The sequence below is a fragment of the Gymnoscopelus braueri genome (genome assembly GCF_963280865.1).
Source record: "Gymnoscopelus braueri genome assembly, chromosome: 20".
NCBI lineage: Eukaryota > Metazoa > Chordata > Actinopteri > Myctophiformes > Myctophidae > Gymnoscopelus > Gymnoscopelus braueri.
In genome coordinates this window covers 30,621,919-30,766,097 of record NC_137622.1, presented here as the reverse complement: position 1 = coordinate 30,766,097, position 144,179 = coordinate 30,621,919, and the positions used below count along the sequence as shown (strand labels likewise).

Below are 144,179 nucleotides of genomic sequence, written 5' to 3'. Positions count from 1 at the left end.
GCGGAGACTACAGTGAAGATGGTGTCCAATCCTGTCCAAATTGTGTAGTTAAGCCGTCAATTTTCGTTGGCAATGAAGCTTGCACCAAAACTAATATACTGTATAATACAGTGCTGTCTTGAAATCACAGACATGTACAGTACTTAGAGTTGCCGAAAGAGTATGTTAGATTTGAAAATAACATGTTTTGGGTGATTTGATTTCGAGATCTCTACCTAGTTTAACATGATATGCCTTCCCATAAAGAGTAGCCTGTCTACACCTACTGAATCATCAAATGTGCCTTGAGATCACTGATTTGCTGCTATACAAATACAATTTACTACGATTTACTCTACAAAAATAATTCATAAACTACCAATTACTAGTTACAGTATGCATGCCATTTGCTTCATTATAATTCTCTTTCAAATCAAACATCCTTTTACGCACTGTAACAATCCACCATAGAGCCGAGTTGGAGAGAAAACAGCTCTCCATGTGCCGAGAGGCATGAGGAACAGATTATTATTTGCATGCCAAATAACAACCACTCTGACAAAATACAAAACACACTGACAATATAGACGGTGGGTGTCAGAGTGAAAAACAACACACATCCACAGATAGAAACCAAATTAATGACAGAATCAGCATCACCTTTTTTTCACAGGTTAATCACAGGTTTACAGGTGTAAAAATAAAAGACAAAAAAGAAATGTTCTTGTGCGAGCTCCATCTTCAACAATTACAATAAATAACTTTCAAATCAAACATCTCAAGATATGACTAGAAAGTATTGCTCTTTCAACTACATTCTTAGCTTTTTTTTAAATCAACATAGCTTAACCATGTCATGTGTTATGCTACTTCTAGAGATTTGAATTTTCAGCTGCTCGTCCGTAATCGGTGACCAGACAGTCAGTCTCATAAATCAGATTCTGTGCCAGTCAAATTTACATGCACACAGCACAACTTCATATTCACAGTGGCACAGTCAGTAAAAAAACATGTCGTAGGGGTGAAGGTTTTTCAGCGTGAGCAGAAAAGTTGAAGTGAGCCGGATGTCAAAAAGCCGTACATCCATGACATTAACCAACAACACCAAACAAAATACTCATTGAAACAAAACTGTTATATTTAGCACATTTTACCAAACAAAAAATGTGTCTAGTAATGAGTTTTGTTCAATGATAGGCCAAAATATGTTTCATTTGCCAACTTCATTCATTTAAGTTAAGAAATGATAAACACGCTTGGTTAATAATGTATTGCGCAAACTTTAACGTGTCTCTACATCTAATGTTTTTAACTTTCATGTCTCAGTACATCAATTTCGCCTCCCTTTCTTGCTCCTGGCTAATACTCTGACTGACGAATGGCCAACATTAAAAAAGTCAACTAATAGTAAAGAATCCATGGGTTAATTTCACACTACCCTGAAAAAAGATGTTGCACATATTCTTGTTAAGACTCCTGTCTGGAACCACATGTGCCCCTACCTGACCTACGTATATATTATGTCTCACTAAAGGAAGATAACTAAGGGAATGGAGCTGCCCATGATTTTCTTCGGTTTCTTTTAAAGTACTGCATTTTCCACAAACAGATTGACACCAAGCCTTGCTGAGAAGTCAGTATTCACGTCAGTGCTGGGCTGTGTATTGTGATTTTAATGACCGGTCTCCAGTCTAGCTACCACAGTCTGGCCACAGAGGAGGACGGACAGCAAGATAATGCATCCTCGTCGTGTGGCACTGTGCCAACGGGCTTAATAGTTATTTTGTGTCCAAATGAAAAGGCTCCTGAGCTAAAAAGCTAAATTATGCATCCACCAATTGAATTCTTAATAGGAGACGATGGTACACTGAAGGGAAGGCGTTTAGGCTGTGACCTGATGTGACTGAGGAAGTCATGTGCGCAACACTTGTCTAAATGGCATGAAGGAGAAACACCTTTGAATGGCCTTATCATTCCAGTGTTTTTTTTTTTACGTTTTGTTTATTTATTTTTATTTATTTTGCATAGTCACAAGTAATACAGTAATTACTGAAGCAAATAAACAGAGTATCTCCAAAGGGTCAAAATATTAAGTTACAGGATAGACAAATCTCAAGTATGAAAAAAGATAAATTGAATAGGATATAAACAGCAAAACAAGACAACAACAAAACCAACATACATAAAGGAAAACAACAACAGACAACAAAACAAATACAAATACACAACTTAAAATCTCCAATAACACGTATATATAAAAGAAAAAGTCCATGGTCTATCAACATAAACACAGGTATATTCATTGAAAGCGATGTACATGTCAGTGAGGTGTCAAGCAGGTGTACACCAAGGGTTTATCACACAACAGATTGGCTACTGCCATATATACAGGTTACAGACTCAATCAGGTTCCGTTGGGGGTTCAAGTGCAAGATTATCAACGTGCGATAGAAAAGGTTGCCATGCCTTATAGAATTTTGAGATAGAGCCACGCAATGTGTACTTAATTTTTTCTAATTTTAAGAAGTACAGTATATCACAAATCCAGCGGGAATGGGAGGGTGGGTATGTTTTCTTCCAATGGGTCAGGTTCTCAAAGTGGTGTCCGGGGACCCCCAGGGACCCCCAGGGACGTACAACGCGTCACCATGCAATGTACGGCCAATGTGATATTTACTGCTACCAGTTAAAAAGGTTGCTACGGGGAGTAATTGTGGCATGGTGAGAGAGTATGTTGTCCGTCCGTCCGTCCGTGTGTCCTGTCCGTCCGTTACCAGCTAATCTCCTGCACTGTTGGCCCGGTCGCTGCGAAACTGTGCACACACACTCCCTGGATACCAATTCATAACCTCTGCCCAATTTTTCACATGGGCCTGTTATAGTGCCACCAGGAGGCCGATTTCTGCAAAACCCATTTTTTAATAGTACTCCTACAGATTTTCTCCAAACGTCATGCAAATTGGTACACAGTATCTCTATAGTCATGTGATCAACACGGATCTGTCTGATTTTCCAGATTCCATCCTCATTGGCTAAGGTTGGCTTCCAAAGTTTGCAGGATTGGTCCGTTTTGAACAAAATGCCTCAAATCATGAACGCAGCTTGCCATTTCCGTGAAATTTCACAAACACATTCCCACTAGGCAGAGGAAGAAATGCCACCCTTTTCACATAAGCCTGTTATAGCGCCACCAGCAGGTCTAATTTAGCATAACACATTTTTGGAACAAAATGCCTCAAATCATGAATGCAGTGTCCAATTGCCGTGAAAGCCCTAAGAAGAAATGGCACCCTTTTCACATTGGCCTATTATAGCTCCACCAGGAGGCCACAATAACGTACCTGACCTGGCTCCTCGGACCTGTGCTCCGAGGAGCACTTTTTCTAGTTTAATAATGGTTCAACCAGATAGACAATAAAACAATTGTAATAAGCACACTGTTTATGTGTTCACACATAGCCGCCTACTTTGCTGACGCAGCTTATTGCTATGGATACCATAACCAATGCATCTTCATATTGAACAAACAAATCTCAGAGGACCCCATGGATTGATTACTTAATTTTCCATGTGTGATGCTGGAGCACAGCGTTGCTATGAATGTAGATATCCATTCTGTACAAGTATTTTCTGGACAGTGGACAGGCTAAGTGTCTCGGTTGTCCGCCTGCATAAGAAAGGCTTTGTGACTTATTGCTTGTGACTGCTGAAACATGGGTTTATCCTTCATTTTAACATTGGATGTGAGTTCTGCTATATTAGGAACTGCAGCTTTCTCATGGCCGCTACACTGTGGCTATTATTAAACAAAATATTCACTGTGCTGGAATGTAATTTCATACAAAATCACAAAAAAGTATGCCATGTATGAGATTCAGACAAAGATGAACTATGTACTAATATGTAATATACTATTTACATTTACAGTATGACCAAAATGTTTGTCTTTGTTCCATATCAGAAATATCATGTTTTGGGGTATATATCAATGTCACTGTTGCAATTTCAACTTGGCATCCCTATTTTTGACATCCCTTATGTCATTATTGGCCCCCCCCCAAAAAAAGATCTATAAGCTCACAATGCGTCGCAAGCTTGTAGATCGTCTCTTTTTGAAAATGTTTTAAATAGAGCTTCAGTTGTTAAACAATTGTAAGATGTGTGTTTGGGTTCAGATAACATGTGATGGACATTTACCATCATTTTGCACTTTATTATCACATTTTACTATCGTTTTGTACTGTAGTCTATCTAAATTAATCGCATATCTGTAATCGAATAATACAAAAAAATCTGTTATGAAGATAATCATTAGTTGCAGCCGTAATTGTCAATGTTATCGTGATGAGAGTGAGAGAACAGTTAGCCTGTTGCAGCAGCGTGAGAGGTGGAACGGCCAGTCAGGACACTGTTCTGACCTACAGAGTAGCGACCCAGCTGAATGCAGGCCATTGTTAGCGTTAGCAAATAAGCTATGGACCCACCAGACCATGTAACTCTATCCAGCCTCCAGTTGGTGGCCTAGATTCTGGGGGCTCTGGTTTGGATGCTGCTCTGCTTGAAGGTATTGTGTGAGCTTCGTGTGCCATGTGGGCATTCATTCAAGAATTCTCAAAGTTGTCAGAGCAGCACTGAGGCCTGAATATGATTTGAATTGTCCGATGTGACATTAACAAGTACTAATAAGAACGCTTTGTACTTATTAGTGCGCCAGTGTTGGACGCAAAAGTTGCAACAGCTTCTTCTTGGCAGCCACGTTGCAATACGGCTGTGGCAAACTGGACAGTCTAGACTCGTAGATGCTCTGGACAGGGTGCATTATTCCTCTGAGAATGAATATACTGAATGACAAGCGCCACCAATGAATGAACACACAGGCCACCTATACCTCGATCTAAATTGTTACGTTCCTTTCCGGGAGTACAAGTCTGTTGTTGTGAGTGATCTCCTGTTGACTCCCTTGAGCACTTATTAAGATCATCAACAGCCAGCAGCCACCTGCACCTCACTCCAGCTACTAGTTGTCAGCTACTAGTTGTCAGCTACAGATGTCAAGACATAGGCCAGCGGTCCGGGCCTAGTATATTAAATATGAGAGTAATATTTAACTAACTATACTGAACAGAACTTAAGTGAACTAAATTGCACTAAAGTAAGCCACTGAACAACTAGCTCCTGTTGAATTAAGGAGGAGGATCCTGCAACACACACACACACACACACACACACACACACACACACACACACACACACACACACACACACACACACACACACACATTGCTCCTCAATGAGCCATTGTTTCACAGCAGATTCCACTCAGCGTGCCCGTCTCTGGCAGCAAAGAAAGATAGAGGGGCGAGAGACAAAGACAAACAGAGAGAGAGAGAGGAGACACGTTAGGGTCTCCTCTACGTAGGGGGGTGCAGAGAGAGAGTGAGAGAGAGAGAGAGAATTGACTGGAGAGAGGGGACAAGCAGGAAAGGGAAACCAAGGAAAGAGTGAGCTAGAGTGAAAGTGTGTGCATGTGCATGCGTGCGTGTGAGTGTGTGTGTGTGCGTGCGTGCGATAGAAAAAGACGATGGCTGAAAGTGTGATTGTTAGATTTTTTTTGTATGCAGTGCGTCTGTATGTGAGAAAGAGGACAGAAAAAAGCCTACAATAGTCTTTTGTTGTGTGGTAGCCATGTTGCCTCTGCCCTGATGGGGATGGCTCCACTCCAGTGTCTGGCTGCCTGGCTGTTTGGCCCACGTACTGGTGATCCAAGAAATATACTATTATACTGTACATTACCTACACAATAACAGGCTATATCTATAGCAGCATATAGTCCCTGTAGGCCTTGCACAGATAACCGGCAGGCAGACACATACCGTTGCTGGCGGGAAGAAACCTCATATCTCTTACTCGTAAATTCATGCCCAACTTCTTCATACTACAGTGTGACACAAGTAGCAAAAATAGCCGATCTACTGGCTTTCTTTATTTTCTTTTTAATTGAAAGTGAAAATGGTTTGTCTGTGGGTTTTATAAATATTTAACCAATGAAAAGTATTAACTAGAGCTTGTGGCTAAATAATAACTACATTGGATCAATTGGAAGTTTGGAACTCTTTTTTTTCCCCCCATTTCCTGAAAAGTAGCAGATCTACAAGCTCGCAACACGTTTTGAGCTTGTCGATCCGCTACCTTTGCTGTCTATGAATTTGAATCCTGAAAAGTAATACAGTGGTAGCCAGTTGGTTTCTTCACCATTTTCAAAACAGTTACCTTTTTCGGCCACACCCCCAGATTCTCAGACACGCCCCCCAGATGTATTGTATCTAATTTCAACATGTAGTGTGGCCATTCAGCCACAGGGTGGCGCGTTCACACTGAGCAGCATCACAGTGACTATATCTCCTTCCACATTTATCTACAATCTACAAACTCACTGTGAGCTTGTAGATCTGCTATTTTCAATCGGCTGAAATATATTTAGGGCTGAAGTGGTTTGTGTGTTTTGTAATTGTAATCAAAATCTACAAAGTAACTAGTAGTAACCAAAAGTTTTCATTTAATTGTAGTGGAGTAAAAGTACAATATTTTCCTCTGAGATGTAGTGGAGTAGAAGTAAAAGTATTAAATACTCCAGTAAAGTAAAAGTACCTCAAAATAATTATTGTACTTAAGCACAGTACTTGCGTAAATGTACTTAGTTACTTTCCTACACAATAAAAAATGGCAGATGTACAAGATAGAATCGTGGATCTTTCACCTGTTGAGAGTGTGTTCTCAATGGCCTGATGGTCCAGGCCGTGGACTCGCAGTCTAATGGTCGGGGTTCGATTCCAACATTAGGCGATAACTTTAATTTAGCCTTTTTTAGCTTTTGCAAAGTAGAAATACTCCGTTACAAGTAAAAGTGAGGAAATAAAAATGTACTTGAGTAAAGTACAAAAGTATTGGTATCAAAATGTACTTAAAGTACCAAAAGTAGAAAGTACTCATTATGTAGAATGTCCCATTTCACAACTTTTCAAATGTATAAAATGTATACAAATCTTTTGAAAATATCAGATCTACAAGCTCTACAAGTAATCTAAATCTACAACGTAACTAGTATAACCTCAAAATTGTACTTAAGCACAGTACTTGCTTAAATGTACTTAGTTACTTTCCTACACAACAAAAAATAGCAGATGTACAAGCTTGCATCGTGACACGAAGTGGCATGTTGTGAGCTGTACATCTGCATATATATTACAGCTATGTTGGGTAGGGTTAATTATCAGATATTTCAAATTGTAAAAGTGAGGTATCAGTGGCCTGACGGTCCAGGCTATGGACTCTCCGTTTAGTGGTCAGGGTTCGATTCCAGCTCCAGCTTCACACTGAAGGTTGGGGATACTTTATGGACATATGAGGTTTCCACCCGACAGTGATTTTATGCTTTTTGATATACAGTTACGTCACTCAGTCAAGTTATTCTGCTGGTGTGAAAAGCAACAGAAAGCCTCAGCAACACTCTGTGATGGATGGCTCTATCTGTGTAACACACCTGTGAATAAACGCACGCTTGCACTCTGCATGTCCTGCACACACCCTCTAGACACACTTGCACAGAAACACACTTATATAATGTAATTATTTACAGTTGTGTACGCACATACCCACGCACATGCACGCGAGCGCGCACACACACACACACACACACACACACACACACACAATGCAGCCTGGCAAAAGGCAAGGCCTCTTGAGAGAGTAGGGTGCAGGGGCAAAAGAAATAATCAAATTAAATAAACAGGCAATATAACAACAAGACAAGAGCATACACACAGTACATCCACCTCAAGCTATTTGTGTTTACACATACTTGTGAATTATCCAGAACACGTACACACTTATTGCTTTGACAATTAACTCACAATGAGAGGAATCCATCCACCTATTCATGCCTACACTATGTCCAGAAGCAAAAGTTCTAAATATTGCATTAGAATGAAGCATCATTTCAATTTGTCTGCAATAAACAATCACACAACACAAGATAAACACACAGACATGCTATATACAGAGCCACAGACAGCAACTAATGTTGATTTGTCTCATTTAGGGCTGCAACTACCCAACTATCTTCTGAATGATTATTCTATAGGTTACTTTTTCTATTAATCAAATAATCGAGAAGCCTGCTTTTGTGATTTTTTTTTCAGCGAATCAATGCCAAAAAATAGATTTTTCTAATCTACTAACTAAATTGATTAGTGTGATTGAACATGTATGCCCCATTTTATACTTCGTTGTACAACGGTGTTGCACATATACAGTAGTGACAATACAGTAGCTGTATTGTCACACACACACACACACACACACACACACACACACACACACCATTGAACATTGAATATCTTTTTCATAATCGATTTAATTGATTCGTTTGATTAACTGTCGCACCTTTGGGCGCAATGAGCGTACTTAAACCTTGTTTACAACACAATGATTCATCTTCCATTGATCTGCGCTTTCCAAAGCCCCAATGGCATCTGAGTCATTTCTATTGTTATTCCTGTCTGTGCGTCATCTGACATCATTCATAAAGCTGCTTATTCCACTCAGCATCTCGCAGAAGTGAGCTTCATCCTGTTATACAACCATATCACAAAATCATAATTTATCGTTGCTGTCGCGGACAGAAACCTCTTATCTACCATATTTTAACCTTTTGTGTTTTTTCGTAACTTGATCATACTACAGTGTCACACAAAAGCATAAAAAGTAGCAGATCTACAAGCTCGAAACGCGGCGCGAAGCAACACGTTTTGAGCTTGTCGGTCCGCTACCTTTGCTGTCTATGAATTTGAATCCTGAAAAGTAACAGTTTTGGACATAATGAGGTTTCCGCCCGACAGAGATGTTTTTACTAGTTGGCTGTAACACCGTTACCCCACACCAGTGGTGGAAAGTAACTAAGTACATTTACTTAAGTACTGCACTTAAGTACAATTTTGAGGTATTTGTACTTTACTTGAGTATTTCCAATTTCCAATACTTTTACTTCTACTCCACTACATCTCAGAGGCAAATATTGTACTTTTACTCCACTACAATTATTTGAAAAGTTTAGTTACTAGTTACTTTTCAGATATAACTGATTACATTATAAAACATACATTAACCACTTTAGCCATATTTTATACATATGCTATTTGAAAATAGCCTATCTACAAGCTCACAACGCGTCGCATCGCGACGCGTTGTGAGCTTGTAGATCTGCTATTTTCAAATATTTTAGTACTTTAACTTTTTTAATTTTGATGCCAATACTTTTGTACATTTACTCAAGTAAATATTGAATTCTGGACTTTTACTTGTAACGGAGTATTTCTATATTGCAGTATTGGTACTTTAACTTAAGTAAAGAATTTGAGTACTTTTTCCACCACTGCCCCACACCCCCACACTCCTCCCTCATGCTCCCACGCCCCCAATGTGCCTACGGACCCACACGCAAATGCGCACCACCACGCAAAGCACTGGGCTGGGAGGTGCTAGGCTGTAATATTCGGCTGGGATGAGAGAGTGAGTCATAGAAACTGCTTAACATTAAGGGCTGTCTTCTCCCTTGATGTTGTTGAAGCTAATTAAGCCAATGCAGCGAGCTTCGCAGGTCCGTTTGAAGTGTAGCCTTTAATGGCGTGCATTATGCAATCATGTGTGTCTGCGTTTCCTTTGAATGTGTTCACTATCTCAGGGGCTTTGCATTCTACAGATAGCAACTAAGTAACAACCGCTTTTTATTAAAAAAAATCTACTTTTTCTGCTGTATATCAAAACAAAAATCTATAATTACTTGCAAAGAGTCTATCAGGCTGGGATAATCTCTCGGTTTAGTGTTGTCAACGTGACTGTTTGAAAATAAATATCTCAATTTGTGTTCACTGTGTATAATTGAGAAACGTTCAAGCGTTGCATCCAGCAGTAAGCTCAAGGGTTTGTTGTACATGTGAGATATGATTCTCCTTTGAGAAGTGGATAGGTGGTAATGATGTTGCTGTGCAATGCAGCCGTCTGTAGGCAGGATGAACAGGTGGTTATGGGAGTTAGTGTGATGGTGCATGCTGACCCCTGCTGGTGAATGGACTGTACTGCACCATTTTCTGTCATACCTCTGCGACTTGGAATCATTTCCATTATTCACCAGCAGAGTTTCTTGCTGAGGCTTTAGGCCATGCTGTATGTATGTTTTCATCATTTCACTGAACTGTATTTAACACTACATGGAATAGGCGGCTGCCTCGCTGCTGCTTTGAGGATAAATTCAACTGTTAACTCTCTTCACTCCAGACAAATAGATCAGCACAAGATAGTTTGTAGTTTCGGAGGATATGAGTGAGATTATGTGAAGAGGAATTGAGGTAAATGTAACCCGTTTGTGTTTTTGCTCTGTGTGCGTGTACGTCTGTGTGTGTGCTCAGGATCGGAGTGCTAATTGCGTATTCTGCAAACCAGAACCTAAGCTCTCAAATGAGAAATATAAGAAGACTGGTCAACACCAACATGAGAGATCTGCATACGTTCGCTAACGACACACCAGCGGTAAGACGGTGGCCAATTTAACTGTAATATGTTGAAATATGTATATTAGTCTCTGTACCACAGTTACTGCAGGGTTTTTTTCTTTTTTTTTTCTTACTGCTTTCTTATTTCCAGTATTGCTTTTTCTATTTTCAGATAGTAGGAATGTTCCTTGTACAGTAATACATTCCTTCCAGGCCATGGTGCTGATGAAAGCAGGAAACCATTCTAGAATAATAAATCATAAATCCAAAGGTTCATTACAAGGAGGCCTCCATAGTTCTTCAGTAATCCAATTTGGTTGTAAGAAATAAAAGTGCAACAAGTTCACTTACGGTACTGAAGAAATGCGATGAATCCTTGATGATTTATGGTTTAATATCGCGCGTCATTATTTCTGTCTGAATGGCACATGAGAGAGTGAAAGGCTGTGTGAGTGAGTGTGAATACTGTAGAGGTGCTAATTAGCAGTGGTGGAAAAAGTACTGAAATGTTTTACTTAAGTAAAAGTATCAATACTGCAATGTAGAAGTACTCCGTTACAAGTAAAAGTCCGGAATTCAAAATTTACTTGAGTAAAAGTACAAAAGTATTGGTATCAAAATGTACTTAAAGTACCAAAAATAAAAGTACTAAAATGTTTGAAAATAGCAGATCTACAAGCTCACAACGCGTCGAGAGCATGTAGATCGGCTATTTTCAAATAGCCTAGGTATAAAATAGGGCTAAAGTGGTTAATGTATGTTTTATAATGTAATAATTTATATCTGCAAAGTAACAAGTAACTAAGTTTTCAAATAATTGTAGTGGAGTAAAAGTACAATATTTGCCTCTCAGATGTAGTGGAGTAGAAGTAAAAGTACTGAAAACTGGAAATACTCAAGTAAAGTAAAAGTACCTCAAAATTGTACTTAAGTACAGTACTTGAGTAAATATACTTATTTACTTTACACCACTGCTAATAAGACACCTCGACAAAACTATTCAACGTTGCCATTGCCAATCATTAAAGTCTGTTCTGCTCTGTTTTTCTTTTGTTGATTTACAGCAAATTGATTACCTAATATCCCAATATGCCACCGCACAGGACAAAGTCATCTATGACCTAGATAGTAAGTAGAGCTTCTCTTGGTGTCTGATTGGGCACTGTTTATTGAATCATGTAGACAGACATTTATTTTATTCGAAATTTCACCGGAGGATAAGCTCCGTGAGATGCAGCGTCTCGTTTTCAAGGGGGTCCTCAAAAACATATCAACAAGGACATACACATAAAGGCTCTTCCACCATCTCAAACCCCACTACATCAGTATACTAGTATCCTTCGAAATTATTTAAATTGAAATAAAATAAAATGATTCATCATGAACCTATCGCTCATGTGTTGTGCTTATTATCTAAATTGACAGAGACACCCAGTATGACGCAGCTGGGTGTTTTTAGTTTGTTGTACTCTTACTGTTTTATATTGTTTATTCTGTTGTTGTGTGTTTTTGTTGCTGTTATGGTACTACAGTACGTCCTTGCTAAAGACTTGCTAAAAATCTCATGCGATGTCCATTCTACAGATATAGGTCCGGTACTGGGCGGAAGGATACAGGACCAGTTGGAGAAGGAAGTGCTGCCAGCTTTGGAAGGAGCACTCAGTATGGCTGGAGGTACAGTATGCACAGTAAAAAACTAATATCTGTAAATAAATAACCATACTATTATGCTTATTCTTTATTTGGCTGACATGCAGAAATATCCACTTTTCTTTTTCCATTCTTTTGTGGTTAAAAAAACAAACAAAAAGGGAAACTGCTGAGTGCCTTGAAAGGTAAAACAGTCACTGAACAAGTGGCCTGTCATCCCCTGACCTCTGCACCTTGTGACCTTTGACACCAGTGCTATTGTGATTGGTTCCCTTGTGGTTTTCCTTCAGGCTGGGGGCCTATCAGAGCCCATTGTGCCATCTTAATGAACGACAGGCATTTCTTTCCACATTAAGTCCATGGCATCACCAGATCGAGCCCAAATCACCAAAAGTGAACTCGACATGCAAGACCCCTCTCCTGCCCCCAGTCGTGCTACCCTAATGTGGAGTGACTGTAATGCCTGATTTAGACTTAGTTGTACGACGGACTGAAAACAGCGATCTACAAGCTCCCAATGCATCGCATGGCCACACCGTCGTACGACTAAGTATAAATAAAGTATTAAATACGGTTCATGTGCATCTGTGTGTGTTTGTGGATCGTTTACTGTATGTTAGAGGGTGTGTGTGTACATGTATGCGTGTTTGGGTACATCTCTGAGTCTGTATTTTACCCTCCTCCCCCTTTCTCTTCTTCCCTCTTCCTCTTCTCTTCGTTTCTCTATTCAATTTGAAGACAAGGCCAAACATTCTTTGCTCACTATGCATTGCTTAGCGACATTCAATTCACATCTAAAGTATTTTTTCTTAAACCCCCCCCCCCCCCCCACACACACACACACACACAAATAATGATGTGTTGTGAGATAAATAATTTTTTTTGTATGCAGTTGCAAAGATTATTACTAATCCGGGGTGTTGAAATTTGTAAAATTTTGCACTTTTAGTTTGATCCTTTCAGCGTTAAAGTAACACTTTCCTGTGCAGCCATTCGAGAGAGCAACGAGGCGCTGGAGAACGCCAGTGTCTCTCTGGAGCTTCTTCAGGAAGTAGCAGGGAAGCTGAACTTCAACCTGAGCGTGCTGCGCTCCAGTCTGAACCGCACACTCGACGACCCCGGCTGCCGCGACGAGGAGTCGGACACCACGACTGCCCAGCTCTGTCATGGCATCCGCCGCTCACTGGAGGAGCTCCAGATCGGTGCCAACTTCTCTCGGGTACGGTACTGGATGGTAGTGGTAGTAACTTCTCTCGGGTACGGTACTGGATGGTAGTGGTAGTAACTTCTCTCGGGTACCGTACTGGATGGTAGTGGTAGTAACTTCTCTCGGGTACCGTACTGGATGGTAGTGGTAGCCAGCTGCTATAGCAACGATTCGAAACCTGTGGGCAGTGAGGATATATTAATATATATATTAAGTGGGCCCCCAAATAATTGGCAGAACACAAAGATGTTATGGATAATATTACATTAATTAAATTAATAATAATGCAATTAATTAAATTAATAATAATGCAATTAATTATAATAATAATGCAATCTTTTTTTTCATTGTGATACCAATACTTAAAGTACTACGTTAGTTCCATTGATCCAAGCTGACTTCAGGCTTCAATCGATTGATTGACCATCAAAATAAACATGCTCTGTAAATGCATGCAGCCCACCCACCTGACCACTTAACATTGATTATTGCTGTGTAACAAATGTTACAATCAATGTTAGTATGACGGATGTATAACAGATAATGCAATCAATGTTACAGTGATTGATGTATAACAAACAATGAATGTCCCTAAAAATTTCTCGCTGGGGTTTTGTTTCTGAGCTTGAACGTTGTGTTATAATATCGATCGACCGCTGATCAGTGTGTTTTGCGTTTCAGTTAGACAACTTGAACACTCCGCTGAGAAGAGTTACTGACCTCCTGAGGACTGACCTGTCCAGTATCATCCAGAGGGTGAGGTGTTTACACACCCTGCAAGAAAAACATGAAATCACTGGTTCTTGACCATAAAAAACATGCATTATTATGGGGCAAAAATATGACATTAGATAGAACACACTATGTCAACTATGGGGGACTAACATAATTGGTCTCCTTATACACAAAGAACAAAAACACATAGGACAGAACAGGTAATACCAGTTAATAAAAAGTCCCACAAATAGAAATAATGCTCACAAGCATTATTCAACATTAAAGAATCATTCATCCTTAATCTCTGCATAAAATTGACTGCCAGGTTGCAGGTGCTAATTTCCCATCCTGACAGCACATTCATGTGATATCCCTCTGTGCAAACCACAGGGCCACGCCTCTCTAAACGACACCCCAACCATGGTATCTGACCAGACCAGAAGTGTTGTGGGAGGTAAGGGACATTTGACTCTCCTATTATCTTCAGAAAAGAAAACACACATAAATCATTCCACTTTCTGTTTTGATCTAACAACTTGTGTGTCATGTTGTGCATTTGTGCAACTAAACTTTTGAAACACAATCTATACCACTTTCGCTGTTTCATGTACTCTCCTCTTTTTTCCTTCTTTTTCTCTCTCTAACCCGCATCTGTTTCTTTCTTTCTCTCCATATGTTTCTCTCACCCCCCCCCCCCCGTCTGTCTGTCTGTCTGTCTGTCCATTCACATCTGTCCCTGTCTCTCTGCTCCTCCATATCTTTCAGGTGTGCGGGAGCTGGTCGGTGACATCGGTAGTAACATTAACAACGTCTCCAAGGCCTTCCCCGTTCAGCGCTGCCTGAGTAATTTTACCATCTTCATCAGCCACACTCACTCCACAATTGAAGACTACTACCCGGAGATCGACCAGATGGACTTCTACAGGTAAATGTGGATCTTCATATACAGTTGTTCTTTCAACCTGGCGTTCCTATTTTGGGGCGATAATGGTGAAATGTAGCAAAAATAGATTGTCTGTTTCCTCTATTCGTTGTACGTAGTATATAGGGCTTAAGTGGTTAAGTGTTTTTTTTGTTTTTTACAAAGAAAGATAGCTGTCATGCAGTGTCATGCTTTGGACTCGTAGCAGTGGGATTTGATCTTGAAGTAGGTGGTTTAAGACGTTAGAAGGTGTTCACAAAGCTTGGAAATGTTAGATTGTTACAAAAAAGGATATCTGTACCACATTATCACTATATTTATTGAGAACATTTATTGCGTTATTGTTACCAGTGACCTTCCTGTCACTGCTATTTCTCTAACCACAAGGCTGCAATACCTTGTAGTGAGGTGCCAGACTGTTAGTCTAGGCCTGCCCCCTACAGGTTAACTAGCTGTATTGCAATGGTATTTGTGCTGTGGTGGACATCACCTCTAGCTCTAGCATGAGTTGTGCTGCACAACTAGCATGTAGTGCTGCACACTACATGCTCATTCCATAGTCTTATGTTATGTAATGCAGACTTCAGGCTGAAACGTGCGCTTCCATTTCGTGTCGTGCTATGAGCTTGAAGATCTTCTATTTTTGAATCTTTGAATATATATATTTTAAAGTGAAAAATTTTAACTCAAATCTTTGCTTCTGGCGGTCCCTGGAATAAAATATTTTGAGATGGGGGTCTGCGGCCAAATACATATAATTTTGGGTGTCCTTGACATAACAACATACGTTTTTTCAGAAAACTGTTGTAACGTGGTTGAGTGTTTGTCTCTGCCTGTCCTTGGTTGTACTGCAGCTGTAGTGTGGCAGTGAGAGAGCTGCAGGGACGTGCACAGATAGACTCTAGGTGGTGCTAGAGCACCTGCCCTTTGCCCTCTTGACCAGAAATGCCCTAAAAAAAAAAATAATAATAATAATTTACAGTATGTAGCCTATGGTGACATCGATCAATTCTGGATTAAAAGCTTTTAATATATTAACAATTCCCCAAAATGTGCATTGCAATTTTCTTCTATAAATCTCACACTACTAGGGCAGCCGGCGGTTCCACGCGCCGCGCAAGGTGCCCCGTACTTGAGCACCTGCCCCGCAAAATGTCTGTGCACGCCACTGGAGAGCTGTGTTTTAAATCTCTACAGGTGGATTGCGTGTATCGCTCTTTGCTGCATGGTGGTCCTGGTCCTGGCCTTTAACTACCTGGGCCTTCTCTGCGGCACCCTGGGATACGACAAGCACGCTTCGCCCACAACCAGAGGCTGCATCTCCAACACGGGGGGAACACTGCTCATGGCGTGAGTGGACCGTCTACTCGCCATGTTCCCTTTCAGTTACAAGAGGGATTTCTGTTTTTATTATTTTATTATTCTAACTGTTGCCAGAAGAATGGTTTGTTCTTTTATTTGATTGTGAAATGATTGAATCAAAGTGCCACTTTGCGTTCTCAATTCACTAGACAGATGTAACAGACTGCTGCAAATGCACCCGCTACAGTACAATTCATACATTCATGATAGTATTACCACACAGTGAAATCCAGTGTTTAATTTAACTCTTGAGTGTGTTAGAATTGATCCATAAGGTTCGCCGCATGAATATGGTCAAGAAGTCAAGTCATGTCAAATTCTTCCCATCTGTTTCTTCCAATAGCGGTGTGGGGTTCAGCTTCATATTCTCCTGGGTACTGATGGGAGTGGTGACGGCCATCTTCCTGGTCGGCGGCAACATGGAGAAGTTGGTGTGTGAACCGTTCCACACAAAGCAGCTCTTGCAGGCAGGTTCCAGAGCTGAAAAAAAACTCACATTTGACTTTATCTGCCAAGTATAGTTGACAGAGCTAGTTCTGTTCTATTCTGCAGGGTGATGATCTGTTGTTAATGTATGAAGCCAGATAACTTTATCAAAATTACCTCTTCTTTCTGGCTTCTCGTCCCAGGTGGTGGACACTCCATATCTGGTGCATCCTGAGTGGAGGAACTTTGTCCCAGGATACATGTACAACGACTCAGAGCTGGAGCTAACAGTAGAAAGTCTATACAGGTCAGATTGTGTCCAAATACCTGAACATACTGTAGCACTGAAGCTGATATTCAATTATACATTCAAACAGAATATGCCAGCTATCGTCCAAATATATTCACGTGTGTAATATAGCAATCTGGGAACCCATCGCCAAATGAAAAGGAAAAACAGCGCCCTCTGCTGTTTTTGACTATCTCACTTGGCTCTGGGAGTAAGTCGACGTAGCACCCGTGCGCAAGGAAACCGGGGTTTTGGTCTGCCTTCAGCCTTTCACTTCCGGTGGTGCGACTATGTTTTCATTCCCACTAACAATATTTCTACACGGAACACTAACACCACTTCTCCCAGAGAACATGGATCGTTTTGGTTATAAGCCCACTTGTTTCTATGATGAAAGAGCAAGTTAAATTGTGAATATCTTTCCGTGGTTTTGTCTGCTCCGAGGACGCTATTGTTAAATGAGTTTTGGTTTGTTTCTAGTGGGGAAGGATCGGCGGACACGTAAATCCCGCCCACTACATTTGATTGGGTAAAGCGCGGCCTACTTCCTGATCTGAAGGCACGCCCACTTGTAGGCCAGTGCGTACGCGATATGACGAACCCCCCCGACAGATTCAAACGCAGAGCAGAATCTGTTCTTGAGAGATTAGTAATATAGCAACTTGGTTAGCAACTCAAATACATAAACACACTGTATATACATATTATTATCCAAATACATGTACATAGAGAAGGTTCTTGTATTTGTCCAAATAAAATTATATACATTTAGATAAGACTAACTCCAGTCCGAATACAGTGACACAATACTTAATTGATATTCCCTATGTCAGTTATTATATAGTTATTAAAATTATTAGGAATTGGGTTAATAGGCTGCTTACAGTGACCGAGCAGCTCATCTACGTGATACTGTAGTGTACAGACACAGAAATAATTCTTGCATTTATGCCACTGTGCTTCGGAGGCCCAGATGTGCATGTATGCGTGACACCAGCATTAAAGCATAAAATGGAAGTTGTTTCTTCCCAATACTGCTTGTATAATTTCTTGACCAGTTATTAGTATTCAGTTATCCAGTTATTTCATAGTTTGTAGTCCATGGATATGAACGTAATTATGGAAGAAATGGTGTTGTTCCTGTACACTGTTAATTATTTTGTTTTGTGTGTTTATGTGATTACATGAACTTTCTTCGTCTCCCGCGAGGGCATGTGTTCAATAGTGGGGAACGTAGAACCACTGTCCTGTTTCCAAATAGAATTGTCTCATTAACCTGGGATAATGAAAGATAATGAAAATTATACTGTATTCTGCTCTTTTATGACAGAATGGTTTGATCATATGCCTGTAGTGTATTTTGTGTGTTTCCACTGGGTGGCAGCAGACATTTGACTGGAAACTATGGAGGGGTTGATGGCTTACAAGCTGACATTTCACTCCATGTTTTCTGTTTATCATTTATCCTGTGTTTGTGTGCGTGTGGGTGTGTGTGTGTGTGTGTGCATATGTGTGCGTGCGTGCGTGTTCCATTATCAGTGACTGCAAGGAGAACAGAGGTATCTACTCAGCTATGCGACTGGACAAGGTCTTCAATATCTCCTCCTTCCTCAATGCTACATTGGTCAGTGAACACACACACACACACACACACACACACACACACACACACACACACACACACACACACACACACACACACACACACACACACACACACACACACACACACACACACACACACACACACAGCGTAGTTCTGAGCAGTAACTAGCACTTGGTCCCATGTCTGTTGATATTATCCTCACCTGGACATGGAATGTACCTTTACTTGAGTTGCAAAACATGACTTGGTATGCCCCAAATGCAGAGGACCAGACCACATGCATGCACTACTTAGTGGTATTCTGCCTTATTAGTAAAACATATTCGTAGTACTCTGATATAAATGCTTCTCCTTTTGCCAGCCTGATTTAATTGGTTAAAAGATTTATCTTATTTTTCCACCTTTAATGACATGTCCAGAACAGGGACGACAGGTTGAAAGTAGTCAAGGTCAGACTTATTAGAATCAACAGGCACTGTCTGTGTCAGACACCATTCTCCATTTGGCTCTAGTGATTAATGAATTGGTGCCAAAAAGAACAAACATTACCTTCAACTCTTAATCTCACTCTCTCATTAATCTCACTCTCTCATTAAAGTGTTTACTTGACCCAATGCCAGCTCTATCTGTTCACCAAAGACGTTTAGTAGCAGTCTCGCCAGTTTGCAATATTATCCAGCCTCTGTTATTGTAAAGGATGCCAATCGATAGCACTGTTTGCTAAAAATGGCTCGGTGTTATACAAAGTCATAGCTAACGGCTGACATTTCTGCTACGTCAACACTGGTCATTTGTCATCATTTTATACACATGGCATATAAGGAGTTTTGCTCCAAGGCCAGAACACCTACCACTTGAAGAATGTGAGCCCATACATTGCCAAAATGACTGCCCTTAAGGGGTGCTGGGTGCAAGAGTTGCTGTGGGCTCCCCTCCGTGCTCATAATAATGTATGCTGGAGATTGTATTGTTATAGTTATTGGGGTGTTAGCAACTGTGCATCTCCCAGTGCTTTTTTTTTCATAATTCCCATTACATCGATAGACCAGAATTACTTTCTTCTTCAATTTTGGCCTTTCAACTTACAGTAAGGAGTGATGACAGGTAATAATAACAGTATGTTGCAAAATTGGTCATCATTGCGAAGAGGTTTTTACTTTAACCACATGAACCCTAGTGTCAATTCTTTTGGGGAATACATTCACAGAAAATAGCAGATCTACAAGCTCACAAAGCATCGCAATGCGATACGTTGTGAGCTTGTAAATTGACAATTTTTGGCAAAGATATTTTCTGTAGAGGGGAAAAAAGGAGGGGGCCTAGTATAGACCCCTGGGGGATTCCGGGCAACTAAGTATATAGGGTATTTAAGGATATCATGTGCTTGGCATTAGCAAAGCAACAGGTGCCACCCCCGAGAATGGGGGCTCATTCTGTGAGCCTGGGTGTAGGCACACCCTGTGCCCACCCTATACTGTACTGTATTTATGCCACTGGCGTCATCTTATTGCTAGCAATCTCTGCCTCTCTTTACATATGAGTCACATAAAACAAAAGCCAAAGAGACATAATTCATGCAGCCTGATCTGGGATGTGTAGGACATAGAAAAGAGGGTTTCTGCAAAGTAGACATTTCAGAGGATTTGTCCATGTGGTAGAAGATATTGGCAGCCTGTAGTAGATCACACTACAAAAAATATCCATCTCAGCTATTGAGCCTGAAAATCGAATGTGTTGGTTGGGTGAGATGCCTTCTTTCCAAGAAAATCAACTTAAAAGAATTTGATCTACCGATCACAGTACAGTGATGTGCCTTTTCCAAGATACTTTACTGGTTTATAAGAAGGCTAGCTTTGCTTCACTACCTGAAATCTGTTGTTATTATTATTATTGGTCGCAGCCTAATTTACAATACGCTATAGTTACTAAGAAAAACAACATTTTAAACATAAATCCTAGAGTAAATAACTTGCAGAAATTGGCTATTTTTTGCAGTGTAAAAGGAATTGCAGCACATGACCCATGGGTTATATAACACCATGTCATCTAAGTAAATAAAAACTGGTGCCAACATTTTGTTCTTTTCTCTTTATAGTGTCGGGCAAAAAATGACTTGGGGCTGACTTATTTTTATGGTGGGAAACTGATGTTTTGTTTGCGTGTGTGGTGAAATTGCATATTGCTATTCAGGAAAATCGGTCAGCCTTCAACTTACTGTACACTGGGGTTATGGTCCTTATAACCGATGACAAATGGAAAACCAACCAACTATTGGAGTTCAATTATGTTGATTTTGAGTTTGAGATGTGCATTTGTTTCCTTGTGAAAAATCTATAAAGATTGATTGAGAAAAAAAAAGAAAACCAACCAACTATTATTACAGAGCTTCTAATGAACACAATGTTGCTCACAAAACAGCAGTGTACATCGGTATAAACTTAAGCACAGGGTTTCTATTTGTTTTGTTGTTTTGGACATTGTCTTTTGTTTTGTTGCCAAAAAGAAAGGGATCTACAAGCTAACAACATGTTGTGTCGCATATATATCCTTGAAGCTCCTAAATGGCCAGTATGTAACTACACTAAACCTCAGTTTATCGATTACATTTTAGTGTCTACTTTACAAGTAGTGTTTTAATGTAAGTAGTGTTTATAATATTTATATATATTTATAATATTTATGTATTTTTTTTCTTTTTTCTTTTGTTGCTTTTTTCATTTATAAATACAAGACATACATGACCACATACAGAACAGAAGAAACAAAACAAAACAAAACAAAAAAGAGACAACAACCACTACTACCAAAACAAACCCTCACAATTACCCACCCATGCCCAGGGGGAGTAGAATAAATGAGTGATAAGAAATGCTAATAAGAAACGAAACAACAAAAAATTGTAATAGTAGTGATAACAGAGTAGAATAAAATGAATACAAAAACACAAATAATGGGGGGGGGGGGGGGATTGTTAATCCTTAGTTAAATTGTGGTTAAGGAGTTAATGTACAAAACATGTTTTCCAAATGGAGAAACGTTGACAAGTCTTAACCAGGATGACACACTAGGAGGGTTACGGCTCGTCCAGTGGAGCGATATACGACGTCTGGCTATGAGAGCTGAGCAACCAAGTCGGCCTGGAATCTCTTAAATCGGCTTATAATGTATTAGTCATTTAGTCAAAATACAATAACAAACAACAGTAATAAGTAAGAACAAGGGTCAGGACAACTGTGCACAACTGTGACCCCACAATTATTATGGCAAGGTCATAGAGGTGTCATTTGCCAACATTACAGAGATCCCGCCTGGGGAGCAGGAGTCCCCACTTGCCCCAGGTTCGATTCCAGGCCTCATTTTGTTTTAGTCGATTCCAGGCCTGGCCAGCAATGTGTCGAATACGACCGGTCGAAGTGTCCATTGCACGGGGGAAATTCAATTCTCAACGGTAGTTCCTTTTTCTTTTCTTTTTTTTAATGATTATTTTTCGCTTGCTTTTGCCATTGTTTATATCACATCTGCATCTTCCAACCTATAGAATAGTGACACGCCCACTTTGATTCCCAGTTCCAGGGGCGTAGCCACGGGTGGGCATAGGTAGGCCTGGGCCCACCCACCTGGCTGTTGTGCCCACCAAAAAGAAAAAAGAAAAGAAATTTTTTTTTTTTTAAATATATATTCACCCTAATATATTCACCCAATCCGCACAAAACCGCCCCAAAAACTCCCAAATCCGCGGGCGTGAGTGCCCACCCACAAATGCCCAGGCCCAGCTGCTGCCAGCGTTCTGGCTACGCCCCTGCCCAGTTCAGGGCAAGAAAAAAGTTTTTTTTTGTTTCAGTTCCGAACTCATTTTTAGGGTTCTGAGCCAATTCATTGTCAATGGAAACACTCTGAACTGGTTGAAGATTAGGCAGGGGGAAAAGAACAAAACCGGTTCAACCCCGGTGGAAAAGTGGCCTGAGAGTGTACAAATGGACCCGTTCAGGTCCATTTGGTTCCGTTCGTACCCTCTCAGAGTTAAATTAACACTGAGAAGTGTAGCTTGGGGTTCCAAAGTAAAAAATAAGTATCCATTTGTACACTCTCCCCCTGATGGGCCCCAGACCAGATGTTGAGAAACGGTGAACTAGGAGTCAGAACATTGTCTAAATCTTCGGACGAAAGGAATGAAGAACTGGAGCATCACAGACAATTAAACGCTTTTTATTCACAAGGTGCAAGATGACAGTGACTAACGTTTGGAACACTGAGCATGATAACTATAACTAGAATGATAATCATGTAACCATCTATCTATCTAGCATTCTAATTCATAAAATCTCACTGAAAGTAATCCAAACGATATTGTCCATATAGGTGTCGTTACAGTTGTGGTGTGTAGATGCTGCCATCCATTTGAGTTAGAACGATGTTTAAAACGACATATTTATAGTTATCGTCATAGTTATCGTGCTTGGTGTGAATGGCCCTTTAATCCTCATGTGGTATGTCCAGCTCACTAAGGATGTGGTGGGTCGGCTGGATGGGATCAGGATCGACCTGAGGGGAATCGTGCTGCTTGAGGCAGAGGGCAGGCAGAACCTCCTGGCCTTCTCTGACGCTGGCCTGTCCGACATCAACTACGCAGACTACCTGGAGGAGGTGACACACACACACACACACACACACACACACACACACACACACACACACACACACACACACACACACACACACACACACACACACACACACACACACACACACCACATTGATATACTCTGTGTGTATGTGTTTGATTTAAATTTATATTTATTTATCTTGGACAAATAAAAACATGGTACAGAAAACTTTTGCTCAAGAAGGGGCAGAGAGAAGCAAAAGCTTATTTTGTTCGCCCCCCTTCTTACCTTGTTATACAACAATATACTGTAGAACAGTATGTTATAATACAAAAATGAAATGTATGCACCCTAACGTTTTTTACATAAATGTAAAGCAATGATGATAAAAGTAACAAAAAAAACATATAAAGTAAAGAATCACAGTCAATATAAAATCTACGGTACAACTGTCCATAATTTTGAATGAGTGACTGTTTGAACTATATATATATATATATATATGTATATATATATATATATATATATATATATATATATATATATATATATATATATATATATATATATATATATATACACAAATACACACACTGTGCCAACTTACTGTGTCTTCTATCTAACAGCCCTGACTGGTCACTACAATGAGTAGTAATGTCATTTCATGCTCTTTAGCAGTCAGTATAGGTTTGCCTGCCAGTGATCACTGCCCCATTCATTCTCTGTCAGTTCCAGTGACACACAGCAGACATGCTCTGCGTCCTATCAGCTGCAGCATGCTTCAGCGCAGGAATGATGACTCTTGATTATCCAAAACTATCTCTGCCAAAGCAAAGAGAGCGCAGGAACAGACCGGGCAGGGACTTGTCACTTCCTGTGCTAGACACCCCGTCCTGTCAGAAAATAAATGATTATATTTTTTAACCCTTGAAGACCGGGAACGCATCTGTGTGTCCTTTTAAGATTTCTTTGGCTATTCAAAAATAGCAGATATACAAGCTCATAGCGTGCCACAAGCTCATACTGAGTGCCGCACTATGAGCACTACGACATTTGTAATTTAAATCTTTGCTTCTGGGGGATCCCTGGAACTAAATATTTGACAAATGTTCGCTTTAAAATATGTATATATATTCCAAGATTTGAAAAAAAAATCACGATTTAAAAAAAAATAGCAGATCTACAAGCTCATAGTGCGGCACTCGGTGCCGTGCTATGAGCTTGCAGATCTTCTATTTTTGAATAGCCAAATAAATCTTTAAATGACACAAATGATGCTTTCCGATCCTAATGGGTAAATTACTTCTAAATATATGTATATATGTTTGTTTACACTAACAATGTTCTTATGAAGCAGTTTTGTTCATAGAACAAAACGTAAAATATTACAGAAATCTGACCCTGTCATTCCCACTTCAGAGTGAGAGTGGGGAGATGGATGAAACTAAATAAAATGGCTTTTTTCCTTTTACTCCAAATCTCTTCGCCGCAAATAGCCGATCCACAAGCTCAGTTTGTAGATCTGCTATTTTCGCCAGATGTTTCTCGCTAAGGTTCAAGTGGTTAAGTTGAGACATACAGTACTATAGGGTCCACCAAATGTTGTAAAGTGTGAATGTGCTGCTCTCTTTGCACTGTGGAATAAAATTGAACTTTTATGCTTTATTTCCAATTATCTCCAGGTCAACAAAGGAGTCACTGAGGTGGACCTGCTGTCATTTGCCAATGAGTTAGAGGCTCAGACAGACCTCATGGTGAGACCACCTTGTTATCAGACAAACCTTTCTGCACTTACTTGCAGTGTGCATGGTAAGCCAGTGGTTTCCCACCATTTGCTTGTCAAGCACCCCGAAATTCATATGTATTTTGGCATGGACCGTTGTGAAAAGATTGCGTGGACCCCCAAAAGACGAGATTTGTGTTGTGAAACGTTAAAAAAAAAACTTTTTCAAGATTTTATTTTATTGTATTTATTTTTTAATAGCAGTTCATGCTAGATACAGAAAAAAACTAAGTGGGGTCTGATTTGGATACTATATTAAGTCATTTTGCTGGGGACCCCCAGGGGTCCTTTAGGGGGTTCCATGGGGTCCCCAGCAAAATGACTTCCATGGCATCCAAATCAGTTTGACCGCTGAAACCTATTTTATATTTCGGCAGCTGTTAAAAAATAGCAGATCTACAAGATCAACGCGACGCGATGTCACGCGTTTTGAGCTGTGATTTGAATGTTTCTTTCAAAAATCTGGAATAATCTTCTCTTATGGGGGTCATTGAAATACATATCAATGTGGGGGTCCTTGACATGAAAATGTTTGACATTGTTACCACGCCCCCGTACTCTGTACTCCTGTACTCTGCCGGAAAGCAGACTCAATCTCTGGGATCAGTTTGAATGCTCCATGCCTTCAGGGTGGGTGACACCTGGTGGGGGGGCAACACAGCACTCTCATTCATTTCCTGAAGTAGTTTTGAATCCAGAGCGAGGGTCCTGTCAGGGCTATTAACCCTCCCTGTTCAAAGTGTGTCCCCTGCTCTTGATTCCTCATCCTCCCTTAACGCCTGCTGGCACTCATCTGCTGTCCATGTGCCCTGGCCTACTAGTCCAGTGTTTCCCAAACAGTGGGTCGGGACCCATATATGGGTCGCGGAGTAATTTTTATGGGTCGCGAGTAAATATCCTTTAATTTTTTGTTTCCTACGTTTTGTTTTTTATTATTATTATTTTAAAAGATTTTCAAAAGAATTGCTAAAAACTCACAATTTTTCACAAGTTAAAAACTAATTCAAACATTTTTTTTCAAAGAATTCCATAAAAAATCAATGTTAAAAATCCATTAATTAGATGTTACAAATTATTTTAAGAAGTAGTGAAAATAGCAGATCTACAGCGCATTGTGACGTGTTGTGAGCCTATTTTCACTAGTTTGGTTCACGGGGAGAAAAAGTTTGGTAACCACTGCTCTAGTCCAGTAGTTCTAAAACTTAAAACATTTCAGGGACCCCTATAACTCTGAAAGTTTACAAATGGAACCAAATTGACCCATAAGGGTCCATTTGGGTCCATTTGTACACTCTCAGGGTTTCAGACCTGTAAGGGTGCATTTGGAACCCCCTCAAGGAACCCAATTTGAGAACCACTGCTGTAGTCACTCAGGGGGAAGTCTAAATGACTCCTATTGGGCAAAAATAACGAAGAACTGCTATTGGTTGGATGGCAGAATAGTGGTTAGAAGGGAATGGAATGTGTTCTGCTTTGTTATGTTATGTCCACTTGAAGTTTCTCGTGTTTATGATCAGTCATAAAACATTGAAATTACATCAACTACTTTATATGTGTGTGTTTGTCTGTGTGTCAGAGGTTACGTTAGTCCAGTAATTGCCGGTTTTGACCGTTTTTTTATGGCCCGGACCGAAAAATGTGATTCACTCCGAACATCCTGATCGCGCAGTGCACTGATGTCAGAGAACTTTCACAGCAGACTCAGAGCCGCTCTGTGGAGTTCCGTGCGGAACCGTCTCGGAAAATTAAAGGAATACACAAAGTTGTCTTACCACAAATCAAGAACAATGCACACGCATTTCGCTGAAGATGAAGCAACAGCTGTCCATTTCAGCGCCAGGTCACGTAGCATGATGGAATGCACGCACGGTCCCAACCCGTAAACAAACATAACCACTTGAATTTAAATTATTTGAGATGAGTCAGAGACTCAGTAGATCACCACAAAAGCTTGTTCAACTTTCCCAAAGTTGCATCTAAGAGATGCATGGACGCACCCCCAACATATAATTATGTCACCATGCGACCATATAGTGAGTGGGCCTACTGACTTGAGTAGCCTATATTTTGATTAATTGCTGGCCAGATGAATCAATCAACCTTATGAAAGATTTGCGCAGACCCGACATTTGGACAATTGCTCAATATTCTGAAGAACATGTTTTACCATGAATCTAATGATGCAACACCTTGTTGAGAAATCATTACGCACGCAGCCACGGACTCAACCTGTGCGATTGTAGCCTAGATAATTAATCCCCTTTTGCAAGATGAAGCTGTAATTCTTTTCTATATCCTACTCCTTTACATTTCAAGTCTGATCAATTGTAATCATTCCAGCCACGGTGGCCGGCAGTTTGAAATCCTAGTGCAACCTCTGGTGTGTGTGTGTGTGTGTGTGTGTGTGTGTGCTTGCTTTTGCTTGCTTGTTCATGTGTGTGTGTGTGTGTTTGTATATTGACAGCCCAAGGGCAGTTTGCAGACCGCTCTGAAGGACCATGCCAACAGCTTGCGGCAGATCCACAGTCACCAGGTCCTCCCCATGGAGCAGAGCATGGTAATCAATAACCAATTCTCTAATAGCTTGTCCAGGTCAGATATTTGTGTCTGGACCTATCAGTGATCAGCTTGGTCAGTCTGGCTTCTGAGATGGGTTTCTCAACCCATTCTCATGTTGTTAAGACAAGAGACACGATGAAAGAAAAGTAGGCAGCTACAACCAACATTCAAATGTTATTATGAAAATGCTTTATGTTACTGTACCATTAAGCCAAGGACATAAACCACATGAACCCTAGCGTTCCTGTTCTGTGCATGTCATAATAGGCAAACATTCGGTGGAGATTGAAGATCTACAAGCTCACATATAGGGTTTAAGTAGTTAATGACTTTAACATTTGGGGCTTCTGCTTGTGCATTGCATCTCAGATGTTTTCTTTGTTTGTTTCTGTTACTTGCTAAAACCGCATTCAACATCCAGAAATATGTTAGAGCGAGGGTAAGCAGCTCTATCCTGAGTCAAACTATGTACACGTCTCTGTTTTGTGTTCCCTCCAATCCATCATTTATTCCCTCCATCATTTTGTTTATAATGAAACATAGTACTGTATAAGTATTGAACATTCTGTGTGAAAGTCATTTGAGTATACATGTGTTGTAAGATGTAGTCGTGTACTGTATTTTGAGTGTACATAAAACCGTTTAGCATGTGTTGTTTTTCTCCAAAATACATTTTTAATTTTTTTTAAATTCAATCGGAAACCAATCAGATTATAGATGTTTCCATTGTCAGTAATGTTTGTATATGGTTGGCAAGCAGGAAGTCCCTGGACTTCTCATATTGGAATGAAATTCATCTTCGTGTTTTTCAAACCAGAAACAAGTTTTCCTCTGCCTGTCTTTAGTGAATGCTGACTTATGAGAATGTGAGCAATACCGAAAATGTTCTTCCCGCAATTTCCCTAGCGGGTGCACGTACCCAGTAACCAGTACTCACGGACATGTCCTTCACACACTTTTTATTTAGTATGAGCAAAATACATTTTGGCACACATCCTTCTTCAGCATTATCTTAACGTTAAAGCGGCAGAACCTTTTTTTGTGCGTTTATTTTGGCCAATCTGTAATGCAGAGTATTACTAAAACATAACTAGTAAATCTGTGCTGCTCTTCTATTGAGAAATGTAGACCCTATGTTCGGGTAGGACCATTACAAGCTGACAAGTGGTATTGCCTGAAGCTCAAACCGCAATATCTCCCCTGCCCAAACGGGAGTTCCGTCTTAGCTCATTGGTAGAAATGTAATCTCCCGTGCAGGGGAGCTGCGTTCGAATCCCGGGAGGGGACATTTCCGTGAGTGCTGGTAATCCCCCTGATTGTAGTGAAAGCAGAAGAGCTCATCTAAATGTACACATTATCACACAAAAGTGACTCTTAACGCTGGCCGAGATGAAGATTAATTATTGTCGGCAAGCAACATGTACCATGGAGTCTGGTTGGTTCCCTGCCTGCCACCCCCACCCCGCTGTGTTTCATTGGTGTAACATTTCTAGGTGACCCCAGCATGTAACCACTGCTATTTCTATTTGACAGGGATGGTGTTAGTTAATTTGCGTTATTAATTTCCTCTTACAGAGCACACTGAACCAGAGCATGAGGTTTCTGGAGAGGACTGCTTCAGATCTGCCGGTTAGTGTTAAATTCATTGTGCAACATTACATAAAACATGAGTAGGATATAAAGTATGAAGTGTTAGCAGGGATACCTGCTTCCCAAAACTTTTCTAGTTTAATATGCTTAAATTTAAGGTCAACAGACATAATTCTCCTTTAATTTATTCATTTTCAGAATAAAGTCTTGGTTGTCCTCAATGCCATTGATGCTGCCCAGTATCTCATCTCTCAAAATGCAACACATTTGATCAACCAGGTATGCATCATTACTTTAATTCAGAGTGAAGGTGATCCCATTCAATGCAGGGATAAAGTCTAACTGATATTATTTCCCAATCTTCCTCAGGAAACGGGGAAATACAAAGGGACCATTCACAGCTACTTCCATCAATACGTAGAGTGGGTCATGACCTCTGTAAGTATTGAGTGGTAATTCATTAAGTCATAGGTGCTCAAAGCAGGCTACGGTGTTGTATAATGACACAAAAGATGTACATGCTGTTGTCCCCACAGATTACTGGAACATAGGAAGTTGTGTGATGTGGTAAAGAGCTTTGCGTGTTTGGGTATAAATATAGAGTCAGCCAATAACAATGTCACCATCTATAAAGTCCAGGAATTTGGTCTGTGGCATAATGGTTTCTGCTAAATCCTGCTGTGAAAATCCAAAACAAATCTGAAAAAGGCCATCTTGAGTTGTTTACCCTGAAGATATTGCCCTGTTCAGTTGTTTTGGGTATAAAGAATTAATCCGTCAGTCTGTAATCAGTATGACCATGACCGATATTGTGCCAAGTTGGCAGGCAATTGGTCCGCTGGCACGCTTAAACACACAGAATCCACACTTTTCCAATTGTAGTATAGGACTGGTAGGCAGTAAGCATATATATAAAAACGGGACCTTTCACACAGTGCAATTAGAAATCCATCACAACACACTGCACAATTATCTCCATTATTTATGACTGTTTGATTGTTCTCTGTTCCCTGTTTGTGCTGCAGCTGGCTATGGAGGTTGCAGCCTGCAAGCCTTTCAGCAACATGGTGGACACTGTTGAAATCGTAGCCTGCAGCTTCCTGGTTGATTCCATGGTAATGACCTCAGAGCTCTTCTGAAACCCAACTCATAGGGGAGTGCATGATGGAGTGTGTGTGTGTGTGTGTGCGTGTGTGTGTGTTTACATTAAACTAAATCTTTTCAGACTGGAGTTTGTGGCCAAATACATATGCATTTGGGGGTCCTTGACATGAAAAAGTTTGAGAACCACTGCGCTAGTAGCCACAGTCTGTCCATGGCTTGATTCTCTGCGTACGATAGTTTAACGGGTTTGATGCCAGGACCACCAAATTTAAGGGTTTGTTGTCTCCGCCAGGCCGAAAGGCATGGCGAGAGAGTATGTTTTACCCCCTGTCCGTCCGTCCGTGTGTGTGTCCGTCCGTCCGTCCGTCCGTCCGTGTGTCATTCTGTCATTTTGTGGACAGCTAATCTCTGGCACCGTTGGCTTGATCGCAGCGAAACTGTGCACACACACTCCCTGGATGCCAGAGCAGAACCTCTGCTCACATGGGCCTTTTATAGCACCACCAGGAGGCCGATTTGTGCAAAACACATTTTTGAACAGTACTCCTACATATTTTGGCCAAAAATCCCCCAAATCGGTATGCAGTATCTCTATAGTCATTAAAAGAAACAGCTCATTTCAGATTTTTCATATTCCATCCTGATTGGCAAAAATTGTCTTTAAAAGTTTGCAGGAGTACTCCAAAATGCCTCAAATCATGAACACAGCATGCAATTCCGTGAAATTTTGCACACACATTCCCATTAGGCCGAGGAAGAAATGCCATTTGAAAATGTTCAAATCAGCCTCATGGTGGCGCTGTAACAGGCCGATTCGTGTCTTTACCTATAACTGCACCGATCAGTGTAAAACTTTGTATGCACACTCTCTAGAGGCCAAGGAAAAACATTTGCCCTGCATTTTTCACATTTGCCTTTTATAGCGCCACCAGGAGGCAGACTTATGTAAAACAATTTTTTTGATATTAAGCCTTCAGATTTGATCCAAATTTCACGCAAATCGGAACACATGATCTTTATAGTCATGTGATCAAGACGGATCTGTTTGATTTTTCATATTCCATCCTGATTGCGGTGAAACTTTGAATGCACATTCACACTATGTTGAGGAACAAATGCCACCCTTTTAACATTGGCCTGTTATAGCGCCACCAGCAGGTCAAATTTTGCAAAACACATTTTTAGAACAACATTTCTCAAATCATGCATGCAGTGTCCGATTGCTGTGCACGGCCTAGTAATAAATGGCACCCTTTTCACATTGGCCTATTATAGTGCCACCAGGAGGCCATAATAACCTACCTGACCTGGCGGAGACTTGTGCTCCGAGGAGCACTTTTTCTAGTTTACCTCTGTAACTCAGTTAGAGGACCCATACCCTGTTTCGCTCAATGGGAAGAGAATGGGACTAACAGTGCAAGTTTGAGGGGATCCATTCCCTGTGCAATTCAATTTGCAGAGCAGGACGCTCCTACAGAATGGTGCTTTGGATAGAAGCAGCCACCTAATGACATGTAAAGGTGCATTCACACAGGAGGCAAAGATTTTTTTTTAAATCATGCAGCGCGATTACATACAAAGTTGATGCAAAGACGCAAATTATCGCAGTGTTGCATCGGGTGGTGCGAATGAAGTGAATCAGGCGATACAAATAATGCAGGAAATTCACTTCTTCCTCATCTTCGCTCCAGTTGAAATAACCCAACTCTGGAAAAGTTCACTTTGCAAATGAAGCGACGGGAAAAATATCTTTCCCTACTGCTTGAATGCAGCTTAAGTGAAAGGCAAATGTCTCCTAGAGAGGGTTCAAACTGTATGTACAGTACAGAGTGTTCTAACAGGTCCAGACATAACGCTGTACATTCTACAGACATGAAAACACACACATGGTTTACCTCCAAATGTCCTTGCCAGATATGGTAACAAGAAACTATAGCTTAAGTAGATGCCTATGTAATGTTATGTTATATTTAAAACCTAGATGGGGGGTAATGTTATGTTATATTTAAAACCTAGATGGGGGGCGCTGTGTGTGTGTGTGTGTGTGTGTGTGTGTGTGTGTGTGTTTCTGCATGTACAGTGAGTGTGGCAATACAAAGTGTCTGCAAGCTGATTGTCTGTGTACAGTATATGTACGGTATGGTATGTGTGGTGTGTGGTTCGAGAGATGGATAAGGTGTTTCCCGCCCAGCAACACACACACACACACACACACACACACACACACACACACACACACACACACACACACACACACACACACACACACACACACACACACACACACACCACACACTGCTTAGTGCTTACAGTGAAAGCGTAGAGTAGATTCTGTACACTTGACCTCACTCTACCCACGCACATAAACAAATACTGTATACAGAGACACACTTTCTCCACATGTCCTCTCCCACACATGCATATATATGTACAATGCGTTATGCACACGTGCAAACATAAACAGAGAGAGAGAGAGAGCTTCCTTCCTAAGCCTGTTAACGTAAGTGTTATGTAAAATCCATGGCTTTTATGTCAAGTTGCAAGTCAAAGGGTCAAGTCCTTAGCGGGTAAGATAAATGGAGTCCACATACTGGAAAGGAAGTGACTTTCTCACAGTACGTTTATTACCGTTTCGACCTGCATAGGGTCTTCATCGGAATTCTGGTGAAGACGGGTCGAAACGTTAATAAACTGACTGGGAGCACGTCACTTTCCAGTGTGCAGACTCTATTTCTTTTTAACGGCCCTTTGGTCAGTTTGTCCTGCATCTGGGTTTTTATAGTGGATGTGCAAAGAAGGGCCACTTTGAAAATTAGGGGACAAGAGGGGAAAGGGTAGAATGACTTTTATTTTGTCACAGTGCGACCCTGACCCCTGTGTTGTGCCAGTGGGGAGGGGGGGGGTCTGTTTAGAAGCACCAGCACGCTGCAGAGGCAGGAAGCGGCTCATTAAATCCCCTCCTCTTCCAGCCCCTACAGATCCCACCTCTGGCTAATTGACATTGAGTTGGAACAGAATGTCTCTGTAAAACCACAAGCACTCCTTAAAGACAAAACCAGTCATTTAAACAGATGGTTCAGATGATCTGTGTTATATTGCAAAAACTAATTATACTGCTTATATTAGATTTTTGACAGATATAACAATGTGGACATTCTGGAGATTTATTTTTAAAATGATGTTTTTGCTTCATTAGACAGTACATTGTAGATACATGAAATAGTCCTTGGGCCAAACCCCAAAATCTCACATATCGGTACCACCTGGGATGGCAAATTCTAGTTGGGATTTTTTTATTCCTATACATCCCTGGATATTATTTTTGTATGATAGACCTTCCTGAGGCCCAGCTAAATTGGGGTTATCAGCTGCTAAAGTTACCACCCCCCATTGAAAAATGGCATTTTAGACACATGTGCATATCTTGGTATTGGCTCACGTTCAGGACATATTACAATGTTTTATATTTTATGTTTGGTATCATTTTTAAGGGGACACTTTGAGCTTTCATTCAAGCCCTTTGGTGACTATGTATGATAAGTACAGTGGTCACTGGAGCTCTTCAAACCTTTAATAACCTTTTTTTTTCTCACAATTTCCGCCTAAACCATATATTTTCTTTTAGTTCTGTGGCATCAAGAAACATCAGAGACACAAAACACAACAACTGGAATACTGACATGACCCTAAGGATTCAGGAAATGTATAATTTACCCATAGTATTTCATTCTGAGGTGGTCATTTTCAGCCTTATCTTAAACAAGCACTTTTTATGAGAAATAGACCGGTCAATAGGCATATAAGAAAGAGTACCACTAAACCTCCCTAAACATTGATACAAAAGGGTTTTCAATTGATTCTGGTACCTTTAGGCATGCTTGAGAACATCCCAAATATCCAGGAAAATATACTTAGCAGAAAGGCATAATTTTCAAGATGGCATCCAAGATGGTTGCCAGGAGCTTAAAATGTCTATATCTCAATTACCATTCAACCTAGAAAGTTGGTTTTGGTGTCGTAACCCTAGGTTTTGGATATCATCGCCCCCTGGCGATCACACAGAGCACACACTGGACTCCCGAATTCCAATTCCTATTGGATAGGGTCGTGTGACGCAAAACACCGGCGACCGGTGGGGGTATAAATACCATTGCGTCACATGGACTCGCCCTCTGAAACCTTCCACTCTGCACGCCACACTGCGCACAGAGGGGGTTAAAAACATAAGTACCTTACTTACGCTATTAATAAAACCTGTGTTACATACGTAACCTAGGGTTATTATAGCATAGCTTCGTAAGGTACTTACTATGGGACACATAAACGTCCCCCGGGGGAGCCCATGTTTAACCAACCCTACCCAAATGCTTGCCCAAGGCCGCAGGTCCTGCCCTCGGCAGGACCATGGCCCCCAGGCAACCCAGACCCTGTGGGTCAGGAAGCAAAAGGATTTATGGTAAGACCTTGACAGACATAAGTCCTGTCCCTAGTCACCAGCCCAGACAGACCCTGGTCTGACCGGCTCGTGACAGAGAAACCAAGGCCTCCTCCTCCCGGACCATGCCTAGCAGGTCCAGAGAGGGCTTGAGGGGCCAGCCAGGCAGAGAGAGAGAACATGCCCCCAGGCATGTCTTGCATTCCCTGGCCTGATCCGGCTGCTGCCCACAAGTAGGAAGAAACCACATGCCCTTAGGCATGTGTTCACCTAGCTTGAGCCAGCTCCTACACCCAGGATCGTGCGCGCCATCTCAGATGCCGCCACGTCCAGGCTGTAGAAAGATGCAAAGGTCAAAGGTGACGACCAGTCAGCGGCAGAGCATATCTCCTGCATTGACACCCCTTTGCAAAGGGCCCAAGATGCAGCTACACTCCGAGTAGAGTGGGCCCTCAGTCCCAACAGGACAGCGGCACCACTACTCACATATGCCAACCGAATCGCCTCCACGATCCATCTGGACAGAGTCGGTCTAGCCACCGCCTTCCTCTGACCCCGGCCAAAGGAGACGAAAAGCTGAGATGACTCACGATTGGCCGCCGTCCTCTGACAGTAGAGCCTTAAGGCCCTCACTGGACAGAGACAGTGCAACCGTCTGTCCTCCGCCGAAATGAACGGTGGAGGATGGAAGGCCCCCAGTTCTACTGGGGCCTGGGCAACCGCGCCGGTCTTAGACACAAACGTCAAGTTGGGTTTCAGCAAAACCCTCTTGCCGTCGTCTGAAAACCACATGCAGTCCTCGCTCACAGAGAGCGCTTGCATGTCACTGACGCGTTTCGCCGTGCAAAGGGCCACCAGAAGCACCGTCTTGAAACTCACGATCTTCAGATCTAACGTTTCAAGAGGCTCAAAGGGGGGCCGACACAGTGCGTCCAGCACCACAGTCAGGTCCCACTTAGGGAACAAAGGTCTGTTCACTGGCCTAGCACGCTTGGCGCCGGCCATAAACCGTCGCACCAGCGAGTGCTTGCCCACCGACTGGCCATCGAACCCATCGTGGCAGGCGGTGATGGCAGCCAGGTACACCTTGATGGTGGAGAAAGCCAAATCATGATCCAATCTGTCCTGCAGGTAGATCAGAATGCTTCTCACAGGGGCCTGAAAAGCCACCACCGGAGGTGATTGCTCCAGGCACCAGGTCTCAAACATATTCCACCTAACGTCGTACTGACGTCTGGTAGAATCTGCCCTAGCCCCCTGTATAGTGGCCACCACTGCAGGGGGCAGGCCTTGCGAGTTTAGACTCGACCTTTCACGGGGTAAACCCACAGATGCAGAGCCTGGGGGTTCTCGTGCCAAACCTCGTCCCCGCCTTGCCTCAGAAGGTCTCTGAGCAGGGGGAGAGGCCACGGCTCGTCGTAGAGGAGGGAAAAGATCTCCGTCCTCCACGTGCCCCATGCTGGTGCTACCAGCAGAACCATCCCACCCCGGGTCCTGATCCTCTCCAACGTTGGACGGATCAGACCCAGGGGTGGAAAGGCAAAAAGTAGACCGCTCGGCCACTCGAGCTCTGGGAGGAGTCCCACAACCCCCGGGCTGAGTAGCCTTCGTGGACAGCCCCCCAACCTGAGAGGCTGGCGTCCGTGGTTATCACCTTCCAGGACACTACAGCGCCTATCTTGACCCCTTCGGACAAGAAGGTCGCCTGTGTCCACGGTTGGAGTGACAAAACACAGCGTGGTGACACTACCACTTTCCGAGAGCCCATGGAGTGCGGTATCCTCATCCAGACCACATCCATCTCTGGAAAGGTCTCATGTAGAATCTGCCCAGCTGGATCAGGTGTATGGCCGAGGCCATGAGACCCGCAGCTTGCATGCATGTCCTGTACGTGACTTTGCGCCCTAGGCGCATGGAGCGCACACATGCCAAGAAGCTCGTTATCCTGTCCTGGGACAGGCACGCCATCATCGTGGTGGAATCCAAGGATATCCCCACGAAGGTGGCTTGTTGGGATGGAATCAAAACGCTCTTCTGAGCGTTGATTGTGAACCCCAGGGACTGCAGGTGCGCAATGGCCATCTCCGTGTGCCGCGCTACCTCTTCGCTCGACTCCGCTGCCAGCAGCCAATCGTCTATGTACGTCGCCAGACGCAGACCCTGCTGACGCAGCGGAGCTATCGCCACCTCTGTGCATTTCACGAACACCCGGGGGCTCAGCGACATGCCAAAGGGGAGCACCGTGTACTCGTACACTTTGCCTTCGTAGCCGAAGCGCAGGAACTTGTGGTGCGGTGGATAGATTGGGACGTGAAAATAGGCATCCTTGAGGTCTATACTCGTCCACCAATCTCCATGACGTATCGTTTGCAACAACGTCGCCGTTGTGAGCATTCGAAAGTTGAAGACCTTCAGAAATCTGTTCAAACCCTTGAGGTTCAGAATAGGTCTTACGGATTGTGGATTTGGATTGTTCTTACCAGTCAGCTGTGACAGCTGTCCCCTTCAGCTTTGATTCCTGAAAAAACTGCTCCACCACCAAATAATAGGCCACACCCACTTCATCAACTACTTTAATTGGACACAGGTTTGTTTAATTTATTAAAAAAAGGAGCAGTGTGATGTCCAAAAAAATTGTTATATAACTTTTAATATGTTGTTGGCTATGAATGAAAATCCGCCTATAGAGAAAAATAACAAAATGTCAAAAAATATAAAAAGCTGCTCCAATGGAAAGGCTATCATATTTTTATTTACTTATATTGGCCCAAAAAACAATTTAGTATAGGTAAGGTTTTGCCGACTTAGTGGTACCGATATCTGGTCTGGCCCAAGGACTAAAAGAGGTGTGTGACATATAAAAGGAATATTATAATTTGTCAAAAAGCATCATTGACGAAAGAGCATCATGATTTTCTTGATGTGTGAATGTTGTCTTTCTAACAGAACACATTTTGGATGGGCCTGGGCTTCAGCACTCTGTTCCTGTTGCCTAGCATCATCCTGGCAGTAAAGCTAGCCAAGTACTACCGCCGAATGGACACAGAGGATGTTTACGATGAGTAAGTAGCATTCTGCTATTTTCTTTAATGTAATATATCTAGTGTAGCTTAATCTACCTGCCCTTTTGTCCATAGAAAAAACAAGTTGGCAATTATAGCCCAGCTACATACTGTACTGTACATACATATTCAATAGGTAGATCAACAGTTCATATTATCCAATGAATATATGAATGAGCTATTTAGATGGAGGCAGTGGATAGTGTATACAGTACTGCTTGATGATCTTTACAGTACATGTTAATTTAACTCTGTACATTTTTACGGGGCTGATCATCTATTTTTATTTAATGACTTGAATAACTCCTTTCTTCCGTTTGTACAGTGCCAAAAAACATCATCTTTCCAGTCGTTTTGCTATTGAGTCTTCAAAAATATTATTTTAGTATCTTTACATAAGACTATATCAGGTAAACTGGAACAAAGTGAGATTGGAAACAAGTGAAATTATCTTTTTTCAATATAAAACATTTTTTAAGACTCAATACAAACACTGAAATGTATACATATCGTTGCTGTTGGGTGGAAACCTTATACTGCATATCCAAAAACTTTACTTTTCAACAACACGTTGTGAGCTTGTACAGTAGATTGGCTACTTTCGCCATTAATTTATCAAAAAACATAAAAAGATGAAATGTGGAGATACAGGTTTTCTGCCTGACAACGACGATATTATGTAGATGTGTGTGTGCCGTGTAGACATGGTGGTCTACTCTCTTAATCTCTTCTCTCCTCCACTCTTCTTCCTTGTAGTTCCTCCGTTTCGGGGACATGGCATTTTACTTTGTGATAACCATTTCTACTGGTTCCATCTTCCATCTGTTGTCTTTATTTTTTGCATTCGTTTTGTTCCGTTTCATTCCTCTCTGTCAAGCACTCTGCACTTTAAAAAAGAAGGAGTTGATGGATTTGCATGCCATGGGTCCCGCTGCAACCCCCCCCCAAATCCCGCTGCACCCCCCGCTCCCCCGGTGCACAAATGCGAATAGAGACGTCAACGGCTGATCCGTGACGTTTTTCCCCGTCACTGGATCAATACTGATGCACAGAGCATTTGTTGGTACACACGTCCGTTGCTGAAGAACTCATTAACATGTTTACATCTCTGTTTTTTTGTATCATTATAGCATTGAGACAATACCCATGAAAACGTAAGCTTCGTTACACGATTTCCACCCCTGTCTGCTTCCATTCTTGCGCATCGTTCTGTCACTGGTCTCTGGGTGTGTTGTTGTTGTACATATAACTACTGAACTCTTGGTGCTGGTCTTATATGTCTCTTTTCTAAGCTACAGTAATTGCTCTTAACTGGGTGGGTGGTTCAGCTTCTTGTCGTACGCTATCTTTGAAAAAGTGCCCCCTTACTGTGCAATAAGGGCTCTTATAATCATTACCTTACAAAAGCACCATATCCGCCTGTCTTTGTAAGATGGTGTAAGATTCTTTTTTTTAAATATATATATAATACAGATTATATTTAAAGGCTTTATAAATGTACAATTATGTCCTGACACTTGATAGTACTATAGTGATTTTGAAAGGAGAAAAAAAAAGCTTTGACAGCATGCCATATATCATGCATTTTTCATTCCCCTTTTTTGTATACAATGTTGTGTTTTCAGTATGGAAATTGGTAATAATGGTTATCATAATAAGCGTTAACAAGGTATCCCAAATCCGATAATCACAAGGTAAATACCATAGTTATAATGGTGTTGCATGCATGTTGTTTGGAAGTGGAGGCATGCTGGATAGCTTGGGACGGCCATGTGTTAATTAATGAGTCAGATTAATGCAATGAAACAATGCATGCCCACAGGGGGTTGACTAATCAATCAAGCATATACACACTATACATTCAGATGATACACATCTGGAGGTCAGCGGAATGTTTTGCATCCTTATTTACTCCTCAGCCATGAAACGATCAGACAGCTGTAAAAAGTAACAGTTGCCACTATAAGAAAACAGTGTCTGCTATTTATTTTCCAACCCAAATGCCACAGAAGAAACTTTGCCACTGTATGTTTATTCAAACCACAGATGCATTGATTCTCAGCGTTTCAAAGCTGGCGTTTCGCGATGTGACATGTTGTGACCTTGTAGATCTGCTATTTCACAATTTTCACAATTTTTGAAATATGGCTTCAAGTGGTCAATGTATGTAAGTATTGGTATTATACATAGTACAATATTTATATTTGAAATGTATAGTGGAGAGAAAGTTCCCAAAAAACTAATACTATAGTACAGTAATCAAGTAAATGTACTTTGTTATCATCCACCACTGGAATCGGTATAATCTATTTTGAAATTGCACATACAGTAGTACGTGATATAGACATCTAGGATTGAAGTGACATATGTAGAAACGTTGATAAGCTAAAAAAAAAAAATCCATCCAGAAAAGTCAACATTCAATGTATCTGTGGTTTGCAGACAAGTACAATGCCAATGTTTTTCTTTGGCGACCAGGCTGTCATTGAACAAAACATTAACTACACTCCCAGTCTACAGCATGTTTGGTTTTGGTATGAAGTTCATACAAATAGTTGGCCCACCTTTTGGTCTGACAATTTTCTATCCTCACCTTTTTTCAGTTCTGCCAAACTTGTTATTGTAAACTATTAAGTGTGTATTGGGGTCTTGCTGTATCACTAACCCACTGCATGCTCGCTCTGCACGCGGAATGAAAATCCTCCTGTTTCCTCTTGTCCAGAGTCAGCCAAACTGAAACTCCAATGAATGTACACCTGGTCCTTTTATTCAGAGAGAGGCAAGCATGTCTGAGTGCTTTGGTGTGACAACTGAAAATGCCGGCTTGTTTTGTCTACTTGTTCTAACATGTTTTTGTTTTTTTTGGATCAGGCTGTCTAAGCATCTTTAGACAAATTACTCTGAAGGCAGGCAGAGAGCAAAAACACACAAAGAAAATGCCTGAGGAAACCAGTCACTAGATGCTTTTTGCTCCCTTAATTATATTTCATCACTTCAACTAATTGGACGTTTTGACATTTTTTGTTTTATTGCATGATTTGATTTGTTCCACAATGTCTGCTCTGATGGAAAGTGGTGGTGGTGGTGGTGGGGGGGGGGGGGACTTTTGGATTCTTCTTGCAACCTTTGCCTTTCATATCCAGGACATTTGAGAAGACGGAGTATGGCATTTTGGAACGAAACCTAATTGCACGGTTTTCCTCAAAATAATTCCAATTTGAATTAGGTGCTGTTTAACCACTATTAAGCCCTCAGAATAGACAGACCAGGTGTTCTGCTCTCTGACCTGTGTAACAGCTGCACCACGCTGAGGCTCATGGGAGAGCAGCTGGTGTGTGATGCGAAAATTGTCCCGGGCTCTAAAATCTACATTTTAGAATGACAAACTACCGTCAATGATATAGTCGGTACAATTTTTCCGTGCCTGGTACAATTATCACATGATGACTGCCCTAACAACGATCAAAGCAGTTCAGTTGAATTCCCCATCTGGCTGATGACCGTGTCCCCTGTGTGTGTGTGTGTGTGTGTGTGTCTGTATGTGTGTGTCGATGTTACTACTGTAGCATCCCTGCCTATGACACTATGAACAGGTTCCCTCGGGCTTCTGCTCCACCGAGGCATATTGACTGGTGACAGAGAGCTGTCCTTATACATCTGCTCCTGAAAGGTACTTTATAAGAAACTACGCCATCACACCGGATCTGTTTGCTTTTCCTCCATCTGCCCTGCATCACCCTAATGACTGACGTCTGTCTGTACTCACCTACTTCCTTCACACAGCTCTCGTCTCATCTCGCTGTTTGTCATGTGCCTTCTTCATTCCATCAATACCTTTCTCCCGTTATGTTTTGGTATATCTGTACTTACGCTCCATTGGACTTTTGCCTATGACCCCCCCCCCCATATGTTTGTTCTAACCTTTCTTTACAGCTCGTCTGACCCCTCGTGACTCTTCTGTCATGGTGCTGTAGACAATGATTAGTCCTTTGTTTGTTCTAACTTTAGGATTAGCTTTGGATAGGGTGATGAAAGTAAAACTGAAATAACTTTGCAACTTTTTTTTTAAAACTTTTTTTTACATTTAAACAGTTACATGTTTCTGTCGCAAAGCTGTCTTTAAAGTTTCCATAACAACCTAAATTATACTAATAAAATCCTAAACATTAAACTGTCCAAACCATATTACTATATGACAGTAATTGGTCTTTGTTGAGTAGATTGGGTGCATTGGTGCATCAGCTTCTTCCCAAAACAGATATATACTGAAGCATCTTTCTTTCCAGTGGGAAGCATCTTACAGTAGTGATATGTGTAGTGAATAAGAATGTTCTCCTTGAAAACCCTTTCCATCTTTAATACATAATAACTCACTGCAATTGCATATGTTTCATTTTCACAACCAAGCCAGAACACCCTCAATCTCCTGTGCCATTACACACAGCAATGGGCCAAAACAATTCTGAAATATGAATGTGATTAAATTGTTTTTTTTGTGTTGTTTTTACCCACAATTTGCCTTCCCACAGTGTCCTCGAAAACTGGAACTGAACTGGACAGTAAGTTGTTCTTGTTATTTTGTTCACGTTCAAGTTTAGGATTTTATTCTTCTGTGGTTTATAGCAGTGCATAAAATACAATACATATTTGTAATAGACAAGACCAAAACCAAACACACATCAAATAACTAACACTTAAGCCCTATATAGCTCATTTAGCACATTTTTTTAAATCTTTAAATAATTTTGGCCTGTATACATGGCCAAAATATGGACACGAGGCTGAAAGTGGTTAACTAAAGAGGTGGTTGTATGGAGTATTAACATTCAGGATTTAGTGCGTACTCTCCCAGTTGTCCGCTTACCCTGCAAAACAGTATTTTTCGCAAACTAGGAAGGTAATGGTATAAACTTGTTGTTCTGTAAAAATCTTTTTTTTCTGGGTTTATTAACCAAAGCCATTTCCCCCATTGTCTACAGTGGTTCATGTTGAAACCTTGACACCAGATGATGCTTCCACAGAACCCACCCAGTCCTCAGAAGAAGACAACCATCCCAAACCCACCTTTCTGCTGGTCCCTCGCTTGCTCGCTCTCTTTCCACTGTCTTCAATAATCACCTGAAGAAAAGAAAATCACATTGTAGTACACCTGCCCACTTCCTTCCCCCAAAAGTTCCGCCCACTGGACACTGCCACCCCCCACTCTACCACCCACCCTCCATGGCATTAATCTGAGCCAGTGGTCTTTTTTATTATTATTTTAGAGAGACTGTGGTGTCTGCGTTTACATTAGTTTGGACACAATAAGAGGCTGAGAAGACATTCAGTGCGAGGACATGACAAAACTCTAATACGCATCAAGGCTCTTTTTAACTTTTGTTTTTGTACTTGTTTGTGCCGTGGAAACAGTGGCTGCGGGGTCGTGGCAAATTGACTGAGGAGAGACTTGACCATTTTGTTCTAAGAAACGATGTGTCATTTTCAGACACAGGCAGACATATAGTTCGGAGCAGCACACATTTGAGTGACTTTTCAATGCAACAAAATGCATTTTTCACGTTGGATATTTTCCTCATTGTACCCGAGGAGCAAGTGGGAGTCTCTTGTGTTGCTAAAGGACAATTGTCAGGACACACAGCTGTTGCGGGGGGGGGGGGGGGGGAACAGAACCTGGAATCTGTCCGTTGTGGGATGGTGGTCACTCCTGGCTATAGCAACATATAGTGATGGAAAATGTTGTGACTTATGTTATTTTGTCTTAAAAAGTCAAACAAAGTTGTTCTGACATTAAAGTGTAGTGAGCTGAAAGCTGTGCGGTACAGCTGAGCTCAGAAGGGGATCAATTGAAAGAAACTTTCAAAAATATAACATGCTTTTTATGCTTTTTATGTTTACAGTATCGTATGACAGCCAGGGTTTGTCATCTTTGCTGGTTTCAGGGCACAAAGCAAACAACTAGATGCCTTTCAGAGTATGTCTATTGTCTACCATAGCATTTCAACCGATGTGGCCCTTCACATTTCAAATCACATTTCAATCGGGAGCGAAACGGTCTAACCACACGACACCAGTGTCAGAATCATAGAATATTCTTTAGTTGTTTAATCGATTAACAGTAACACAAACTATCATGTTAATCTCACTAACATGGCATCTTTATCAAGATATTTCTTGCTTTGATAATGTCCAACTTTTTCAAGCGGAGAAGTACCTTTTCCAAGCCAAATTCTATTTTTACTGTAGGTCTCAGGTCATAGTTGTCTTTCAATTATATACATACTGTATATTGTTTCAGCTTTTCTGCAATCCCCGCTATGGATACATTTTAAGCCATGAAAAGGATGAATGTATTCAGCAGCTATGTACATGTGATATGTGTATTTGCTAATATGTCTGGTGGTCACCGGTGTCCGAGTTACTTTGGGCAATCTCCAACACACTGGACCAGGCCATTCCAATGACTTTACCCATCTTCCACTCACTTTGCAGACTAAAATATATATTCACTATAACTGTCAGCATAATAATGAGAAAACATTTGACAATCTCATCTCATACTTGGAACAAGTAGCTAAATGTGTTGTCAATCAAAATGCAGAAACTCCAATGAAGGCTTTATGGTTTACACGCCTTTATACTGCAAAGAAATATCGACCATTGTAATGGGAGGTTTGATCGTGCATTGATTATTAAAATCAGCTTTTTATCATGACAAAACAAATCTAGGTAATGTTTTTATATAAATCTCTTGAAATCTGTATGTCAGAGGTTATCAAGTTTACAGTAATGCCCCTTTTTATGCAAGAGAATTGCCTCGAAGAAGTTGGGTTGCTTTGGGAACTGGCAGTAATGTAATCGCAGCGCCAGATTTTACCTTTTTGTTAAGAACAGATTTTCTGTCTTGATAAAGATCAGCAAATGTTTTGCAGTCTTAACTTCCCGGTGTGCACACTTTGACAGGACTATCGATGATGTAGTAGTACCTTACATTGTCTTCATAAGACGCTGAAAATGTATGATTTCTACACTCTTTACTAAGTGCTTGAAAACACACTTTTAGCGATGGACAGTTGGACACTATTAGGCGCGACACAATGGGTGGAACTGTGGCATTGGCATGGATGATGGAGAGAATTTATTTTTTATGTGAGTGTACAAATTGTGAATATACATTCAATTTCAATTGAAGTCTTGTTTATGCCTTTTTCATTTTTTTCACACTTTCAAGAGGTTTTGTGAGAATTCTGAAGCTCCAATAGATTGTTTTGCGGGGTGACATGATTTAGATTTAGGCCTTTAGACAGAATTATTTTGACATTAACATAACAAAAAAAGACAACAAAAAACAACAATATTGGTGTGTGCGTGCATGCAAGTGCATTTACAGATATATACAGCCATATATTCTTAGCAAAAGAGTGAGATGTAGCCTAGGGCTGTTAAATTACTATGTGTATGTGTGTGAAGCAAAACCAGTCCTATAGAAATTCCCCTAACAGCGTTCACCATATGACAGCTGGCACACGCATAGAGCGCCGTAAGAATTTATAACTCAAGACCGCGCATTCTTTTCTCTGTTATGGTGTGCTGCCATCGGCGGGCAGAACGCACTGTGCTGCATTACGGGTGTGAGCTATTTTCAATAGGGGATGATTATCTTATTCTGTAGCCTATAAGCGCAGCTCTGAGGTTTCTCCACTCAGCAAGCTACCCATGAAATAGCAAAACAAAAAACGCAGCCACAGAAACCTCGTACCAACTCATTCCTCACATCTAAATCAGCTTGGCTTTAAAGCAAACTAAGAGGGGTATAGCAGAGGAAGTGGTCCACAGACTGGCTTTTTTTTATTGTTTACTGATGAAAACGTTCTGTTCTAATGCTTTTTGAAAAAGAAAAAAAGAAAATCCCGTTAATCAACATGTGCTGGAGTGTTGACATGAGACTCAAGAGAACACTAGGCCTATCTAAATTCATGGACAAGTTTACAAAGTGTAAATGAGCATTTTGTTTTATCTTGCGGCCAGTGCATCTATCCAAATGGAATGGCTATAGAAGAGCTCTGAGCAATACAACTGTTAAATGATCTGACTCACTCCCCTGCCATAATAGGTTGGAGGTTTCTGTCACTGACCCCACGTCACTCACAATGAGACCCTTTTCCTCATTATTATGACTAATTGCTGTGAAAATAAAGCTGCCAAAGACATGTAGCCTACTGACCCCCCACACACACGCCTGTGTTAGTTCCAGGCACACTCTCTGGCTCAAGCGTGGCACATTCGTAGAAGCCTCTGTTCCTTGTTCTGGCTTAATGGGCACGGTAATTACTTCCCCTTGCTCGACAGTGATTGCCCCTGTCTGTGTGTTCAAGAGCAGCCGATTTAAAACATGTCACTTCGTGGTCGAGCATTTTAAAGTTTTTGGGGAAAAGTATAGACGTTGTGTGCTGCCTGTACTGTAAGCTACATCAGCAGCAGTTGGCAGTCTGCACATGAACTTATTCTAAGCATCTTGACTGAAACGCACACCAACCACGTCAGCATGGCAGCAAGAAGGAAAAGAAAAGAAAAATATCTAATTTAACGTTTTGCAGCTTCATACTGCTGACAGTAGCCTAGGTCTGGTTTTCAAAGTGGGGTCTGGGGACCCCCTGGGGTCCTTGAGGAGGTTCCAGGGGGCCCCCAAGCTAAATCTGTTAAAATATCTTACAAATCTGTGTAACCAAAAATAACCTACAAGCTCACAATGCTGTGAGCTGCAATTTCTTGAAAATGTTTGTCCCTGGCACAAAATATTTTCAAATGGGGGTCCGCAGGCAAATGCATATCAATTGGGGGTACTTGACATGTAAAAGTTTGAGAATCACTGGCCTGTATAGGCTACATAGTAATTGGTTAAAAAGCAAAGAGTAATCCCCCCCCCCCCTTGGTGCTTAAATGTCAGTCTGTCAGCTGGTGTTTCATTCAGTGTTTTTATTGAGACCTGCCAGTGCCAAACATGTTTGTGTGATGTTTCAGTGGGCAGTGGCAGTCCCCAGACATCAGTGAGTGATGGTCTGACATCTGACTCATGTGTGATGGTGGTGGGTGCATAGACTGTGTGTGTGTGTGTGTGTGTGTGAGTGAGTGAGTGTGTGAGAGTGAAGGGGCTACTCTCCTCCCCTTTTAAAGGAAGGCTTTTCTAGTTGTTTTTTCTTCATTTTTTTCCTTCCCCCAACCTGTGTTCCGTCTTTGTAAGGACAGAGTCAGACGATAAATAGCGGGGAGGGATCGGAGGCTCCGGTACTTTCCTCTCCTCTCAGCATCCGCACAGATCATCAGCCACCATGATGTTGTGGACTCAGCTCACTGTCCTGTTGCTGCTGCTGTTCGCCTGCTGCTGTCTCTACCCGGCGGCCGTTGGCGCTCAGAGTTGGAACGAACCCATCAAGTTCAACAGCAAGAGCAACGACTACTGCACGATGACCGTCACCGGCCAGGGCGACAACACCCGTCTGCGGATCTCGTGCTGGGGCAAGCAGCGCACCTACTACTGCGACTACGTGGGCCAGCCCCAGACGTGTCGGACCTACAACAACAACCCGCGCCACTACTTCACGCAGATGATGTGGGGCCTGCGGAAGCTGCACAACGCCTGCCAGGGGCCCAAGGTCAGTGGTGGGTGGGAATTGGGAAAAGTATACTCAATGTTTTTACTTAAAGGTAGGGTAGGTGATATTTTTTGGTTAAAACAAAATGTTTTGTATTAAAAGGTTGAAGCACTATATTCTGATAGTAATCATTGCTATAGAGTGTTTGTTCGGTCACAGGAGTCTCCCTGTCTCTCCAGCCCTTTAATTATTATTTTTTTCTATAAATTTTTATCCCACGATTTTGTAACCCTATTTTTTACACCCAGTGCCAATTGTCTATGTAATCCTGGGCACTACCTTCCCTCTGCCAACCTAGGGAGGCCAGGGCTGAGCTCATGCCTCCTTCAATGCATGAGAGCCAACTGACCTTCTTGTCACCTGACAGGGGAAAGTTTCCCTGGTTGGACGTAGCGCGTGGAAGGAACACGTTATTCCAACCAGTTCCCTTCCCCTCAGCGCCCCGGCTTGTCCTCTCTCCAGCCCTTTAATAAACAGAGCATACATTTTCAGGTAGATGACAACATTTCAGCCAATCAGCAGAGAGTACCCATTTATCAGTTTCATTTTTATAGTGTTCCAGTTCCAATTTGTTCAACTCATTTCTTTGTGTCACCACTTCCAATTTCACTAATCTGTATCCTGATTCCTGACTGAGTTCTCTATCCTGATTGTATAAAATTGGTAATCTGTTTAATAAAGAGCTGGAGAGACATGGAGACTCCTGTTACTGAACAAACACTATAGCAATGAGTACTATGAGAATATAGAGCTATTTAACACTTATTTTGACCATCGAAAATCACTTACCCTACCTTTAAGTAAAAGTATCAGTACTGCAATGTAGAAATACTCTTGTTACAAGTAAAAGTCCGGAATTCAAGATTTACTTGAGTAAAAGTACAACAGTATTGGTATCAAAATAAATGTAAAGTGCCAAAAGCAGAAAGTAGTCATTATGCACGCAGAATGTCCCATTTCACACGTTTTCAAATGTATAAAAATCTTTTAAAAATAGCAGATCTACAAGTTCACAATGCATCACATCGTGACACATTGTGAGCTTGTTGATCGGCTATATTCAAATGGACGAAATGTATATAGGGCTGAAGTGGTTAATGTATGTTTAAATAATAATCAGAATCTACAAAGTAACTAGTAACTAAAGTTTTCAAACTATTGTAGTGGAATAAAATTATAATATTTGCCTCTGAGATGTAGTGGAGTAGAAGTGAAAGTACTGTAAAAAAAAAACTAAAAACTTTATACTTAAGTACAGTACTTGAGTAAATGTACTTAATCACTATCCACCACTCCCCAAGGTGGTCAAGCCTCAGATGTGCAGGAAAGCGCCAGAAGAAGCTAGGATGGTCCTCGCCTATTCGTCCATCTCCCCCTCCTCCCCGCCATCATCAGCACCTGCACAACCGACGAGACCCAACCCTCGCCAGAGGAACAAGCCGGTAGTGGTGAAACCCACTCCCCCGAGAAGGAGGACGCAGAAAACAACCAAGCCTACTACTACTACTACCACTGCTGCTACTACAACCACCTCTCCGAGTGAGGCCAAAAAGATAGCTGAGGAGTACTGCTGGAAGTCCATGAAAGGCGTCTGCGGCTATGTCCTCGGTTGGTTTAAAAATTAGTGATGAAGGTAGGTGAGCAGTAAATCTGCAGCATATTGCTTCCCCCTAACCTTTTTTTCCCTTCTTAAAAAAAAATACTCTTAACAGCTAGAGTCTTTTTATTGTATATATATATGTATTTATTTGGGCACAGCTGGTTATAAGTAAACATACTTACTTGTATCAACATTGGATCCCAGTGTCCCATTCATTTATTTTTTAAGACAAGGAAAATAAAAAGAGCATACACATAGTACAACAAAAACAGGAAAAGCAAAGAAGAGCAAAAGAGGCTACTTTAACTCAAGTAAAATTTGACTTGTAGTGTAGCGTGTAGGCCTAATATTTGACCAGAGCTATCTATACTTTCACTCAACTGGGGTTGAGTAGGCTACTTATATATTATTATATAATTGTTTTCTATAGGTTTGTACCCCTTTTTTTATGATGCTCACTTTGCTTATCAATTATTATCATCTCCACATGCGTTCCCCCACAGATTGCGTTTCTTTTGGAGATGACTGCAGAAGTGCGACTGGAGTAGTGCGACGTCTGGAGAGAAATTCCTTTAAAGGGCGCTTGCTGGTGAATCGAAGAGCTCTTGCGACCCCTACAGGGGAGGGTTGAACATCACCATGAATGCCAAAACAACCGGGCGTAATCTATATTTTACGCCGAGCTGTGCAAAAATGTTATTGAGAGCTATATTAGTCTGATGTGCTTGTAAGAACATCATTCCAAATGTTACTACCTGGGGTTGGTACTGTCTCTATAGCTGGCGCAACAACATGTTTAGGCAATAATAGCTGAGTTTGTAGGCTGCTGTTACTGTCAGGTAGTAGGCCTAGCCTCCTAGTCTACTCAACAGTTCCAAACCTTTGATAGGTGACAGGAAGAGTGGGCACTAAGGAAGACTGGGCACCATGGTGTTAAATTGGCTATTTTCCCCCAAAATGTAAAAAAAGCTAAATATTTGGAAAATGTTTTAAAGTAATGTAAAGTATACATGATTAATAGAACGTGCTTAAACATTCGACAATTAAGGTCTAATATTTCTACAATTGCTAGAAATTGCTACAAAACCTGTAGGCCTATATCCAGTCATTTTGGGGCATAAACAAGAAGTTGAAGGATAAGTCTGATAATGATGTACCGTGCATGTTCACATCATGTAGGCCTATACTTTACATTACTTAAGACCATTTTTCAAATATTGTATTATTAATGTAATATATTTTATAAGCATTTTGGACAAAATAGCCAATTTTACATCGAGGTGCCCACTCTTCCCTAGTGCTCTTCTTTGTATCCCTTTGATAGACCGACACACCATAACGGATACAGATTCACGTCCTTGTATTGTGTGTTTTATTTTTGTATGTATATAGGCTAACATAAATTATGTATTGGATCATATAGCCTACATTACAAAAGCCTGGGCCTATGTTATTGAGGATGGTTTCCTTTTCATTTTGAGCAAATGAGGGTTTGACACAAATATAGATTTTTTTTATTCAATGAATAAACATGCGTTCTTAATTGCTGTGTGTTGTTTCAATTGATTTTGTTGTCCAAAGAAAGGATGTTGAAGGGTGGCACATATAGGCTATAGGCTAGAGCAGTGGTTCTCAAACTTTTCAGGCCGTGACCCCCCAAAATAATCATATTTGTACTGCGGACCCTGGGGAATTGTAGGAGTTGAGGCATCCAGTTTTCTTTGACTTTCTTAGTAATATTTGACAATTTGGCCAATGTTTGACAATTTCTTAGAGTCTAGTTTACTTTTGACACATATGGTCTTATTTCATATTTCATTTTAGAGGTATTAAAAAGGTATTTAAAGTCCTTAAATTGTCAACTTTAGAAATACGCAGATACCCTGTTTACACTTATACTGTATGTTGGCTTGTTTAGGCTTCTGTTGAGTGAGAAAACAATGCTGCACATTAAGCAAATCATCTGGGGACCCCACCAAAATAATTTGGGGACCCCCCTGACCCACAGTTTGAGAACCACTGGGCTGGACTGGAGGAGAAATTTGTAGCATCTTATTCTGTCCAGTGGATGGCAATGTTGTAGGCTATATTAAACGAAAACATTTCTGGATAGGCCTGAAGTGTAGCTTTCCCCCCTGGTTATTTAATATTGTTTACGTGATTTTGTACTAATAGACTACATGTTCCCCATGGTTAAATCGTAGGCTATTTAAAAAATAATATGCTCTTAAAAGTATCTGTAATTTATCATTACAATTTCAAAATCATGTTAATTGTATTGGCTTTTTAGTCTATTGATGCTATGTTTTATTTTTCGCCCATGTATGCCTACAGCATATTCGATAAATCTAGAACGCCGTCTAAGAATAGGCTATAATAAATCAGAAATCCAATAACAATCGACGTGAAATAAAATGTCAGCTGTTTGTTTAAAGCACATGCATCATGCATAGGCTACTCTCTCTCTCTCTCTGTGTCTGTGTGTGTGTCTGTGTGTGTGTGTGTGTGTGTGTGTGTGTGTAAAAAAAATAGAAAGTAGGCTACTCATTATGCCGAATGTCCCATTTCACAAGTTTTAAATCTTTAAAAAAAAGACAAAAGAGGATCTACAAGCTCACAATGCATTGTGGTGTGAGGCATTGCGAGTGTGTGCGTAAACGAGGGGAGGAGCATTTCTCCGCAGCAAAGCTTAGCCAAGGGGAACGAAACTGCATGAACGGTAAAGCACAAACTCAACCCCTAGGGACCAGAACAGAACATAGTTTAACCGCAATTAACTTGAAAAAGAACAGGTAGGTTCATTGAAGTTAAAACTAGCTATAGGCCTACTCTTCTGAATTAAACAAACGTTTAATGAACTGTTTACTGAACTGTTTAGCCTACTTTACATATTTTTCTTTTTGATTACTAGCCTACTCGTTTATATGATGTTTTTTGCATAGTTTTGTATATTAGTCTGTCATTAAATGTTTCGATGAATTGAATTCAGTAGGCCTACACAGGACCCCAATGGAAACAATAGTGCTGTCTTGGGTTTAATCCCTTTAGCTTCCTTTTGTATAGAACTAGGCCTACTTTCTGTGCTTTTTTTTTGCAAAATGATAACAAAGTATTCAATCCATCGATCAATCAGAAATGCATAGAATTCAAGCCTTAAAGTATTCATTTATAGTTTTTCTACTTCTTGCAGGTTTTTTGGAGAGAATTCATGGCGCGTCTCACCAATGTGACCACATTATTGGTCCTCGCGTGTATTTCCCAGCAGTTCATGCTGGCCAGCTGTCGCGCACCGAGGGCGACAGCAGAGAAAGCAAAGGAAAGTCCCAACAAGTCTCCGGTCAAGGGGAAATTCACCGCTAAAGACAAGTCACAGTGCACCTGGGTCGCGACAGGTATCCACGACTTAACCCTCGGCGTGACCTGCAAGAAAGGAAGCAAGAGTTTCAACTGCGAGTACGTCGCCCAACCGGCCGCGTGTCCCCAGTACGCCTCAAAGATGAAGTTGTATTGGAAGCAAATCGCACGGGCTCTGGGCAAACAGAAGAAGCTGTGCCAAGACAGCGGCGCGTTGGTGAAAGCCGGACTGTGCAGAAAGGCTCCGGAGGATGCTCATTTCAGACTCAACAATGCACCCAGGGCCAGGACTACCTCCACCACACCTTCTCCCCAACGACCTGCTGGGCTGAAGGCTTGCAAAACAGACTCTAGGACACTAGGAGAGGAACACTGCAAGGGCTCATGGTCGAGTCTTTGTGTTTTCTTATTTTCCATGGTGCAGAATGGTGACTGCTGAGAGAAAATGGATGCAGGATAGGTGGGCACTACTAGGGACATCTGGGCACCTCGATGTAAAATGGGCTATTTTGTCCAAAATGTTGAAAAATATTTTTTCAAATGTTTAAGCCTGTTCTAATCATGTATACTTTACTTTACTTTACTTTACTTTACTTAAAACATCTAAATATGTTGTTTTTTTTCATTTGGGAAAAAATAGCCAATTTAACACATAGGTGCCCACTCTTCCTTGGTTCCCACCCATCCTGTTGACTTGTTACCTGTGGAAATAGGTGAAGTAGCCCATCCTCAGGTCCAGTGGTGTAAAAAGTACTCACATTTTTACTTAAGTAAAAGTACCAATACTGCAATGTAGAAATACAAAATGTACTAAAAGTATCAAAAGTAAAAGTACTAAAATGTTTGAAAATAGCAGATCTACAACCTCACAACGCGTGGTGATGCCTATGTATAAAATAGGGCTAAAGTGGTTAATGTATGTTTCATAATATAATAATTGATAATTGCAAAGTAACTAGTAACTAAAGTTTTCAAATAATTGTAGTGGAGTAAAAGTATAATATTTGCCTCTGAGATGTAGTGGAGTAGAAGTAAAAGTATTGAAAATTGGAGATACTCCAGTAAAGTCAAAATTCCCCAAAAGTGTACTTAAGTACAGTACTTGAGTAAATGTACTTAGTTACTTTACACCACTGCTCAGGTCTACAGCAATGATGGTTTTCAGTGTGGGGCTGGGCATGTTATAGCCTCGCTGCTGCTGGGATTAAATATATATTTTTAGTTGAAAAACAATGTTCAGCTTTGTGCACATGCATTATTTAATCCTAATGTTAATGGTGTTTGGTTCTACCTCTCAATAAATGTTTCAAGCTATTTCTAATTATTGATCCTGATGTCCCTTCTGTATAGGCTTCTACAGGGTAACCAGAACGCTCACCCCAAAACACACTCACCCCCATTTTTTTCGCAGACAACTCGCCCCCAGTGATTCTTGTTTTATTGTAGCTGTTTTACTGAGGTTAAGGTTAGGAATACGTTTATAGGGTTATTAGGCATAGCTTTACTGAGGTTAGTTGAGGAATAAGGTTATAGGCTTAGGCATAGTTATACTGAGGTTATGTTTAGGAATAAGGTTAGGTTTAGGCATTATAGTCGGATTTGACCCGGGGATATAAGTTTGGGGGCGAGCGACTTTAGGCTTGTATTCTTCTATAGTTGGAATGATATTTCACACACAAAAAACATAATTATTTTTTTTACTTTACCAAAGCACGTGTAAATAGAAGGGCATGGGTGCTGCCACAGATTATTAATTATATGTTTGTGCAGAAACTGTAATTTTCCATCATCCTTCAAAGAAAGCACTCCCTGCTCTGACTGTAACAATTACACATGACATGTGCCAAGAGATTAGAAGTTAGAGCATGTTGGATAATGACACAGTAAAAGAATTAACACATTCCTTGGCACCAATGAACCTTTGGAATCCACATTCGCTGGGTGCAATGTTTAATACCTAGTTTGGCATGGTCTGCTAAATCAAGTTTGATATTGGTAGCCTACTTATGATATAGTGTTGGATCTCACTAAGTAAGAAACAACAGACACACACAGACAGGGTTCAACTTCAGAGCATAACTACTTAACTGACAACTGTTGGTCAGTGACATAATTTAAAATATATTGCTTACGCTGCTGTCAGTGTACCCTTTATCTCACTGTGTCATAGGCCGCAGCATGAACACATTATTACTTATTAGCAGTCAATATGTGTCTGCATGGCCTACCTGTTGGGTCGACTAGCTGTCCAGTTCCATTAGTAGGACATTTCCACACACAGGTAATTTGCCATCTGGTTGCTGACTGATGTATGAGTTGGAGGAATGCTGAATGTTGTTTGATAACTGTACTGACCCACTAAACGTACCGGGACTTGTCCCAACACAATATCTACATTTCTATCCAGTCAACTGCAACTCTGTCATTTTCCCTCCACCATTTGTCACTGTAGGACATCTATTTGTGGGAATATGTTGCTGGGAGAAACTATATATACAGTTTAACCGTGCAGTAATAGTATTAGCCTTATATGAAACCCACTAATGTGGGATGATGGTCGTGGTTCAATATCTGAAAGTTTTGTGAAACTGGCTTGTTTCCAGAAAAAGGTTACTAGATTGAATCATCTGAACAGCAAAGAAAATCCGGTTGAAGTGAAATGCATAAAATCCTCTCTTTCAGCTGCTTCCTAAAAGGCATGACCCCAGTTGTTCCAGTAGAGCTGCACAGTATGCTGATTATGGTTGTACTGGCCTGGGCAGCTCCCAATTACAAATGAGTACAGAAGCTGTGTGGGGCTGAAGAAAAATCACCCATCTTAATAAAAACATTACACTGGATAGGTATTTTAAATTAATGAAGAACAAAATGCTTGTATACTCTTCATTTAAACTTATAATGAAAATAGTCTTCATTGTTGTGAACTGAATTTCCATGTAGCCATCCCAACCACCCACTGCTGATACAATCTAGAAAAATCCACAAAATTATGAACCTGCTCTAATATGCAGTAATGATGGATTGGGATATTTGCCTAAAATAATTGTTGGGGGGGGGACCCATACAGATTTATTTGACAGCTCATGTAATCTTTCATTTCGCTCCTATTTTGGTGTATGTTCGGCGGTTGGAGACAGTATGGACTGACCTTTAAAAAATACCTCTGCTATAACCCCACCCTGTCTCAGACAAGTGCCTACATGAAGTAATCATTATTTTGGTAGCACCTAGACAGTAGTGTTATTTTAACAATTTGAGTGTCAAAATAAATGTTAGTGTTAGTCAAATGATAAATAATTGGTCGAACTGTGGTCACAATGCTTGCATTTATGATGCTGTAAACCCAAGGCCAATGTTATTTTATGGATGATACATGGGATACATGTATCCCATTATAAAATGTATCCCATTATAAAATCTCAGGATTGCTCAGTCTCAGCACCACATAAAACCACTTTCAACAAAAAGACTGCTTCTTAAGCTTTCAGGAGAATCCCAAGCCTACACCGAGATGGTATTTATTTCATTTGGCCTGCAGTCAAATATTGATCTTTACTGATGTGAGTCAGATTCCAGCTCAAAACATCTACCCTGATGTGCCTGAGCTGTACCCATTTTAGCTAATTGCTTCTTACTTATTCTGTTCACTTGTGTTTCACTGAAAGATTAGATGAAGGTAAAAGCGCCAGGTAAAAGTTGGAAAGAATTCCTTGCTTGTTTTGAACTCAGGACCTTCTGTGCTTAACCATGTTCAAAGCCCAGTCGTCCCATACTTCAATGTTGTAGTACTTTGACATTTTCAAGGCCAAAATACAAAAGAGCAACTCAAAAGCACTAGAAGACACCTGTTGAGGGCCCAAAGGTGTGTTGGCGCAGTGGTAGGGTTCGGTTTATCTTGATCTTGATCGGTTGCCTCTGCTACAGACAGTTGCAGGTTCAAGTCCCATGCCATCAATGTACACGGAGGACCATCGGGGGACTGCGTCCCTCCCCTGTTTCCTGATAGTTAAAGGTGGGGGGTTATGTCTGAAAGAACTCTTCCCAGCTAAAGTTTTACAGAAGAAATTGAATACACACTTATAGGGGAAAAAAGAAACAAGTCCTGTATCTAATCCACTGCACCACAGTGGTTCTTACTTGCTGTTATGGACTGAAAGATTAGATAAAGGTAAAAGTGCAGAGAAAAAGTTGGAAGAACATTCTAGCTGGATTTGAACTGGGAACCTTCTGGTTGCAAGCCCTGTATCTAAACCACTGCACCACAATGGTCCACCGGCTTTGAATGCTATCAATGCATTGAATGGGAGATTATCATGTTTTATCAGACCTTTAAATGGGCGAGTAGGCGACGAGTAGGCGCGATTTAGACCTACCCGCGATTTGTCAGACCATTCATGGGGCGTAATCAGGAGCTACTGACCTACTTGGAGGTGGAGCAGTCCCCACAACAATATTTACGATTCTGTGCCTATCGGTACATAACTCGAACGGCGCTGAGTAGGCAGAGGCGAACGTCACACCGTTCAGGACGGCAACTCGGTCGCTTTAGCTCCCTCGGTGGTCCTTCACGGGGTGACAGTTCGCCTGTGACTGCGCGCCTCCGTCATGGTCCGAAACCAAAACCAAAACCGAAACTGAACTATTTAAGTCATCTCCGTTGGTAGGTCAGTATGTCTTGATAACACCCAATGAATGGTCTGATAAATTGCGGGTAGGTCAGTATGTCGCCTATTTTACTTGCTCTGTTCACTATTGTGGTCTGAAGTCAAAGATTAGATAAAGGTAAAAGCGCAGAGAAAAAGTTGGACAAACATTCTGGCTGGATTTGAACTGGGAACCTTCTAGTGGCAGGCCCATTATCTAAACCACTATACCACAGTGGTTTTTCCATAGACTGTTCACCTGTGTGTTCTTCACTGTAGAACTGGTAGCCTGCCAAAGTTTGTACTTTTTCCCCAGTTTAAATGTCCATTGCCATTGACAATGCATTGGGCGCTTAAAGTTAAATATTTCAAAAACTACAAATCATTTCAAAGTAAAACATCTCAAGGATGCATGTCCACAGTAAGGTGGAATGTTTGAACTGTGAATGGAGTTTCTAGGTGAAAGTGTTTTTTTGAGGTCCCAAAATCTTCCATCGGCCTATAAATTTAAAACTATGAAACATTTCAAAGATTCCTTTTCAGGCAAACATGTCCAAATTAAGATGAACATTTTAAAGTTTGAATGGGGGTTCTAGGCGTAAGTATGTAGGACTAGTAGCCTGCCAAAGTTTGTACTTTTTCCCCTTTAACCAACCTTATATCATTTAGATGGAGAGTTATAAATGTCTTTCAGGAGATTTGAACCCTAATGTTTAGGTTTATAAACTCCTGATTTAACGCTTAAAGGTTAAAAACTCCTAAATAACTTTTTCACTCTCCATCTAAATTCTAAAAGGTGGGTTAATTATTACATTCTCAATTCCATCTTCCATATTTAGGATGGCAAATGAGTCAGGAGTACAAACCATGGCTCAAATGATAAATCAGGGGTTTAAAAACCGAAGGTTCTGGGTTCAAAACTCTCAAAGAATGTTTTTCACTTTCCATCTGAATTCTAAAAGACCAGTTAAGTATTACATTCCCCATTGCATCTACATGCCCGATTGCTTATTCCATGCTAGCATGGCTCAAATGACAAATCAGTGGTTTATAATCCGAAGGTTCTGGGTTCAAAGATCCCAAAGAGCATTTTTCACTTTCCATCTAAATTGTAAAAGGTGAGTCAACTATTACATTCCCGATTTCATCTCCTATGCCAGTGTGGCTCAATAGATGAATCAGGGGTTAATAAACCAAAGGTTCTGGGTTCAAAGCTCCCAAAGAGCATTTTTCACTTTCCATCTAAATTGTAAAAGGTGAGTTAAGTATTACATCCCCAATTGTATCTTGTATGCCAGCGTGGCTCAATAGATGAATCAGGGGTTTATAAACCAAAGGGTTCAGGGTTTGAAGCTCAAATAATACAAAAGACAACTCCAACAACTAATACAAAATATCTCAAACAACCAAAACAACAATCAATACAAAACTTCAAAGTGCCTCAATAAAAAAACATAAAACAGTGGTCAAAAAAATATCAAATACGTCAGCTGTAATACTACTAATGTCAATAACATACTACACCAATTGCTTTACTTAGTATGTACATTTATTAAGCTCCTCCCACTCAAGGTGGGCTTTACCCATGCTCCTCCCCCTCCTACCGGAACTAAAAGAGGGCGTGAGGAGGGAAGCGGGCTGATTCCACGCTCCTCGCCTTAAAAAGAGCAAAGATAGAGATTTACCAGGACCAAGATTCAAACCCCCAACCTTCCACCTGTGAGACCTCTCCTTTTCTCCTGCACCACCAGGCTTTTCACACTAATTAAAAACTCGAGGTCATATTTGAAGTTTAAGGAAGAGGTGGCAGGTCAAAAGTTGAAAGTCTACAGCAAACACCTCTCCCCCTGACAGAATGACTGAATCTACTAGATTCACTGATGATCAGGGTTCATTATGACACAACTTTTTTGAGTTTTAGGTTATTGTTAAAAACCATCTGTTGAAAAAAAAAATGCAACAGATGGTTGGAGTGCAAACAGAGGGATGTTTAATGTTATCAAAACACATATTCGTTATTGTCATATCTCAAAGTCATTTATCAATTTCAGAAGACCAAAACTAGCAGTTTTAGTCAAGAGTGTGAACCTGGCTCAGAGTTCAAACAAAATAAGAGCAATACACTTTAAACACAGAATTGATTATGAATATAAAGACAAAGGCTAATTAACTAATTGTTTATGAGTGAGTTAGTCTGCAGAATCTGTAGTGGATGTGTGTAAAGCAGTGGTTTTAAAAGTGGGGTCCAGGGGACCCTCATGGTTTCTTGAGGGGGTTCTAAATGTCCCCTTACATTTCTGTAACTCCCGAGAGTGTACAAAATGGAACCAAATGGACCCCTAATGGTCCATTTGTACACTCTCAGAGATATGGGGGTCATTGAAATTAAAATGTCTTAGAAGTAAGGAGTTGGATGATGGATGCAAACCAAAAGACAACCAAGCCAAAATGTGAGAGGGGAGAATGAGAGACTCCAAAAGTAATGAGGACCGCTGTCACTATGCGAGTCAGGAGGGAGTGCAGGACAGAAAGACCAAGGCAGACTAGTTCAGATACAAGGAGTGCTTTTTTTTATTATGACAAAAACCAGGGAACACAAGGAGCACGAGAAGGACTAGGAAGGCACTTGCAAGTTTCACTTGTAAAAGCACAAGAAGATAGCCTACATGCACCGAATCAAGGAGACTAGATCAAACACTAAGATACTCACAGACAACTACATACAACAAACGGACTGGCAGTGAAGGGCAAACAGGAACACATTAGAGACACAGGTGCTTATCTATGGACAATCAACACACGATTGGCTAAGGCTAAACAAGACACAGGTGAACAACATTTGCAAATGACAGGGTGAGACAAGATAGGTAGCAGCAAACAGGAAACACTCAGACATCACTACAAAACAAAAGGTACACAATTGTGTAAATTAAAACTAGAACTAAGAAGATATATTTCTAAAATATGTAAAGAAACACACCTGCATTGTAAAACACCAAATATAACTAAGAAACAAGGAACACAACAAGAAAACACAACAGTTATTGTTAAAAGACATATGTTGGACATTTTTTCTCTGCACCCAGATTTACTCTTTCATTGAGAGCAAACAGAGGGATGTTTAATGTCATCAAAATACAAATCCGTTATTGTCATATCTTATAGTCATTAAATAGAGTTGCATCTTCCATATCAGTGTGGCTCAGGAGATATACCAGGGATTTATAAGATGAAGGTTTAGGGTTTGAAACACCTTAATATAAATTATCACTCTCAATCTAAAATCGAAGGGGTTGGATAAGTATTGCATTCTTACGTGAGTCTTCCCTGTTAGTGTGGCTCGAGGTATTATTCTGGGTTTAATAAATAAAAGGTTCAGGGATCAAACCTCATCAAGAACATTATCATCACTCTATCTAAATTCTAAAAGGTGGGTTAAATATTACATTCTCGGTTGCATCTTCAATGCCAGTGTGGCTCAAACGTTAAATCAGTGGTTTATAAACAGAAAGTTTAAGGGCCAAAACTCTAGAAGAAAAAAAATCACTCTCCGTCTAAATTCTCAAAGGTGGGTGAAGTAATACTTGATTGCATCTTCCATGTCAGCTAGCATGTGAGATAAATCAGTGATTTATAATGTTGTTTTTCACTTTCCATCTAAATTCTATAAGACGAGTTAAGTATTACATTCCCAGTTGCATATTCCATGCCAGCTAGCATGTGAGATAAATCAGTGATTTATAAACCAGTTGTTAAGGGTTCAAAACTCCTTAAGAACTTTTTCACTCTCCATCTAAATTCTAAAAGGTGGGTTAATTATGACGTTCTCAGTTAATTATTACATTCTCAGTTGCTTCTACCATGCCAGGATGGCTCAAATGATAGATCAGGGGTTCATAATCTGAATATTCTGGGTTCAAAACTCCCAAAGAACATTTTTCACTTTCCATCTAACTTGTGAAAGGTGAGTTAAATATTACATTTCTGACTACATTTTCTTTGTCAGCGTGGCTCAATAGATGAATCGGGGGTTTATAATCCAAAGGTTCTGGGTTCAAAGCTCCCAAAGAGCATTTTTCACTTTCCATCTAAATTGTGAAAGGTGAGTTAAGTATTACATTCCCAAATTCTTCTTCCATGCCAACATGGCTCAAATGATAAATCAGAGGTTTATAATCCAAAGGTTCTGGGTTCAAAGCTTCCAAAGAGCATTTTTCACTTTCCATCTAAATTGTAAAAGGTGAGTTAAGTATTACATCCCCAATTGCATCTTCTATGCCAGCGTGGCTCAATAGATGAATCAGGGGTTTATAATCCAAAGGTTCAGGGTTCAAAGCTCAAATAATACAAAAGACAACTCAAACAACTAATACAAAATATCTCAAACAACCAAAACAACAATCAATACAAAACTTCAAAGCGCTTCAATAAAAAACATAAAACAGTGGTCCAAAAAATAACAAATAAGTCAGCTATAATACTAATAATGTCAATGACATACAACACAAATTGCATTACTTAGTATGTAAATGTTTTAAGCTCCTCCCACTAGAGGTGGGCTTTACCCATGCTCCTCCCCCTCCTACCGGAGCTAAAAGAGGGCGTGAGGAGGGAGGCGGGCTGATTCCACGCTCCTTGCCTTAAAAAGAGCAAAGATAGAGATTTACCAGGACCAAGATTCAAACCCCCAACCTTCCACATGTGAGGCCTCTCCTTTTCTCTTGCGCCACCAGGCTTTTCACACTAATTAGAAACTCGAGGTAATATTTGAAGTTTAAGGGAGAGGTGGCAGGTCAAAAGTTGAAAGTCTACAGCAAACACCTCTCCCCCTGACAGAATGACTGACTCCACTAGATTCACTGATGAGGGTTCATTATGACACAACTTTTTTGAGTTTTAGGTTATTGTTAAAAACCATCTGTTGAAAAAAAAAATGCAACAGATGGTTGGAGTGCAAACAGAGGGATGTTTAATGTTATCAAAACACATATTCGTCATATCTTAAAGTCATTTATCAATTTCAGAAGACCAAAACTAGCAGTTTTAGTCAAGAGTGTGAACCTGGCTCAGAGTTCAAACAAAATAAGAGCAATACACTTAATGGATTATGAATATAAAGACAAAGGCTAATTAACTAATTGTTTATGAGTGAGTTAGTCTGCAGAATCTGTAGTGGATGTGTGTAAAGCAGTGGTTTTCAAAGTGGGGTCCAGGGGACCCTCATGGTTTCTTGAGGGGGTTCTAAATGTCCCCTTACATTTCTGTAACTCCCGAGAGTGTACAAAATGGAACCAAATGGACCCCTAATGGTCCATTTGTACACTCTCAGAGATATGGGGGTCATTGAAATTAAAATGTCTTAGAAGTAAGGAGTTGGATGATGGATGCAAACCAAAAGACAAAGAAGCCAAAATGTGAGAGGGGAGAATGAGAGACTCCAAGAGTAATGAAGACTGCTGTCACTATGCGAGTCAGGAGAGAGTGCAGGACAGAAAGACCAAGGCAGAGTCTGGCAGACTAGTTCAGATACAAGGAGTTTTCTTTTTTTTATTATGACAAAAAACAGGGTACAGGACTAGGAAGGCACTTGCAAGTTTCACTTGTAAAAGCACAAGAAGATAGCCTACATACACCGAATCAAGGAGACTAGATCAAACACTAAGATACTCACAGACAACTACATACAACAAACAGACTGGGAGTGAAGGGCAAACAGAAACATGTTAGAGACACAGGTGCTTATCTATGGACAATCAACACATGATTGGCTAGGGCTAAACAAGACACAGGTGAACAACATTAGCAAATGACAGGGTGAGACAAGACAGATAGGTAGCAGCAAACAGGAAACACTCAGACATCACTACAAAACAAAAGGTACACAATTGTGTAAATTCAAACTAGAACTAAGAAGATATATTTCTAAAATATGTAAAGAAACACACCTGCATTGTAAAACACCAAGCATAACTAAGAAACAAGGAACACAACAAGAAAACACAACAGTTATTGTTAAAAAAAAACATCTGTTGGAACATTATTCTCTTCACCCAGATTTACTCTTTCATTGAGAGCAAACAGAGGGATGTTTAATGTCATCAAAATACAAAGCGTAAAAGCGCCAAGAAAAAGTTGGATAAACATACTGGCTGGATTTGAACTGGGAACCTTCTGGTTGCAAGCCCTTTATCTAAACCACTGCACCACAGTGGTTCTTCCTTAGACTGTTCACGTGTGTGTTCTTCACTGTAGGACTGGTAGCCTGCCAAAGTTTGTACTTTTTTTAAATGGCCATTGCATTGGGCGCTTAAAGTTAAATATTTCAAAAACTACAAATCATTTCAAAGTAAAACATCTCAAGGATGCATGTCCACAGTAAGGTGGAATTTTTGAACTGTGAATGGGGTTTCTAGGTGAAAGTGTTTTTTTTAGGTCCCAAAACCTTCCTCATAGGGATGACCCAACTTTAAGCTCAAGCTGCAGGTTACAGACAGAGACAGCCCAGTACACAATTATAAAATCCCAGGTCGATCTAAAAACGAATCCACTGTATTCACCAACTCACCAGGTTATTTGAGCATAAAATCGTTTGCTTTACCATGTTATAAACTGCCTCACAGAGCCTTTAAACCCTTATTTAAATAGACAATGCTAACGCGCTAAATTTCGTTAGCATGGTTCTCCCTTGATCAAAGCTGACCAAATAAAAATCTGTCAGTTTTAACACACAATGTTTTATGTGTTTAGTGGCGTTTCTGTGGAAAATAAAAGGCACTTTTACCTGTATGCTGCTGCTGCTGCTACTGTTGCTAGTGCTGTATGACCACTGTAGCATAATAGCCTATGCTGTCACAGTCAGTGAGACAGATAAAAATCCAGGTCTAACCAACCTGACCTGGCGGAGACCTGTGCTGAGCACTTTTTCTAGTTTAGACTATTTCTCAGTAAAACTTTAGCTGGACAGGGTTCTTTCAGACATTTCTTCACTGACTCTTTTCAAAGCTTTCTGTGCTGTCATTGTCACTGGTGTGTTTATTTTGGGACCGTTCTATGTTCCCCGCTTTCCTAGGAGAGCGGGGAATATAGGACCTAACCTAAACCTAACCCTAACCATAACCTTAGTGGGGGAACATAGGTCCGGGGAACATAGGTATGACCCCTTTATTTTCCTCTCTCAAAAACTTCGCAGCAGTAAGCATCTGAAAATGAGTTGTGTATATCAGAATAAATTAATATCAATAGCTGTAATAAACTGACATTCAGTGACCCCCCCCCCCCCAAACAAAAACTGAACAAAAACAAAAGTATTGTGCCATCTCATCCTTTATTATTTCAATGTGACATGGAAACATTACTTTGCCTGAATCACAGTACATATCTGTCTTCTAAACCACAAGCAGAAGATTCTTGTCAAAACATGAAAGACATTTCCAGCTTGGGCCCTGAGATGTGTAGGAACAACTAGTTATGTAATGGTACTGTATAGGCAGGTGTTTCTGAATAATCCCTAGGAATCTCTGCCACATTCCCCACATCTTTGGACATTATCTCTCTTGTGAGCACAAGTTGTGCTTTACGGGTTTCAATATCAAAATATTCTGTGACTCTGTCACAGGACAAGACAGTGTTGTGACAGGACTGACGGTGTTGTGAGTTCTGACAGGACTGACGGTGTTGTGAGCTGTGACAGGACTGACTTTGTGGATTTCATTGATGTCGAACAAGCAATGTTTTGTATTCTTTAATTAAGATTTGGTAAGCATTACTATTTTTAATTATAATTGTTTTAAATTATAATTTGAATGTTAATGTAATATTAATATGGTTCAGCCAAAGACATAATATGGACCTAATTAATTACAATATGACTGCCAACTAATGTAGTCCAAATATAATTTTCATTCATTAAACTAATTATTTCTATATAAAAACATCAGGTGGCACTGGCTCAGGAGGTAGAGTGGCCGTTTTGGAACCGGAAGGTTTCCGTTTTGATCTCCGGTTCCTCCTGGCTGTGTGTCAAAGTGTCCTTGAGCAAGACACTAACTGATCCTGATGCGCAGGTTGGTTACTAGCATGGTTTCCTTCACCGTTAATGTGTGAATGGTAAAAAATTGCATTTATATAGTGCCTTTATCCTAAGCGCATATTGTGCATTACTTTAACGCATAGTAAGTCTATAGATCATTGTTGCTCTCTCCAGAATTTGCAACTTGGTCTTTGGTCTCGCTCCTCCTTGAAGTTTCTGCCTCCATTTCTCCCTTTGTGTTTTAAGTTGCTCTGTCAGGATCTGCATTCTATCATGCCTGTCTCTCAGGTGCACTAACTGGAACCATCTTACATCAGGAGTTTAAATGAATTAGTGCAACCTCAAAAGTAGTGTAATGTCTCTGATTCAAATAATATACAATGGCATCAGGTGTTAAATACAAATTATATCAAATAAAGCTAATAAAAAGGAACAATGTCATTCATTTGTTAGGCCCTGTCACAGAGCTGTCAAGGCCTCTCACACAGGCCTGACGGTTGGCCATTTAAACTACATTTCTCAGCTTGTGGTTGAACATAATTATGGCTAAAACTGTTAGCATGCTAGCAAAAAAAATCAGTAATCCTTTTTTTTCTATTCCTTTTTGGGATATTTTGGCTTGACAGGGCCTGACGCTTTAGTTTGTCTTCCTAAAAGAAAACATGCAAAAATAAACTTAAAATCATATAGCCTAATTTAATGAGAAAACTCACCTTTAATCAGTGTCCTGGTATCACCTTGGTCAAATGATGTCACTTCCTCAAACTCACATCCTTAAAGGCATGATAACAACTTAACCTTGATAATAATCATATTCTTTCCCCTAAATAACAGCATTTAGAATGACAAAACTGAACGATAGGTTGGTCCGTTATGGCTGAGGACAGGCCATTCTTCAGGATTTGTTACTGTTTTAATGAAGAATAAAAATATCTGAAAACCTAATTAATTGCATATTCCTTTACAGAACAACTCATTGAAACCAACCATCTAATCAGTTTCATACGTTTTATTCACTGTAACAGTTCCACAGATAATGTACGTTTCTGGTAGAATGTCCCTTATATATAAATATAATCACCATGACTTAACCAATAGGCCACATGAATGAAATGCAGTCTCTATATAGGAATAGCATTTCTAAATTAAGAGAGACCATAAGCACTGATGTGTTCCCGGAGCATCCTGTTTATTCTAAAGCAGTTTATAAATCCATATTTTCATTCATTTAGTATGAAACTTGCTAACATACTCTCGGTTGAGAAGTGCTGTAGGTCAAGACTGAATGTAGTAATAAGAATCATCACTGTACTGAGGTACAGCTGTGACAATTCAGGATTATTTAACATAACTACTGTACAATATGGTTAATCAACCAACTAGAAAGGTGTGCTCCGAGGAGTGCAGATCTCTGCCAGATGTTGCTTTTAAGGCTTACATATTAACTGTATTCTTACTTGATTCAGTGCTTGAACTTGTATTTCTTGTAGTTTGTAGCATAGCTTGTAGCTGTTGCTTGTGGTAGTGATAGGATTAGCAGTATCTTGTTGATACTCCCAGGGTATGACGAGGACGCTCCAATCTTGACCTGATCTATAGTACTGTATGTTGACCTAAATTCATCGAAGTGCAGCAGCAAGAAAGAGCATCAACAACAGGCTTCAGATAAAAGACATCCTCTCTTTTGGCCATATGCCAGCCCAAAGCCATCTAAAGTCTAGAAAGAGCTTCCTAAGGTGTGTCACCTCCCTTGAGCACAAGCAGGGAAAGAGTCATTCAGTGGGAAGAAGGACTGAGCAAACTTCCACCGAGAACAACAACGAGGAGCTCCCCGCTGGAGCAGAGCTATGCAATACATTCAAGCTATACAATGTGGAGATTCCTGAATAGACTAAGATATGGTGTTGTTGGATCGAACAAAAGTCAGCCTCTCCAAATGGGAATACTTAAATGACTGGGGTGCTGTGTGTGACTGTGGCACTGAACCACACACTCGTAGCATCTCCTGACAGGCGCCCTGCTGTAGCAGCTCTGCACAGAATCGGATCTGGCAGAGTTTAATTATGAGGCTCAGCAATTATGCTCAGCTTTAGCTCAACTACATCCAGCCATATACTGTACTGTAACTGCCCTGTTGTAGACACGAAAAGAAGATGTGCATTTCTTCTTCTAACTCCTGGCATGTGCAACTGTAGTTCACATTCACTTAGTACAATAGCTTTTGTTGCGATCGCCTTAGTAAAAAAAAAAAAGGAAATGCATGTGCAATTAAAGATATAGCCATACTAGAATAAAGCTAAATAAATAGAGCTGTGTATCATTGCAACTTTGCAACCAACTATAGTAGGGAATAAAACTTTGAAACTAACTTAAAATTAAAAACTACAAAATTGTTCTTTTGTTTTTGGAGTATATATAAATATATAATATAATATATATATAACATAGATAATATAAAAAAAATAATAGCATTTTCTTTTTGAAATTGTATCTGCTATGTTTTTATTGTTCTATGTACCAAGATCAGCACAGTGCAGGAATACACAGATTATTGACTGTCTGTATGGTGGCTATTAGAATGGATGCCCTTTTCCTGTCACAACAGCTCACAAATCTTGCTGGTTGCTGTTGTTTGCGCATTGCTATACATACTTCAACGAGCATGTATGGGAGTTGTTTTGTTATTAGTCAAATTATTTTGGGGTGTTTGTGATCTGTGGAAAATGTGTGTGCATGATTTTGCAGATCTTGTTGCCAAGATTGTTGGCCATGGCTGCTTAGCCATGTCACCGCATCATGTATATACAGTATGCAGCAGGGCGATACTACAAACAACTCCATTTTAACACTGCATCATATATACAGCAGGGGCCATGATACTACAAACAACTCCATTTTATCGGCTTTTGGGTGTTGTGTCTTCTTCCTTGGCCTATTGGCATGAAAAGTTTGATGCTGATTGGTCCAATGCTGCTCACACACACACACACACACACGCGCGCGCGCGCGCACGCGCACACACACACACACACACACACACACGCACGCGCACACACCCCCACACAGGGGCGAAAACTTAATTAATGCCTAAGATTACCTGCCTAAGGTAGCTGATATATTGCACTTTTACCTTAGCGCTAGGTATACTCTTAGTTGCTAGCCTGGTAAACCCTCCCTCCGGAAATCTCAATTCCATTTCATTTCAGTAGTGAGTCTGGCCTGATCCGCCTGTCTGCAATATTGGCTGTGCTGGAGTTGGGCGGGAGTAATACCGTTGACTGACAACCCCTTCAGCCAATGATAATTTTCCCCCTTCAGCCAATCAGCAGTTCACCAGTCTTAATGTGACGCGACGGGACTTTTGAGACAGCCATACCCAAAATGGGTTGCCTTTTTCGGGTACAATGGTGTCACTGCCCGCCCCTACCGGTTCTCTAATTATTATTTTTTAAATAGGCTTTGTCATGATTAATTGACCACATATATGAAGTTAAACAACTAAATTCTATCCAAACGATATCTTATAAGTAAATTCCGTGCCTCAAAATAGAAGTTAGAGAGCTTTTTGAAGTAAAAAAATAGCGGACAATTGGCCGCACAAGAAAAAGATGGCTGCCGATCGTGTTTTGGGCTCACTCGAACTCGCCACCTGATTGGCCAACGTAAGCTGTCAATCACAGAACAATGAGCGACGACGCTGATAGGCGCGGGCGTTTGGCATATACAGCCAATATTGCAGAGAGGCGGTTCATGCCAGACTCACTCCAGGAATGAAATGGAATTGAGATTTCCGGAGGGAGGGTTTACCAGGCTACTTAGTTGCCTGTTTTAGAAGAGAATGCACTTAAGACTTCTGGTGATTAGTAGTTTCGCTCCCTACCTATGTTGAATGCACTTATTGTAAGTCGCTTTGGATGAAAGCGTCTGCTAAATGACTGTAATGTAATGTAATGTAAGATAATGAAATACATGTTCAGCATAATGGTAATCTAACAACAATCATGTCCTATCTTGGACGATTTTTCCACACTAAATGGAAGACATCCATGTAAGCAAATGCTTTTTGATTGCTTCATACTTTCCTGCCACCTTGTGGTAACAGCGTCAAGAAAGCGGTGTCATTTTACATCAGTTGAACTTCAACTAAGCGCTCCCAATTAGAGGCAATAGAAGCCAATTAAGGTGCCACCATTTCAAATAGCGTCTCATTACTTATTGACCACTGACAGCCACGCTGCAATTCAAGTCTGGACAGGTTTCATTTGTAATTAATGAAGACCCGGAACAGTGTTGACATCATGACATGAGGTTTTTAATAATTCAACAGCAGCATCGTATTTTAACTTGCATTTAACACATGCATCCATACAAGTGTACAAGCCAGGGTCATTATTAAGAAGCCTTATAGTATGCATACATATATTGATGTATGAAAGAACTGGGCCAATGCAGTAGTTTTATTGCATAATGCTAACAAGAAAGGGCACTCAGTGGAGCATAAATCACTGCTAGGACGCATGCCCCTACCTCCCTCCGTCATTGATTGTGTCTGTGTGGAGAATGTGATGACGTTGTTTTGGTTTTGTGTTATGAAAAGGCACACGCGGCAATGGGGTAAAGGCTATGATAAAGCATGCTGAGCGAAATCAGTCTGGATTCCATTCCAGGCTACAATTCACTTGTGGAATAAGTGGCCCCACAGCTATGGCAGCTTTATGAGTGAACAAATGCCAAACAACTTATGTTACTAATAAATAAAAATTGTATTTGCTTCATAGTTGGAATGAAAGTCCTCATCAGTTCTCCCAGAGATGTGTAGAGCAGGTTTAGTGATTTATTTGTAAGATAAAGTACACATCAAGAGAGTTTAATAGAATGCACTCTAACTACTGATAACATACATAACACATTATAAGCAACTAATGTACCTTATTCAATCAACAGCATAACTCAAGAGAGTATTACCAATTATGATCATATCTAGTTATTTGTGATCATCTCACATATAGCTTTGTCTTGCAGCGCCATCACAGGTCATCGTTCAGCATCACTGTACGTATCGTTAGCCAGCGAGTGGTAATTAGTCCTGTCCGCCACAGAGGTAGCACAGAGCCTTACAATAGTCTCCATCCGTATCCTCCTGCAGAAGAAAGAAACCAAGACTAGGTCAAAACCTAGTACAGTACATGGCTGGACTGTGTATGAACTGCAGTGTTGATTTTGACAGCACATTTTGATTTAGTATATATTTTAGTCATCTGAAATGTTGATGGCGTCGTGATGGCTGATTTTACACTCGGTTGCATGCTGAAAATAGCCGATCTACAAGCTCACAACGCGTCGCGCTGCGACGCGTTGTGAGCTTGTAGATCGCAACACCCGAGCGCAACCAAACATAAAATGACTTGTCTCTTAGTTCTACTGGATCTCTTCTCCACTAGTCCCTCACTAACATTTTAGTCTAGTTTTTATTTGTTGGCGAAATTGTCAATATATTTAGTCTCAGTTTCAGTCATTGTAGCTTAGTTTTTAGTTAGTTTTTATTTAGTTTTCGTCAGTGAAAAAAGGTAGTCGACAAACGTTTTTCGTCATAGTTTTAGTCGACGAAATCAACACCGATGAACTGCTGGAGAGCCCTTATTTTGAAACGACGGATACAGGAGATGGCGACACTCAGCCGGGGGTAACTTTATCCATGGCTGACTGAAACCAAGGGTTGGAGAAATGTACTAAACCAATCCATCGAATAAGAAAGGGTCATTTATTAGGATATAGGCTACTTCCCACAGCCTGGAGGAATGACATCCCACAGCCTGGAGGGACGATTGTGCTGTGAATGTCTAGTTCGTTATTAGGCCAACTAGCCGACCAATGGTGTAATTACTTGCAAATGATGGGGACACATATCTGCATGTGGAGGTGAGGTTTAAAGGTCAGGCAGATCAGATATGGACCCTGACTGATTGGCAAGGGTTGATATTGGGCTTAAACCGGGATGGACATAGACCATGTGGGTAAGGCGATAAAGGTGTACCAAAGACATAAACACTGACACCCTGTCAAACATGATTACCAGAAACAGTTGAAAAACAAGCTGTGTTAAACCAGGATTTGACTGATTGAAACTGATGCACTACAGTCATTTCCGTGTTTGGTTGCTCTGAAGATTCTCTTGCTCTATCGTACTCTGTTCAACAGACCCTTATGTATGGTATGTTTGTAGCAAAGAGAATGATTCTAACACAGTGGAAGACCTCCACCGTCCCTTGTTCTCTAGATGGCTTAGCGAGTTTGTATCATTAATACACCTTGAGAGGCGACGCAGCAACAAACAAGGTTATTCAGCAATATTTGAGAACATCTGGGGTCCTATTACGGGTCTCTCCTGCGTGTTGACTGTTCTGCTGATTGTTATTGTGCTCAACTTTGGAATCGTGTCTGGTACTTACTTTTACCATCATCATAATAGGCTACTTAATGTTGAGTTCATTGTGCATAATCTGGTGTTTTGTTTTGTGTTGTGTCTACTGTTTTTGTTTGTTTTTGTCTTCTCTGTCTGACAAAATCTATAAAAAAATATATATATATATAAATAAACTAGGATTTTAGGTTTGTTTTTCCAGTGTAGCACATCATTTCGTGTTCTGGTACATGAGGGGAGCCAACTATATAGCAAACAGACATGCTGTCAACCACTAAAAATAAGATCAGTCTTGCAAAAGCTGTCACAAACCGGGTTTGAGATACATGATGTTGGGTGTTTGAGACAGACTTTATTTCTACGGTAGTACATGTTGTGCAACTGTGGAGAGAAAATGAGCTAAATAGTTTGATAGACAGACATGCTGTCAGCTCCGAGAATAATGTCTTCACAAATGTGGGATTTTGATACATAGTGATGTATCTCTATTTTTGAGGTAAAACATCCGGTAATTGTGAAGAGCAGTAAAGTAGCGCAAACTGAATTCATGACAGACAACTGCCAAAATATGATTAATCTCGAGTTGTCATGAACTTGTGTTTTGGTTTATTTCCAAGGAAAAACATGTACTGTATAAGTGTATACAACATTTCTAGGAAAGCAAAGGTGCAGCCTACACAATATCCTTACTTGCTTGTCCCTGCGCTATGACTGACCCGAATAAAATACCTGTCACATATTTGAGTCTTCAGTGTGCTGGTATGTGACACAGATTCATCTAATGAGTCCCAAGAGGCTTTGCGTCTATGATGGGAAATGGTAGATCAGTGTTGACGGGTAAAAACACAGATCTGCTACGTTTTTTTTCTTCTTTTCTCTCTCTCTACTTTGAATCCAGAACGAACAAACAAGGCCATTTATGTGTCGAGGCAGTCTCTGTAGGCTGTTGACAGCTAACAAAATCCTATTATACAATTTCAAGATACACCAGAGTCAATGAGAAAGCAGGGCTCTCTTCTTCATTTCACATTTATTTTTATATTTAGTTATTACATGTTGAGGTTTAAGGGACAACTGTGGAGCTGGCACTAAGAAATGTCTACTGGATCTCTGCAATGATAGTTAAAATAAAGGAAGGGTGACTTACAATAAGGTTTGAAATATAACCCCCGGAAACGTGAGGAGGCCATGGCGGGTGAAATGGTTTAATTTATTTTAGTTATAAGCCCGTTTTATAAAGTAGTTACTACCACTGCCTACCACAGATCGAGTCAGTATTGCAAGAATAGGGCAAATCTGATTCAGAGTAGTGTTAATATTATTGTTAAGATCTTCAATCCGCCATAAGTCTCATTTTCATAAGTCTCATTTTTATTTACAGGGTAAGTCACCCCTGCAAAACAATAAAACACGTGCAGACCAGTCGAGTGCTCCAGTATATTTTATTTGGGTAGTCTCTCCTGAAGTGACCAGGTATTATTATTTTCTCTGATTCTTTGAGAGATATTTCGAAGTCAAGCCCTTCACTTACAGTCTGAACTGTTATGGCTGACGATGGTCGTGTTAGTCTGGGCCAAAAGAAAAAAATGAATATTGCACTGATCTTGGGTGCAAAACAAATAAATTATCCCAATAAATCTGAGCAAAGCTTTAGAAGGAAATCCCCATTTCCTTCACTGTTCTCTCCATCAGCGCTCTGACATGAATGGTGTGGAAGCATATCCATATATCCAGCAGGTGATTTGAAATGCATTGGTTGGATGACGGATGATGTTAAGGAAGTCAAGGGGGGAAAAGAAGCTGAATAGAGATTCTACACCCCTTTGCCATTTTACTCCCAACACTCACTTTTACAGTGAATTCCCAAAAGACATGATCAGAAAGGCACTTAGGAAAAGTGATGGTAGCAAAAAATGCTTCTTCTTTAGTTATTCTTTTGTCTTATATGTTGCTCTGTCTATATGGTTGACCTCTTACAACATACTTTTAGTTTTTTGATCCAGTTAAATTTATTTTGGTTCTGCTTTTATTTTCTGTTCTCGTGTTTTTATTTTATTATTATTCATTTTACTTTTATTGCCCTTGTCTGTAAAGCACTTGGTTATGCAGCAATGCCAGCCGCTGTATCAAGTACATAGTGGTTTTAAAGACTGATTCTGTAATTCTGTGACATTGTTGATATGAAGAAATGCTTTTGCATTCAATGTTTACTGCACCTGGAGATATACCATTTAAGACCCATCATTACTTTGTCGTCTGGTGTACAGTACCTTGATACAGGCATACACCGACTGTCCATACTTCTTTGTGAAGACGGCTCTGATGTCCAGCATGTCCCTCTCGCTCCTGGACACCATGATCCTCATCAGAGTACCGTCATCGGTCCCGGCACGCTGCACACACAAAACACAACACAATCAGCAGCTGGAAGCAGTTGTTATTTGACAGTATATCAAGTGGAAAGGAAAGGAGTAGACAGGAAAGAGGGAGCAGTTTTTCTTTTTACTTTTATTACAGGTAAAAGACCTGTATACAAAGTACAAAAGTATTGGCATCAAAATATACTTAAAAGTACCAACATTTTTCAAAAATTGCCAATCCTTTTTGAAAATAGCTCATCTACAAGCTCACAACGTTGTGAGCTTCTAGATCGGATATTTTCGAATAGCCAAAGTATAAAATAGGGTTGGTAAGCTGAGAGGCGTTGGTGCTTGTTTTCAAACTTAACGACTATTGCACAGTACAGTTTTACTTGAATTAATTCTACTCAGCTAAGCTTTGACTAGATTTGAACATCCTCCCAACCATCATGGCTATCTTCCACTTTTGTTCTTTAGCCTTGAGAATGTCCTTGAGTGTTACTCACAGATAGAATGAAGTTTTTTTTTGTTTTGTTTTTTTAACACTCAATTCCACTTCTCATGTTCCTATCATTTATTGAACCTAACACAAGCTCTGGTTTAAGACCAAGACAAGATGAGTGAATACAATCAATAAATTATGCAATCAGAGAGTGATTGAGCAACAACTTTTTTTATTTTTTCGCTTCGTCAGACTAAACTTTACTTTGGAACAAGTGCAGCACATGGGTCAAAAGTAGTCTCATCTACAGGAACAGTGGAAACAGATACTTACCCTCATAGATCCACGCAATTCCTCTGCAAAATAGGCTGGAACACTCTTTGCACATTTCACTGTGAGAAATGTGAATGATTGAATGAATGAATACGTTAATGAATGAGAAGACCCATTGTTACCATATTACTGAATGTAAAATGTTTGCCACGTTGACCTCTCTTTAACCTACAGTATGTAGACCTATATAACTGATCTACGATCTCACAACGCTTGTAGATCTGCTATTTTTGCCATTTAAAAAAATCACAACATGCCCAAATTTGTGACAGGGCCGGGTTGAAAGTGGTTTGATTCTGTGTCAAAAGATATTTGAAAACCGCAAAAAGGGTTATTAATTCATTAGTAATTTTTTGACACAATCAAATGTTTTATGGTCATGATTCACCAAGAGCCTGGATGGCTTGGTTCCAGGCAATATTATATAAATATTTTTATAGACATTTTATATAAAAATCTCTATGGGAAACATTTATGGGCTTTCTATCTGTGGCACAACAAAATGGCCTCCACTGCTATGCCCTATTGCTGTATTTCATTCAAATATGCAAACTTAATCGCTCTACCATGATCCCAGTACAACAATGGTCTTACCAATAGCAAGCATCAAGTTCTCCAAGTTCCCAGTGGTCTCGCCTTCAATAACATCTATAAGTTCATTACCAGATTGTTTCTTGTAGGCAACAAACACTGTGGGGAAACGAGACAAGGGGGTGGGTGTTACTCAAACTGAGCACTCTAAACAAAAAATTATTAAGTTTTGATTTGCTAGGGGTGATTGGGGCAAATCTGTGCCTCTGCTTTTGATATCCTGCCTTCTGGTCATTTTTTTAATCACCAGACTTTAACTCTACACTAAATATCTTCACCAAAAATAGCCAATCTACAGGCTCACAACGTCATGCTGCAACGTGTTGGGAGCGTATGTTATTTTTGCTGAATGCTCACCCCAGAATAGGGAAGCGAGGGTTCATGTGGTTAATGTTTTGATAATATTACTTAAAAAATACAGAAGAGAGAACATGTTAACCACATTAACGCTGATGTCCCTATTTTGGGCAAAAGTTTCAAAAACATAAAAAAAAACGAATTAAATTTATTTTTTGCTTGTAGCTATTTTCTCTATTTGTTGTATGAGAAGAAAGCGCCCTCTCCTCCATTTTTTCAGAAAAACATGCTCTGTTGAAAACACAAATGTCATGTGTGAAATCCCACAATAGACATACATGCGATCACAAGTGACACATCCTATTTAAGAGTGAAGCTAACAGCAAAACAATGTCCTCCACAATATACTGTCATGAATTGATTGAGATGCATATTCTGTATATGTTTGATGTGTTATTGCTTTGTATCGTTTGTTTATTGTATTGTTGCTGGTCTAGATGTTTACACGGACCACAGGAAACAAGCCTTTGGCCTTTTTTGCAATTATCCATTTGGCTTTTTTAAAGTACTGCTGTACTTTTAAACTGTCAATAAATTATCCAATCAATCAATGTCACGCATGCATGCACAACCATACACCCACCTTCTCTAAGATGCTCAAAGCTTCTGTTGCCAAGGATATTGACAAATTTCTCCTCATCTGTGCCAACCTTGCCCTCACCAGCTTTAAACAAGTCCTGAAATGAAACACACACACACACACACACACACACACACACACACACACACACACACACACACACACACACACACACACACACACACACACACACACACACACACACACACACACACACACACACACACACACACACACACACACACACACACACACACACACACACACACACTCTTCAGTTTACTTATTTTCTATTCAGTTATGGGGTAATCCCACAGTGAAGAAGTGTTCCTTCAGAGCTCTGACCCTTGTATTAATGATGCAGTATCTTAAACTCAATTAGCCTGATCTTTATATATCCGGACACTCCGGACGCCTTCTTAATGTTTTAGCGTTTTCGGCCTCATGTCCCAAACCCATGACCATGACCACAGATATGTTCGAGAGAAGATTTGAATGTTAAAACGTTTTCAGATTTTTTAAATGAACTGTATACAAATTGGCGATATTGTGGCCCTTGAATGATTATGTCACCAGTCAAAGCAGATTGGCGTGTTGTTAGTGGAGGGTCACATGGACATGAGCTCGTTAAACATGGTCATCACTGTCTGTACTGTAGCCAGATCAAAATTCAATAACACAGAATGGTTCTGAACAAACACGATTTTCCATTCCAGGAGGATGTCTCTAAATCAATTGATCTCTCATTAATCGAAGAGGACTGTGATGAGCTCAGAGCTCCCATGGCCTTTGCCTCTCTATAGCTCTCTGGAGACCAGCTTTCTGGTACTACTGATAACATGTTGACATTTAAAAGTTTCCAATTTGAGTTTCCAATTGAATTATTTTGGTTATTCTATTATCGTTATATTCCCTGCTGTGATTATGTTTTGCCCTTTTCAAAACTTATTTTCTCTTCTTTAAAAGAGCTCCCTTGCAAGTAATGCAATAAAGCATCTGTGTTTGGTGGTACTTGATAACAACAATAATGTACCCACTCTCACTGTCTCCCACTTATCTAGCACCTAAAGTAGGTTCCCGTATAGATGCTTATCCTAATTAGAATGGGGATAGTGACATCAGATCCTGTAAACTAGCATCCTTTAACTATAGGTTACGTATGTAACCCCGGTTTTGTGAAACATGAGTAAAATCATTCATTAAGGTAGACAGCGCCCCCTGGCTTGCGTATGTCATTAGAATGCTTTATTCTTCATGCTAAATTTATTACAACAGTGCCAAACCTCAAATAAAATATGTATGCCCATCATTTGTCAACACATATATAAAAAATATGTCAAACGATGTATTGTTTGTAGCCTATGCATAATATAGACATGATGCAAAATCCACCAGTGTTGGCCAACTCAGCCGAAGTTTCACTTAATGATGAAAATGGACTATCATGCCTTAATGTCGCTGGAGGCACAGACGCACCTCCAGTGTCCGCGGTATTAATTTATAATACTGTAGGCTACTGTATATTGATCACATGAACGCCACACACAATAGCCTAATAAGTCTTACTATCTGATGAGGAAACAGTGGATGAAAGCTGTGTCCGGAATAGATCCATTCCCCATTCCGAGTAGGACAGTGATATATTAATCCAAAAGACAAATTTCCCCTCGGTAATCAATAAGCTCTGCTCCATAATCTATAGGATAGAAGCTTTCCACTTCCAGTATGCCCTGGATTCCAACATCATCTTTTTACCTCGGTAAAGGTGAGCAATGTTCATTAGAAAAGGCTTGTATAATATCCTTTCAACGTTTTATTAGCCTTTAATTTGGTCATTTGGTCATCAATGTTGTAAACTTCTTTATTCTCATTACACATGAGAGCATTAATTACGTTCTGATCCATCGTACGATTGAGGGACTCGCTTCCAGACAGAACAGAGTTGTCTGTCAAGGCGATGTGACGCCGACATCTGTATTTTTTGAGGAGAGACAAAGGTGAACTTGGTGAAGTTGAAGTTGGATTTTTCATTTCCTGTTGCCTCTCATGGTGCGAAAAGGGGCGTGGAACGATGCAAAATAACTTCTAGGGAACGCGCTTGAGATTTTACGACCAGCTGGCAGCCGTCCAGATTCATCATGACATACGCCATGTGATCCGCACATTTGAGGCATTTACACACCCCTTTGCGAATTCCACGTCAGTTTTAGCTTAGAGAAAATACACCCTCCTTTAGTAACTTTATTTACACCTTATTTACGACCAGCATACTAGCATAGTGAATCGGGCCATTGAGTTTCTATTGCTTCTCACAAGTGACAGGGGGCACTGTTTACCCATAATGAGTGACTTTATGAGTCAGATTATGCAAAACTTAGAAATAACCCTACAGTTTTTTTCCTGCATTTTAGGAAGTATTACTGAAAAATACAAAAATAAAATGCGGGGGAAAAGTGCAGAATTTAGTTTTTCTTACCTTAGCATCTTTCTCAACCTTGTCTTCCTCTACCTCCTCCTCTCTGCTCCCCTTGATGGCCAAATCGATACACAAGACAGACGGACAAACAGACAGAGACAGATGGTCAGACAGAGACAGACAGACACAAACAGACAGATTTACCATAGATAGACAGATGTACAGAAAGCAGGAAAGAGGTCAGACGTGATGGAAACGTGGTGATCTCATGCTTGTCAGATCAGGCGACCCAGGGAGATTACATTACTGAGTGGTAACCCATGATTACATTTCTGCCTCTAAAGTACATCACACCTGAGACGTGGTATGTAGCGCATCACTCTCTCCCTGCTCCCTTACCCTCGGGTTTCCTCTGCCATCTCCTAATCATTCCTTTCCCCTTACTCCCTACCCCTCCTCTTCCATCTTGTGTTGACGTAGTGTCATAGTTATAGTCTCACTCCTCCACCCTCCTTCTCCTTCATTCCCTAATTTCCACCCAAACCTCAAATGGCTTTCTAATGGCATCCTGATTAGAGACTCTAATTAACAGGAAAGGAAAGATCTGTCGTTCCAGCTGTCCTCTCCTGCTCACCCCTCTATCTCTTCTTAATCTCTGTCACCCACCCGCTTTCCACCCCTCCCTCTTACCGCCCTGCCCCCCCCTCTTGCTGTCACTCTCCCTGTTTACCTGGCATAGGATCACGAGTAGTTTTTGGTAGTGGCCTGAGGTGTCTCCGCAGATATCTTTTTCCAGCTTGTTACCATACTCTGGGAAGGAAACAAGAGAAGAGGGGAAGGAAGATTGCTTACACTTCTCGCTAACGGCAGCCATTAATGTCTGAAATCGACCCAAGTGGCCAAGCTTCTGTTTTTCAGAAGGTCTCCGACAGCACATATTAGATTATCAGGCTAGCGGATGGCCTGGCCTTCTCTTCTGTCCGGCTCATATAGCCCAAGTCTTTGCCTTTGGCCCCTCGTGCCTTGGTTTTTGCTATTATGGTTTGTGTCTTTTTTCCCCCAGCGCATAAAAGCACTAGAAGTCAATGGTACAGTATCGTATGTTCTTTTTATTGCCCATCACGTGTTCCGGAGCTTGATTCAATACAATATACGTAAGGTATATTTATGATAGTGCCCCAAGATGCTAATTTGAGATTTTCATTACACTCCTGATTTGCCAGTGACGTACATAACTGCTCAGTGTTCCAGTGGAAAATAAAAGGATGCTGATATCGTGCCAGACACAAACAAGGCCCAAAACGGTATACACAGTCAAATCCAGAGTGTTAATTTCTTGAAGAGTCCGTTTTTACACTCGGCTATTACTGTGCAGTACTTCTGTGTGATGACAAAACTACTTTGGTCGATACTTGACACAGACAGAAAGGGAAATGTCTGCGTGATCAACAATTTATTGAAATGCACATCAAAAGCATTAGAGTTTCTCTTTAAGATAAAAGTAACTTCAATAATAATCCATCACGAGTTTACTTTCATGCCAGTGATCAATTCAACTACTTTGTTGACCAGGGTACCCTATAGGGTCTATATAGAGCACCGAAGTCTGACGTAATTTACACATCCTACCTGGTTCGCAGTTTTCCACCCCCGTTCTGAATCCCCATAGACGTCTTTAATATCGCGTCAAATAAGAACTGTGTTCCAAAAATAAACAAATGATCCCGGCGGTTTGACTCTTATGGATATGAAGCATCAACTGACGATGAGAAAACGATAATGTTACTTCCGCCGAATTAGTTACACTTTCGCCAGAAACAGACTGTTTCAAATATAAGTGACTGACTATCATAAACAATACAGAACCTCCACCCTGACAATATCGCCGAGACAGTTTGTTTATTTTTGGACCACAATTCTTATATGAGACGATTCTAAGATGACCCGATGTTATTCTCCATAGAGAAATTACTTTACGAACCAGGGGATGAACGAGTGACGTCAGGACTTCTGTACTCTATTGGTCCACTCCTTATTTCCCTGTACACCAAATCTCTTCACTGAAAATAACCAACCTACAAGCTCACAATTTTGCAACACATTGTGAGCTTGTAGATCTGCTATTTTTGCCAAATGTTTGCCTATTTTTGTTGAATGTTTGCCTATTATTACATGCGCAGAATATTAGGGAATTAATAATTTTGGGAAGAAACTTGTTTTGTACAGGTACATTCTGCTTCCATTGTCTTGTCTCAGGTGCCTGCTGAATTTATCACTTGGACAGATCAGTTTTACAGGATGAGTTGTATAAAACGAATTACCGTTCGGAATAATTTTTGATTTAACATGTAAGACAATATACAGTAAGTGATAATTCACAGCAATTGTGTGTCCCGATATTGAAAAAATAATGGACGAGGCAGAGATGAAGAGTTCCCTCTGTCAAGTCTATTATTATCAGGCATCTCAGAGTGCATAATCTTGCTTATACCTTGGTGACTTAACCAAAGGCAAAAGAAACCTGACAATGTTCATAACTGAGGAAAACAGCAAACAAAAACTATGTTGTCTAGGTAACCACTTTCTAGTTAAAAAAACAGCCGCCTCAGTTTCCACGCCCTACCTTTCTTGTACACTTTGCAGATGGCCTGGATCTCTTCTGAGGTCCTTGAAGCCAGAATCTCAATCAGAACCTCGTCATCAGTACCTGCTCCCTGGAGAACCAAGCACAACATCTGGATGAAATCTGCAGAGCTTCAGCTGGGATGTTTGCTAGAGTGAGTCATATGGGACCTTTTTTTCAACCTCATCTCCATATTTCGGTCCTCATTAATGCTTACTAGATGGCACCATTTCTGTACTTATCTAACCTGCGTCTCAAATGTGAGCAGTCGAAAACTCGAAAATGCATCGTTGGCACTTGGCAGGGACTTCAAGCTAATGGAAACTACAATCAGTCTCTTCCTGCAACATTAACATTTTAAAATATTAAACATGGTTGTTGAATCAAAGAAAGGTGGAAATCTAGTTTGAAATCCCTGCCAATGATGTCATCAACAGGTTTCCATAGCCGACCTCTGAGACACAGAGGTTTTAAAGGGAGAGGGGGCGCAGTCCATTCACCTTTTGTAACATAACATAACACAACAAAACTGTAACATACCAAGCAAAAAAGAGCAGCAGGTGTTGCCTAATACAGTACCAATATACAAATCATGTAGTGTACTGTATGTTTAGATGATAAAATGACAAAAACCTCAGGTGCTGCCTGGGGATTTTGTTGATGCAACATTTAATTAAATTGGGCAATATTAGGGGTGTGACATAATCCTACCTGGGTCACATATCCCCCCCCCCCCCCCATTCTGAATTCCAATAGACGTGTTTAATATCGCGTCATATAAGAACTGTGTTCCAAAAATAAACAAATGAGCACCAGGAGAAAGCACTAATGTTACCGCCGGCTAATTAATTACATTTTCGCCATAATCAAGACTGTATCAAATAAATAAGTAAACGTTACAGAGCCACCTCCCTGACAATACGCCGGGACAATTTGTTCATTATTGGACCACAATTCTTATACGAGACGATTCTAAGATGACCCAATGTTATTCCATAGAGAAATTACTTCCGTGACCCAGGGGATGAACGAGTGATGTCAGGACTTCGGTATCTCTATACCTCCCAGGGGTCACAGAGTTCATAAATACAGTACATACTGTAGGAACCAACCAACACATCCCCATCAGTCCCAACTACAGAGACAATAATATGGAGTAGCTCAAAGAAAAGCAGCTGCCCTGACCTATAACCCAGCATATAGTCCTGAAGGACGTAATGATGGCACATGAATAATGGTTGTCATTACAACATTATCGCTTCCTTTTTCATCCTTCCACCAATTTCATTGCTTTGGTTCTTTTTTATTAGCTTTTTTAACCTGAATGTTGATCTGTTTGATTTATTTTGGCCTCTGCCCCCCTCTCCCATAAGAGGCCTCGCCTTTTCCAGGCCATAGTTGTAAATACGATTTTTTTCTTAACTTGTCTGCCTGGTTAAATAACGGTTAAATAATGATAAGAAGAAGAGGGGGGGGGGGGGACCTCCCAGGGTTCATAAATACATACTGTAGGACCCAACCAACACAGGTATCCCCATCAGTCCCAACTAAACTACACAGAGACAATAATACAGTAGCTCAAAGAAAAACAACTTGCCTGACCTACTATAACCCAGCACAGGACATGAATAATGGTTGTCATTACAAAGCGCTCTGGAGGGAAGAGGGATCATCATTACACATGTGAAGTCCTGTCATCCCTCTAATGTCACTACTGTATGTACGATACTGTGCTGCATTGTTTGTTACCAATGCAGCAGTATATTGCAGATTTTATTCCTTTATGGATTTTTCCTTCATCTCTCCTTTTAGGATATGTCCTTTTGCACACCTACGAACGGACAGGTGTGTCGGAGTGTGAATGCTGAATATGGAAGAAAAAGGGAGAAGGGAGAGGGAGTCCCGCACACTGTCTTCACTTATTCATCTCTCCCACAAGAGGTATTTCTTAAATGTTATATAGCAGAAATGAATTGGCACCTCTAAAGGACAGAGCCAAAGTAGTTCAGCGAGCAATAGCATGCAGTACAATACACTACAGTACAATACAATGACGATGTATATCTGCTGCTTGTCTGCACGTACGCCAACACGCCTTTCTGTAAATATTACTTGGAAAATAAAAAGGTCTTGATTCTGACTTTGCGATTCATTTGTGGCCTGCACTCATTTCTATGTTTTCCATGGAATAAAATAAGGCAACATGCTGTGTTAGTCCTGGAAAAGAGAGCAGTTTGAAGAACATAATAAGCCTGATTGAGACGTGGTTGTGTGCCGTTGTCATGTGCCGAAAATAGCCTCTCCACAAGCCTCAATCAACGCATTGTAGGATGGCTATATTCGGTGAGTGACACAGGCACGCAATTAAGTATAATTCAAGCATTACTGTTAATAGTCACCTTTAGAGCCTTGTGCAGTTTAGCAGCATCATAGGCGATGGTCGGTAACATCAAGGCCACAATAAGGTCCTCAAACAGTCCTCCTAACTCAGATTTCAGAGCAGCGACCAGGTCCTGTGGACAGATTAATGATTAATTTAAATACTGTATAATACAAGTAATAGTAACAACACAAATCCTGCTGCTATTACTAATACTACTATACTAAGAAGAAGAAGAAGGAGAATACTATATGAGATCACTTGTGGAAAAAGTACATTATCACGTCCCTTTTCATCCTTCCATCCTTTAAATTAGCTCTGCCCGCCTCCCCCTTTCCCCAGGCCATAGTTGTAAATACGATTTTTTTCCCCTTAACTTGTCTGCCTGGTTAAATAACAGTTAAATGATAAGAATAATTTAAAAAAATGAATCCTCCATCACACTGGTACAAAACAAAAACAAGAAGAGACAAATAAAGTTGAATTAACATTGAGGCTTTTACTGAGTGTCCTTCACAACCAATAGTAGTCAGTCTCTAAACATTATTGGACAGTTATCTATTGCTATCATTCAAAAAAGATAATAATCAAAGGTTTTGAGGTTTGAGGTTCAAAGAGAGAGAGAGAGAGAGAGAGACACACACACAGACAGACAGACATAATTTGTTGACTGCCATCTAAGACAAGCATAACAAATGGCACCATAACAAAATTTACTAGGGGTATAAACTACACCCAGCATCACATCACTCATTGAGGGCTGCGTCTAAAATCGATTTTTATGTACAGTTAATCACAGATTTGGGCATTCCAGGTGGTGAGTGTTTTCAAAGAAAAGAGTGAGGAAGAATCACGTGTCCCTGCATGCATATGAGTGTGTGTGTGTGCGTGCGTGTGTGTGCGTGCGTGCGTACAGTACTATGTGGGCATGCACAAAAATATGTGTTTTTGTTGTGAATCTGAAGACTGATGATGTCAAATCAATGCAATGATCCAATAGTCATCTCCTTGGAGCTTTTATACCTGAAGGAAAACACACTTCACGTTCACATTTCATTGAACCTGCAGTTTTGGATTTGTACTTCGTCTAATTCCCCTTGAATGGTCTGTTCTGTTATTATTCTTTATCGTACAATCATGAAAATAGCCTATCTACAGGCTCAAATATTTAATTATTATTTTCTTACATTTTCACAAAATAGGGACATCAGGTTGAAAGTGATTAATATTAAAAAGATAATAATAATCACATTATACATATTTAAATATGGTGCCAGAGCCGTGTGTGTGTGTGTGTGTGTGTGTGTGTGTGTGTGTGTGTGTGTGTGTGTGTGTGTGTGTGTGTGTGTGTGTGTGTGTGTGTGTGTGTGTGTGTGTGTGTGTGAATAAGCACATCAGGCAGAACCATGATTCAATCATTTCTGGTGTCAAGGAAAGCTGACCCAAGCCCTTTGGAATGCAATGAGGAGACATCAGCCTATAAAGCAGCAAACTACACGGGACAGCTTCAGGCTGAGCCCTCAGGCCATGCGTCATCCAGGTGCTGCTGATTGAGAGTGGAAGACAGGACATGGTAGCTGATGTGACCTGTGACCTGTTCCAGCCCCAGAGGGTGCATCTTACCTTTCCGTACGCCTTCTTGTACGCTGCTTTAATTTGCTGGCGCTGATCATTGCAGCGAGCGGTCAGAAGCATAAGGATCATGTCTTCATCCGTGCCTGATAAGAGAATTAAAACAGGCATGAATATGGTGCAAACAAAACAAAAGACATAAAGACATTATTAAATTGAGTTTACAGTTTATAATCTAAATTTAATATGCAGTCCTGTTAGGCTCACTGGAGTCAGGATTCCTCACTGGGTGACCCATACTAAAAATATGTCATGGCAAAAAAAAAAAAAAAAATGCCTCAGGTTAAAGAGAACAAGGAACTGGCTGACGGAAATAATTAGTAAGTTAGTTAGTGAAGAGAGAAGGTGAGTGGAAATAGTTAAACGTTTGGTCATTTTGTAACTTTGTAGCTGCAGTTGAAGCCAGCTCAACTTGGATTGTAGCTTTGTATCTTCATGTATTCAAAAAAAGAAATGGCAGTGCACTGCCTGTAGCTTTGTAGCTGCCCGTGTGAACATGGACCTATCTCACTCAGGTGTTGAACTCGGGTGAGAACTGTTTGTTTTCCAACAGGACTTTTCTCTTGACTTGTTGTAATGTAATGTGTGTAATTACATCTAGTGTAAAGTAGTTACTGTATACTGTAACCGGGCAGGAAATGGCCATTGTGTGTGTTTGTTGCATGTGACTGGGTGAGACTGTACACTCTTGCACATCTTGTGAGTGTGGCATTCTCTCTCTTTCTCTCTCTCTCTCTCAATTTCTTTAGGGAACATTCTCTGTTATGTTGAGTTTTGCTATTTTAGTTCTGGGTGTGATTTTGCAGTAATGTAGTTTTCAGGTTTAGTTTTGGTAGTTTAGATTATTTTCTGTTCTGGTGGTAAAGGGGGAAGTCCAATATTTAGCTTCCCCATCCTATGTCCTTTTTGGCAGGGGTCTCCTACCCCTTTTGGTTTGGGTTATTTATTTATACCTTTGGTATGTTTGTTTCTCTTTTTGTTAAAAAGAAAAAAGTAGAATTTGTTGGCATCTCTAGTTGTGGCGTGCTTTGCGTATACTAAAATCTCTATTGAGCCTTATAGCCTAATGGAGAGGCAATAACATATGGGGGCTTGTCCGGGATCAAGCTGCCATGGCGCTGTCCAGTGCTGAACATATTGATCTGGCCTAAGCACCTTTTTGTGCTGTCCAGTGCTGATCCTCCTGGGACACATGCTTAAGTGGGTGTCTAGCTTGATGATGATGGGCCATCCAGTGCTGCTTTTCAAGAATGCTTGAACTGCCGCCAAATGTTGTCTAAACTTTAAACACATCGTATGTGTCTCTGTTTTCACATGGCATCTCTGACCCACGTTACAACAGGTCAGGATTTTAGAAGGCATTTTTAGAATCGGCCTCAGGTCTTAATGGGTTAAGTAAAGAGACTGGAGTCATGAAACCAGATTGTTTTCGTCTTCTTCAAGTGGAGGACTGAGTAAATCATGTGGGCAGCAACTAAACTTGAATTGTTAAAGGGATATCAGCAGGTGCCGCTAACTCCTTGTGTATTTAAATACGCTGTTCTGCTGTTATCAATCTGTAACAACACATACTTACATGTATAGTTATTCTGTACTTACACAGGTATTAGAAACACTGTGTGACAACACCTTGTCTTTGCATCCATTTACCCCAGTGACTGCAGAATAAGAGCAAATTACTGACAGACGACGTGCAAAAAATCTAAACAAAGACCTGACCTCTGAAAGCAGGAGGCCAACATGTGAAACGATGAGATAAACGGATGACCTACTGTAGAGATCAATAGCGCCTACAAGTCACCACCGCCTTTGTTGAGAACGGCGGAGGAAAAGAAAAACAAGCCGATGACAACATGTGTCATTTCCCTCGGGGATCAAACTGTGTTATATAAGATATGCCACAGAGCCTGTGTCAGACCCTGGGGTCAGAGGTGTTGTTATGGGGTCTAGAGACGGCTCACTGGTTGATTGCGATCTTCTCCCATTCACTTCCAGATTTCTTTATACTTTATTTGACAGTATTGGGTGAGGTGAGGTTACAGAAGGGATTGGATCATTTAGACCTGAGGTGAATTCAACAAATGCCTTCTAAATCAGTGGTTCTCAAACTTTTTAATAATTCAAAATTATTGTTTTTTTTTTAAACACTTTCAAGATTTTTCAAAATTGTAAAAAAAAAAATAGCAGATGTACAAGTGACGCGCTGTGAGCTTGTGCATCTGCTATTTTTGAATAGCCAACGGTAAAATCTAAAATGACACAGACGCTTTCCCGGTTTTAATGGGTTAAAGCATATGGGCTACAGGCCCCAGAAGCAAAACTATGAATCATTATATGCCAACAGTGTGAGTACACCATTGCATTGCGAAATAGCATGTACTCAAAGCTGCCACATTGATTATGACACTGTGGGGGCCAGCTGATTGAGTGTAATGGTGAAAGGAAGAAATATTGTAATTATGGCCCATTCTGTATGCTGTAGTGGGCATTAGGTCACTTGAGAGATGAAGAGGTCAAAGGCCAAACACTATAAAAGCAATCAGTGTTGTTGCATAACAGTGTTGTTGTCGTTTTACGTAGAGAGACAATGTGAGGGGGGAAAATTTAAAGAGGGATACCATTTCAAATGTACAAATGCAATAATAAAGTTGTTTTATTTTGTTGTTTTGAAAAGCAACTTTGAGTACTCAGAAAAGCGCTATATAAAGAGAGAGACAGACGGACAGACAGACAGACAGACGGACAGACGGACAGACGGACAGACGGACAGACGGAGTGGGGTGAAAAACATAACCCCTGTCCAACTGGTGGCCTGGTGGTTAATGTTACTCATTATCATAATCAGAATTTGTCCTTATTTTGAAGACCAAAAATAAATACATTGAACAACTCTTTATGATCTCTTGTCTTTTGCTTCCACTCTCCCAGCAGATCACAATATAAACTGACCATATACTCCTAAATATTGATTGCTTATGGTGTTATTTAGCCTAGATTGCATGGTTGAATTTGTACAGCAAGTCTGTCTACTACTGTAGGTAACAGCATTGGGGTAAATTCCAAATAATCTACTGTATATGTGAAATGTGCCTGTATTGGAAATGGAATATATACAGTAGATGTTAATGACCTGATGAGAGTGGACAAATGAAAATTGATAAAACAATTAGATTATGCATCCGTACATTACAAATAAAATTTAGGTATAACATATTTTGTATTATGCTCCAATGTACTAACCTTTGTGAAGAAAGGCAAAAAACAGAAACAAGAGCAAATAGTGAGTATACTCTAAATTATGATGAGTAAGTGTTGCAGAATTATCCATCTACTAAAATCTACAGTGTAAAAGTACATGCAATTAAGTTTGTATACATTGAATGAGCATAGAGTGTTCTTCCCTCACAAATACTTGGACTGGTAACCGGAACACTCGCCCCAAAACACACTTTACCCAATTTTTTCAGAGGACCGCTCGCCCCCAGCGGTTCTTGTATTCGTTTTACTGAGGTTAAGGTTAGGAAGTTTACGGTTAGGCATAGTTTTACTGAGGTTAAGTTTAGGAATAAGGTTAGGTTTAGGCATAGTTTTACTGAGGTTACGTCTAGGAATACCTGGTGGCGACCGTTCTGAATCTGAGGTCACCGGATTTGACACGAGCGTGTTTTTGGGCGAGCGTTCTTGTATTCCTTGGACTGACTTTATGAAAAACGTGTGGCCTATGAAAACAATGCTGTGAGTGTACCACGTAGCTACAGGAAAGGAACTGACCGATTCCCTTCATGGCCTTATGGAGGATCTCTGCATCATGCTTGGCGTTGAAGTGGACAAAGGGTTGAACGCTGCCTCTGTAAGCCTAGAGGAAAGATCAACAGAAATACATGTTAAAGGGAAACGATTGTCAGGCTGTAAAACTTTCAGTCTATAGAAACCATATTACATTACATTACATTACATTACATTATTACATATTGATGGAAATTAGACCTCCAGAGATGGGATAGCTTGCCTCTATCCTTAGTGGGCAGAATTCAATCTGTTAAAATTACCATACTCCCGAAATTCTCTAACCTCTTTCAATGTATTCCATTATTTTTGCCTAAATCTTTCTTCAAGTCCTTAAATCAAACAATTTCATCATTTATATGGGGAGGTAAACAACCCAGAATTAAGAACTCTGTTTTGCAAAGATGCCGTGATAATGGAGGTTTAGCTCTGCCTAACTTTACATATTATTATTGGGCAGCCAATGTTTAGAAGATGGCCTATTGGTTTCACTCTTCTTTGACTGATTGGTGTGTGCTGGAGTCTAGGTCTTGCCACTCAACCTTGCTCCCAGTGCTAATCCACTCCAAATTACCCCTGTCACCATCTAAATTTACCCGAAACCCAGTGGTTATTGCCACCCTTAAGATTTGGTCACAATTGCGCTCCCACTTTAAATTCAAAGACAGTTCTATAAATTGTCCTATAATTCGTAATCACTTATTCACCCCCTCTATCCTAGAAACCATATTGATGGAGGAAACACACCTTTCTGTCTGTTTTGGCCATTCTCTGTGTTACAATACCCATGATACAGTTTGCAGGCAAGCATCGGCCTGGCATCATCCATGCCTGGCACACCCATACGGTCTGCACTAGTATAGTTACCATTCTATCAACCTGAGATTGTCAGTGCACCGAGGGTAGTGGCTAAAAACCGGGAAGTGAGGGTTATAGTTTTCACATGGCAGCGTTTCAGAGACACAGAGATGACTACTCAGCTGTATGGCAAATAAAGAATAGCTCTACAAAAAATATATAGAGATAATATTGAAAATTGTGATAGTGTCCCTTTAATTATAGGTCAAACAAACCTTTTCTATGCTTTTCCTTTATGTACTTTTTGTATTCATCAAACTGTTTATCAAGGCCTGAACACAGCCTGTCATCAGGCTGGCCTGCCATACTGAAATACTTTCCTTTGACAGACTGTTTTTCCTATGTTGAAGTATCCCTTTGTGTGGTTTTGTTCCCCTATGCGGACTACCTTCCTTTGTGGATCTACTATATGGATTTTGAAAAATTGCACCTACTAAGTGCTGTGACATTTCCAGATTGCTGCTTGCATTCTTCATCAGACTGAAATGAAAACTGAGAGACACCCTTCTTATACAATCAACATGATCACATAGAATGCATTTCAGCTGTTGACGTCAGACTTCAACACATAACCAATCAGGTCAAGGTGGTTAATTACATCAATACATTTAAACGATGAAAACATCACATAAGGTCGAACAAATGATGTCACTGATCATGTAATCAAATACATTTTAGCCAAGACAACTCAGGAGGGCAAAGTGGGAGAACAATGAATTTGGTCGCCACTATGTCACATACACAGATCGGCCTTCTCCTCACTGGTACTTGGATTCTTCCTCTCAAGGGAAAATATAATTTGAGGGAAAAGCAATAAAACAACTGCCTTGGCCCGCTCAGGTGCGAGATCACAGAGAATATTGTGTTCGCCCCCCCAACCACAATTTCGCCCTTATAATCTCCTCTCTCTGGATTTATTTATTTATTTATTTATGTCTCATGTTTGTTTGTTTTCAACTGCTTTTGTTCATGATGATGTACTCACAGCGATCCGCCTAGGGCTTCATCAGCATAACAAAAGAAGTATAACACAAAAAGTCTTAATAGCTTTTAAAAAAAGTATTATTCTGCACCAAAGGGGCACCGTCTTTATCTAATATTTTTGTCCTGCAGGAAACTTTTTGTTGGTTGCTACATAGATAATAGGCCTATATACCTTGAGGCACATTCTTCTTTGAGACTGGGATAGCCACACCAAGCTTGTGCAGATAGCCCCTGATGTGTCTAAATCTTTCTTTTCTTTTTTCTCATTAAAAAGTAAAGTGTCTTGAGACAACTTGTTGTGATTTGACACTATAATAAAGTAAAATTGAATTGAATTAAACTCCCATCTTCTCTACACAGACAGATAAGTAATAAAGAACTTTGAGCAGTCACTAATCAAAAATGCACATGGGGCCAATGGAGCATAGGAGTGACATAATCAATGTTGGGCAAGCTAATTTAAAAATGCAGCTAGCTAAGGCTAAGCTTAAGCTACTATTCTTCATAAAAGGTAGCCTCGATCTCCAGGCTTTTATTTTCCTTTGCGTTTGCTCAAAAATACATAAAAGGTAACTGAGCTACACTAAAAACTCTTTCAAAATATAGCTAGCTACACTACAAATGACTTATTAAAAGTAGCTAGATACATATTTAGTTACTTTGTAAGCGATGTGGCTGAGGGGCCATGCTATTGAGTGACTGAATACAACATAGGACTATGAAAGCTACAAAAAGCTACAGAAAGCTGATCTGGATCAGCACTCTTGCTAGATAGTTTATGGTAAAGGACAACTAACAGCATGATTGTAGATGATCACTGGGTAAGATTATACAGGGTGTAACTATGTGGCTTGTCAATGCACACATACAAGTCAAGCAGGAATGTAAATGACAGTGGCCGTGGCCAAATATTAATGACATAAAAAATATTGAAGTAGTTATAGAGCAGGCAGCCAAACGCAGCAACCAACTGATTCTGAGTCAGTCCAGAGTCCATGAAAGTAATACAAACAATTTAGTGAAATTGCAATGTCTGTTTAACTCTCGACGGAAGTCGTGGGCTGCAGCCGTCTGGACTTGAGGAAGCACTTTTCTGGTGTGCTCTACAGAAGCCCCTCAACATGCCATTCACATTTTGGGTTGATTGACCGTTGTGTTCATGTTAAATGGCGTTTTTCTTTCTTTTTTTATAGGTCCCTCCCACAACATTTGGAACTTGGAAGGCATTTATAGCCAGCCTAAGTTTGCATGTGCTTTGATCTTCTCAGCCAACAGACCTGAAAGAAAACGTTGTCTGTCCTCACTATCCCCTGATGAAATTCTATCCTGATGAGATGCACGCAAACAGCAGTTTCCATGAGAACGGTAACACAATATGGCACAAATTAGACCACCATCCCAATGAAGCTGTGGACTCTTTGTCGCTTTGTTTCTAAAACAATATCATCAACCTTATCAAACCACCTGAATATTTTTTCTGCGCGAGGCAGAGAAGAAAAAAAATCAAATCAAGGGTAATCAAATGAAGCTGTTTTTCGTTATTTTGCATGCTCCATTAGTGAGCCGGTGGATAGTGGATACTAAACTTTCCACTAATGAATGCATCCTCACAGCGATCTTTTTCCATGAAATGAGACTTCAATTAAATGTGTGGAGAGGAGGAGGAAAAAATTATCTAATAACTGCTGTAATCATCAGGTTTTGTGGTTGACACATATTGGTAATATTCTGTTTAAGACTGACCAATGCAGTACTATCCCAAAATCAGCTTGAAAGGCCAGTGACCCTTGGAAGGTCAAGACACAGTCCATTAACAGAAGGTCAGATCTGTTGCTGTGGCAATCTCTAATATGCATGTTGGAATTTGCTTCATACTAAATAACAATGTTTGATAATATGCATAATCTGCAAAAAGATAGAAATGTCTTCTTATGTGTATCTTCTGACACATTTAAAAAAATACTTCTTGATGACAGTTGTCAGAAATGCATGGTGAAACACTTACCATGCTTCTTGTTGAATAAATCAGTCCAAACTGAGGATGTGGAACGGATGTGATAATCCTATGGTCACAAGAAATGTCAGTACAGGTTAAGAGAAAGGCAAGGTTAAGAGATAGGCAATCAATATCTGAACAAGAACGTTATGTCTACGTACTATCAATGTTCTGCTCACGTTTAGCTACTCACTTAGCTACTTACTTCTGTTCTGACCAACAGGTGTTTTCTTTTCTCTCCAGGGATGCAGTGAAGGACAGACAGTCTGTGAGTTAAAACGCCTCTATAACTGGGATGCAGCCTGTGGTCACAGGGGAACGACACTTCCCTGATCTATGGCAGTGTTCTCTTTCACCTGTTGTCACTCAAACAGGTTTGTGACCTCAAGTGTTTGGTCATTTTTGTAGGTGTGTGTGTGTGTGTGTGTGTGTGTGTGTGTGTGTGTGTGTGTGTGTGTGTGTGTGTGTGTGTGAGATCTGTTGAGATGAGTTTCAGTGTCATACACCTCTGAAGAAAAACAAACATGTTTCCAAGCTTATCTGATCCGGCTGAAACCTGGCACAAAGCATGATGTGGTGGCAGGTACTAGACAGTAGATCTTTGATATAGTGGTGGGATTGACAGCATGTGTCGTCGATACATCTCACATCACGTATGACTGGCAGGCAGCACGCCTTAATTAAAGTGAGGCACTTGTGAGAAGTAGTGTGGAGAGTGTGTGCATATCGCCTCCTATCCAGTTACAACAATAGCTCTCCATTTCATCTCACAGCTCTCCCCGTTGACACAAGGCCAATCTTTTAAAACGCTAAACATGAGACAGTATTAGCAAACATGTCAACTACTGATGTGCCGTGGCAGTCCTGTCACTCTTGGTTCAATAAAACCCTAAAGTCCAGTTTATAGACGACAATGACATACACAGAAATTTCCGTTCACATGAGCAAGGCATCTTTATTGACAAACAAGGGAGATTCCCTCTATAATATGTGAATTAAAGAACAGCAAATTAATGATATTAAAACAATACGACCTGATATATCACGAAGGCAATTCGCTCCACATCAAAGTCTGCATGCAAACAAGCGTTCACTTGAGCGCATGGAGAATTCTGAAGTTCTTATCTATAACATTCGGTATATCAAAGCTGTGGCTATCAAGGCCTGCCTTCTGACTAGAGCACTACCTCAGTGCTCCACACTATAAAGTAAAGGTTGACGGCCCAAGGTTCCACAATGGACCATCACTACATGGACAAACCCAGACCCAAACCGAAGAAGAAGTCAAGTGGCCGTCCCTGTCATAAACTCACACAGTTCTCCTTGGCTTCTGCCACTTACTGTGTTAATCAGCAAAATAGATATAGCTGGTCAGGCTTATATAACAACCCTGCTTGACTAGTCTACTACAAGGCTGTACTCAATGAACACAAATTGCATTCATCACGGTCCCCTTCAAGTTGGTCGAGACTTTTTTGGGGGGGGATAATTTGGGATACATTTTTTTTCCTTCTTTTTTTGGTTGCCAATGCACGACCCCAACGGCACCCTCCCGCGACCCCACTTTGGGTCGCGACCCATAGTTTGAGAACTGTTGGTCTAGTAGTAGGCTACTGTTATGGTCAAGACTTTTCCATTATCCAGCCGAGATGCTACTAGTACCTGCTCGTTTCTTTTGACGGCTAATTCAGTATTTCAAATAAAAAAATAAGGTGAAGGTAGCCTATTGCCTTTTCATGAAATCGTGAATTCGAAATGCCAAATATTGGATGCAAATTTAGGAAGATGCCACAGATCCTGGGTTTTACTCTTTCAATTCAAGTTTGGTGTAATATGCAGATTTCGAGGCAGCTCCTTGGTTCTCAAATAGTTAGCAATAGTTTTAATTTGCCTGAAGCTAGTCTAGTCTGAATTCACTATCAGTCCTAGCTTTAAAACCTAATCAATTCGAGTTTTTATTCATGATCAATGCACCATGACAGAACATTGTGCTTTAAGGTCAGTTTTTTCCTATTGTGTATTCTATTCTTCTTCTGAGAGAAACGACCAAATTAGTTTGCAGACTCTCATTTGTAGTATACCTGAAACCATGGGGTTGATATGACATTGAACATTTGAATATTATTAATTAAAATAAATAAAATTAATTTTCCGAGTTTTTTTTCGCAGAGATATGCTGTTTTCCTCTTTTTATTCCATTCATTCACCTCGACCTCTGTAATCAGAATGTCGGTTGACCAGAAACCTATGAGTTCAAACATACCTGTTAAGATCGCAATCTTTTTCTTTTTTTTTTAAACAATGGAACATATTGCCTACCAAATGAACAATGATAAAAGACAAAATGACATTGTCTTGAGCCCCCAACAGGAAAACAGACACAATATACTGTAGGTCCCTACAGTATATGACAACATGACAGTGGTCATTTAATAATATTTATCAGACAAAGTTTGGGTCCTTCTGTTCAGTGCTCCTGTATTGGTGTTTCTTAATAGGTGATAAAAGGAGCTAGCTGTTAAAAGGTCAACCAGTTCATTAAGCCCCACAGATGATCAAGTGGCGGCAGAGGACATTTTGTCACCTTTCTCTCTGGCCAGGCTGCAAGCTGTACGGTGGTCTGTTGGCAGCCAGTGTGTCACCCTGTTCACAGTAAACAATAGAGGTTAAAAATGATCCTGTCCATGCAGAGTCATGGGGGTATATGTGTGTGTGATCCACAGGTCTTATTAATCTATAAATTCTGACACTGCTGCTAATGGGGCCAGTCAGACCAGCAAACTGTTATGCCCCTGTAGTCTAAAAATGGCATCTGCAGAACCCTTGCAAAACTGTTGAGAAAGTATCCATGAGCACAGGTATAAATAAGTCATAAGAATACCTAAATGGAGGGGGAAAAAAATACATCAATACATAATTAGGATCAACAAACAGTAATTGACACCTACTGGATGTTGCAACTAAAATCTGTTAAAGAATGTATTGTCTAAAAGTAAAATAAATAAATAAAAGAAAACCAGCAACAAAAGAAAAAGTAACATTGATAAATAAATCAAATAAAAAAAAGGGACAGCCTTGTTAACCTATTAGTATTGCTGGGGCATTCCATTGTAATGCTTTAGGCCCAGTGTGTGCGTTTGTTATTGTGTAACGCTGAAGTCAGACGCTGAACCATAAATTAACACTTTCCCCATGGGGCCAAGAGGCTATAGATTAGTGTGGGCCTGCTTTCGATCGATTCTATTCTACTCAATGACAGCCTTATCGCCTAGTAGGGAAGGACTGGAGGAGGGGGAAGAAACAAATCAAAAACCAAAATGAATTTACAAACTACCGAGCCCTTCTTTTTGAATATCCACACATGTGCAGAGATAGCTGTATGTGCAATTAGTTGAGAAAATATAAAAACAGAACTTAAAAGATAATGCATTGTTTGGGTCTTCTGCTTGTAGATTGAGCTGTACAGCCACCAACTACGCATACGTTTACACACACCGTCTGTCTTGTGCTGCTGTTATTAACCTTTTTCCCCAAGGGTCTATCTAATTTGCTTTCTACAACGATGTGCCGTCAATGGTCATCCATACATCCCCCCTTTCACCCACCTTCTCCAATTCACAAATGACAGGAGTTGCTTTCCTTGTGTGCATTGCTTTAATAAGCATGAATAAACATGCATATTTGATTTAGCCGGCAATTTAAGATGATGTTCAGATAGTGCTGGGTTCAATTAATCTTAAAGATGAGACATCAGCAAGACAGCAGCTACAAGAAAACACAGGACAGGATTCCAAGTTGATTGGATACTTCATCACTGATGAAGATATACCCCACTGTAACTACACGTCAAGCTCTAGAGAAAGTACAGCATCAGTCTAAATAATAAGCTTGAACATTTAATGAATGTATTCAATTTCTAACATTGTGCTGGCAATTATAGACAAATCAAATATATTTTCTTGTGTGAACCCACTGAGGCACATCCAGAGAGAATTCATAACCATCACCCTGTGTTCTAAGGACCCAACAAGCCATGAGAGTACCACCAAGTCTTTTGGCACAAAATGCTGTGAAACAGTGTTTCACAGCACATTCAAACAATCCCCCAATCTCACTGCAGGAAACCATGCAGTCACCAAGCCATCCAGTCCCAGTCTTTTAATTTTTTTGGCACCAACTGTCCATTTAGTTTCACAGCATGTGGCATCTCTGACGAAAGCAAGGCTCTCTCATCGAGCGCCCTGGCTGTAGGGAACAGTTGCTAACCGAGTTGCTCAGCTGCCTGACGAGCATCCAGATCAAAAGAACCATGAGGAGGAGGAGAAGGAGCAGCAGTCCCAGGTAGAGGCAAAAGTTCCAGCCCCAGCTCAGTGCCAGGGGCAACGAGGTGGAAGTCTCCAGGTACCTCCTGGGCGAGGGCATGGGTGAGGGGTTTGTCAGAGAGCCTCCCCCTTCTGTCTCTCCGAGCTGTAGTCTGTTGTTAGATGCTTCCCGAAGTTGGACCCCCTCAAATGGTTATACAGGACCTGCTGTTGAGGATGTGAGCACCATCTTCAAATTGCAGTGAAGTGGAGATCCAGCTATGTAATAGAATTTCCTTTCGTTCTCCATTAATTCTACAAAATTGCTTAGGTATGATAAATCAGTGACAATGAGAACGCACTGAGAGGGATCATGGTGCTAAAGCTCTGCATTCTCAGAGAGTAGTGGTGGAATCCAGGAAATCTTTCTGCAGGGTTCCGCGCTCCTTTCTCCTCCCAGACTCCCTGTAGAAACCCTGCCTCCCAATTTATTATGAGAAAGGGGGGAGAGAGAGAAAGAGAGAGAGAGAGATAGACAGACCCCTTCACTGCCATTGGCTACCTCTGTCTTTACCTCACTTTTGGAGAGGAAATCAAATCCTGCGTTAATGTGAAGCGGAAACATCAATGTGGCTATTCAATTGTTCAAATATGGTCAATTTATTGACAACTTAATTGTTTGTACATATTTCAAAGCGCTGAAATGGGTAAGTGTTTATTACCATGTGAATGAGTGCTGGCATTATCTTGGAATTGATTTTTGATACAACTTACATAAGGGTGTATTCAAAGTGTTGAATAGTCTTTATTTACTCATGCATTATCCAATACTGGAAGCATTTCTGCTGTAGTTCCACCTATTGCAAATGTTTTAAGAATGCACCTTATGTATGAAGGTACTTTGTATATTTGTTCCTTTCCTCTCTCTTCCGGATTTTTACCCACTCTTAAGGGCCGTCCACACCAAGCACTATAACTTTAAATATACCATTCACCATTGTCTTTGTTATAGTTATGCCGTGAACATCCACTTGACTTTGACACATTTTATAACTATTGTTACGGTTTTAGTTACAGTGCTGTGAACAGCCTTTTACACCTGTAATCATATGATGCGACAATAAGTGGATTCTGTGGTGCATCCGGCTTTGTCAAGCGTATATATATGAACACAATTGGCCCATGTTCCGGGTAGGGTGATAATTGTCATTGCACGTATTCCTACGGGCTGGGGGCGGCACCTGACAGCAGGAAGTGTTGGATGGGAGGAGTAGCACGAAGGCTCTATGTCGCCACGGTGGGGGCTCCTCAGTGGCAGTAGGATACAACAGCGGTGACAACACACAAGTGTGTGGGGAGGAACCAATTAGCATAACAACTAAATTGGGGGGGAAAGGGGGTAAAACCAAAAAATAATTACAACTTAAAAAGATAAGTGGATACTGATCTCAAACCCACAGACATTTAGGCTTAAAAAAATGACCGGCTGCATCTCTCACATTAACTGATTATGGCAAGAGCCATAGCTCAGAATAAAGCATAAACCATTGGGTGTGAGGCAGAGTACTGAGAGATTGCATGAAGGTCTCTCATGGCTCAAAGAGGTTGGCATGCAATTTAGTGAGTTTCCTTTAGGAATATTTGTCACAGTAAACAACCGGTTTCTATACACACAAATACATGCGAGAGATCAGTCACTCTAGGGGCCACATAGTTAAGCAAAATACCAAAACAAATGTGGGATGTAGATCTGCAATGTATAGTGCAAATTGCAATTACAATATGGATCACATTACAAACTATGATCACTGAAGACAGTAAAGTTTTAAGAAACTCCTTGAAAGACATCAATAACCCTAATGTTAATTAACTGAAACTCGATGTTGACTTGTCTTGAAAATGTTTAAGACTGTACAGCTTGCGTTATATGTATTGTTGTGGACCCCAGGAAGAGTAGTTGCTACTTTTCTGGCAGCTAACGGGGATCTGAATGAATTAAGCCATAACTATTGTACAAGAAATTTTACACCAAGAACATGGTTCCTGCATGTTCGATTTCACACATTTATTTAAAAAATAAAAAACGTCTCCACTTGCTAGTCTTACTAAACTGGACCCTAATTATCTGTACTTGGACCGCTTTTCTCCATCTACACCAAATCTTTGCCAAAAATAGAAGATCTACAAGCTCAGTTTGAGCTCGTAGATCTGTCATTTGGGCCTAATGTTCCACAGAATATGGATGCTGGGGTTCAAGTTGTTAGGAGTTCACCCAAAAAAAAATACGTATTTTCTATCAATTGCACACCCATGAAGCCTTCAATTCAGGGATTTATTTTTGTGGCATTCCTAAGCCAATAATTTGATGACCGGGTGTATTTCCGGTAGGAGACACAAAGAATCTACTTGTGTGTCTCCTACCGGATACATTAGCCGGTAGGAGACGGGAATCAAATTATTAGCTTAGGAATGCGACAAACAAATCCATGGAGTCAAGGCTTCATGGTGTGTAATTGATTAAATAATTTTTGGGGTGAACTACTCCTTTAATGTACTCAAATAAACTGGTAAATTTGCTGTAATATTCTATGTGCCAAATCTTGAGCAAGTAACAAATAATTTTTTGTGGAACCCAAGTGCGCAACAGTCAGTGTGAAAAGCCTTTCAATATCCAAAAAACATTTGCAGAATACATTCATCTTAACGTCTAAGCAGCCCTCTGCTGCCCCCATGAGCACACAACGACGAAATGAAGGTCTAAATTAACTTTATTTACAAGAGCTATTCCTTTGTTTTACAGAGTAGAAGATACATTGATTTTTAAGTGTTAAAGACCTGTTGGATAAGACTGGTGAAACAACCTTTCATCAGCACAACAGGTGAACAAATTTAAACCAGCACAGTAATGGGTAAAAGTGTGTGGAGAAGAACATCTTTCAGTATATAAAAAGCTCTTTAGATCAACTACTCAAAGCTCTTATAAAAATAGTTAGAAAAATGTAGTTGGTCAGGCTCACAAGGACAGAAAATATTCACAGATGCATTTACAATGTGTGGTGTTAAGACCACTAAATGTGCATTCGTCTTAGAGACAAATGACAATACAAACTGCACTTGATTAATATCCTGCATTAACGGATGCGCGAGGCAATATCCAGTAAGAAAGGACAATATTCCAAGATGGTTCGTAAAATCGTTTGATTTCTTTAAAGCACACATTTGTGCAGCTCCGCCAAAAATGGAGGCTATACATGTTCAGTTATTAGAAATGTGGCATTTTAAGACAATAAAAATATAAAAGGGGCAACAAAAAAAAACTCATTTCAAAAGCAGTTTGGCAGGAGGCTCAATGAGGGAGACTTCGTGGTACCTGGGGAAAAAATAACATGATTTAGAAAATATACACTACTAGGCAGTCTTCATCTGACAATATATAGTACATACAGCATGTATGAATTTACTCTAAGACTAAAGACTTACTTTGAGGCCTTGTACTTTTCCCTGACAGACTGCTGGGCATGCTGTGGGGCATTGAGGTACGTCTGGTGCAGATCTTCGACACACTGTGTTAAGTCCTCTAGCGAGTAGCCAGTCATCTCCAACAGGGACTTGGGCTATGGGGAGACAAATAAAGAGAATTAGAAGCCACTAGTTGCATATCGTACGTCAATCATCGTGCAAAATGCAGATGCAGACAATTGTGTAAAATTTCCACGGTTATATAAGCCCCCCCACAGCAAACAAGAACCCCACAATTAACCAGCACCAGGAGATGGTTTTGCAACCACCACCTGAACTCTGACAGACCTCTAGACAAGTATACTTGCAGATATAACCCAAGAGAAAAAATGCCTGACGTTTTAATGCAACGAACACACATGTTCAACTTACCCATGAGCCCCCAGTGATGGTGCTATTGGCCACAATGAATGCTGCAGCTGCAGTTTGTGATGGGAGGTACTTCAGGAATGGGTCTGAATCGACCAGACTTATCTCCCCAAGGAACTAGTAAAACACAAAATGAATTTCATCAAATAAAAGCTACAACTGGGACTTTCAATTCCCTTTGGTAGAGGACAAAACTTCTGCGGATCAGACCCCATGTTCTCCAATTAAACCTTTAAATGTGCTTTACCTAAAAATATTCATAACTCACCATTGCTAGGCTCTCCACCTGCTTGCTAACCGAATGGTGTACAAAGTACTGCGTCAGAAACTGGTTGACCGTGGGAGCTGCCAGATCAAAGGACAACACTTTCAGAACAAGGTGCTCCATTCTCAACACTTGTTTCTTGGTGTAGGTGTCATCTGTGATGTAAACAAACTCAGCCACTTCTGGGGGGTAGATCTCTTCAAATTTCCTGTATTAACACAAAGAGCAGTTGGTGCATTTGTGAGCAGTTGGTGCATTAAGGCATTTATCTCACGTCACCTCGACTTGTGTCACCTTTAACTTCTGCAATTCAGCTTATGGAGAGACTTACGATGCAAGCAACATTGCGGCGGCGCCAACAAGCTGCAACTTTCCCCGAAGGACGGACATTGAGGAGAGGAAACGGTCGATGTAGTTGACTGCCAGGTAGAGAGTCTCGCTTTGGAGCTTGTACTCCTCTCCCACCTCTACCAGCCAGTCGACCAAAATGGCCCTCATGCTGTTGGTGATGTCAGGCTGCTTCTTCATGTAGCCAGCTTTAGGCCTGGTTTTCACCTGTTAAGAAAAGAAAAAAAAGAATTGAGCCACAGGATATCATTCATTTTAACCATTATTTTATACTTTGGCTATTTTTTTTAATCGTGAAGATTTGTGCAAATCTTTGAATGTATATTTGTTTTATATATTGTTCAAGGGACCTCCAGGCTTCAGCAGCAAAGATTTGAGTAAAAAAAAGAATCCCCAAAAATATGTATTCAATGATTTGCACAAATGTTCCATGATTTTTCAATAGCAGCTATACAAGCTCATAGCGCGGCACAGTGCCACGCTATGAGCTTGTAGATCTGCTATTTTTGAAAGCGCAAAGTATAAAATAAAAGGTTGTAGCTAAAAAGACACAGCTGCGCCCCCGGTCTTAAAGGGTTAAACAATAGCCATTATGTGCCCCATGAACACTCACCTCCATTTCTCTTATGTAAGCGTGAATTTCTGCAGCGTAGTCTGGAGACTCATTTACATTGATCGACTTGTCCGCAGCCTCGACTACCGACATGTCCATGGGAGAATCTATTAAGGCAAAAGTCAGTATACATTAAATTGGGCAATACATATTGCATGCGTTTACTCAGAGCCCTCCTCAACAGGGAATAAAGATTAAGAACAGCCAAATGAAGATTTTTCCCTTTTTCTTATGAGCGTCTACTACTGTGCCCATAAGTTAGATTTTCTGGTCCAGTTGCGAACGTGGAATGATGTTATAAATACAGTAGGATTTATCAAGCAAATACATGGGCCTATGCATACATTAAAGCTTACCAAAACTGACATCCATGGCGCCGGGGATGTCAATGGTGGCAAGGGGCTGTCTCAGGCGGGTTACAGCATGATTGAGTACAAGTGGGGAGTCCTCTGTTGTGGGCTTAGGCTTGATGGCCACCTGCTTCTTGAAACAGGCACCATCAGGCTCATCCATGTGGATCTGGAAGGGGGCCTGCTTGGAAGGCTCATCCACATGAATCTGGAAAGCGGGCTGCTGCTTGGAAGGTACTTTCTCAGAGCAGCTCTTGCCATCATCTTCATTTTTACAGGACAGCCCCTGTAATGAGGACGTCTGGAAAGACACACACACACACACGTTAAGCAACACTGTTCTTGTGACTGGCAGTGAATATGCAACCCTGTAGTAACTGGGGGGGAATCCCTTGTTCTTAAAAGCCAATGCAGGTAAGGGCAGATAATATTAGTGTGACTGCCTTTATAATGCAATCCTAATTAATAAGTAAAAAAAAAAGTGAAAATGGCGGACAACATGTGTAGGACAACAACAAAATCAATGGCATCTGTATCAAACACCAGCTAAAATCTCGATTAATTGAATATACACAGGAAACAAGCCATAGTGCTTTCTTGGGTTCATCATTTTGTATAAAACTGTACCTATGCTTTTTATTGCAAACTGTTAATAAAGTATTCAATCAAAACACCTTGGTTGTAGAACCACGACGCTGCCATAGAATACATCAGCATGATTTGATAGCTTATTAACGTCAACCTAACGTGCTTTGTTTTAAAATAAAAGTAGCAGTTGTAACTGCTAATCACAAGCTAAGCTAAGTTTAGCCGCTCTCTTGTTTCAGAGTCCAAGCTATGGTTGCTAACATTAGCCAGCTTAGCATCCATCCATCCATCCACACCCATGATAACATACTACCTAACTGACCTGCTTTGTGCCGCGTTGCTGGGTGAGAGGCTTGCCGCTGTACTGGTTGCCGGTCAGCGGTCCCAGGACGGTTCTGTTGGTTTTGGGAGCCTGGTTCTCCTGGTTCCCCTCGGCGGTTGTAGTGGTGGTGGTAACGTTGGCCCGGGGCTTCAGCCCTCTCAGCCTTGACAGCACGTTCTCCTGGTTGGCGGAGTCAACCCCCGCGCGTCCTTGGTTCAAACGGGACATGATGATTCCTGCAAAAAGTCAGAAATGAATGTTTATTTCCAATATTTAAAATAAAATTACACAATAACGCATTAAAAATACAAAAGCCAAACACTAAATAATGCACAATAATAAAAAAAGGTCCAGGCTGCTCCGTTTTTATGCTCACGTTTTCAAACACAAAACAAGATAGTTTTCAGTTAATAATAACGTTACGCTAGCATTAGCTGCTACCTCCTAGGGTACAACAAGGGGGAAGATCACTTACTATTATATCAGATGCAGATTTGTTGTCGGTTGTTCAGAACGTCGGTCCGCGGCTGCAACGGTTTTTTTTTTCTTACTTAAAACACTCGAATATTTAAAAAGCAACGACGTCTAAAGTTTAACAACAACGCTGCGTTTAGTATTTCAGCTCGTCATGTTCTCCTAATGTGCGCGTAAAAAAAAAAAAGCTAACGTCTAAACAGTTGCTCTAACAATGACCTCCTAACTGCAGCAGTGAGTGACCGTCCCTTTACTTTAAACACACTCTCTGGCTGTGAGACCTGATGTGTTGCTTTCTCTCCCAGTTCAAGTAGCCCGCTACTATTGAAACGGACCAATCAGGAGACGGCCCCGGTGATGACGCACCACTCCTACGGCACCCGAGAGAACTCAAAACTCAGTTACACACTGACACTTCGTCGTGCGACGGTGTCTCGCGTGGAAATTTTAGCCGATCTGCAAGCTCACGATGCATCGACGACACCGCGCATTGTGAGCTTGCAGATCGGCAATTTTTTTTTGCAGAATAACCACCAAATTGCAATCAAATAATCCAGGTACTTTGCATTCCATGGAGATTAATGTATTACAATTACTTTGTTTTGTTGCAAATTTAGTCTTCTAGTTCTGTATATATTCAGGTTTTGTAGCAATTGTATTATTTGTAGAAATATTGGGCCTTACATTTTTTTATCTGTCCCCTTATTTTTTTAAAGATATAAAAATATAAAATATATATATTTTAATTAAATGGTGCCCAGTGTTCTCAGCAGCACTATTCCAGTTACCTATTATATACCATAGACATACTTGAGTGCCATGGTTACCACAGCACTCAAATAAGAGTGCAAATAAGTCATGAGTGAGCTATGCTCCAAATGCAAATTCTACTCCAATCTGTTGCTCATAATTAGCATTTTTCTGCATGCTACTACAGTCCAAGCGAGTCTGTTTATTTATAATGATATGTATTTTTATTTTATGTTGACAAACATTCATCAACCATTCCACCTTGGTCTATGAATCTTGCACTCTGGGTCCCTAGAATCATCCCAAACAAGAAGCACTCCAACTATATAAAATATTTATTTTCAAGTGTTGCTGTGGGACTACACAATCATTATCAGAACAATTCAGTAGTATACAAATGATATATGCAGACATTATTTTATGTTTTTTTTTTTTTACCAATCAATAGGAGAAATGATAAAAGTGAAGAAAAGGCTGCACACTCATAGCCACGATGCAAAATAATTTAATGACAACCAATGTTTCGACCTGGAATGGTCTTCTTCAATCCCTGAAAAAGTTTGCTTCACTTTTAGACTTCTGCACCAAGGTCAGCAGCACCTCAGCGATACTGGTGTGCGCCCTTCTCCGGTTTAATAGGAGAAAATATAAAATAATCCTCAAACTTTAACATTGAATCAAGACTGGAAAGGGAATCTGTTTTTTGGCTTCCTCTTCTTGGGTTATTCATTGTCAGTGAGTTTTGAATGCTACCGTTTCAGGACAGTATGAGAGAATATACAATGGAAAATTGTAACCAAATAATTTGGTGATGAAATGGTATGATATACTGTATTGCCTACAATCCAGTGTCAAGCAGAAGGCTATCTAGATACAGATAATATATACTTTATACTACCAACCTTATCTTACATCACAGTAACACAAGTGTTCTATTTACAATACAAAATCTAGTACAAATAAATAAGATTGCCTGATCATTGAATATTAGGCCTCATTGAAAAACTCCAGCAGAGAGTTTAAGTCATAGTTATCCAGGATCTCCAGCAACGAGGACACCTTTGTCTTCACATTCTGCCCTTTGAACTTGAACTTGTCAATGTAGAGGTCTGTTATCATACCTATAGGAAGGGTACATATACAAAAGTTAGTATCTTGCCTGACTGAAAGCACTTTAGCAATAGGCTCTGTGCATCACTGTAGTCCCAGGTTTTCAGAAGGCTGCATACACTTTTCCTGTTCCAGTTAATATTCCCATTAGGTTGATTGGCAGAGCAGCACATTTGAACTGGAAACATTATGTGAAGGTGTCATATAATGCACAGGACTTTTTTGTGTTATCCGTTTAGCCTAAACGTCTGACTGTACCTCGTGCTGTTATAATTCTGACAAAGTATTCAATCAATATTCAATATCGGTTACATATTCCGATTCAAACCTGCTGCTGAACCAATCAAAAGAAGCTATGGGGAAATGAACCGGAACACTACAGTTGTGCACAAAGCCGATTATAGCACTTAGAGAAGCACAATGTTCTTAACAGGAAATTGATAGAAAAATCTTTGTACAAATTAAATAATTCATAACATAGTAGGCCTATGTGCTAAATTGGGAGTGAGGGGTTTGAGGTGGGTTACGAGCCCAGATCTGGGCAGGGTAGTAGCAGGGTCGAGGTTAAGAAAAACTTGTTGGAGATTAACTGATATAAACCCTGCTTTGGGTAAGAGGCTAAGAGTAGTGGTGGTGTTCTAGCATTAGGGAGCAACATCACCAAAGTCATAGGCAGAGATGTTACAAATTAGCATCAGACTCATGGCTAATGTTTCCTCCCAAAGCGTAATTTTCAAGTATCTTTTCAAAAACGTATATCAGTCATTGAAATGTAAGGTTCTCCACATGAAAGCATCAACAAATTAAATATAATGTAACATGACGTCAGTTAAAGACAGGTGGTACGTGACACACCATAAAGTCTCTCGAGGTGCGCTGGCTGCTTCTTGTACTCCTCCAGGAGAAACGTGGATTCGTCTAAAATACTACGGTACTCGGGGATGAGAAAGTCAGCATTCCCTTCATGAACCTGCAACTCCTAAAAAGAGAGACAGAGAAGAGAAAGAGAAGAAAATAAATAAAAAGACAAACAGTGAGAGAGGTCAACAGGTTTACAGATTATGATGATTTTAAGATTATGTTTCAAGTTAATACGTACTTTTAATGCGTCGATAAGCTGAACCTTTTTAGCCAGCAGTAGTTGATATTCCAGCTTTGGGTGGATCATCGTCAGAGTGTGGCTCACAGACTCATCGTTGATATCTACAAAACATATTGGAACAGGATCACATTGACATCGATATTTCTTATATATAACCTGTTGGTAAGTTGCTTATGCTGATTTAGGTCCCAGTAAATAAAACACAATACTAGATGCTTGTAAATTGTATTAAAACAGCAATAGAACTAGAGTAGACCTACCATAAGAGATGTTCAAATTGATTTTCCTTTTTGTGGCTTCTTTAGAGAGGACATCACTCAGAATGGAGATGGTGGAGATGTTGTCTGACCTGAAGTGGGCTTCTCCTTTACTGATGCCACAAGAAAAACAGAGCTGTATTTAATGCTGACTTGTCAATATGAAGCTACCTCTTACATTGTTAAAGTTTCAATGATGTACAGTATGTGGATACTAATAATTATAAATAATACATTTTAAAAACAAACATTGACAAAATGAGAACACATTTACAAACAAGATCCTATGTTAGACACATAATCTAAACTTTCAAAATGCATACATAGTATTTTGTGAATAAAGTCTTCATGTTTTGTTTTTATAAAGACGGAAAACTAATGGTAAAAAATGTTCAAATCACAACATCACTTTGTGCAAGATACAAATCGCAAGTGGTTGCAATTTCTTTGTGCAAGCAAAAAAATTTTGGACAGCTTCAACAAACAAAGTGTTCTTGGTGTAAGGCAGACTATGTTGAATAAATCAAGTACATGTCAGAAGAAATCTTTCAATTATTTCAGAATGGACATTTGAGGCATTAGCATTCAAGTCTCAAAAGTTTTTTGAAAATTGCTTTGACCACAGAGAAAGAAACTACCGGTATGTAAAAACACTGTGTTCACAGGAATCACAGTTCATATTGCAATCACTACATCTGCAAGAAAATTTGATTAATATTTTTCTTCAATATTATGCAGTGATATTAATATTAATCATGCAAAGGATAGTGAACTGGGGAAAAAAAAGTGTGGTTATTTTCTTCTAAATGACTTGCTCACAGTGTATTAACCTGCTTACCACGGCTAACTTTCAAAGTCTCCATAATTGCTAAAAAGATTTTTTTAATGTTACATTTCAAAAGTCTTCCATGGCTCTTTGTTCAATGTAGCTACAGTAATGTATTTTTGGCACCAGGTGTCGCTAATTACAAAGTGTTAGAAAGAAGTAATCCAAACAAGAACAAAGGAGCGCACACCAGCGTTGTGGAGCTGACCACACTGTATGGTAATATAAATTCATTGACATAGTACATTCATTGATATAAAGAAGTAATGCACCACCACGTGACACTTCTCGGCCAATTAGGATGGCATATTTGCCCTAGACGGTCTGTAATCTTTCAGTGCTGTGGTATAAATGGGAAAATGCCGGTCCAGCAGGTCTCTGTGTTTACCAGTAGGTGGCTTCTAGCTGTGTGCTGAGGAAGGTGTTGTGGAAGTGAAAGGTGATGGTCTCTCCTGCGGGGGTTTTCTCCGGTACCTCTGGTAAACAGAACACCACCCAGGAATGGATCTCTGCAAAACTAAACTGACCCACAAGACTCAGCCTGTTCATTGGCCTGCATGACATGGGGGGAGACAGAGGTAGAGGCAAAAAGAGAGAGTGTGAACGAGAGGGAGGGATAAATACAGACAAGATACATTAGTTTGTTGTGTTTTGTACATTTTTCATAAGGGGTGATTTCATCATTTTCTACCATCTCATCTGCTTTATGATTTCTAAGCATTTGTATTTGTTAATAAGCAAAAACAAACAATCAAACACATGCAGATCTGTATTTGTGAGTGTGTCCTTTTGAGACCTTATTCTATTTAAACAATCTAATTGGAAAAGCAAGTTAGGTAATTTTGGAATTTAAGAAAATAATGGATTATCTGCACTCTGTTTTTGCTGCTCCCAATAGTGTACAACGTTTCAACCTGTGTGGTCTTCTTCAGGTACTAATTTTGGAATTTACCAGCCTCTTTGGCCAGAAGTCCCTGTTAATAATATTTAAACCCATTTCATCCCATGGGGGAAATTCAGTTTTCAGCTTCACCCAGCTGAGTGCTTTTCAAGTTGAGCGGTTAGGGGTTAAGTGTCTTAGTCAGGGACACCTTGACATTGCGGTGGCCGCGAATCAAACCTGGGACATTCTGTTTCCCAGGCGGGCTCTCTACCCATTCAGCTATGGCCGCCCCTGTTCAGATGGTATTCCAGTAGTTTATGTCAGTGCTCGGATCATTACCTGTCTTGGTCTATGCTGTGTGTTCGCTGGTGGAGGGACAGCGGCTTGATCTGGTACTGCCGGACCTGGCATGTTTTGGGCTGCAGCCTGGGGGTGATGTAGGCCTGCAGGGTACCATACTGGCCCTCGATGGATCTCACCTAGAGAGACAAGTCATTTTACAACAGGCCTAGTTCTGCAGCAGGCATGTATGTAGACGTGCACCCCAATTCGTTGAAGGCGCACAAGTTCACATTAGAACCCTACAGGTCTTCCCGATCAAAAGAGATATCAGCATCATTTGAGCATGGAACACAATAAAAGCAGGGTGGTTGGTTTATTGATTTATCTATGACATAATTACAATTATAGTCTCACGTAGCTAGATGATTGGAGATATGTCTGTCTACCGATCGTCTGGCTAGTGGCTACGCGAGACTATAATCAAGACTAAATAAATACAAATGAAAATGAGAAGTGCATGAATATCAAATGTGTGATGGATCTGACTGTGAATGGCTTCTACAGAGGTTTTCTGGGACATCACACTGGGACCATGAGAGACTCCAGGGCAGTGAAATTAATTCTAGATACAGTTCAAATGCTGTTAAATAATGGGTAGTTCGTCAAGTCTCCAGTCCCAGGACTTTTTTGTGTTATCCTTTTAACCTAAATGTCTGACTGCACTTTACATTTCTGACTAATAAAGTATTCAATCAATCAATCAATACTGTTTACTCTACTGTCTACTAAGTTGAGTTGTCAACATTTCCATTCCAAGTGAACAGGAGGTCCAGGTATTTTCAAACATATCCATGATATAGAGACAGGACAAATCTGTCAAATCAAATCAATCAAACATACCGTAAGTGGTTTTCTATCAAAAGGACTTTGTAACTTTGGGATAGCAGTAGTACCTTGAGCTCCAGCCTGGTTGTATTGGCCTGACATCTGTAGGTAGCTAGGAGGAAGTTTCCATTAGTCTGCTGGAAACAACAGAAAACAATCCATCACTGAGCAGAGGAGGGGTCTTTGTTTTATGTATATTTTCTTACCTATTTGCTAATATTACCGTTGTAATGAACATCTGTAAAGCTGCTGTAAAGCTATACAGAACCTAATTCTGCTCATTGATGTACCAATTCCTCTCTTTCATAATAACCCCTGTTTTTGTACAGCACTTGAGTCATGTTTGTACAGCCCTTTGAGCTTTATGCTATGACATGTAAGGTGCTATACAAATAAAGCTCGTTATTAGTTATTATTCATATACAGTATTTTTCTTCTGCACAGCAAAAGTTTTTTATTTATTTTTTAACAGCAAAAAAATAAACAAATCTCACCTCTGAGTCACATTCACTGAAACTCACAACAGCTGAGTTCTTATCAACATCCAGCAGGTCTATTGGAACATCGCTCTGTAAAGAGAGGAAAGAATGAAATAATTTAACACACTGTCAAAATTAAAATGATAACGTACACATATTCAAGATCGCTCTAATGAACAGCGACTAGTGGGCTCCAATGCCCACTAGTCCTACGATCACCCGAGGGGACATGCACTGTGTTTGTGCTATACTGGACCTGTAGCAGTAGGTTGTCGATGGCGGTCTGGACCTCCAGAGTGAGGCTGTAGCTGGCGTCGTCCTGGCAGAGGGTGAACTTGTCGTTGACACTGAAGACGGGCACGGCGGACACGGCCGTGCTGGACTGGGAGCTCTGCTGGTACTTCTCCCTGCCCTGGAGGACTTTAGCCTGGAGCTGGTCCAACTCTGCCCTGTAGGAGAACAGTCAAATACTGCAGTGGTTCTCAAACCTTTACATTCTAACGACCCGCCCTTAACTCTGACAGTAATGCCAGAATGACAGACTTGTAAGGGAATACTGAATACTGAAGGATTGTTATTAGGTTTACTGTATGTAATCCATCTGTCTATTTATTGATCTACCTGTCCCACATTGAAAAGGAAGCATGCTAGATTGATATTACCATTTACGGCTTGTATGCACACATTCATGTCATCATTTAACTTGAGATGGCGGCTTGTCATGGCAAAAATAAACCATGAAAAATATTTGTTGAAATAGCATTTCTAACTAATACCTCAGGGAGGCTACTTTGGACTGGGTCTCCTTGCTCATCTTGACTTCGTCTCCGGGGCCGGCCTCTGCCTTCTGGGCCTCAGTGGTCAGTCCTGTCACCCAGCCTGGAATACAAAAGTAAACAAAAACATGTTCAAGCTCACATTCAAATTTGTGTGACGCTCCTAAGTGCGCTTTTCCCCCCTCCACCAGTACACTAAAAGTCAGCCTCCACACACTCAAAATGTTTTATATAGCAAGCTTTGGGTCATAGAGACCTTCTTCAGGCATAACCAGTACTACTACATAAAATACATTATTATGCAATCAACGACTTACACAGAAACATGTTAGCTGCATTAATAAAATACAGGGGTGGCCAAACTGGCCATAGGGAGAAAGTGGTGTGATGTAGATAATTTCTGTGTATCTGAGTATTTGTTACAGTTGAGCCAGACAGACAGACAGAGTAGATAGTCAAGTCATCCCATAGACTGAGTGAAAGAAACACAAATATACTTTATTAATCACTGCTGGGAAGTGAAGGACAAGGGATAATGCGTGAAGGACTCTGCGACTGACCCGTATAAGTGGCGGTCAGGACCTCATCATAAGACTCCTTCCCAACACAGCCTCCCTGGATGGACGTCACACTCTCAGACAACACCTGAAGAAAGGGACCAAAAGAACCTTAATGACAAGCAATAAGGGGACGTAATTGCTCATGTGTTCTGTACCCTTTTGTACTCTTTATCAAGTGTCCTTTTGAAATGTGGCTTGTTTTCTGTAGTACGGATAGAAATTTGCATTCTTGCCAAATCTGGTGTATTTACACCAAATGTTGTATGTAATGTTCGTCAATATGCGCTGGCCCGGGCAAATAAACGTTTGAATAAATAAATCAGTGTCGATCACTTCAACTGAATTGTATGTGCCATCAGAGCCAGATATTGAGCGAAATTAATTTTCACACACGTCAACAAAGTTTGTTATACCCGATTTATTTTTCAACATTACTTAAGAAGATACGCGGACTCACATGTTCAAAGCGTAGCGTGGGCTCACTGGAGCTGTCCAAGCCGTACACCTCCACCGTCCCATCATCCCTGCCCACCAGGATGTCATCCACACCGTCTCCAATAATGTCATATGTGTCAACGCATAGGACACCTGTTAGGTGATATAGCACTGTAAACAACTGATTTGGAATAAAAGAGCTCCCGTTGAATCCTTACTGAACTCTTAATAACTTTTATTTTTGTAATGCAACACCTGGAATCTCGTTTTGGGGAAATATGTACTGATTACATTTTGAGAGCTGTTATGTTGATGTGTCTTGTGGAGATTGATTTAGTTAATTGTGTGTTTATTGTATCTTGCCTGTTGCTAATTCTAACACACTGAAGCCAAATGCAAATTTCCATGAGAGAATAGCAAAGTTTCTATTCCATTCCAGGCATATACTGATACTCTACAAAGTCAACTATATATCAGCTCTAGTGTCAATGCTATAACTGTCAAAAAACTAAAACAAGAAAAACATCAGTCCTATTCTTGATTAGAAAAGCCAATATACCTCCTTTCTTTTTGTCATTTTCGATCTCCCATTTGGACACAGCGCTGGATTCACTTATCTTCACCAAACCCAATTTTCCGTCTGCTGTTCCATAAATAATGTCCTCTCCTGTTGATGGGTTATTTATATTAAGTACAAGATGCCTTTATGAAAATGTGTGATGTTCATAAAATTGTTATTTTTATTTTATTTGCCCTAGTCTTCTTGTGGAAGTCTAAGAAAAAGGAGGTTTACATTTTATTGAAATATTCATATCCTAGGAGTTATGGTAAGCAAAAATGCAATTCAATATAGTATTTACCACTTTACCCTGATGTCCCTACTGACTGATAAACATTTTCCCAAAAGTTGCAAAAATTGCAAAAACAGCAGAACTACAAGCTTACAACGCAAAGCATCGCGATACCTTGTTGAGCATGTAGACTATTTAGTTGTAAGGCTCTTTCCTACATAGAAGCAGAACGTGGACAGGAAAAACATAGTCTGACTTGCCTCCATCTCTGCTGTAAAGCTCCAAGACAGATGGAGGGCCAGGTACTTCAACATCATATGCAAGCTCTGATCCCTATGGAATATGAAACGTGTTGAAAAAGGAGCTCATTCTTGCCTTGCTCCGTTGGGGTGACAACAGGTTCATTGCATTGAAATTGGTACATAATAGAGAGCTGAGTTTACCTGCAAGACTCTGAGCACACGGTCCTGGCACGCCAGAACAGGGACTACACGAGATAGGTTCTCACTGGACAAGCATATGATGTCATTGATTTTGTCTCCGGAGAGGTAGTAATCTTGATCTTTGCAGTCACAGTAGTGGTTGTAGATGTAACTTGCACAGACGAAAAGGTCGGCGCCGGATACATGCCTGCAAAAAAACAGATCACCAACACCGCTCAAACACACTACACAGTGCTATATGTGAGACACGTTGGTAGTGTACATCATTAACCACTAACTCTCTCAGTGCCAATGAAATAAAAAAATATGTTCATACTGTGCCAGCAATTTTTTATAAATCTTTTAAGAAAAAAAAGTGCTCAGGAGCCGAGATACAGCCTTTTGCAGTAATAAGTTAAACAAGAAGTGAATGGAGCAGCAAATCGTCGGATCACGATATCTTGGGTTCTGAACATTCTTTTCCAAAAAAAAAGAAAGAAAAAAACTCGGGATAACTCGTGGCTTGGCACTGAGAGAGTTAAGGCCCATTTCAAAAATATAAAAAATAGCCGATCTACAGTACCACCTCACAACGTGTAGCATTGCGACGCGTTGTGATCGTGTAGATCTGCTATTTTTGCCTATTATGACTCAACCAAGGGTGGAAGTGGTTAACCTGATGAAAGTGCACAGAAGTACAGTAACACGTACATGGCGTTAATGCTTTCCGTGAGGTTGGCCTCAAATGTGAGAAACTGTTTGCCTTTCTTTGTGAATCCTCGGACCTCAGAACCAGAACACACAAAGATCTTCTCCTGAGGAGTACCCTCGGCCCCTCCCAGGTCCAGACGGCCTATCTTCAGTCCCGGAAGGGTTTTGAACACGGGCTGAAGGAGATGAGTTTTAGTTTTAGAATTAGACAGTACACACTCAAATTCAAAACATTATCCAGCTAGAAGAACTTGCTGCATGAGTACTGGCTGTCATCGTGACATATGAAATTTTACTTACTTCAATTAATTGTCATACGAATAATTGTTTTTGGCATTGAACATTGGAACGTGAATACAATTTTAATTTCTGTTTTCCTTTTTTAGGCTTTGTAAACAAAACTTGCACAGGGCAGTTATGACATATAACTTGAATATATAAGGAAAAGCTTGACATTTATTAAATGCATACTTTCAAAATATTTAAAAAATTGCGTAAAGAGACGATCTACAAGCTCTCAACGCATCGTGATGCGACACATTGTGAGTTTGTAGACAGGCCTATGCATGAGAAAGAAGAAAATGGGATGTGTAAATAGATTAGCCTACCACTGCCTCTCCTTTCTTCATTCCAAAACATGTCAGCACACCATCATGGTCTGCAATGGCAACCTGCAGCAAGACAAGAGTCTAGCTAGATTAATCTGTGCAACCTAAAGACACTGTGAAACACATTGTGAATAATGTAATGCAGGCTATATTAAGATTCAGGCTTTTGTTTCTATAGCTAATATTAGCTATAGAAATAAAAGTTTAATGAATGAATAATATAAACTCAATACTTTGCCCACTACAGTGGATATCACTGCTATTACCAAAAAATACCTTCTGGGTTGCCTTCTTTCCCAGTGCAGGTAGAAGACGCATTGTTTTCTGGGACGTCACACCAACCTGAGATGATATAATGTAAAAGAGAAAGATATCTGGCCAATACGCACATACTTATATCCCTTGCCTTATTGTTAGATGCATACATCAGCAAGTATAATAATGTTTATATATTAGCTTCTTTTTTTTGCTGTTGTATAAATCTCCTTCATCCCACATATTTAATGTATACACATGCTGCACCGACCACCACTTTGAGATCTTGTTTGGCCTCTCTAATTTTGTAGTAATTCATGTATATACTTTTCAATTCATGCTCAAATGTGCAAATTCTCTTCAAAAAGATGATCTGCTATTTAAAGAAATTGTGAAAACTTGTGAAATGGGACATTCAGCTAAATGAGTACTTTTACTTTTGGTACTTCAAGTATATTTTGATCCCACTACTTATGTACTTTTACTCAAGTACATTTTGTATACCGGGCTTTCAATTGTAACAGAGTATATCTACATTGCCGTATTGATACTTTTATTCAAGTACAAAATGTGAGTACTTCTTCCACCACTGCTGGTTTACCTGCATGTAGTCTACTCGGTTTAGATGGATCTCCATCTTCAATCTTCTCAACAGTCACCAAATACTTTAGTATAACGCAATGGAATGTGTCTTACGTTCACTATGGAACAACGCAATGATCAAGTGAGAATGAAAAGACTCTCACACAGATCAGGATTATCCTCCAGGGCAAAGAGATTACCAGGCGTTAGCTTGTCATGCTAACTTTAGCCCAGCAAGCTAAAGCAGCTACAGTAGCTGCAACTGCCAACTAGACAGTGGGAGAATTATATGAATCCAGAATGAAATCCATAATCAGCGCAGAATGCTGCTACACTGGAGATGAACTTCATCTCCTGTTCCAATGTATTGCATGGACAGCAACAACAACACATGAATCTGATGTGATGCTGATCACGGTGGACAATCGTTGCCAATGACAACACAGCAAGCTGTTAGCAACAAGCCATGGTAACAAGCTTCCATGTCATTGGCTTATAGCAGACGTGGACACATTCAACAAGGACCTGAATTGGTTCGCTGGTTCACGCTACCAGCCAATCAGAGAGACATGAAACACATTTCATTCTGTTCAACACAGGGTTCATCATCGGATCAGCAACCTGACCCCGTGACCCCAGGACCCACCCAGAGTTTAACATTATTTGCAACGAATTAGAAATGCCTTTATCGTCTATTTCCCTTTTACGTGTTCATGGGGATACAGGAAAGGTGGGCACACTACTAGGGTAATCTGGGCACCATTTGTTTGGGAAGACTTCACTGGGCACTAGGGAAGGCTGGGCACCAGGAAAAGTTGGGGGGAGAAGAGTGGGCAGTCTGGGCACCTTATGGGGGAAGACTAGGCACCTATATATTAGTAAAACTATGCCTTACCCTAACCTTAATCCTAACCCTAACCTCCGTAAAACTATGCCTAAAAGGTTAGGTTTAGGCTAAAACTAACCTTAACCCTAACCCTAACCTCAGTAAAACTATGCCTAAACCTAACCTTAACCACACAGAACTATGCCTAACCTTAACCTCAATCTAATATAAAATGTGTCTGAAAATGTTTTGGATGGGGAAAAAAAGAATCATCTGAATGTTCCAATAATATGCATGCCAGACAGGTTGGTGTAGTAACACCTTAATGACATAGTTGTGAGTAATGCTTTAAATTATACTCTGTCATGACAGCGTCGTTTGACAAAAATTGCAGATCTACAAGCTCAGAACGAGTTGCGGTGTGATGCCGAAAATAGCCGAACTACAAGCTCACAACGCGATTGACATGTCATGAGTAAATCAGGCATGCTTCCAGACTTAGACAACATTTTTTAGAAATCAGATTTAAATGGCATTTTAAACCACCTACATGTATATAGATATGTAATTCAAATCTGAATTGTAAGTTCCCATGTGTTTCTTTGCTGTTCAGACTTAAGTTGTCAAAACCAATCTAATTCCTCTGATTTGGGCTGGCAGTATGAACATAGCACATAGGCCAGGTGGAAGGGAGAAGACCATGGCCACGTACATTAATACACTCTCAGAGTTAAGCCTCAGGATTTTATGGGTGATGTGCATGACTGCACATGCAATGTAAAGACAAAAAGTGCAAGTCAAGTGAATGAGCCCCTGTTTGATTTTCCCTCATGCCGGCCTTGAGAGCCATGACCATGAAAGCTGCTGAAGAGAAATTACAATTATGTAAATATATACAATTCAGTGCTGCTCAGTTGGAGACACATTGGATTTCATGTAGATAGACAATTGCTAATAACAAACAGCAAAGCATGAAAGGAAGTTAACAAGTCTGTGCGTGTGTGTGTGTGTGTGTGTGTGTGTGTGTGTGTGTGTGTGTGTGCGTGTGCGTGTGCGTGTGCGTGTGTGTGTGTGTGTGTGTGTGTGCGTGTGCGTGCGTGCGTGTGTGTGTGTGTGTCTGTATGTGTGTGTAGGGGGGGGGCTTAAGGCTGGAGTCACTATAACCATGCCACAGAGCAGCTGGAGTCACATTGTGCCAGGATGGCCAGATGGAGAGTATGTGCTGGGACTCTGTCCACATCCTGGACAGATCTGCGGATGGCTCCTGGTGTGCGCCACAGCAGCGCCGACGCCGCAGCCATCAGACAGGTGTCCTCAAACAGCAGCAGCAGCATTGTGAGGCCTTTCAGCGAGATTCCCGGGAACAGGAGCGCTTTGGGCAGCCTGTACAGTTTCTGGAAGCAGGGTGGACTCGGCAGCATTCACCGCATCATGGTCCACAACTTCAACACGTTTGGACCCATTTACAGGTAAAAGAAGCAAAAGGCACTTTCCACCAGGTATGAGGCTTATACTTGACAGCTGCATTTGCAAGGAACATCATCATGAATTGCCTATACTGCCTTAAATAGAAGAACTGTTGTTTAAAGTGTTTAAAATGTCTTGTTAACATCTAGCAGACAAAAGTTGCATCTGACCTTGCATATTGTAACTCTAGTTTAGGGCAAGGCTATATGAATTTATTTCCTCGAATCCTCGTGTCTATATAAACAAATGGGTCTTTTTCAATAACAAGAACACTCGTGGCCTTGACGAGACAAGTATGCTTGGCAAGTATGGATTATACGACAACATGAGCACACAGGACCCATCTGTTAAGTTTTATATATCTATCCATCCATTCAATTATAGACAGAAAGAAATGGCAAATGTTCATTCTGAGATTATGTGATTCCTCCAGCATGTATTTTGGAGGTTCTTAAATAATAGAAAAGCTCTATTTATAATGTAGCTCTATTTTTAATCATGTGTATAATGGTTTTTAACTTTGATGGAAAATGAAGGCCTATCAATATAAATAACATTCATTAAAAAAAATTGTATTTTTTAAACCTCTGTGTTTTCTCATTTTTCATCTTGCAAAGCTTTTGATGGTGGTGAGTGGTGACAGTCTTTGTTCAGACTTTGTTCTCTTAAAATGTGCTTTGTTAGCAAAGAAGAACTGACAGGGACAAATTGTTTGATTTACAACATAGCAGTAACTTTTCTATCTCTATAAAAAAGGGAGAAAATTGGTTATTATGAGAGTGTGAATATCATCAATCCGGAGGATGCAGCTATCCTGTTCAAAGCAGAGGGCTACTATCCTAAACGGCTGGATGTACAGCCCTGGACGTCATACAGGGACTACAGAAGTCGCAAATATGGAGTATTACTCAAGTACGTGTTTCAGGCCAGTCATTTTCAACGTATTTTTATTCCAAGGACCATCAGTTTTATATGCATTAGGCCATGGATCCCCATTTGATATGATTTTTATAACTAATGGGACCCCAATCTTCACTGTAAAATGTAGTGTATAAATGTAATTTGTATGCTCAAATGGATGCTCAAATGGACTGGAAAGGTACAAATGGAATTCCATTGGGGTGTAAAAATAGGATTCCTTTTGTACACTCTCAGAGTTACAGACCCATAAGGGTCCCCCGCATTGAGAACCAGTAGACTATTGAGCCTGCATGAATTTTGTGTGGCCAGTGTGTGATTTGGGGATTTTTCACTGCTAGTAAGAGCAGTCAACCAAGATTTTTCATATTTTTTTTTTACTAAGTCTATACCTCTAATATTCCAAAAGAACTGGTGAAGACTGGAGATCGGACAGGGTGATTCTCAACAAGGAGGTGATCGCCCCGAAGGTGCTGGGAAACTTCATACCTCTGCTGGACGAGGTTGGCCAGGACTTTGTGGCTCGAGTCCATAAGAAGATAGGGAGAAGTGGCAAGAACAAGTGGACCGCTGATTTCTCTCACGAACTTTTCAAATATGCACTGGAATGTAAGACTGGGCTTAATTCAACTCTAATTTGACATCTTTCTGTCCACAATTGTGAATGTTATTATCACACTGCTGATACGTGTCACACACGTTTGTGTTCATATCTTTTCTCTGCAGCGGTGAGCTCGGTGCTGTATGGTGAACGCCTGGGCTTGCTGCACGATCACATTGATCCTGAGTCTCAGCATTTTATCGACTCTATCACCCTTATGTTTAAGACCACCACCCCAATGATGTTCTTGCCCCCACGGCTGCTGAGGCTGATCGGTGCTAAGATGTGGAAGGACCATGTGAAGGCCTGGGATGCTATATTTAACCATGGTATGCTATCAACCAGTGATGGAAGAAGTACTAAATTATTTTTACTTAGAAATAGAAATAGTCTGTTACAAGAACAAGTTCAGTATTCAAAATGTACTTAATAAAAGTACAAAAGTATTGGCATCAAAATGTACTTAAAGTACCAAAAGTAAAAGTACTCATTATGCAGAAGGTCCCATTTCACAAGTTTTCAAATGTATAAAATTATAAAAAATCCTTTGAAAATAGCAGATCTACAAGCTCACAACGCGTCGCAAATTTCAATTAGCCAAAGTATAGGTCTGAAGTGGTTTTGTAATAATAATCAAAATCTACAAAGTAACTAGTAACTAAAGCTTTCAAATAATTGTAGTGGAGTAAAAGTACAATATTAGTATTATTGAGATGTAGTGGAGTAGAAGTAAATTTGGAAGTACTCCAGTAAAGTAAAAAATACCTCAAAATTGTGTGTGTGTGTGTGTGTGTGTGTGTGTGTGTGTGTGTGTGTGTGTGTGTGTGTGTGTGTGTGTGTGTGTGTGTGTGTGTGTGTGTGTGTGTGTGTGTGTCTTGTTTTTATGTGGCTCACCAGCGGACCAATGCATCCACAAATGCTACACACAGTTACGTCAGGAGAGTACCTCTCCAAACAAATACCCAGGGGTCCTGGCCAACCTGCTGATGCTGGACAAACTTCCCATCGAAGATGTCAAGGCCAGTGTCACCGAGCTGATGGCTGGGGGAGTGGACACGGTACAGATACGTCAACAAACTTGCACCGACAAAGCAATCAGGTCCACCTAAACATAGACAGAACAGAGCATTTTGTCACATTATGACACCAGCAAATTCCAAGTATTTGGTCAATAACGTAACGCTGATTTTGAATATAAGACATTTTGATTTCAAGAATATAACTATTGATAGTTACATTATAATGAATAGTAGTAATAATGGTATAACATATTAACCACTTAAACCCCAGTATTCATATTATGGATCCATATTATGGATCGGCAGAAAGCGGTCCAGGTACAGAGCCAACTCAGGTCCAGTTTACTAAGTCGAGAGGGTTTAAGGGGTTAAAAACCATGCATAGAACTTGGCTAGGATGAAACGGGAAACACATAAAATAAACAACATTAAAAACCAGGCTTAAAGGACGGCTTCACCCATGTTCAACCTTTCTTCATATAATTGGTCCTCACTAATGCTCATGATAATATGGCACAATTTTTGTGGGTGAAGTCGTCCTTAAACTTGATTGTGTGTGGTTCTGTGAGGTGTTCAGACTTCCATAACGCTGCTCTGGACACTGTATGAGTTGGCCAGACACCCCGGTCTGCAGGAGGAGCTGAGGGCAGAGGTGGTCGCTGCCAGGGCAGCGAGCCAAGGAGACATGATGGAGACGCTGCAGAGGATCCCTCTGGTCAAAGCAACCTTGAAGGAGACACTGAGGCAAGGCAAACCACACAGCATTATCCTTAACAAAAAAAATTGATTCATACTAACATGATGCCAGTATAAAGAGCAGCACCCAGTTTGTACAGCTTTGAAACCTGTTTTTAATATATACAGTATGTAAGCGATTCTATAACCGGAATGATGACGGTTATGTACTTTTGCTGGCAGGTGAGTCAGTAGGATACGACAGCAGTGACAACACAGAAATGTGTCTGTGGAGAAATCAATTGGCATAACGACTAAATTGGGGAGAAAAAGGGGTAAAACATAATTGGCTACTCTAAATAAAAAAAAAAGGAAAAAAATAAGAAAGAAATGTCAATATTCACCTGTATCCAGTATTCCATCCCAATACTTTTAAGTGAACACCTCTAGTGATAATGCTTCTTTCTTTCTTTCTTTAATGTTGAGTTTCCCTTTGTATGAACTGTGGTATACACATAAATGCTTGAATTGACTTGATTCTCATTCAGGCTCCATCCCGTGGCAGTGAGTTTGCAGAGATACATAACTGAAGATATCATCGTTCAAAACTACCACATACCATCTGGGGTAAGAGGCTACTTAAAGGGATAGTTCACCCAACAAAACACTTTTTTTCTATCGATTAGTCACACCATGGAGACTTGAATTCATGGATATTTTTTGGTTTTTATCGCATTCCTAAGGCAATAATTTGATGACCGGTAGGCAGCGGTTCCGGTAGGAGACACTAAGGAGACTCTTTGTGTCTCCTACCGGAACCGCTGCCGGTCATCAAATTATTGGCTATAATAGATATATCCATTAATTCAAGTCTCCATGGGGTGACTAATCGCTAGAAAAAAAGTCATTTTGGGGGTGAGCTATCCCTTTTTTTTTAATTGATAAACACATCAGAGTATAAGCAACTATAAAATATAAAACAAGAAAAGACAATGACAGATAATTTGGTATGAATTCAAATAAAATATACAACATAAAAAACAACAACAAACAGTTATACAGATACAAACAAAAAACAGAACAACAGACACTCTTGCTCTCATACTCTCCCTGCACAGATCTTTTGTAAAAGAAAATTAAGAAAAATAAAAACACTCCAGTTCCTTTTTTTTATTTATTTTTAAGTTAAAGTTGTACAATGCAGGTTCACAAATAACGATTTTTAGCAACCTCTGCTGGTCACTACCGTCACTGCATACAATTTTCCGTAGTCCTCGATTACCCAGAATTCCATTTGTTTTCACCGGAAGCCGGAAGCGTTTCAAAAAGCGTTCTTTTAATTGTTTTATACTATCTGCGGATCGTTTCTCTTAGCCAGTGGAGCATTAGTTACCATGAGCTGTGTATTCTTTTTCTGTTGTTTTTCGATCTTCCAATCCTACATTCTCTTAAAATCAGCGTGAGGTTCCTTTTTGTTATTAGCGCGGTAGTTCCTGGCCAAACAGGAAACCGCTGCGGTAGTTCCTGGCCAAACAGGAAACCGGTGCATTTTCCGGCCGGATGACGTCATTTTGGCGGGAGAGTCCCCCCGACACCGTTCAATAGAAAATATATAAATAAAAGGCTTTCGGGGGTGACATTCATGGAGTGGGTGTTGTGAAACATTTGCCACTCACAAAATATATACAATTTAACTTTAGTTTTTGTTTTAAAGTTACCTAGTATTACTTTAACTATTATGTAGGAGGGGTCAGCGTGCACTTATTGAAGTGGTCGATGAAGGGTTGCCAGGCCTTGTAAAATTTGCCTTCACTCCCTCTCAATTCAAACTTAATCTTTTCCAATTGCAAATAGTGCATTACATCTTTCATAAGTGCAGTATGGGTTGGAGCCTGCACTTGCTTCCAATTCAACAATGTCAGTCTGCGAGCCAGTAGAGTCACAAATGTTACATGTTATATGTTGTACTGAACGCTTGTCAGTTTGACCGTAGGCCCTCTGACTTCCAATACTGCTATGAGCTATCCCTTTAAGTGATAATGTAGTAATGTATTGTATTTCATATGCTTTCAGTGTGGTAACTGGTATAAGTAGAGCTAGTGTTTAGCAGCACTCTGCATGCTACTCTCTCTCTCTCTCTCTCTCTCTCTCTGTTGTGTTTACAGACTCTGGTCCAGTTAGGCTTGTATGCCATGGGCAGAGACCACAGGGTATTCTCCAGACCAGAGCAGTATCAGCCATCTCGCTGGCTGAGGACAGAGGAGCTCCAGAAACAACAGCATTTCAACTTCAAGGGCCTCAGCTTTGGCTTTGGCCCGCGGCAGTGTCTTGGACGCAGGATAGCAGAGACTGAGATGCAGATCTTCCTCATCCATGTGAGATACACACACACACACACACACACACAGAGATGTAGCCCCCAGACATGTTATAACACATATACACTGTGAAGAAAAAAAACATGAATACATGTGTATATATGCACAGGCCAGTATTATAACTATGTTCTTGCATTGACTTCTGCCTCTTACAGATGCTTGAGAACTTCCGAGTGGAGAAACAGCGGCATGTGGAAGTGGAGAGCACCTTTGAGCTCATTGTGATACCAGAAAAACCTATTCTATTGACCTTGAAGCCTCTGAACAGCAGCCGGTGACTGAAAAGGTCAGAGCTGTATGCTGGAGATAAAAAAATTACTTAAACCTATATGTTTTTATTTAGCAAGCCTACTGTCTCCATGCACACAAGCATTTTTAAAAACTTTATCAATCAAGTAACTGATTAATAAAATATGATTGACCAAAGATAATCTTTTTATATGAATTATGTATTTACAATATTTTTCACTATATGAAAAATTGCTTGTATAAAGAGAATCTGAAGATACACTACCCTAACTGTAAACCTAAAAGAGTCATTATCTCACTATAAAGCCCTGAGGTACTCCGGTCAACCAAGTATAGGGTTTATTGGTTTGGTTAAGCAAGCATTTTCTGACTTGATGAAGTTCTTTAGTGCCAACAAAAAACGTCCTTCTACCGAGGGCCACATGCTAGCCTTGAGCAGATAAGAGATGTACTCCCAACACAGCAGGTTCAGGGCCCTGGACCTACACTACATGCAGTGGTGTAAAGTAACCAAGCACATTTACTCAAGCACTGTACAATTTTGAGGTTTTTACTTTTACTCAGTGGTGGAAAAAGTACTCATATGTTTTACTTAACGTAAGTGTCAATACTACATGTAGAAATACTCTGTTTACAAGTGAAAGTCCGGTATTCAAAATTTTAAAAAGAATTGGTATCAAAATGTACTTTAAGTACCTAAAGTAGAAAGTACTCATTATGCAGAATGTCCCATTTCAAGTTTTCAAATGTATAAAAATCTTTTGAGCTTGTAGATCGTCTATTTTCAAATGGCCGAAATGTATATAGGGCTGAAGTGGTTAATGTATGTTTTGTAATATTAGTCAAAATCTACAAAGTAACTAGAACTGAAGTTTTCAAATAATTGTAGTGGACCCCTTTTTAGGGAAGTACAATGTTTGCCTCTGAGATGTAGTAGAGTAGAAGTAAAAGTACTGAAAATTGGAAATACTCCAGTAAAGTAGTTCATTGAGTTCATAGTTACTTTACAGCACTGCTTTTACTTTACTTGACTATTTCCATTTTTCAATACTTTATTCAAACACTGTGCATATATATATATTCAGTCACACTACATTTTGCTCTTGCGTCATACTGGAGGACGGGGTGTTGACATAAATAAGGTCAAGGGGAGAGTGTAAGGACGACTCGAAGGAGGTATGACTATGCAGGTGTTCAAATGTTGTCCGTTTTGGGATGTATTCCTGTTATTCTTTCTGAATCATTTTGTCTGTGAATACGTACGAATAGGCTAGTTAACCAGTGGTGGAAAGTAACTAAGTACATGTACTCAAGTACTGTACTGGATGGAGGTATACCTCAAAAGTACTGTATTTTGAGGTATTTTACTTCACTGGAGTATTTCTAATTTTCAACACTTTTACTACTACTCCACTACATCTCAGAGGAAAATGTTGTACTTTTACTCCATCACAATGATTTGAACATTTTAGTTACTAGTTACTTTGTAGTTTTAGATTTATACATTAACCACTTCATTAACCATCGCTGTATTTATACTTTGCCTTTTACTTAAGTAAAGAAAGTAAAGAAAATATGGGTACTTCTTCCACCACTGTAGTTAACAATTATAGTATTGATAGACACAGTAGAAGTTCCAAATGCATGAAGACAAAAGACAGTGGTGTCACAACGAATACACCTTTTTGTTTGTACGATTTTCTTCATTTTATTTATTTATTCTATTTTACTCTGGTCCTACAAACATGACTTATTTGTAAGCAAATAAATACATGTGACATGGTAGAAATACCTGGGCATGCAATAAGCATATCTACAAAAGCCACAAAGAGGCTGAATCAAATGCAATTCAAGAAATTTTTGAACCTTAACAAAATCGAGAATGCAAATATGCATTTGCAGCACCCTTTCCATGTACTGCATAAAACATGCACGTTTGATTCACATATGCAATGTTGTGGTACCTTAAGATAGACTTAAAACAAAACAGCAGATACCTTTTTGCTAAATGCAGCACCCATCTTTACACACCTCTAGCTCACAATTTTAAGTGTTAATGGCATTTATAGTAGTTGTTAAAACATAATCATAACATCAACATGTTATGCACATAAAAAATGGAATTGGAAGATGTATATATTTCACACAATAACATCTTTCATCCACGTTCCTTTGAAAAACAATTATATAAAAAAATCTGAAACTGTATAGTATATCTTCATTTAAATTACTAATCTCTGAAAGTTTATGTTTTATTAAGTGTCAGAATAAGCCATTTTCATGAATAAATAAGGTAATAATAGGACAGATGTCGTTAGCTATGAGTTCAACCGTCATACTCGACTTCTGTTCTTTTCAATGGCCAACAGAGAGGAGGAGAGAGGATCAAGGGGGAATGTCCAGCTTCTGAATGAGGTCAGATAATAAAAAAAAATCTAATCAAACTCAAAAAAGGCACTATGAGGGGTTCAGTGCACGGTAGCCTGGTCCGCCGCTGCAGTACACAAATATACAGATAAGCAGGACTTTAGACTTGGTAACATTCTTCAGTTGTTGGCAAGGTCTGCGCCACCAGAAGTTTATAAACGCACCCCTCACAGTGGGAACAAAAAAAAAGAAAAGATAAAAACAAAGAGATCGAGGTTAGGTTTTAGAAGGAGAGGAAGAATAAGGTCAGGTGGTTAAGTCAGACTCCCGTGGGGGCCAGGCGGCTGATGAAGGCAATGCTGCTGTAGCACATCTTCCTGAAGAAGGCAGGGCACTGAGGCTTCATGATGAAGTGTTCCAGGAGAACCCGCAGCTCCGTGAACAAGGTGCTGGGGACAGACGCAGAGCCACCATTAATGATAAGGTATATCGTTACTGTGGGGTGCTAACCAAAACAATTCCTCTTTTTATTTATTTAAAAAAAACATTTTAAAACAGTGAAAATAGCAGATCTACAAGCTAACAATGTGTTGCAACACTCTTGTATGATGAAGTAGAGCACATTATTTAATTTACTAAATAACATAAAAAGTCAAAATATGGGTTTCTGCCCGACAGCAACGATACGCATGAATGCCTTTTATACTAAATGTTCAAGGAATTAGTGCTTCTCGGGAGATAAAAACAAGGGAGGTTGTACAGCCAAGTTAAATGTGACTTCTCACCGGCAGTATGGGTTTCTTCTGGATGTGTAACGGAGTGTGAGGAATCTATAGTAAATGAAAGGCTGCAGTAGGCTTCCCTGGCCACTGTGAATGAAACAAAGTAAGTTCAACAATCATTACTGCACTAGATTAAGCATTATATTAAGGATTTACCTTGTTTCAGGGAAACCTAAGTAGTAATAGATACTATGTTCTGAAGAGCATTTAAGATACGTTTCTATCTCTGGTTAAATTCAGGTTTAGATATCATCAGAACATAGTTATCAGAACATATTCTGATGAAGTTAATAAATACATTTAAGTCTGTGCAAAAGTCTTACATCTTTGAGTGCCACCATTTCCACTTATCAGCCTTTTTTTTTCATACCAACTATTTTATGGTCAATATGCTAGCAACTTTCACTATTTTTCTTTAGGGTGAATAAATGAGCATACCTGAAGAGCATGAAAACAGTGGCTGGCATCAAAAAGATCTCATTGCAGGCAATGAACTTGAGGATGTTCTGCTGGTTGGATGTAAGTTTGTCCAGGAAGTTTCTGATGAATGCTAGGCTTGTGGGACCCACGGACTACATGAAATAAACAAAGCAAGTAAAGAATTCAGGTGCTGCTAGTGTCACATAAGCTATACGGGTAAATAATATACACTGGTAAATAATTGTAAATGAGTAGTGAAGCATCACGTACGGATGAATAACAACTAGCATCCTGTATTAACCAGCGTATAATGGCTGTGGTGTTGTTTTTCACAAGAACAAACTTTATGAATCCCCTGTAGATATGGGTAACCGTAGGTAATTGGAGACAGGTAATTGGACACAGATGGGATACAGAAAGATGTGAGATAGCAATACTGTTGATACATGGCAAGTGCCTTGGTTTACTTACATCCAGCACCTTCTTTGTATAGGCGGTAGCATGAAGCAGGGAGAAGAGGAAAACTGGGAAGATGCTCACTGGAGGTAATGGTTAAGGCTTCAACAGGGAGTGACATAAAACACCATACTAACCAAGTCAATCACAGCCAGTAAGGCCATCCAAATAATTTAAATACAGCTATATGAGATCATGTTACCAATGCCTGCAGCCAAGCCAAATGACACTTCTTAACAGCAAATTTGCTTATTCTGAACTATTATGATGTTGTTCATCTTACATATGGTGCAATTGACATGTGCTGTGCATGACTCCAAATTAAGCAGAACAGTTAGATAACAAATTCCATGCATTTCTAAATGTTTGTTCAACGGTCAGAAAATCTGTCCAGGTGAAGCAGGGGTAAGTTCTTGCCCACCACCAATGAGACACCAATGCCATACTCGAATGATATACAATACATTCTAAATATCAAATTGAAATAATGGGACTTTTGTGGAAATATAGGCATTATTTTCTCAGACAATGGATAACGATGTCATACTCTTCAATTTCAACCTAAATACCAATGTTCTGATGCCCTATATATTCAGTGTGTTTCTACACAAAATGGGTTACAAAATTAGGTTTCCCTTTTAAATTGGCATAACTTGAACCCAAAAATTTGCTACGTTTTTCTCGCCACCAAATATGTTCACTCTTAGAAATCTGCACATTTCCACCTGGACTACATGGCAAATTTAATTTCCTGCACTTTCAACACTGCCTCGAGAAAGCACCTCGAGTTGCATTTTATCTGTGAAAGGTGGTAGTATGCCAATGAAGTTCATTATTATTATCTTTATTAAAATGTAAAACCACTAAATGCAAAATGAGTGACGCCTTCCCTGCCCACCCTTAAAGACGAGGATACTTGTGATGGGGTAGGAGTTGACGAGGATGAGGGAGTACAGAAGGTAGTGACAGCTGTCCTCCTGTAGGGCCTGGGCCAGGAACGCTCGACTCAGCTGGAAGTGGGGAAGCCTCTGGTGCAGCCGCAGCGCGCTGGTGAGGGCGTTTGCCAGCAAAGCCCGTTGGTAGAAGTTGGCTGCCGCTTGGGTTCTAAAACCACAGCCGAATGGTTAGGATTAAAAGATATGGTTATTAGTTCTAATGTTGGGAGTACAAATGGCCCCCTACTGCATCGTGTTAACCATTTGAATTTATAAAAGTAAGGAAATAAAATCATACGGTTCCAATATCGCACAACTCAACATATTTCAAAGAGGAAAGTCAAATGGTGATATATATAGGTATTGTACGATAAACTGGTATCCTTACCCCAACAATGGCAGTATGAACATGACTGAGCAGTAGACAGTGAAGAGTCTGGACAGCCACATCGCCGTCTCCAGCTTATTGCTCAATAAAAATTGCTGAAAAAGAAAACTTTTCTTTTAACCCGATCATTTTCTTTTAAACCACATGAGGTATATGGGGTTTAACTGGTTAAGCAAGCACCTTCAGATGTATTTAAAGGACGACTTCACCCATTTTCAACCTGTCTTCATACAATTGGTCCTCACTAATGCTCATGATAATATGGTACCATTTTTGTCTACTCAGTCTGTGTCTCAGAGGCGGGCTGTGGACATCGATGGGGAATCCAAGCTAATAGAAACTACAGGCTTTCTGTTCCTGGAAAGTTAGCATGCTATAATGGAAGCCATTGTTCTCGCGTAAAAAAAGAAGAAGAAAATGTCACTGGTGAACGGAAGTGTCCTCCACAGCCCTGTGGAGGACGGAGTAGAAAGAAATGACAAAATTTTATCAGGAGCATTAGTGAGGATCTATTATATGAAGATAGGTTGAAAATGGGTGAAGTCGTACTTTAAACAGTAAGAATGTAGAGAGACATGAAGCTGAGAGGAGGAAAGACACCAGGCTGATAATCTGGTCTGGTATAGTCTAGCAGTGCACCCTGATAGGTGGAGTAGTCCAAACTTGCACCCATCAGAACTACAAATAACCATACTGGCTGTAGATGAGTCCTGCCTTCCTGTCCATCTCAATAAAGACTAATGCAAAACACATGCTGTAATATCGAAGGTGTTTATTGTCTAAACTATGGGCAACAGGTAGTTATGAGACAGGGAGTGGGTGCATCACTGTGTTTAGTATCAAATCTGATTGATACATGTGATTGTACAACAATACAAGTGAACTGTGATCACACTAAGTAGACAATCGAACCAAGAGCAGGGAGCTGCTTCTGCTGGCTCAGACGAGTCTGTTAAGAGAGGTTTAAGATGACCGTCCTTGGAATCATATCCACTTGCAAATTCAAGCAAAAAACTTTATTTTGCTCTTATCTAATCATGTCCTCTTCTCGCACTTTCAACCTGCCCATACCATTCTCAGGGGATGTTTATTTTACTCCACTCTAATTAAACTCTAATTGTGTGTAGGGCTGCCCTTACGATGCTACACACTCACACACGCCATACTAGCCAGTAATTGATTCAATTTGGCCAACCCAATTTCTCTGTCAACAGTGCAGCTTGATCCTGGAAAAAAGACCCCTGCATCCAATGACATAATTCAAAATATGATCGTCTTTAAGCTTTAAATAGATTTCTGATAATGATAATAGTAGTAGTAATGGTGACCAATTTCAGACCAGAGTAAAAATGTTTTGTTCCTTTGAATTTGTAACAAATTTAAATAATTTCTTTCACAAATTTCTAAAATAGCCAATCTACAAGCTTAGATCGGTAACACGTTGTGAGCTTGTAGATCTGCTATTTTAGCTATTTTTGAAATAGGCTTAAAAGGTTAATAAATTCATATTAATATGCATTTTTCTACGTTGTGCAAGTTCTCTTTTGGATCACGAGCTGAAAAGGTTTGTGAAACACTGATAAGGTGACATTGATGAAACACTACCTGTACCTTCCTCAGACATTTGGACAGAAACACAGCAGAAGATGACATGAATTGTGTGCGTTTCATTTAGGCATTATTGTGCGCCAGCCAAATGAGGAGGTAGTACCATTTTCCCGTTAGACAGCAGACCCTCCCCCCCCCTGTTCTTGTACATATTTTTTTCCCCTTTTTTTATTTTTTTTGTTGTACATAGTGTTATTTTGTTTTGCTGTTTTTTTTTTAATGATATTTGAACTGTGGTGCCACTATATATGCCTATGAATTGAATACCAAGGCCCTCATTGGAAACAAGTCCGCAAGGACTTTTATGAACGGACCTGTTAGACAAAGTATTTTAAATATTAATTAATTAAAAACATTTTTTGCCTAATAAAATATTCAATCAATCAATCAAGCGGACAGCACCTGAGCATTTACCTTCATTGCTGGTACACAGAAACTCCTTTCAACATTATAACCTCCAGCTGTTTTAAGGTGAATATGTGCTGTTTGTAGCTGTTGTAGGCTATAACAAAGGTCTGGCTGTGCTGTACATTTTGGGCCATATTTGTGAAGTGTGGTTGGTGGCGCTACAACGATTGTCAACATTGGGCTGTTATATATAATACACAGGAAATGTATTTTTTAAAATATTTATCTGACTAATTATTGAGGCAATAAATAAAAAAATCAAATACGGTAAAAGGTCGACTGCCCACTCATTTTTAAAAGGAAACAATTAAAAGTAGTATTCAATTCAGTTAACTGCAAAGTAAATACAGTTGCTTTCCTTTTAAGTAAATGTATCCTGGTGGCTGAATCAGTAGGTTGTCATCACAGAATCATTGACCTCATTGTAACATTGACAGAATCTGGCTTGCGTATCATGGAAACACATGCCATCTCTCTGTCCCTCTCTTTCTGAAACCAACTAAATAAACAGTCTGTTCATGTGAAATAATACAATCTTTAAAGAATAGAAACTGTATTGCTCACCACTGGCCCCAATCGGGGACTGGGAGGAGGGCTTGGTTGTTGGTCTTGGTCTGCGTCCGACATCTTTGAGTGTTGGTCACCCTGTTGGCAAGAGAAGTCAAACCATGAGCCATTCTTCAACACAAAGCATTTACAGTACCAGCTGAGCTGATCAATTAATGTATATTAATCAATAATAAAATACATTATGATAGTCTTGATCCAAAAGGGATCATAAAATAACACAATGCAATAATGTCATTTACTGCAATAGCACTGACTGATTGTGCAATGTCCAAGCCACAATATCTAAGCTATCACTTTGAAAAAGGTCAAAATATCCATAGCTTTTTACCTAGACGTACAGTAGTGTATGCTGTGAATACTGTACATGTATGTTTTATTGCTACTAGTGTTGATGATGTCTAGGATATATCATTGTATGTCTTTAAATGTCTCTATGAATTGAATACACAGGACCACAATGGAAAGATTTGATGTCATCCTTTTAGCACCATTGTACAATCAATCAAGTGCTACTGGGTAGCTGGCTAACTGATTGTCAGTACAGTATAATACTGTGTATGTCCATAGTTTTAGTGCCATTAGCTGAACAGGAAGCTATCAAACGTGAATCAAGGACCACCGCATAGTCTGTCAAGGAGACACTTCATAGAATGATCTGTGTAGTTTAACTAATGATCATTATTCAGTGAACATGTTAGCATGCTAGCATGCTAGCATCAGGGACACACCAGTCTAGAAGATTCTCACCGCTGCTAGCTAGTTGGCTAGCTAGCTAGCAGTGTTGCCAGATTCTGTGAGAGAAACAAGCAACTAGGTCTAGGAAAACAACCCCAAAAGAAGCCACATGAGCACTTTAAACCTATATAAATGATATTTTCAAAGATAATCTGGGGGGGGGGGAGAGAGGACATATTGGATATTTTGGAATATTTAAACAACGCAAATATTGTATGGGGGGGGGCGGGGGACCCTGGCACATAGTGTTTACAGAAGGGGGGGTCGGTGGACAAATACAAATTAATTTGGGGGTCCTTGACATGAAAATATTTGAGAACCACTGGTTTAAACATTAGATAACAAGCCCAAAATAAGCAACTACAACTTTTAAGAAACAAGCCCATAAAAACCGCAACCACCAGTCCAATATTTACAAGCAACTAAACAGAAAAACAAGCCCAAAGTCGCTTATAATAAGCGGACATGGCAACGCTGCTAGCTAGATAGCAAACCGAGCCACAGCATTGAGCTTCTTGAAGTGACTTAGGCTACCGGCATCAAGTCTTGGGTGCAACAGACAGCTTTCACCGGGGCACACCGTGGCATGTATACCTGGTTATATGAATAACCGGTCAGATTGGATAATATACAAATATAAGTGTTTATTGCCTACCTCAATATCATTCAATAAAAGTAACGCGTCGGGCGGCTGTAGCACTAGCTGTCATGCGCTCTCTGACTGGAGTGGAGAGAACAGTGTTGCCAGATTGTCCGTGAGAAAAATGGAACCAGATCTACGAAAACAAGCCCAAAAGAGGCAAAGCGACTAGGCTAACTATGGCTATTTATTTTGAAGTTCATTTCATACGTTCAAAATGTATAAACACTCTTTTGAAAATAGCCGATTTCGATAGCGATGCCATGCGTTGTGAGCTTGAAGATCTGCCATAAAAATAAATCTTGGGGAGGACATTTTTTTTATATTGAGGGTCCTTGCAATGAGAATGTTTGAGAACCACTGGTTTAAACAACATTAGTAAACAAGCCCAAATAAGCAACTACACTTTAGAAACAAGCTAAAAAACACAGCAACCTGCAAATACCAATATTTACAAGCAACTTTACAGAAAAATAAGCCCAAAGTCGCTTTTAATAAGCGGACATGGCAACGCTGGGAGAGATCAGCTGACCCTTTTCCTAATTTCTATCGCGAGATTCTTCATAAAGGGAGTGGAGCGGTGCTCATACTGTTGCGTGCAGTGGATGTGATTTCTCGATTTATGAATGATTACTTTAGTTTTGGCAAAATTGTGAACAGAATTTCTCAGTGACGGAAGAAGTACTCACATTTGTTACTTAAGTACAAGTATCAATATAGCCCCTACGGAACCTCTCCCTCCGCTACTTAGCGGAGGGAGAGGTTCCGTAGGGGCTAGTATCAATACTGCAATGTAGAAATACTCTGTTATAAGTAAAAGTCTGGTGTTCAAAATTTACTTGAGTAAAAGTTTAAAGTATCAAAAAAGTATATACAGAATGTCCCATTTCACAATTTTCAAATGTATAAAATGTATAAGAATCTTTTGAAAATAGCAGATCTACAAGCTCACGCAATGCATTGCGAGCTTGTAGATCGGCTATTTTCAAATGGCCAAAATGTATAGGGCTGAAGTGGGCAATGTATGTTTTGTAATGAATCTAATCTAATGATAATCAAAATCTACAAAGTAATAGTAAATAAAGTTTTTTAATAAATGTAGGATCCGAGATGTAGTGGAGTGGATGTAAAAGTATTGGAAATTGGAAATACTCAAGTAAAGTACAAATACCACAAAATTGTACTTAAGTACAGTACTTGAGTAAATGTACTTAGACACTTTGCCCACTGACTTTTGGCAACATTGTGAACAGAACTTCTGAACAGACCAGACGAATTTTACACATGTTGATAAATATGTCAAACATCAACGTTCTCCAAATATGTAGTAGGCCTATTCATTTACAATGGCAGGTTGTTTAGACAGAGGATATGGTATTTTCTGTGTGCCTGTGAGATCCCCTCTGAGTAGGCTATCTGGGCTAAACTAAAACATGTCTGGCTTCACTCAAGTCCCTCTTTAAATCAGATTAATGTTCTGCTGCTCAGCTGAACTCAATTTAACACAATTCAATTCAAAGAGCGTTTCGGACATCCATGACTTGAACTTGGCCTACAAAGCAAACAAAGGCAGGGACGTCGACAAGCATATGAGTTTATCTCAAACTCTATGTGGCTCACAGACAGTGGTGTAAACTGTTCCAGGGGGTCCCACCTTTACGTTGGCTATTCAAAAATAGCTTGTAGGCCTACATCTGCTATTTTCCAAAATCATTTTGCACTTTTTTTTAACACAAATCTTCTCTTCTGGGGGTCCCTGGCACAAAACATTTTAAGATGGGGGTCCGCGGTCAAATAAATATCATTTTGGGGGTCCTTGACATGAAAAAGTCCACTGGTTTAGACAGAGGATATTATGGTATTTTCTCTGTGCCTGTGAGATTTTTTTAATATGGCGCTAAACTACAGTTAAAAATGATTTATGAAATTATACATCCCTCTGAGTCTGAGTACGCTTAGACTATCTAGGCTAAACTAAAACACGTTGGCTTCACTCATGTCACTCTTTAAATCAGATTAATTTCTGCTGCTCAGCTAAACAGAAATTTCAGACATTAAGACTTGAACTTGGCCTACAAAGCAAACAACCGCAGGGACGTCAACAAATGAGTTTACCTCAATCTCATGGTGGCTCACAGAGGCTTGCCTGCTCTGGGATAAACAACAGCAGTCATTCACATGCCTGTCAGCTGTCACATAAGCCTATCTGTAGATGTTGAATATTTTAACCAAAATTACAGCACTTTTTTTGCAGCCAAGTTGGCTGAGTCATTCCAAGATCATATCTGCCCAAGTAAAAAAGTTGACTTAAAATGACTACGGCAGAAAGTCATTTTGGAATGTAACAAGCTGAGGACGTGAGCGTATGAGTTAGGCAGAAATCTCAATTTGACCAAAAAAATACGTAGGCAATTATGCTGTGAAACGGTAACCTCGCGTAACCCACCTGATTCAGAGGAAATGCTAACGGTATGAAAAAGAAGAGGGAAAAAGCTAACGGTATGTCCCAAACTTGAAATGAAATATAGCAGGTATAGGGCGACTCCTGCTGGACACACACACTGCGTGACGCACACACACACACACGCACGCACGCGCACGCACACACACACACACACACACACACACACACACACACACACACACACACACACACACACACACACACACACACACACACACACACACACACACACACACACACACACACACACACACACACACACACACACACACACACACACACACACACACACACACTGGATCTGTCATGATCGTCATGGATGAACTTCAACCTGGTGTTTGCACTTTCTCCATTTTTGACCCGTTCATTCATCTACATAAACGTTCGGATTTCAAATATAAAGTTTTTGGACCTGGCGAGGGTGGGAGACTGGGAGTTGAAAGAGTGATTTGACTTCAGACAGCAAGATCATGGGATCGAATCCCAGCACAGGAATCTCGGCATCTGAGCAATCTGGCTCCCATGGGTCTACTATCTTTTTTCGCCTTTATCATAAAGGTTGCTGGACAATATATAGAGGATGAAATGCATAATTTATTAAATAATATAAAGGTAATATCAAATACATTGTAAAAAATGAGAGACATGACGCTTTATTAGCAAGACTGTCTTTTATTATATTATTCCTCATTTTGCTGGTTTCCCCTGAAACCCCTTTACTGTTACAGACTACAACTGCGTAAGAATCTCTGCTGATGATGTATGTGGCCGTAGCTGAATGGTTAGAGAGCCTGTCTTACAAGTCATACATCCCAGGTTCGATCTCAGGCCTCATCAGTGTGTAAAAGTGTCCCTGAACAAGACACGTAAAAGAATGGTTCAACCAATAATTACTTATTTTCTATCAATTACACATTCCATGAAGCCTTGAATTCATGGATTTTTTTTTGTTTTTGACACATTCCTGAGCACAGACTCAAACATATTGGTTGGATCGGCGGTGCCACGTAGGTGTGAGGGTAGCTACCTAGTAGAACATAATCACGATTCAAAGAACCACTTTTAGCACTATTTAGCACCATTTTTGTTTAGTGTGACATATGAACAGCCTGTAGATCATGTATTTACCTGTAGACTACAGGTAAATCCGAGTGAATCTCTGACATAACCCTACTGCACATATAAACGGAGCTGCTACTTTGCTTTAAGTTTAAACACATTTGAAATAGGAGGCTTTTTGTATACTATTTTAGTTTTGGGGGAAATTCTGTGAATTGCCCCAAAAGTGACTGCAAAATGCTATTTGTTTCAAAAACCTTTATACCCTTTATACACAGCTCTGTTTAACACAATACTGTACCCCCTCCCCCTCCAACTGTAGGCACATACTTTCCCCATATTTTTCTTAAATTGTTTTGACTATGTTTTGACACTTGCTTTGGCAATGTAAACGTAGGCCTATATGTTTTCTCATGCCAATAAAACTCCTTTGAATTGAAAATTGTAACGATTCTTCTGGTTTCTCACACAGAGACATGGCCTATAGATCACAGAAGCAAGCAACACAAATAAAGTGATATAGTGATGACGACGGTGGTCGGTGGAGAGGCTTCTGGTCTCTTTGAAAATAGAGAAAAGTTCCTGCTAAAATTCCCCATCTAATGTCACACAAAGAAGCTACCACAGGAGGGCGCCCTCGACCATTGTATGGTGTGTAATGTGCAACAGCGTTAGATAATAGCCCACTTCCTTTTGTAGATTGTTATTTTAGCTTTGAATGCACCTTTATTTGGTCGAAACATGTTTTAAAATGTTACTTCTAAATGCCACTTCATAGAGTTCGGAAGTTATTGGGAGGAGATTAATCGAGATGGCTTGTGTATGTGCTGCAGATATCATTTTCAAAATATAGGCAGTGTAAGCACCATGAGAATCTAATTATTTCTTTGCAAAACCTAATTAGGCATTAAAAAAGGTTAACGCCAGCGCCTGAAACGTTTTTGTTTAATAATCCCATTACTGACGGCTCATCATGTATAAAATGGTGCAGGGAGGACACTAAGTTTCCACTTGTTAAAGAGAATCCCCGAGAAATAGTCGCAGAAGTTTTTTGACACCATCTGCGCTTGGAAAAAGTAGACAATAATTAAAGCTCCGGACTGAGACTCGACTGCCAGAGTAAGTAGGCTATACCTCGTCATAAGATGCATGATTTTTTTTTTTTACATGTTTCGTTTATCCTTTGGGTCTGATCATGTCTAAAATGACCGTCTTTTTAAAAATCTGGGCTAATAGAGGGGGTCTGTTTTATGGTTTGCTCACATTGTTTGACGCATCAGCTTGCTGGAAATGATACAACAGACAGACAGACGTAGACCTGCAGGGTTTTTAGCATCATCATGTCCTGGAGGACCATTACCTGTCACAAGAGAGCAAACATTAGAATTTTGATGAGAACATTATTTGTCCGTGTTTTAATAGGCCCAATAAAGCATGCATTGAGAGATTATAGACTTGCCAATTGACGACTAGACAAGAAAGGAATGCTTTTTTATTTTATTTTCATGTCTTTTGCAGTGAAAATAGATGACATGCTGTATATGTCCCTTCTATAGGCAGAAATTGTACAAGTAATAAACAGCGCACAGAACGAAGAATCTATGCCGCAGCCATACGATTAAAAACTTAAAGCTTTACATTTCTAAATGTAATTTTGAACAAGCCCAATGAACTGTTTTAATATGATCAAAATAACATTTAATAAAACCAAAGTCAAAAAGCCAAAGTCAAAATGTAGTATTTTAGGCCTATTGCAAACAATTATTTATAGGCCTACTTACGTTATAAACAATTATAATAACAATTAATAATAATAATAATAATAATAATTATTATTATTATTATTATTATTACCGTATATCATTATTGTTGTTGCTGTTGTTGCTGTTGTTCAAATGTAAATGTATTTTCGTAGGCCTATACTGCTTACAATTGCTCTTCAACTTTAAGCCAAAGCAAGGTTTTTGTTTCCCACAGTCTTATGCCAACATAAACAAAGACGCTTTCAACCCGCACCCTTAACGTTAACTATTTCAAAGGACCATAGTCAGGCTATAGGTTTTTTAAAAAGGAGAGAAAAACGGGGGGAAAAGAAATGAAAGCGAGTGACATTAAACTGAAAGCCTAAAGTAGATAGTCCTCTCAAAAGAATGCAGCTTGTAATCGACCAGAAAAGGCAGCCTGTGTTTAATTCCCTGCCTCTATTTTCCCAGAACAAACAGGGGGTTGAAAATCAGGACAAGCGAGGAAGACGAATAAAAAGGTCATGTTTGGTAGAGAGAGGAAAAGAAGGACACGGTTAATTTCCCTCAGAACTCACTCTGGTTAAAGAAACAATTCAGGCAAAATATCAACAGCAGCCCCTCTCTCTCTCTCCCTCTCTATTCCTTTTATCTCTTTGTTGCCTCTGGTTTCATGGTTTTCCATTTGCAAAAGGCCACAAGCCCGTTCAAAGGATTGTCACAATAAAGAATATAGGCCTGTTATGTGTAGACCAGGTAGTCTAACCTAGATACAAAATGCTCCGCTCAGCCTCAGTGTCACGGTGAGCCCCGCCGCGTCCAGATATGCAGCATTAGACATAATAGCAGAGTGGCACACAGCCTCAGCCTGATGAGCTAAACGTCTAATATCTCCTTCAAACTACGGGGAAAAAATCCTTTAGTCTAGAGGATATTACGTTGGCATTCCATGCTGCGGGAGACCCGGGTTCGAATCCCGTGCGAAGACCTGAGGCCGATTCTACAAATGCCTTCTAGATCAGTAGTTCTCAAACTTTCAAGACTTTTCAAAAATATTCAAAAATAGCAGATGTGCAAGCTCGCAGCGCAGAGCGAAGTGACGCGCTGTGAGCTTGTAGATCTGCTATTTTTGAATAGCCAACGCTATAAAATCTAAAATGACAGAGATGCTCAATCAGCAAGTCGATCAGCACAAGCCTGCCGCGAGACAACAAAGTGAACCATTCTTTTGGGGAGTAGGCCTATGGGCATATGTTTGTTTCTGGGCTGAATAGCGGTCTACTCTAATGGAATTGACCGACCGCGTCAGGATTGTCACCAAATGGCTTGGGCGTTTTTTTGCAGAGCCGTTTGACAGCCTATTATGTCACTGGTCACATCCCCTCCACTCCCTCGCTCCTTTCGTTCTGAATGGGGTGAATTAATCAAAGGGTTCGGAAAAAAGATTTGCCAAATTAATGTACTTGTTTTTTATTTTATTAAGAAGACTTAGTTCGCGATTCTTCCCTTTACACCTATATGTGATGTCGTTTTGTGATCGCCTCATGATAGGTGCAGATAAGTAGCAGTGTGCCTCGAGTCGTAACCAAAAGAAAGGTCACGTTTTAATCGTCACAAATGCTGATTATTTTTGTGAGGACCTACTAGTACTTCCCTACTTTATACTAAAGATGTTGGAGAAAAAAAAGTAATTAAATTAGGCTATAATAACCTGGAAAATATTGACGAGTCGTTTGTGGCTGCTAATATGGGCTTAGTTTTTGGGGTCGGCCAAGGTCCATGGATGATGATGATGACATGTTTTAATCTGTGAAGACTGGAGATTTATTCCCAAATTTCACATGCAGCATTTTGAACTATATAGGCATATAGAAGATATGACAGTTTGACGCGATTTTATGCGATATGAGTGAATATATAGTGGTAGACCTGTTTTTGTAAAGGTTTGATTATTTTTTTTACCCATCGCTTTAGAATGTCAAGAAAGACCACGCACCCTGATCTCATAGCCACACACCACTAATAAATTAAATATTGATCAGATTAGCCTAAACAAAACAAAAACGAGGCCACCACCACCATCAGGTTTTTTTGGGGAGGGGGAATGTGTCCACATGCCCCGCGGAGAGGAGAGGAGAGGAGAGAGCACAATGTCACGATCAGGCGGCACTATAACGTTATTGCGTTATTATCAAACGCAATCATAAAATGAATTAATCACGTGCTTGTATACCGTTGCAGCGCGTATACACACGTGCACGCGCATCGTTTGGTCCGTAATGGATGGCTTTAAAATTTGACGTTATTATTTCCTGTCATTTCAGTGAAACAAATTGAACATTTATTGCATATATATTAAAAATTACGCAGTCGTCGCATGCGGGCTGATGTCTCTTTTATTGAGGCTGCACTGAAAGGTGAGGTCTCCCCGGATCAATTTCTCTGTCTTGTTACTCCCGCAAGACAATGTTTGGGGAAAATGCCCTGGAACCCGCTAAATTGATTCAGAAACGAATTCATAACTTGGTGAGTTAAGGCAATTTTGAGGCTGCTTTTATTCCCCCCCCCCCCCATTTTCGTGTTTCACATTTTGATTGCTTTATCATGCAGTGGTTCTCAACCAGTGGTCCGTTGACCACCAGCGGTCCTTGAGGGGGTTCCAGGTGGTCCCCAGCTAAATGATGGAGAGTTGGTAACCAAATGGCTCCTTATAGATCTTTAACTCCTGAGAGTGTAAAATGAAACCAAATGGACCCGTTTCATTTTATGCTCTCAAGAGCTAAATTATTGTTAAACATCAGCATTACTTAATTTACAAGAAGTGAGAGAATGTAGAAGAATTGTTATTTTGATCAACGTTTGCCTGTTATCTCCATACCAACATCATTAGGTGGAATTGTGGACAAAATCTCATCTCAGTTTTGGGTCTGAGAGGCTAAATCTGGTCCGTGGCTCAAATACCGAATAAATAATGGACCTTGATATGAAAAGGGTTGAAAATCACTGGCTTTATGCGCAGACATAATAATACAAAATCATTTTAAATATTGCCTCACGTGAAAACTGGGTTTATTCTTCTCAGTTCTGTGGGGCTCAATAGCCCATGTTATTTCCAATTCGTTGGGGGGAAAAATGCACTTAATACACAGGGTTTTTGGTGTGGTTTCACAAACATAACCATTAAGCAGTCACAATGCTTTTATTGTGCACTTGATCTGAAAATAGAGTGTGGTCTGAGCTGCGAGGTCCAGACGAAACGATGGAAGAGGCCTTGTCTTTGTTTGGCCCAAGGAGATGAATGGCCCGTGTCACGCAGATGATTAGTTTGCACTATTAAATTGTCAAAAAGGAAGGATTTCCCTAATAGTGGCCCTTTTCTCGAAAGAATCATAGAATTCAGAGTTGTTTGCGACTCGCATGGGGAACTTGCGTGGCTTCGCGGGGGTCGAGGGCGGCCAACCGCTGCGTCGCCGGGTGAAGGTCAGACAGAGTTCTCAGCGGTGGAGAATCTATCGGTCACTGCAGACACACAGTGCGTATATAATGCCTACTTTACACTCCCTTTGATTGATTGATTGATTGATTGATTGATTAAATACTTTAATTGTTTGCAAAAAAAGCACAGAAGTACAGTTTCATACAAAAGGATGCTAAAAGGATAAACCCAAGAAGAAAGCCTTATACGGCTTATTTCCATTGGGGTCCATTGGGGTCCCACGCACGACAACCTCGCTCACCGACAAGAACAGATCTTCAAGCTATACCAACGTGTCACAGCATGACGTCCGATGGAGACTATATGAATTATTGAGCTCAAGTCACTGATGGAAGTGAAGTGCATGGTGCCACTTGCATCTCCAACTTGGAATATCAACCTGTAGCTTGTGCTCATATTGGGGACCAGACAAGTGCACCAAAGTGTGTGCCTCGATCATGTGCCCACTGCCCACGCTCTCAGCCCTGTGCCAACACGAGTGACATAGCCTAGATCAGCGTATCTCAAACTTTTCCATTTCAAGGTCTCCCCTTAACTCTGACAGTGTACAAATGCAACCAAATGGCCGTTATGGTCCATTTGGTTCCATTTCTACACTGTCAGAGTTACAGACTTGCAAGGGTCAATTTAGAACCCCCATCAGACAGGTAAAAATCTGCATAAAAATTGAATATTAATCGAGGTGAATTGGCCTATACACATTAAGCTAATTGTGAATGATTATTTATTATTTCTTAATCATAAACTGGTGTGCTGGAGGGCCAATGACAGCCCAAGAGCAAAATATGTGGCTCCTGGCGCCAGATCTGTCCCCACTGGCCTCGAGGCTGGAGGCTCCAACATGAGCTGTCTGTCTCTGTGTGTGACATGACTGCCCTGCCATGGCCCAGGGAACCCCCTTCCATTCTGCTCGACTCCTATTCTAGTGCCAGGGTTTTGTGTTAAATGTTAACAACTTGGCCCGATCCATTTTATCCCCAACAACAAACCTGTGTTGACTCTAACACTCGCCTCCTTTGTACCCATTATACGCCTGCCCGCACTTGAAGATTTATGTATTTTTGATATTAAATTCCTTCTGTCATCAAGACTGCTCTCTTGTTGACTTTTCTTGACCCGCCGACCCGTTCCCCAAACTTTCCCATATTTAACGCGGGAGGCTCCCCCCACCCCTCTTTATCTTGTTCGACGTATATAGTTGGACTTTAGCTCCACCGCAGAGCTGAATACATGGCTGTCCCCCATTGTTGGCATGTGCTGTTTGCTCTGTTCTTGAACTTCAGTGGTGGGCCACCATATACCAGGATGATGCAGCCGGGGCATCTCCATCCTGTAGGCTATACTTTGAACTGCATGGGCTATCTGTGTTGGCCTCCCTCCGCATGCCCAGCTTGCTAATTAGTTAAACAAACGCTCCCTGCTAATGATTCCTCTGGTCTGCGGCCTGAGCCTCGGGGGTTGGTTTTGTTCGGGCTCAGCTTATAGCTGCCCCGCTGCCGAGAACTTTAGCACGTCCCGCTTGGAAACTTGGCCCTTGCTGACCCGAGTATCACGGGGGCAATGTTGAAATGGCTGGACCGCCCTGTCCGGAGTGTCCGGCCGACCGGCCCCCCACCCCCCTGCCCTGGGCCAAAGGCCAGTGTCCATGGCTCGGGAATGCCACCACCAGCTGCTCGCGGTGACACCAGCCACAAAGGCGCGCCGTTGAGCAATCGTTGTATAGGTTGTCAGTGTTGTGACATTGCTCTGGTTGACATTAATTTACTCACTCATGGAACCGCACAAACAGTCATATAGCTTCGTGGCATTTATGCCAGTGGTTCTCAAAGTGGGGTTCCAGGGACCATCCGGGTTCCTTGAGGGGGTTCCAAATGAAATGGACCCTTACAGGTCTGTAACTCTGAGAGTGTACAAATGGATTGTATACTGTCAGAGCTATGGTGGTCCTTGAAATTAAAAGGTTTGAGAACCACTGACATATAGGCTGTATACCCCAGTTTTCCTCCAAAACGTTTACCTTTCTTGGAGCATCTCGGCGTGGTTATAGCCTGTTACACTGTCACTGGCCCATTACACGTTGTCATTTGTGGATCGCGGTCGTTTATTTGGCCAATGTTTGGCCATTTAGCCGGCCTGTGTCTGTGAGCTCCAAGGAGGTCTGGACACAAATTGATACTAATTGCTGGGACTGTACAGACACTGCTGGCTGCATGGTGGAGCGCCTCGGGCGACCGGA

At 40.4% G+C, this 144,179-nt stretch overlaps 8 protein-coding genes across 13 annotated transcripts in view; 4 read left to right on the top strand and 4 right to left on the bottom strand.

Annotated features, from left to right (window-relative positions):
• prom1a (prominin 1a) overlaps nt 1–45,025 on the top strand; it is an 87,567-nt gene extending 42,542 nt beyond the window's left edge. For 5 of the 6 annotated variants that reach the window (XM_080416502.1, XM_080416500.1, XM_080416504.1 and 2 more), the window contains 23 exons: nt 10,443–10,563; nt 11,591–11,654; nt 12,111–12,200; nt 13,166–13,395; nt 14,065–14,139; nt 14,491–14,554; nt 14,866–15,025; nt 16,220–16,372; nt 16,728–16,851; nt 17,014–17,117; nt 18,639–18,723; nt 23,203–23,349; nt 24,992–25,063; nt 27,557–27,649; nt 29,227–29,280; nt 29,440–29,520; nt 29,611–29,679; nt 30,267–30,356; nt 37,727–37,842; nt 38,973–38,996; nt 41,409–41,512; nt 42,372–42,401; nt 42,822–45,025. In XM_080416502.1, the coding sequence (XP_080272628.1) occupies nt 10,443–10,563; nt 11,591–11,654; nt 12,111–12,200; nt 13,166–13,395; nt 14,065–14,139; nt 14,491–14,554; nt 14,866–15,025; nt 16,220–16,372; nt 16,728–16,851; nt 17,014–17,117; nt 18,639–18,723; nt 23,203–23,349; nt 24,992–25,063; nt 27,557–27,649; nt 29,227–29,280; nt 29,440–29,520; nt 29,611–29,679; nt 30,267–30,356; nt 37,727–37,842; nt 38,973–38,996; nt 41,409–41,478 (2,086 nt within the window). In that variant the 3' untranslated portion in view covers nt 41,479–41,512; nt 42,372–42,401; nt 42,822–45,025. The remainder of the gene's footprint in view (nt 1–10,442; nt 10,564–11,590; nt 11,655–12,110; nt 12,201–13,165; nt 13,396–14,064; nt 14,140–14,490; nt 14,555–14,865; nt 15,026–16,219; nt 16,373–16,727; nt 16,852–17,013; nt 17,118–18,638; nt 18,724–23,202; nt 23,350–24,991; nt 25,064–27,556; nt 27,650–29,226; nt 29,281–29,439; nt 29,521–29,610; nt 29,680–30,266; nt 30,357–37,726; nt 37,843–38,972; nt 38,997–41,408; nt 41,513–42,371; nt 42,402–42,821) is intronic. The other variant, XM_080416501.1, reaches the window with a different exon arrangement.
• Nucleotides 45,026–47,047: 2,022 nt separating this feature from the next.
• Nucleotides 47,048–50,624, top strand: fgfbp2a (fibroblast growth factor binding protein 2a). The gene is made up of 3 exons (XM_080416204.1): nt 47,048–47,492; nt 48,794–49,125; nt 49,596–50,624. Exons 1-2 carry the CDS (start codon nt 47,169–47,171, stop codon nt 49,115–49,117), a joined length of 648 nt encoding a protein of 215 aa, XP_080272330.1. The 5' UTR covers nt 47,048–47,168; the 3' UTR covers nt 49,118–49,125; nt 49,596–50,624.
• A 1,182-nt stretch (nt 50,625–51,806) lies between these two features.
• On the top strand, nt 51,807–53,032 carry fgfbp1a (fibroblast growth factor binding protein 1a). The gene is made up of 2 exons (XM_080416202.1): nt 51,807–51,884; nt 52,283–53,032. The coding sequence occupies exon 2, from the start codon at nt 52,301–52,303 to the stop codon at nt 52,883–52,885; it is 585 nt and encodes a 194-aa protein (XP_080272328.1). The 5' UTR covers nt 51,807–51,884; nt 52,283–52,300; the 3' UTR covers nt 52,886–53,032.
• A 17,166-nt stretch (nt 53,033–70,198) lies between these two features.
• Nucleotides 70,199–89,103, bottom strand: anxa5a (annexin A5a; the record flags this gene model as incomplete). The annotated part of the gene is made up of 11 exons (XM_080417082.1): nt 89,025–89,103; nt 85,245–85,339; nt 83,641–83,754; nt 81,242–81,332; nt 79,349–79,428; nt 78,679–78,729; nt 76,206–76,299; nt 75,269–75,364; nt 74,675–74,733; nt 73,810–73,932; nt 70,199–70,258 (listed from the first exon to the last, which is right to left on the bottom strand). The coding sequence occupies exons 1-11, from the start codon at nt 89,035–89,037 to the stop codon at nt 70,199–70,201; spliced, it is 876 nt and encodes a 291-aa protein (XP_080273208.1). The 5' UTR covers nt 89,038–89,103.
• Nucleotides 89,104–99,928: 10,825 nt separating this feature from the next.
• Nucleotides 99,929–104,288, bottom strand: ccna2 (cyclin A2). Its single transcript, XM_080416999.1, has 9 exons — nt 104,028–104,288; nt 103,553–103,788; nt 102,649–102,943; nt 102,293–102,399; nt 101,663–101,886; nt 101,335–101,539; nt 101,070–101,183; nt 100,659–100,792; nt 99,929–100,548 (listed from the first exon to the last, which is right to left on the bottom strand). The coding sequence occupies exons 2-9, from the start codon at nt 103,778–103,780 to the stop codon at nt 100,497–100,499; spliced, it is 1,359 nt and encodes a 452-aa protein (XP_080273125.1). The 5' UTR covers nt 103,781–103,788; nt 104,028–104,288; the 3' UTR covers nt 99,929–100,496.
• Nucleotides 104,289–105,124: 836 nt separating this feature from the next.
• bbs7 (Bardet-Biedl syndrome 7) lies at nt 105,125–116,153 on the bottom strand. Its single transcript, XM_080416522.1, has 19 exons — nt 115,760–116,153; nt 115,180–115,245; nt 114,904–114,966; nt 114,296–114,471; nt 113,606–113,792; nt 113,423–113,495; nt 112,931–113,038; nt 112,394–112,524; nt 111,937–112,021; nt 111,377–111,479; nt 110,857–111,049; nt 110,616–110,690; nt 110,190–110,258; nt 109,294–109,433; nt 108,460–108,624; nt 107,249–107,358; nt 106,986–107,089; nt 106,742–106,865; nt 105,125–105,897 (listed from the first exon to the last, which is right to left on the bottom strand). Exons 1-19 carry the CDS (start codon nt 115,793–115,795, stop codon nt 105,764–105,766), a joined length of 2,142 nt encoding a protein of 713 aa, XP_080272648.1. The 5' UTR covers nt 115,796–116,153; the 3' UTR covers nt 105,125–105,763.
• A 1,613-nt stretch (nt 116,154–117,766) lies between these two features.
• On the top strand, nt 117,767–123,902 carry LOC308075648 (cholesterol side-chain cleavage enzyme, mitochondrial-like; the record flags this gene model as incomplete). The annotated part of the gene is made up of 9 exons (XM_080415596.1): nt 117,767–118,035; nt 118,790–118,945; nt 119,361–119,560; nt 119,678–119,881; nt 120,450–120,610; nt 121,149–121,315; nt 121,795–121,873; nt 123,412–123,621; nt 123,780–123,902. The coding sequence occupies 9 exons, from the start codon at nt 117,767–117,769 to the stop codon at nt 123,900–123,902; spliced, it is 1,569 nt and encodes a 522-aa protein (XP_080271722.1).
• A 1,653-nt stretch (nt 123,903–125,555) lies between these two features.
• Nucleotides 125,556–133,322, bottom strand: tmem33 (transmembrane protein 33). Its single transcript, XM_080415385.1, has 8 exons — nt 133,198–133,322; nt 131,802–131,882; nt 129,222–129,316; nt 128,815–129,002; nt 127,914–127,981; nt 127,461–127,594; nt 127,026–127,109; nt 125,556–126,689 (listed from the first exon to the last, which is right to left on the bottom strand). Exons 2-8 carry the CDS (start codon nt 131,862–131,864, stop codon nt 126,560–126,562), a joined length of 762 nt encoding a protein of 253 aa, XP_080271511.1. The 5' UTR covers nt 131,865–131,882; nt 133,198–133,322; the 3' UTR covers nt 125,556–126,559.
• Nucleotides 133,323–144,179: the final 10,857 nt, after the last annotated feature.

Bases quoted from the DNA above. Each gene is read 5' to 3' on its own strand.
- fgfbp2a (XM_080416204.1), top strand. From the start codon at position 47,169: ATGATGTTGTGGACTCAGCTCACTGTCCTGTTGCTGCTGCTGTTCGCC. The intron at 47,493-48,793 runs GTCAGTGGTGGG...CCACTCCCCAAG, and splicing joins ACGCCTGCCAGGGGCCCAAG to GTGGTCAAGCCTCAGATGTG.
- fgfbp1a (XM_080416202.1), top strand. From the start codon at position 52,301: ATGGCGCGTCTCACCAATGTGACCACATTATTGGTCCTCGCGTGTATT.
- ccna2 (XM_080416999.1), bottom strand. From the start codon at position 103,780: ATGTCCCGTTTGAACCAAGGACGCGCGGGGGTTGACTCCGCCAACCAG. The intron at 102,944-103,552 runs GTCAGTTAGGTA...GTGTCTTTCCAG, and splicing joins AGCAACGCGGCACAAAGCAG to ACGTCCTCATTACAGGGGCT. The intron at 100,793-101,069 runs GTAAGTTGAACA...GTCTCCCCATAG, and splicing joins CCATCACTGGGGGCTCATGG to CCCAAGTCCCTGTTGGAGAT.
- bbs7 (XM_080416522.1), bottom strand. From the start codon at position 115,795: ATGGAGATCCATCTAAACCGAGTAGACTACATGCAG. The intron at 114,472-114,903 runs GTAGGCTAATCT...CATCTCCTTCAG, and splicing joins TGAAGAAAGGAGAGGCAGTG to CCCGTGTTCAAAACCCTTCC. The intron at 108,625-109,293 runs GTAATGATCCGA...CATGTCATGCAG, and splicing joins CACAGCATAGACCAAGACAG to GCCAATGAACAGGCTGAGTC.
- tmem33 (XM_080415385.1), bottom strand. From the start codon at position 131,864: ATGTCGGACGCAGACCAAGACCAACAACCAAGCCCTCCTCCCAGTCCC. The intron at 127,595-127,913 runs GTAAGTAAACCA...TATTTCATGTAG, and splicing joins ATACAAAGAAGGTGCTGGAT to TCCGTGGGTCCCACAAGCCT. The intron at 127,110-127,460 runs GTATGCTCATTT...TTTCATTCACAG, and splicing joins ACTGTTTTCATGCTCTTCAG to TGGCCAGGGAAGCCTACTGC.